At 42.6% G+C, this 144,179-nt stretch overlaps 1 protein-coding gene across 1 annotated transcript; it reads right to left on the reverse strand.

The window, feature by feature from the left end:
* Window positions 1-19,183: 19,183 nt before the first annotated feature.
* Window positions 19,184-114,090, reverse strand: LOC124545804 (farnesol dehydrogenase-like). The gene is made up of 7 exons (XM_047124750.1): window positions 114,010-114,090; window positions 87,455-87,628; window positions 66,246-66,408; window positions 48,059-48,188; window positions 44,821-44,950; window positions 31,217-31,375; window positions 19,184-19,316 (listed from the first exon to the last, which is right to left on the reverse strand). Exons 1-7 carry the CDS (start codon window positions 114,088-114,090, stop codon window positions 19,275-19,277), a joined length of 879 nt encoding a protein of 292 aa, XP_046980706.1. The 3' UTR covers window positions 19,184-19,274.
* Window positions 114,091-144,179: the final 30,089 nt, after the last annotated feature.

Genomic DNA, 144,179 nt, shown 5'->3' on the forward strand with positions numbered 1-144,179 from the left:
GCGAGATCATTTTCCTCACAGAGCGCTGTTGTCCAACAATTTATCGAGCCACTGTCGGCCCGTGAAGTCTCCGCACCGACCGTGTAATGTAGCGGCATTGTCACGTCTGTGCTAATACTAAAAGCACGGTACAGTTTGTTGCTCCAGATATTCAACCGTATCAGCGGGAGTGCCGTGCACTTCGATGTTGAGATGACCCCAGACAGAGGAGTTAGAGGGATCAATTTACAGGCTGTGCTCGACATAAGCATCCAGGACCATTTAGGCGCGTCGAATAACGACTGATACGAGCAACAAAATGCGCCTGTGCCCAGGGCCTGCTCGAGAAAATTTCTCCACGCAATCGACTTATGATTTGGTGTGGCCTCTTCTCCCTTTGGCCTCTTACACTTTCACCCGGTTTCGCCAGTAAATGCGATATGCACTGTACACAAATCTTGCACTTGGGCGCCCACCTCTGCTTGACGCCCTAAGGGGCCATTAATAACTGTGATACGTCTTATAGTGAAATGTGGCTTCTCTGACCCCGTTTCAGCTCGAAGCCCCACGCGGCGTCTTGTGTCGCTTGAGTCTGAATCCCGCGCAGGTGGCACTTGTACCCTCATGGAATCTGAGTACAGCCCTTTTTATTCATTACAGAATTCTCTTGAATTTCTACAAACGAGTGTCTGCGACTCTAATAAACTGAGACGGAACGTCGCCAGTCGCGACAGGAAGTACTGCACCTTTAGCAATTAGTTTATATGAGGGTGGTTTAATAAAAGTCTGGTAAACTTCAACGAAAGAATGGAAGATTTTTGTTGTGCCTTCACGGTTAAAAAGCGCGAATATTCCAAGACTCGTGTAAAGAATTTCAACAATTCACAGCATACAGTTCATTGAAAAAGTATTCCAAGGATCGTATAAAGAACTTCAACAATGCACAGCATACAGTTCCGTATTGACAGGCGTGTGAATTGATCAGAGTGTCGACTGGGATTAAAAATGCAGAAAACAGAGTTTCGTCCTTTTATTAAACATTTTCATTTGAAGGATTGGACTGACGCAAAAATTAAAACAGCGCTAGAAGTTGACGCACACTCTGCCCATCATTCAAGACCATTTACTTTCGGATTCATCAATTTAAGCGTGGTCGGACAAACACCGAAGACAAAGCGCGCTCCGGCCGTCCAACTGAGGTCACCACAAAAGAAACCATTGTCAAAATCCATGATGTGGTAAAGCAAGACCGCCGGCCGAATAGAAGTTCGTGAGGTTTATGCATCCCAACTGAGCGAGTTCATTATACAGGTTGTTCAAAAAAAAAGAGCCGAATACTTTGAGAGGTGTTAGTTCTCATCGAAACAAGAAAAACAAGTCCAATAAACCTGCGTCCTGAAACACATACTTTCCGAGATAAACAGGTGTTTACAGGAAGGACTGTGCGGCGCTTGGTTGCGGCTATTATCACAATTGTTACATTGGCGCTCCGTCAAATGTGTCGGCAGGGTATTATGATGTCTTACTCACAGTACTCTACCTACCATTAGGTGGTCTGCAGTCAGTTGTGTGGTTCGAGTCGTATTGTAGGCCACGTTAGTTTTCGTCATGTTTGTGTGCCTCATTGTACAGTACTATCAAACCTGAGAATGTGTCATGATGTTTTGTCTTCTTCCAAATGGGGATTCACTAACTTGTTTACTTTTTTTATGATGTTTGTACATACAAATGGTGTAGTACATTTACATTTTCTCTTTTACACCACTTTCTGGCAATGGAAGCCTACTGCTCGACAAGTGGAACGGCGGATATGATATTCTGCTATGGGTTAACAAATGGATGAAGCATGCGAGCCCGTGCCCTCTACACTGAAAACCATCCATAGAGCAGAGTGACCTCTGATAAGGTGTTCGGCAGACTTTTCCAGCGTTTGAGGGACACAGGTACCTTTGGTATTCGGAAGACTGACAGTAGAGGGCCCCAGACAGTCAACACTCCTGACTTTGAAGAGCGTGCGCTACGTTTCGCGAAAGAAACTTCCGGGGCTAGTATGCGACGATTAGCAACAGCAGAAGGTGTGTCTCACTTTCTTATCTGGAGGGGTTACCTCCTAAACAATTGCTCTACCCGTATCATGTATAGCACGTTCAAGCCCTAAGGCCACAGGATCATCATGGCAGATGCCATTTCTGTCAATGGCTGTTGCAGAAGCGTGCTGAAGATACACCGTTCATATTCACGATTTTATGTGCCGATGAGGCAGGGTTCACAACAGACGGTGTTGTGAATTTCCATAACCAGCATGTATGGGCAGATGTAAATCCGCAAGCAATTCGGGGAAGAGGGCATGAACACCGATTCTCAATCAACCTTTGGGTTGGTGTACTTGGCGATAGATTAATAAAGCCATACGTATTACCACGAAAGTTAACTGGGGGGGCATTATTTAGACTTTCTCATTAATGTACTGCCTACCTTTCTGGAGGATGTGCAATTACAGCAACGAATAGAAATGTGGTTCATGCATGTTGGCGCACCAGTACACTTTCATCACAATGTGCGCCAACATCTGATGCAGGCATTTAAGGTTTGTTAAATTGGTCTGGATGGAGGGGGAGGGGGCACATCTTGAACTCCTCGTTCCCCATACCTCAATCCCCTAGACGTTTACACCGAGCGAGGTGGCGCAGTGGTTAGACACTAGACTCGCATTCGGAAGGACGACGGTTCAATCCCGCGTCCGGCCATCCTGATTTAGGTTTTCCGTGATTTCCCTAAATCAGTCCAGGCAAATGCCGGGATGGTTCCTCTGAAAGGGCACGGCCGACTTCCTTCCCCATCCTTCCCTAATCCGATGAGACCGATGACCACGCTCTCTGGTCTCCTTCCCCAAACCAACCAACCAACCTAGACGTTTTGGTTTCTACACCATGCCGATCAACGATGTGCGCTCACTACAGGATCACGTCCTAGACGCGTGCCAGCGGGTACAACAACAACCAAGTACACTTCAAAGGGTACGTCATTCCTTATGCCATAGTAAAGAGGGATGCATTTTGTTTCTCGCAGAAAGTATACATTTATGGACCCGTGTTTGGTGGACTTGTTTTTCTTGTTTCGATTGGTACTACCACCTCTGAAAGTATCAGACACTTTATTTTAACACCATGTATATTGCACAGAGAACTGGCTATGAAGAAGCTGCCCTCTTAGACGACAAAAATCGTATCCGACACAGCATTTCAACACAATGTGTGGCGATGTTTAATCGCAGTCTGCAAGACATTTTGCGCCGATTTGTGACTGCTAGTGTAACCTGGATCCATCATTAACACCACAGTCAAAACGGCAATCAAAACAGTTGACAAAGTCTCGTGAAAGTGTACTGAAGAAGGCAAAGACCATTTTGTCTGCTGGTAAGGTGATGGCCACTATTTTTTGGAGTTCCTAAGGAATAAACGACACAGATTGCGTGGATTGAGGCAGAACCATAACTGGAACCTATTATGCTTCATAGTTGGATCATTTGAAACTTTCACCAGACTTAGCCCCAAGTGACTTTTCCCTGTTCCTTAATTTGAAACTTTTGCTTGCTGGGAACAAATTTTCATCAAATGAGGAAGTGATAGTTACAGTCAACGAGCACTCGTATATTGCAGAGTTTGACAGAAATTATTTTTCCCACGGGATTGGCAAGGTAGAGATCTCTGGAACACGTGTATAGTCCTCAGAAGGGACTATGCCGAAAAGTCAGGTGAGTTGTTTACGAAATAAATTTTTTTTCTTGCCTTTTTGCCAGATTTATCAAACCACCCTCATATATATCTTGGGTTTTCTTAGTTGTTACTCTGTTCACTGGAAATTATGGCGATTCCTTGGTGCGACTGCGATTTAGGGGCTTATCTGTAGTCAGGACGGACAGGAACCTTTACAGGACGGGGCCTAAGTAATGACGTCAGTTTTATTCTGTCCCATTCTCGTTCATTCCTTGCCGAAGAACAGAAAGGAGCCGGTCTAACACCCTTGCGCACGGATTCCGTCGCCGATGCCCAACACAATAAACATGGCAGCAGTGTATGTACCAACCCCCTGTCGTCATTTCTCGTACGGACGCTCTCTCCCCTTAATGCGCAACGAAATCACAACTGCAGTTTACCAGTTGCCAGTGGAAAAAGAAAACACATGACGGGTTGCTGATTATGCATTCAGTTTTTCACGACAGCTCTGTCACGTGGTACACTAAAGAATACGACCATGGTATACTGTAGGTCTGTACATCTACATATCTTCAATACCGAACACATCAGTATAAGAAAGAAAATACCATTTTGTGCACTAGCGGATTGTGGAAAGACAGTGAAATTTCAAGATCTTAAAAATGTTCTCACCAGGATTGAGACCTTATCAATGACTAGGAATGCAACATAGCACCACGTGCGGTCACAGATCTACGAATTCTGCATTTCAGTCGACACGTCGCACAGCAGAAACTGGAGAGACGACGACTGCCTCTGTTCAGTCCTAGGCTGCTAAAAGATGTTTGCACCGGCCAATTCCAGGATGATTTCGGCTGGTTTCCACGTTCATCAAGTCGTATATTGGCCCTAGACTCCACTTCACCTGCACAACCCAAGAAATGTAGTTTTCAAAACACATTTCAGTTATACGATATTCCAGTGCCTTCGTTGTTGAGAAGTATGATGCAGTGTTCCTTCAGACATGCATGAATGTCCAGAGGAACCAGCACTGCGGTGACTACAGCCGGTATGAAATACATGAAACGTATTAGCAGTTGCGAATATGGACGACCATCCGCTGTATAATGGAATGAAGTCAATGAAAAGTTGGGCCGGTAGAACATGGCGACCACGAAAAAGCACCTGGGAGCACAGCCGACCAAACTGCGGAGGCCCTGAACGGTCCACGTCCGCTTCTTCGGTTGCTCGCGGACCACACGGCGCCACTACAGCATCCACCCATGACTCGGGCAGAGGACGTACAGGCGCTTTCGTCGTGAGTGCATTGAAAGGCGGCTGTGCTGGAATGCGGGCTGGGCGGTCTGGAGGACGACCGTCGTGGTGTGCTTTACTGCTGGAAATAAACAATTAATGCTACAACTGTCTCACTGTGCGCCCCGGCGTAGATCAGCCCTCTCCCGCACCATTTCTCTCATCATTCCTGAGGCGTAGTGGCCAGAAATAGGCCAGGTCGTTACATTTTATTACTGATGCCGAGTACAAAAATACTGTATATACTTGATATAATTCTGAAGGACGGACACTTATCAGTTTAACTTTTAACTTTGGACACACATCTGACTTATAATAGAAGCGCTGGCGCATCTGAGCTATATTAACGCTCTAGTCTTCATTGACGACCACAGAGTGGGGGCGGGCGGCAGTACTCTCTAACGTAAATAGTCTCCTGGCAGCGGCGACGTATGGAATCTCTTGAGGGGTGTGCCCTTCCCGTCTACTTTCATGCGTGGCTGGGTCTGGCAACGACTGTCTTTAGCTTGTGGTGCCATCGTAAGGTACCAACTGCAGCCTGTGGCCTCACTCTTTGGACGACACCACAGAAACAGCATTTCTCGCAACAGGAATTTTTGAGCGAATTTTTGACGCACCTTTATTCATCCTCCTTCTTTATTTTCTGTTTAATTATATTATTAGTTAGTTTAGTCATTGCCGAGTGTCGTGACCTCATCCAGTCATTCATTTCTTAAGCAACTGAATCTTTGACTATACTGTTTGCACCAAAGTAGAGCAATAACCACGCCAGCAGTGCCTTGAGCGTCCAACATTTCGAACGAGACTGACTTTCGCACAATACTGTTGCACGTCTTTGTTGAACAACCTAAGAGAAGTTGCGCTATATGTTGCGCATTATTATTGTACTATATGAAGACGGGCGCATTAGTTGTAGAACTGATTAGAACTATTGCAATGTAGTGCCGCAGTATGGAGGTAACGTTGCCGTGTACCAAGGATGCGATGATGGACGCTGAGGCGCCCCAGTGGGGAAACGTAAACTTCTCGAAACACTCGCTCTACCTGTGGCGGGGCAGGTTGATCTCTCACTATCCTTTAAGTCATCAGTCCACCTACCTGGGTAGGTTTCAAGTTGTCTGCTCCTTCACTCTACGATGGTAGATACTCGTTTAGCCGACAAAAGCAGCGTTGACGAAAATTCAGCTAAATATCTACCATGCAAAAGCCACAGAACTCCAGTCCGTGGGCAGTAGTAAACTATCGAGCGTTCGTGATTCTTGCATGACTCGTTTGAAAAAATGTCTAAAATTTCGTTTAAGTTGGTTTATTGTCTTTAAAACACGAAAATGGCTATCTAGTCCGTAATTAATACCCCAACATCTATCGTGCAATGTTAGTATGTCTGTTCCAAGTTCACACCAGAAAACAGCCAATGATACTTCGTTCGACCCCATATTTCAAAAGTCCTAAACAGTCACTGACCCATGACTACTTACGAGTTCAAAAAGGGTTCAAATGGCTCTGAGCACTATGGGACTTAACTTCTGAGGTCATCAGTCCCCTAGAACTTAGAACTATTAAACCTAACTAACCCAAGGACATCACACACAACTATGCCCGAGACAGGATTCGAACGTGCGACCGTAGCGGTAGCGCGGTTCCAGACTGTAGCGCCTACAACCGCTCGGCCACCCCGGCCGGCACTTACGAGTTAACACAGTTGTTCAGTGGGCTTGTTGTAAAGAAGTGCTTGCCATAATATCTCGTAATCTGCACGAAACACGCCACGCGAATTTTGTGGACGACGTGAAATGTTCACAAGGGAATATCTGCTAAAATAAGTCACTCAAACTTTCACAAAATACTCAACACTACAATCTCTTTTCGTCAGCGACACGAGAATCGATCAAACGCGCGGATTTCTTCATTTTGGTAAAATCTGATCAGCACTATTTAACAGACGTATTTAGCAGAAGACTGCTCCCGAGCGACTCTCTCGACTAAATAGATATGAGGCACAAAGCCCTACTCTAACGCGAAGGAAATGCTGAATTCCTACTGGCTAGTATGTTCAGCAGCCAATCAGATCATGTCGAGCGCTTCTATACTCGCGGTATTTCTAATGCCAGCCAATCAGATTGCCACAAGTAATTTAGACTACAAATCCCGTAATTACGAAAATAAATATAATTTAATGAAAAAGTACGATTCCTTTCCGAAAAATAAATTACTAATAAATTTAATACTCAATTCACCTTCTGGCTGCCTTTTACTTTCACTCGAACACACGTCATAAATTCCCCTATTGCACAACAACTTTCTCATGCATACATTTAAATAGTTTTAATAAAATATCACATTCTCACTTTACGTATGTTCTCCATTCACTCTCAGTCTCTCCAGAACACTAACACAATCAAAACACGATGAAATAATAATTTTCCAAAGTACTTTTAACTACGTCAAAAATCTGTGGTAATGAAACTAAAGAAAATTCCAGAAAATTAGATTATATGAAACTAACCTCTTGGTTGTAGTTTCAGTTGATACTATAGATAAATACATTACAGTCCCTAACTCCGTTTCACAACGCTAGCACGGTTATTATGTGCTTTAGGTAAAAATTTGTGTCTTCGAAAGTATTGAAGTTACTGATTTGAAATATGAACAGTACGGCTGTATTATAAACAGAATTTGGTATACTAAGTATGAAAAAGATTGATTATTATTTGGTAGTACTTCTTCAGACTCATAGAGAGCGTGTGTAACGTACTGCACGCAGTGTTAGAGAAGTACACGGCTCGCTCGGCCCAGTGGCCACCGTCAACTGTTTTCCTCTCGACTCCACGGCAGGTTCTCTTTCGATACAAGATGAGAAGTTGTAATAATTTGCCACGTTACATACTGAAACTTCACAATAGCGACTAGTCGACAGCGGCACAGAACACTGGACGGTTAGAACTAACCATGAATGCCTTTATGCGTTACATCCGCAACGACCCTCTAAGTAACCACGACAGTGCTTCTTATGCGCAGTTCGGTTGGTTGCTGCGACACAAGTTACGTGACTCCCACACAATATGTCAAATTAGTCGACTCCTCAGTGCCCATGCACCGTACCACCTCGCAGCAGGGATTAAGTACTTGTCATCTCATCATAATCAGAACACAAGATCTCACTGAACTATAACCGTAGGAGTGCCAAGCCATAAAACAAAAACATTTGCAAATTCCTCTGTTGCTGGTATCTGTGTGTGGAACACTCTAAAATATAATCTGCCCACAGTTAAATGCCGTCTTGCTTTTAAGCACAAGCCAAAGCACTTCCTCCAGTCGCCCTCACAGTGTTTCCCGAAAATACATACATATCGCTAGTTTCCCCTTCTGTCAAACAGTAACGCAAGCGATCTCATCTATTAATGTTTCTTCCTGTTTCATTTCTCAGTCAGTCACGTCACTTTCTTTTCCCCTATGTTCATTCAATGTCTTTTATCAACTTCTTTCTCTGCTTCTTCCACCCTTTCCCAAAGTTCGATAGCTGCTACCGCTTACAGTTTGAAAGTACGTCTAAGCTGTCTCTGTTGTTGTATTCATGAACGAATATAAACTTTGTTTATTCTTATTCCACTTTCCGTACTATAGTAATTGTGGATTGTTTTATAATGTGATACACTACTGCCTTTAAAATTGCTACACCACGAAGATGACGTGCTACAGACGCGAAATTTAACCGACAGGAAGCAGATGCCGTGATATGCAAATGATTAGCTTTTCAGAGCATTCACACAAGGCTGGCGCCGGTGGCGACACCTACAACGTGCTGACATGAGGAAAGTTTCCAACCGATTTCTCATACACAAACAAAAGTTGACCGGCGTTGCCTGGTGAAACGTTGTTATGATGCCTCGTGTAAGGAGGAGAAATCCGTACCATCACGTTTCCGACTTTGATAAAGGTCGGATTGTAGCCTATGGCGATTGCGGTTTATCGTATCGCGACATTGCTGCTCGCTTTCGTCGAGATCCAACGACTGTCAGCAGAATATGGAATCGGTGGGTTCAGGAGGGTAATACGGAACGCCGTGCTGGATCCCAACGGCCTCGTATCACTAGCAGTCGAGATGACAGGCATCTTATTCGCATGGCTGTAACGGATCGTGCAGCCACATCTCGATCCCTGATTCAACAGATGGGGACGTTTGCAAGACAACAACCATCTGCACGAACAGTTCGACGACTTATGCTGCAGCATGGACTATCAGATCGGAGACCATGACTGCATCACAGACAGGAGCGCCTGCGATTGTGTACTCAACGACGAACCTGGGTGCACGAATGGCAAAACGTCATCATGATGGCCGCATCCGTGTTTGGCGACATCGCGGTGAACGCACATTGGAAGCGTGTATTCGTCATCGCCATACTGGCGTATCACCTGGCGTGATGGTATGGGGTGCCATTGGTTAACGTCTCGTTCACCTCTTGTTCGCATTGACGGCACTTTGAACAATGGACGTTACATTTCTACCCTTCACTCAATCCTGCGAAACCCTACATTTCAGCAGGATAATGCACGACCGCATGTTGCAGGTCCTATACGGGCCTTTCTGGATACAGAAAATGTTCGACTGCTGCCCTGGCCAGCACATTCTATAGATCTCTCACCAATTGAAAACGTCTGGTCAATGGTGGTCGAGCAACTGGCTCGTCACAATACGCCAGTCACTACTCTTGGTGAACTGTTGTATCGTGTTGAAGGTGCATGGGCAGCTGTACCTGTACACGCCATCCAAGCTCTGTTTGACTCAATGCCCAGGCGTATCAAGGCCGTTATTACGGCCAGAGTTGATTGTTCTGGGTACTGATTTCTCAGGATCTATGCACCCAAATTGCGTGAAAATGTAATCACATGTCAGTTCTAGTATAATATATTTGTCCAATGAATACCTGTTCATCACCTGCATTTCTTCTTGGTGTAGTAATTTTAATGGCCAGTAGTGTGTAGTGTATATTACACGGTCCAGTCAGATTACTGTGACCACCACCTATGTTCGACGACAACGTGAAACAACCGCTCACAGACGGCAGGTGGCAGCACTAGCAACGGAAGGTATATAAAGTGTGTCTGGGAGACACGGAAAAGTGAGTGAGAACGCTGCTCGACTCGCTGCGGCTCAGTTCGTTATCGTCGATCGTCTGCGTGTTTAGCACTTCGCCAGTCGAAATACCCGGACGTGGAAGAGGAGGTCGGCTCGCTGCCGCGCTTGCGTTCCTGTTGGAAGCCATCGGGGAAGGTCGCGGCCGCAGGCGGCAATCGAGGAAGCGCACGTTGCCCCAGTGCTTCAAAAATGGTTCAAATTGCTCTGAGCACTTTGGGACTAAATATCTGAGGTCACCAGTCTCCTAGGACTTAGAACTACTTAAACCTAACTAACCTAAGGACATCACACACATCCATGCCCGAGGTAGGATTCGAACCTGCGACCTTAGCGGTCGCCTAGAACAGCCCGGCCACCAGTGCTTAAGTGTCAGCGCATGGACCATGTTGCGGTAGCTTGCACGAACCGGTACCGTGTTAGAGGTGCGTCCAGGCACACGACACGCGCAACTGTACTAAGCCCAGAGGCGTAGCTGCCCAGTGCGTGAATTGCGGCGGTGCTCACGCTGCCAGTTCCCGCAGTTGCAGCTGCCTCCGAGGATTCCGCAGGCAGAAAGCCGCCCCACGCCCTGCGTCGGTCCCTGACGCTGGGAGGGTCGTTTCGCCTCCTCGCTCTCGTGAGGACGACAGATCTCGTCCCACCGCCGCCACGGACGAGGCGTTGGCCGCCTTCAATGCTGCTTTCGCGGCCGAGAGGGCCGCCATGCAGGCGGAGCTCGTTGCTGTCCATCGCCAGCTGCAACAGCTGCGCGAGGAGCTGCGAGCTCTGCGGAAGTCGTCTGTCCCTGTTTCCGTCTCCACTGTGAGCCGGCCGGTGGGGGTGGACGCCTCTACCACGACCTGTCGCCCGCTGTCGCACAGGGAGTTCCGTGAACTTTGCTGCTCCTCCTCCCAATGGGGAGGCTGATCAGCAGGCGCAAGTCGTTGAGGCGCCCGTGGCGACGCCACCTCTTTCTGAGGCGGTATCTCTGCCCGTTCTGCGGTCTCAGCCAGGTGCGTCTTGGCAGGGAAGTTCTGTTCGGGTCAGTGTGAACCATCTTCGTACAGCCCGCCCCAACTTCCAGGTTCTGACCTTCTTCCCGAGTCAATGTGCACAGTCCTACGTAACCAGACCTACCCAGACCTTCATCAACTTAGACGAATTCCGTCTACCCAGTCCATACAATCCGTGAGGCTCCCCCCCCCCCCCCCCCTCTCACATCTTTTAGGTCCTGCAGTCACAGCATGCCAGTGCTTATCTTGCACCCACTCGTGCCTTGTGTCGGCATGTTAGTCAGCCAGCCAGCCACCCAGCCACGGAAAAGAGTGTACTCATTGTCAAAACGCGAAAACGGAGTAATTCATCTGACTTCCAAACGAGCAAGACCATTTGCTTTCCGGCGAAGTGTGGAACCATTTCCGAAACGACTAAGTCTGTAAACTGTTCACATTCCGTCGTGGTTACGGTATTTAAAATATACCGTGCGTCGAAAACTGTTGCTAAGCAAATCCTGCGCTGAGGCAACTGTGGTGCACCACGGGCCGTAGATGACAGGGACGAAAGACAGTTGAGCATCTGATCACCCAGATGAACCAAGGGGCTACCAACAGTGTTTCCTCAGCCAGAGTTCAGCGAACATCTCTGCGTATGAGCCTCCGCATCAGGCATCTGGTTCATGCATCCATGCTGACCGCTGTTCATCGGCGATGAATGTCTGGAATTTGCACGCCAGTTCCCCAACTGGACGTCCACTCACTGGCGACGTGTGACCTCGTCAGATGAATCATGTTTTATGCTCCATTGGACATGCCGTTGGCATGTACGGCATGAACCATCTGAAAGCAAGCACCCTGCAAGAATCGTCGGAAGGGGAATGTTTTCGAGGCATTCCCTGGGTGGCACAGTTATCGAAGAAGGCATACTGGATCAACACGGATCTATCCTTGGGGACCACGTCCACCCCTATAGACATTTTGATTTCCCTCGGTACGATGGCATCTACCAGCAACACAATGCAACGTGTCACACATCTCGCAGCATACATGCTGGTTTGGAGAGCACCAGGATGAATTTACCATACTCCCCTGACCACTAGCTCGCGGGTTAAAACACAGTCGACAATCTGTGGAACCACTTTGTTTGGGCTGTTTGCGTTATCGATCCTCAACCGAGAAATCTAGAGCAGCTAGTCACGGCCCTGGTGTCGGCCTGGATCCATATTCCTGTCGGCACCTTACAGAAAGTCGTTGACTCTCTCCTTGCACGTCTCGCGGCGGTGCACGCTGCAAGATATGGTCATTCAGGCTTTTGGCGAGTGGTCACATTATGACTAGACAGTGTACATGTAACTTACAACATGCTTGCCGTAATGAATGAATTTCAAAATGTATCGAATGCCAGCTGGTCCCAAGAAAAAAAAAATCGCTTCCGGCAGATGCCAGGATGGTTACTCTGTCAAAGAGCACTGCCGACTTCCTTTCCCATCCTTCCTGAATCCGATGGGACTGATGACCTCGCTTTTTGGTCCCCTCCCCCAAATCAAGCAACCTACGTAACGGTACAAGGTATATCCGTAAGCGCCCTGCATATATCATTCCACAGTTAACACAGACAGATATGGTCGAAACGTATCATGGATTTTGTATATGTCATTGACGTGCATCTTAATAAAGTGTATTCGATATCTGAATTGGACGTGGCTCAAAGCTTTATAGAAATAAACGCAAGGGCATCTCGCTTCGTGATGACAAGTGTTACAGCTGAGGTAACGGTAATTTTTTGTTTTGTTTTAGAAAATGAAGGCATGGATACCGGTACTTTTTCAGTTTTGTATTGCACATCATTGTGTTACTGAATGTTTGTTTTAATAAATTATACTGTGGCGGCGTTGCGAAACTGCTTCGTAGCATGTCAAAGTTCCAGCGCCAGAAAAACTCGATTTGGAGCTATGGGATGCAGAAAATCTGCGATTTATCAGACTTAAGCATTTAAGGACGAAAACCTTTGTTATCACTTTGTAGGATAATCTTTTTAACATTTGTTCACCCGTAGGGGAAACTTAAATATTAATCACACATAGTTGATAATAGTACACTTCCCTACTGTGACTGATTTAAAATACGAATAGCTTGGAGATCTATATGAGCCAGTGGAAATGAATAAGACTGTCATATACAAGTCTTTATCTGCATGAGAACACTGCTCGAAAACGAGTCACTTACAAGGATGATAACCAAGATAGATCTATGTGGACTTACCTTTGAAAAGTCACTTTCTGTCATTCGATGTACTTCGATTTGCATCCCTTGCAGCAACAGTTATTCGTCATTGCTGTTATTAACAACAAAAACGTGTGGAATCTGGGAAAATACGTGTAATCTGAAATTTTCAACCTTAGCGCAAAGTACAAACGAGCAACATTATACGAAAGACACGCAGCAATCCCTGTTTGTCATTGGCTACATGTACAGTACACATGTGCTGTGCTTTGCTCGCGCACGAGAATCCGTGAACATGTAAAATAAGCGAGCTATAGCTACGGCTTCTTCAAAATTAGATAGCTGCACTTTGCACCGAAGATTATGAAACGTGGTACGGTCGAATGTTTGCATTTCATCTATTCACTGTGTGCATCTATCATACTTCAGCTGACAAGCACAGTGCTGTTCGTCTCAATCCTCTCATGAGATTACTAGATTCTGCTCCTGATATTAGAATTAGCACTGGCCTCAGCATAGTGCCCTGAGCATTTAAATGCTTTCTTTATAACAGATGTGTTATTCCGAATAGGAGTCCTTACCTTAATTTTTTAGACCCTATAAATTTATACGGTGTCATGTTGGGAGTCAGATCTGGAAGCTGGAGAGATCTGTAGAGATTTAATAAGAATCCCTAACCGTTCTTTCCACCAACCTGTCGTCTTCTAAAGTTGTGTCCCCCAGCGCAAAAGACAGCTCGTCGGTCGTGGATTCTTCTTCGGCGGAGGTTGCTATGCTGTCATCTCGATCTTGAACCTGGTGGGATGCCACTTGCCCAGGTTAGTCTTTGTATCTACAGAGGGAAAGATCTGTAGAACTGACAATGATGGTAGGGGACACCGCTCATTAATGTATTCCGTTTGTTTATATTTCAAAATATCACTTTTTACACTATCTTCTACAACACTCGACATAGCTTTCTTAATAGTACGGTATCATTTCTGACAACTTCCGATATAGAGCACGACATGTCCGTCCAAAACAGAGATACACGCCCGGCTCTGAAGAACGCCCGAAACAGAGTGACTAGCGCAGCCGAAGTACTTCGTCTCCCAGGCGCGACAAAGAGTCCCGAAGGTGTCCAAAGCACTTCGGTTCTCAAAACTAGTGAAATTTAATAAACAAACACGTTAGACCCGTAGGGTAACCATGAGATATTGTCATACTGAAAACTGGGTTAAGTACAATAAAAAGCATATAAATAATTAACAAGAGAAGTTGGACGTTTTGGCGCCTAACACCCGAATGTGCAGACCAATCAGAAGCAAGTTCAGTACAATTGGAGGACTCTCCCACTGGAATGGTACATACTGCACCATCTGCTGCTTGTACCACACTCACACTACTTCATGTGCATCACGCTGCATCAAGGCGAGCTTTTAGCAAAATAAAATACTGGCGGCCACAGCCAGGAATACCATAACCCTCCTGGCCATTCCACGTCGATGCGTCCATACTTCAGCAGCACCTGTACTACGGCAGCACCGATGCCGGCACTGGCGCCAGTAACTAGGGTCACGCGTACCTAGTATTTCTCGATGTCTATCACTTTGCGAACTCCGCTTATTGGCTCGGTTGTGGGACTAGTTAGACGAGTCCACGGAGACTACAAACACTTCTGACAGTACCGGCGATTTGCCGATGTAACGATGGCGGTATTACGTCACATGTCAAGGCCACGTGCCCGGTTGTCTCGGAAGCATTGTGTCGGTATCGGCGATGTGTCAGAGTAACCATAAGCGATAAGCGTGTTACGGCACGCGACAAGGTGAATGGTTCGTCTGTTTCTGGAACTCTGCGCAGCCAGCAGCACAGTCCTGTACCCTGCAAACTCTTATACATATTTGAGTTGCAATTATTCTTGTGTCAAGAGAAGTTCTTTTTCCATGTCGCTGAACAGTAGTTCAGTCACGACCTAGTAAATGACTTATGCGATGTATCATTGGGTTAATTGGGTTTTAAGGAAATATGTAAAGGTTTTTCACAAGTAACGGGATGTACGAGAGCCGTTCAATAAGTAATGCAAAAAATGTTTTTATCGGCCAATTTCGGTTGAAAAAATGCAGCATTTGTTGTAGGACATCGTGGAATATTGTCGCTTGAGACCCTGTAGTTCCATGAAGTTCCGATAGGTGGCGGCGATATACGTATCTTTCAAAATGGCGTCTGAAACGGAGGTATTTTCTCAGCAGAGAGCTGATGTGCTTTGGTGGAAAACAAGAGCATTGGAGGTACTCATAGGTCCTTGAAGAATGTCTAAAGAGACCTGGCGGTGAACAAAAGCACGATGACTCGTTGGGTGAGGCGTCTGTCATCATCGCAGAAATGTCGCGTAAACCTGTCCGATTTCCTGTGTGTACTCAAAGCCGTGCGCCCGCTAGGTGCCTCGTGGCCTAACAGAAGACCGTAAAGAACAACGAAGTACCATCTGTGCAGAATCCCTTGCATGTTACAAGGCTGATAGTGACAGTTATCACTCCGAACCAGAAACAAAACGGTAGTTCTAGGAGTGGCGGCAAACGACCTCCCCTCTGAAGAAAAACTTCAAAGCCGGACCCTCAGCAAGTAAAGTTATGGCGACGGTCTTCTGGAACTCTGAAGGGGTTGTTCTATTTGATGTCCTCCTTCATGGTACGAAGATCAAATCGGAAGTGTATTGTGCGACCCTCAGGAAATTGAAGAAACGATTCCAGCGTGTTCGTCGCCGCAAAAATGCAAACTAACTTCTCCTTGTCCATGACAACGCAAGGCCTCATGCAAGTCTGCGCGCCCGAGAACAGCTCACAGAACTATTGGACTATGCTTCGTTATCCACTCTTCAGCCCGGATCTCGCACTTTTCGACTTCTACCCGTTTGGAAAAGCAGTAAGTGGGCTATGGGGAGGTTGCTGATCTAGCAACACATTGGCTCCGACGTCAACCAGCAGAGTGGTAGAACACGGACACGCAGCTTTCCCAGTAAGGTGACGTAGGCCGTCGCACTGAACGGAGAAAATGTTGAACAATAGGGTTTTGTAGCCAAAAGAGTGGGGAATAATATGGTGTATTGGAATCTTGAACAAAACTAAGCTAATCTCAGGAAAAAATGTGTTGGATTATTTATTGAATGCCCCTCGTATTAATTGTAGTTAAAGTTTGTGATCTCTGTTACACTGCTCTTTATTTTCAATTAGTTACTACTTACATTTTTCGTTCTGGTAGTTCTATCGTTCCTATGTTCCTGGACCCAATTCAATCAAGAAGACAAGTAAAATTTTAGGTACTTGGTGAATTGTAAGACAGAACTGCATATTGTTCGTAAAGCTTTTTATTTCACTACAGCATTTTTTGTCCATATTTAGAATTCGGAAGAACAATACTAGAGAATTATATGAATTGTCAAATTAATTTTTATTTGGCAGACTTCCAGGGTCATCTAGTAATACACTAAATTAAATTTATTTGTAAAAGAAAGATAAGTTTCCATAACGCATTTACAGTCACACGAGCTGTCATTGTATCCTTGTTGCTCCTATTCTTAATTACATTAGCATCCCTGCTAACGCAATACCTGACGTTTTTGATTTCCTGTCCCATTACTCGAGAAACATTGGCGCACGAAAATTCCGTTCTTTTCAGAATACTTTAGATATGCTTTCCTTTTTGCTTCAGTCTTATCACTGGTTTGATGTGGTCGGCCATGTACTTTTCCCCTCCACCAAACTCATAAACTCCTTACTAGGAGTAGTACTTACACACAATATCTTCCATTATTTGTTTGATATACTCCAATCTCTTTCATCCACTTCAGCGTATTCCCTCAAGTACCACAGAATTTATTCCGTGATGTCCTATGATCTTTTTTTATTTATTAGTTCGGCATTTACAAGGCAAATACTAAAAGAGATTACAGCATAAAATAACACAGAGTCAGTACTACATAACACAAAATTTTACACAATAAAACTTATTTTTAGGCCACTCGATGGCATTGTCCGGAGTTAATGTGTGCCCTCAAGTTCACCGTTAAAGCCATGCAGAGTGCACTCGGTCAGGTCGTCCATCGATTGGTTGAGTTCACGCTGGCACTGAAGGACGTTCGAGAGTTTCCGTATCGTCATAATCTTCCTACCTTCTCTGACGTCTCTCCTCAAGCGGTTTACGGTAGTCCATACTCTTCCCGAAAGGTTAAAGCTCTCTGCTAGTATGTTTGGATCGTCAACCAGGCTTCTATTCTTGACTTTGTGTATACTCCACAATCTTTTCCATTACTTTCCTGGATTGCAGGACAACACCTCTTCACCTATTTTCCATATGGTCAGCCCCTAGCGTTAGGAAGAGTTGGATTTGACAGTATTTTACTATATTGTCTGAACAGTAACTGATTTTCTCTGATTTCAGGTGGTCCTATTTTAGAAAGTTTCTCTGAAACTAGTATACAAACCGGACTGCCTTTTTAAGACTCGACGAAATTATAGTAAGGCAGAACTTGGTCAAAGGTGCGAGGCATAGTTAGAGCGTAGCCCTTGTGTCACTCTATCTGTACTATGAGCGAGCAGTTCAGGATACCAACGAGAAATTTGGAATGGGGATTAAAGTTTAGGGAGAAGAAATAAAAACTTCGAGGTTAGCCAATGACACTGTAATTCTGTCAGAGACAGCAAAGAACTTGGAGGAAATGTTGATGCGTGAAGAGTGGTTACAAAATGAATATCAACAAACATGAACGAAGATTAATGGAACGTAGTCGAATTAAATCAGATTATACTGAGAGAATTAATTAGGAAATTGAAACACTAAAAGTAGTAGATGATGTTTGCTATTTGGGCGGCAAATAAGTGACAACGTGAGAAGAAGAGCGAATATAAAATGTGGACTGGCAAAAGCATGAAAGGCATTTCTACGAAGCAGAAATTTGCTAACACTGAATGCGGCAAGTAACGGAAAGTCTTTCCTGAAGGTATTTGTGTGGAGGAATTGACAAGTGTACGATTAACGGGTGACTCCGATAACTAATGAATAAGTACTGACACAATTGGGAAGAAAAGGAATTCATAGAACAACTTGGGTAAAAATGAGGGTGCGACTGACAAGACATGGTGATGCATCAAGGAACTGTCAGTTTGGAGCTGGAGGGAGATGTCGGTCGTAAAAAAAGGGAGACTGAGGTTTAAATACTTCAAGAAAGTTCGAATATTCGAGGTTGCAGTAGCCACACAGAGATGAACAAGCTTGTTCCGTTAGTCTAACGTGAAAAGCTACATCAAACCAGTCTTCAGACCACAAAGATAACAACAACAACATATGGAACACAAAAATATGAAGTGCCTACTCAGTGTCTGATAACGTGTTTATGTGTGAAAAGAGAAAAATCGACTGTTTGTTCAGTTCCTGCCTTGTACTTACTTGTGCAGAAGTTATAGCTAAATTAGTAGCTATATTTGGCACATTATACTAAATAACACTTGCAAAGTGTTAGCCTGCGCTTATCAATGTGGACCTAAAAGATCACTAAAAACTTGAACCGACAGTTTTAGAAATTTCGGCTGTCGTCCTATAAACATTTTTTGGGTCTACTGATGAAGCAGCTTTCACAGAAGTCCAATATGTCATGATCTATGCATGAAACTCATCGATTACCTACGTCCTCTTGCCTTGAAACAACTTTGAATGACATAAGTTATCAAATACAATGTACAAACTCGCATAATGTAGACGGACATTCTGAAATACTTGTACCTATTTGTGGGAAGTCTGGCTGGGTATAAAAAAAATAACACACAGAGACACACTATTTAACAAGGAACTATTTATTGTATAAAACATTTCCAATTATAAATAGTAATATAGCATTATTGTTCTCACATCAGCACTAAGAAATATTTGGTGCTATGCAATCTTTAACAGATGGATACAGGATGTATCTTTATCTTAGATCGGTTGGCCAGTTGGCATCACAATAACATCGTGCACCTGCAACAAGAAGTGAAAATGGTGTTAAGGTCTTGCAAATGATTAAGTTTTATACCTTTATACGCTCAAACAACTGAAGAAAAAGGACTGCAATTTTATTAAAAAGTTTGCCCTCTCTATTTTATGGAAGTGAATCGGAAGTGAATCATCGGTATTGAATAAATAGGAAGGAAAACAAATACAAGAAATAAAAATGAGATTTATTAGAGCGGCGAAGGAATGAAAAAGAATAGATAATACACGAAATGAAGATATTTGTAGGCAGTTGAAAATCTGGAGTGCAATAGAATAGGAACTTTAAACCAAAAGGAAAACGAGATCCTGGCAGCCCAAGAAGGAGTTGGAACCCATAACAGACCACAATTAGCCTAATACTAAAAGACAGCCCTAGTTTTTACAAGACAGTCCCAATTTTTGAAAATAACTTCCATCATATTTGTTTCAAGTTTTTATCAGTGGAATCCACTCACTATACCATTTTTCTCTCCAGATGTTTTCTGATAACTGAGCATATTAACAATTGCACGACCATAGTAGCCCTTTGTCCATTGAAAATTACTCACCTTCCAGACGAGTCACTGTATAAGCCATGCATAGTCACAAACAGCAATGCCTGATGACACAAGACGTGTGACCTAGAATTTTTGGAGCCTGTTACAACTAAATATAAAAGTAAATACTTGATTGGTAGCGCCGAAGATTATTGTGGCTAAGGAACCAGCTGTCAGGTCTTTATGTTTACTAGATGGCTATGAGTACCTGCTGTGAGTCTTGACGATCTCTTTTTAGTGCGCCGAAATTTTCCTTCCAATGCACCTTCCTCTTTGCTACTAGAATTGTGACAACCTACGAACAGCACTGCAACGAAGAGTGGTTTCGTCGTCTGAAGCAGGTGTGGTCAAAATTCGGTTCACTAGCTGTGTCCTGGTGTGTGTGCCATGGCGCTCAGCCTTGATGCACACTTCCCCCACCAGCACATCACGCTGTCTAGGCATTAGGAGGGGGAAAACTGTGAGCACACTGCATTTTAATGGCAAAGCAGTCACACTGCAAATGACTTGGTTTTGAATTTCACATTTCTCAAACACAAAACAAATTTTCAGTGTTATTTAATTATTTTTGGCATGCTGAATGCTAAATATAATTTTTATGTGGTACAAACTGTCGGCTTGTAGGCAGACGCAGACGATTTGCACTCAAGTTGCGATGTAAATCTGACTTATTTAGATTCATAATCGAGAAAAGGCCTCTCACACACATATGGTGATCGAAGTATTGTATCCCTTTTGCAATCTAATTACGGAGACGTGGAAACTGTACTTGAGGAAAACAAGTAGACGTCCTGCAGAATTTTAGCATAAACGGATTTGTCTATGAAATGGGAATTACGCTGCAGACCAGCCAGTTACATCTACAAACACACAGGGGTGCTTTCAACTGAAAAGGCAAACGGCCTCGGAAACAGCATGAAAACAGATGTGGTATTGGCAATGCCGTCAAAAAGTTTAGAAAAATATCCTTGCAATTCTTTCAAGGCGACAATGGATACTTCAGACCTCGAGTTTTGACCTCAGTGAGCTTAGCGATCTGGTGTGTGTTTGTCAGAATTTGTCCCATCTACAATGTGAGGTCTGCAATCCATTCTGGATGTTCTCATTTTCATACTTCTATCTTTGTACCCACTTTGCTGCAAGGGAAGAGAGACCCTCAAGTTAAGTTTCACAATGTTGTTTCAAAGTCTAAATTGCTCTATTATTGCTCTATAACATGAAAAACACATGTGCCTCTCTTTATGGATACTGTGGCTGTAACTTATGCGTTCAGTTATACTTGCCGACTACAGTAGTTCAAGCTTTGCACCCCACTAGGTACGGTGCACATAACCCGCAAATACACTGCTAAAATGCTATTTTAAGATCTAAAGTATCTGTATTATTTGTTATAAAGTCGCCTTAGTCTGGATAAAACTGAAACATCACTTACAAGAGTCTGATGATCAAAGTGTATGCAGCATGTATGTTGATGGGAGGTTCCGCCCGCCCAATACTGGAAGCCACATGTACCACTGTGCAACACTTCTTGTAGCTAAGAGAATTTAGGACTTTTAATTTTGCTTTGTATCTCATCCATAGTAATATTATTAAGCCATTCCACATTCTCTATGGTGTTTGTTGTCAACTCTTCCCTATACTGTCGCCAAATAATAACCGTTAAATCTGGTTATTCTATCACATCTGAACACTGCAAATGACTTTTCTGTTGTTATATACGCTGTGTTCAGACCACTACATTAAGATACCATGTGACCATCTTCTTTAAACAAATCAGAAACGTACGAATGTTCATAAACACATGTCATATATCCTCTAATGTAGTATATGTCTTGGATCCAGTGCTTTCTGTGAGTATTTCAAAATATGGCCACTTTCCACAGTATTCTTACTGTAAGTGCTTATATCCTACATTCCCGAGAAATGTTCAGAGTTTTCCGTATACCTTGTTTAAAATAATTTATAAGCTTTGCTTGCGCAACTACAATGGCTTGTTCTTTTTCCGACAACACTCTGTATTTTCTGACCTGTTCCATACTTACTTTTCTTTTGTACACACATAAAAAGTAACTGCACTTAAAGGGGTAATTTCTGTACTATGGAACAGTTTATGTATTTCTAATTCATTGCTTCTTTTTCTTAGGACCTGCAGAATAACATTAATTGTTGCAGTTAATCTTGATTTAGCATTATCTGTATTTGATGGAGCTCCTGGTTGGAGAAAGTTAGGTTTCTCCACATTTAATACAACACTTATTTTGTACTCGTTGGAGTCTTTTTTAACAATTACCATACAATTTAAAAGTAAATAATTAAAACTATAGGGAAACAGAACATAGCTTATAATCTTTTCTTAATCTGGACTCTCTGGAAAGTTCACTTGAACGTCAATCAACTTTTGTGTACTCTTATTATCACGATAGGCATATTGCAGAACTCTGTTAACCACAATGCTGTAAATGTTCTGTAAGCTATTTGACGGTTTACAACACAGAGAAGTGATTTGCATGGAGTACAATAGAGCACATTGTAAATACGGATTGTTGACTTTTAATACCTTTACAGGCTTTCACAGGGTCGAACACATCATCCATTCCGAAGTTATAAATTATAGCTTCCCCTCTCATCCCTCTTTGCCACATGCTTGTAGCACGAAGGGTATTGAGCTAAGAAATGTATGCATGCAAGTCAGCAAGGAAAAATAACACGCTATTGCAGTTATGCAAGCAAGGCCTATAGATTTCATGTAGTTCAAACACAGTATACGGAAAAATCTGGATACACTTGTGAAATACAAAATATTAGCACTTACTGTAAAAATGCTATGGAAAGTGGTGGTATGTTTAAGTTTTCCTAGCAAACGTAGAATTCAAGGACGTTTACTATATTAGAGGAAATACAACAAATTTGATAATAAACCTACATCCTCCTCTGAATTTGAAATATAGGTTTATTATCAGATGTTTCATTTCCTCTAATGTAGTAAATGTACTTGAATCGTGTGTTTGCTAGGAAAACTTAAACATAACATTAGACGGCCCTGCCCCAGGAGATCCCGGGCCTATCTCAATGACGAACCGCTTCAGGAGATACTGGCAGCGTACCAGGCGCCCGTTCTATAAACTGCACGTCAACAGACTCCACGGTATAATACGGAAAAAAGTACAGACATTTCGAAACGAACAATGGGGACAGGAACTCGCAGGGCTCACACGTCCTGACGTGTGGAGGCTAGCCAGACACTTCACTAGGGAGAAACATTACATTCCCACTATACAAGAACGAGGCAGCCCAGCTTGCTTCGCGACGGAGAAGGCAGAGCTTATGACCACAACACTTGCAGCGTCTTTCATGCCGAATTTGGCTACTTCAGATCGAGTATTCACACTTGAAAAGGACCAGGTTACACGACTTGTAGCCCAGCCCACGCGCGACGAGATTAGATGCACTATTACAAATGAAATTACATGGGTTATCAAAAATTACAATGCCAAGAAAGCCCCTCGGCATTCAAAACCATATCCTCCAGGAGTTCACGGATAGAGCCGTAGAATACCTTGCACACATAACGGCTCAAACGGCTCTAAGCACTATGGGACTTAAGATCTGAGGTCATCAGTCCCCTAGCCTTAGAACTGCTTATATCTAACTAACCTAAGGACAGCACACACATCCATGCCCGAGGCAGGATTCAAACCTGCGACCGTAGCAGCAGCGCGGTTCCGGACTGAAGCACCTAGAACCGCTCGGCCACAGCGGCCGGCCACACATAACGAATGCCATCCTAAAACACCAACACTTCCCTGACTTTTGAAAGGCTGTCAAGGTCCTGATGTTCAGGAAGCCAGGGAAAGACCACTCCCTCCAACAAAATTACCGACCCATCAGTCTGCCGTGCTCGCTCAGCAAGATTGTTGAGAAGGTAATATTAAAACGCATCACTAGGCACTGCGTCGCCAATGACACCCTAAGACCGGAGCAGTTCGTCTTTAGGAATCACCACTCAACAACACAACTCCTCCGCGTAGTCGAACATAATAATACTCGGCTACAACATGAATAAAGCCACAGGGGCCGTGTTCCTGGACATCGAAAAATCTTTCGGCCGTCTTTGGGACAACGGCCTTATACGCAAACTAAGCGAAGCTGGTCTTCCGGACGGTCTTGTACGTCTCATACAACTAATATCTCACGAACATATGTTTCAACACTGACGTGCATGGCAAACAATCGACACAACGCGGTATCCAAGATGGAGTTCCCCAGGAAAGCATCCTAGAGCCCATCTTCTTCAACTTGTTCATTAACGACTTCCCAGCAACACAAAACACGACGTTAGCCATCTACGCGGATGACACAGTCATCCATGTGCAAGATTGGAAACAGTCGAACATTAATTCACGAATACAGAAGACTCTCAGAACTGCCGATCCTTGGTTGAAACGATGGCACATTTAAGTAAACGTTGACAAGTGCGAAGCAATTCTGTTCACACGTAGACCGAAACTACTGCGCAAACATGAACACTGTAGACAGATAACCCTACATACACGCCCAATACGTTTCCGAGAGAAAGTCAGATATCTCGGTTTCTGGCTGGACCGGAAACTTACATGGGGGGACCACATGGAATACGTTGTCAACAGAGCGCACACGAGGCTCAAACAAATCTACCCAATGCTCAACACGGAAAGTACACTGAATAGGAGGGTGTCGAGGTCCATATACATGACACTGATTAGACCTCTGATGACGTACGCAGCTCGCGTCTGGGGATATGCAGCTCCTACATGCCTGTGCCGCCTGCAGATCACACAGAACAAAGTGCTACGCATCATTAGCAACGCTCCACGCTACACACGCACCGTGGGTCTTCACAACGAATGGCAAGCTAACATATACCAACATGCGAGAAACGTCGGCAAGCCCCTGCATATCAGCAACGCTGACTGGATAAGTCAGCTGCTATTAAAGCCGACCAAAAGGCTAAAGCAGGGAAACCGACGAGCTCGCCCACTAACGCACAAACGGATCGCCAACATCACACTAAACTGTTCATCTGACGTTTGACATATCGGACACAAAACGATGATGAAACTGTCACAGGTTTGCTGATGCTGGCCGAGAGATCAGCACCGGCATCCAGCGGCAGCCGCCGAGTAGCAGCACCGCACAACGGCAAAGGCATGGACATGCATGATACCCTCAACTAACAAAGCCTACCCTTGCATGACCTGTCGCAGGCAACAAGACATCCGCTACTGCTCCTTTTATTCCCTTGGCTCTTGCCTTAGCACTTTTTTCCCTCTGCCCTTTAAGCCGCTAGTCGACGTTCGACTTTCGACCCAATCGATCTCCCGATTAGCGCGTATTAATGGTTAACCTTAACCAGACGTACGAAAACATCGCAATACCCACATCCTGCGACACTTCACTTTAGAGAAAACTAACTCTTTTGCAGAGATGACAGTAGACCTTTTGAGTTGGCCATCATGCCCGTATGGGCGTGGAGGGACTCCACCTCTATTTTTTAAAAAAATCTCGATATTCTTTATCTAGCTACAAAGCTGAAAACTAATGGAATAACTTAATTTAATGACCACTCTTTTATTAAAGTGGTAAATTTAATGTTCTATACACAGATTCCGCTGGTATATAGCAAAGAATTGGCAACGTACAACCAAGAGCGCGTGGAATATCTTACTAATATTCATATACAGGAAATAGAAAGCAAAATTAATATTCCTGAATACTTTTGACTAGAAGAAGTGTTGTACACAGGACGTACACCAGCTTTGCGTGGGCTCCTGTAGTGAGGAGGGAGGCTTTGATCACCGCATAATCTGTTCTCTGATCACTGGACTCTTGCATGTAGCGTATCAGTTGTAACCAAACTAAGGTGAGTTTGTGACAAACAGTACAATTTAGATGCGAAAATATTGTGACACCTAACCTGATGCTCACTTGTGCCTTGCATCAAGTGTGCAGAAAGATCGAACAAAAGTTGTTGCATAGTGTACCTTAACCTGTAAGCTGGATCAATAAGAACAAATCATGACGTATTTTGACAAATAATGCATACTTTTTTAAAGTGCTATCTTACTTTGCTGCAAAGATCAAATGACAGACGTTGTCAAGCGTATACCTTAACCTGTAACGTACACCAGCAGAATCAATGAAGTGAGCCAAATGGACTAAATATTATTAAATGAGGGCGTGCTGAGAAGTAATACCTCCTAATTTTTTGTGTGAAAACTCTTAAAGATTTTTAAATAAAGCCAGAGTTATTAACATCCAGCTTCTTTATTCTTCATGTGTATGTATTTTCAGCCCCCTGCCGCTAGAGGGCTCCGAGATGTAGCGTGCAACATGGCGCTGTGTAACGTAGCTACATTGGCGCGTGAGAAACAGCGTACTACAATCGCGTTTCGAATTCGAAGAGCTCGTGCACACATGGAGCAATGGAGCACCCCCTCCTTCATCATGACAACGCCAGACCACACACGAGTGCTGTGACATCTGCAGCAATACAAAGCCTTCGTTTCACTGTCATCGATCATCCTCCATAAGGTCCTGACTTGGTCTCATCCTATTTTTATCTGTTTCCAAAACTTAAAGAACTCCTTCGAGGGCTTAACTTTTATAGCGATTAAACGCTGCGAGCAGAGGTGAGATTGTGGCTCTGTCAACGAAGTCTAACATTCTACAGTGATGGTACCAACAAACTGGTCTCTCGTTTGCAGAAATGTGTGCATCGCCATGGTGACTGTTGAGAAATAAATACGTAGACATGAAGCACAAAGGTGTAGAATATTAATAATGTTTGCTTTATTTGCAAAGTCTTAACAGCTCTCACATAAAAGATTCAGAGGAGTTACATCAGCATGCCCTCATAGAACAATAATACTGTTCCGTTTTTAATGGGTGGGACAATATTGGACTGTAGTTGGGAGAGCAAAACATGTGTCTATATGTGTTCTATAAGGAGCTCTCTGACTGGCCTGTTTCCAACAAAATAAATGCGGCTTAAGAAGAAGTTGGAAAATACGATTGTGAGGGCAAAATATGGGTGTGTTTTAGTGTAGAATCACTGACTGTCGTCCTTGCAAGAAAGAGTCGTGGCTTACGAAGGAGCCAACCAACTCGCCCCCCCATTTGCACAACTGGGACATGCGCCTTTGTAAGTACATATACCGTGGACCAGAAGCTCCATAATTATACTACTGAAACGAGGGAGGGGGAGGAGAGCGCAATGACCAAGTTTGTTCTGTGATCCATTCACTCTAGCTTCGTTGGTATTTCTGTCTTCTATTCCCTTATCTATTCTATTATTGCTGCCTCTCCACATTATTAGATTCTTATTGATAATCACACAATTTATTAATTTCTCCATTTTCTAAAACTTCCCCTCTGTTTCGTCATTATCAGCTGGTAGCGTGAACATGCAAACTTGGACAATAGAGGTGTGCATTACCTTTCTTTCGAACTTCAGAAGAATAGTGGTGTCACCTAGTCGAAATGTCCTACTCTGTTATCTAACTCTCTATTACACCAGCCGTTGATGTTGTTAGAGCATTGTGCAATGCTCTAATCCAAATTCTGTATTCTCCAGTCATTTGACTTCATTAATTCCTACTGTGTCTTAATTTCAGTTTGGCAATAAAACTTCATGTTTTGCAGGCTCTGAAAAATATTCAGATTTCATAATTGCACTCATAGATTCATACATTACACTCACAGATTCATACAACGTTACCAAACTGTCGTTCTTTTAGTTACGCCCCGCAAAAACTGAATGGGGGAAAACGGTACCTTTCTAAATTTTTACAAAGTTAGAGATTACCACGATACAGCTTCTAGGAAAGCATACTCCTTTTCGCTGCACAGTGTGTGTATGATGTGTGGAAGTCTTTGTCGGTTCCAACATCAATGGTGGTTTTCCTATTACCAACTTTCTCTGGCTGCCATTGAGAGGGAACGTCTATCAACTCAGTTAATCGAAGTGTCGTCGCGTGAGCAGACGGTGAAGCGGTGTGACGATGGTGAGTCGGGAAACGCGCTAGTGGTGTTCTACTAGTCTACTACCACAAACTTTTTTTTTTTTTTTTTAGTCTTCTGACTGGATCTGGATCGGTGCCCCCTGTGACGAATTCCTCTCCTGTGCCAACCTCTTCTTGACTAGCCCTTGCAACATACGTCCTCAATTATTTCAATTATTTGTTGAATGATGTATCCCAGTCATCCTCTACAGGTTTCACTCTCTACGACTCCCTCTAGTACCATGGAAGTTATTCCCCGATGCCTTAACAGATGTCCTATTATCCTGTCCCTTCCTCTTGTCGGTGTTTTCCATATATTCCTTTCCTCTCCAATTCTGTAGAGAACCTCCTCATTTCTTACCTTACCAGTCTACCTAATTTTCAACATTCTTCCGTAGTACCACATTTCAAATGCTACGATTCTCTTCTGTTCTCGATTTCCTACAGTCCGTCTTTAGCTACTACAGAATTCTGTGCTCCAAATGTACATTTTCAGAAATTTCTTCCTCAAATTAAGTCCTATGTTTGAAACTGGTAGACTTCTCTTGGCCAGGAATGTCCTCTTTGCCAGTGCCAGTCTGCTTTTTATATCCTCCTTGTTCCGCTCATCATGGGTTATCTTGCTGCCTAAGTAGTAGATTTAATTAATTCTGTTTACTTCGTGATCACCAATCCTGATGTTTCGTTTCTCGCTGTTCTCGTTTCTGCAACTTCTCATTACTCTCGTCTTTCTTCGATTTGCTCTCAAATGGTTCAAATGGCTCTGAGCACTATGGGACTTAACAGCTAAGGTTATCAGTCCCCTAGAACTTAGAAGTACTTAAACCTAACTAACCTAAGGACATCACACAACACCCAGTCATCACGAGGCAGAGAAAATCTCTGACCCCGCCGGGAATCGAACCCGGGCGGATTTGCTCTCAATCCATATTCTGTACTCATTAGCATGTTCATTCCATCCAGCAGATACTGTAGTTCTTCTTCACACACCTTCAACTAGGAACACTATTGCTTGGTTTATAGCTAAGTGTTTTCCATGCTTGAGCGGGGAAAGTCAGTCCCTTAGGCCAACGGAATAAACCCCACAGTTCCCGCAGTGACAGTCACATATGTGCCGCCTACGTATTTGATGATCCCTGTCTGTAGTTGATATCAGTTAATATTACATTACGACAGCGTCTGGTAAACAACCTTGAAAGTTGCTGAATGTTTTTAGTTTCCTGGAGTTTGCTACCGGTTCAATCTGTTGCGTAACACAGGGCGAAGGAAAGTGACAGATCTACCAGTAAGCACGGGATGCGGAATACCTGGTGCCGCTATAAGAAAGTACTCCCGTAGGAGAAGTTCGGGTATAGTCGGGCATGGTGGTAAAACTAGGAACCCACGTACTTGATAACATTCTTTTTTTGACCTTAGAACATGAAGACAGCCAGCAATTTCATTACCGCCATGAGGCTTGGTAGCGTCAGACGCATTGTTGTTGAGCAAAATAATTTGTTAGATTTTTGTGGTTGTTTACCTTATTTTGTGATGTTTTGTACTCAGAAATGGACTTATACCATCGTATCACAAGTAATACAGTGAGTAATACTTTTTAACAGGCTTCATGAACGCATGCCATGTTAAACGATTCTTCGCCTTCTTTCTTATGCAGAAGGAATTTTGCAGATAAGGTAGAGCTGGGGTACAACGGGTAGTAGCAATGGTGTAAAACTGGAACTTCCTGATACATTACCCCTTGACTTCGTTACATATAGCTCATATTTGTAATATATGAAGTACATGCTTTTAACGGCGTGGTAGTTGTGTGTACACGTCTTAATAACGACAATTTAATAATTATACCCGACAGTTTAATAATTATATCTCGAGTTAACATGATTTGGCGCCAGTTTGGAGATTAATTTTGTCACTAATAATTTGATTAACTACCCATTACTGAAGAGGTATATTTTCATTTGAGCTGGGACCATTAAGCGCTTTATACGGTCAGGAAATTGAGACATAGCTTATTAGCCACGTGGGAACGATGGTAACCCAGTATCTAATAGCTCAGTTGTTCGGACTTGCGTATAGTAGAACAGCAACAATGCAAAACGACCTATTTGAATTTAAAGAGACGGGTATTTTCCTGCTTAATGCAAATGCATTTGGCAAGGAGGAATATGCACCATCAGATACAACAGAATGAATAATGGTAGATTCGCAGAATACGATAGAGTCAGTTACTGCTTCTTCTCCACATCCTGGTCCGTCGACTGATGTACAAACACAGTCCTAATTCAGTGTTTCACCGCAGAGTGTAAGGCCAGTTCCTCATTACGACGGACGATGACCAACCGGGTGAAGAGGAAAATGCGCCGTGGTCACAGCCTCCCAGCAAAACTGAACTCAGTGCAAGAAAAGCGTCTTCCCGCCGGGTTAAAAGAAATTCTGGACTCCGGATCTATACCGTAAAAAAGGGTCAGAAGAGTAAGACAAGCAGCTGTTCTGAGGATGGGAATGAAACACCTTGTCTTCTTAGCAAAGAGACCTTCTCGTCAACAAGAAAATCAGATGTTGGGTAAAATGTTTATAAAGTGTGGCCATGAGGCTCGCACAGGTTGGATCGAAGATGACTTGTGTAAGTATCGGTGGTCCCATGCCTCAGACAGAAAATGGAACATCGCCTGTTCGTGCTCCTCAGAGTACCTTGTATGTTGTATAACCGTATATTGCACAGCGCTGAGTTATGTTAGATGTAATTTAGACCATCAAAATTAGTCCTCGTAATTCAAATTTGTTGTTCATGCCTTGTTTATCTATCACTGAAATAAATTTGAATCCCCAACAATAAAACAGTCATTGTTATCTACCTTTCTCCTAAGCTACCCGATCATACCTCAGCTTTTCCTACAACGCCTCCTAGCTACGCGTCATAAATCCATGGTAATCTTTATGGAAATTCACAGAAGGGTCTGGATTTGTGCTCCTGGATTCCTTAACACTAGATAGTTATCCTATAAACATCTCACCACCCGAGATTATTAGGAAAAGATGGACGAAATCTGAAATTATTTTAGTAAAGATCTGTTGATGACCATGTGTTATTCATCCTGTTTTGTGATAGACACTGCACTAATTTATTAATTGATCGGAAGATGACTGATTGTTCAGCTAAAACCAGTCACCAATAATTGTTAAAATATTGCCATCTGAACTGTCAAAGTATTTTATGTAAGAAATTCTTAACATTAGGCAAAGTTATCAATCTACACGTAGTATGAATACAAATTTTCAGCTTACTGATTCTATATTGCATGTAACGCACCTGAACGCGAGGATGCTGGGACAACATGTAAACAACGGCTTCCGCTATGTCTCCTGATTCCAGGGCTGGCATATCCTTGAATTTGTCAGCCAAATCTTTTGGAATAACAGCCATTGCGTTTGACACACCTTCAGTTTGAACGAATCCTGGAGAAACTTCCTGTAAGAAGACGTGTTACACAAAAAGTAAGTACAGTCACAGAATTCAAATTCTGAAAATTCAAATTTCCTCTCTCTCTCTCTCTGTCTCTCTCTTTCACACACACACACACACACACACACACACACACACACACACACGCACAGAGAGAGAGGGAGAGAGAGAGAGAGAGAGAGAGAGAGAGAGAGAGAGAGAGAGAGAGAGAGAGAGAGAGAAAAAAAGCCACGCACACACGCGCTACACACACACATATACACACATATGCCCAAGCTTATATACAGAACACAGATAAACCAATCAATATATTGTCTCACTACGCCACTGTTAGTGGGTATAATTTCAGGGCGCAAAAAAAATTTTAATTTATGAGTAATTTAGTATTCAATCGTGTTTTAGGAACTACTCTTTGTGAACTATTCGAAGATGTTCTTGATTTACATTCACTTTTTCTGTCATAGGTTTTTTATGGTAGCCATCACATACCTGACAGGGAGGCGCTGATTTCAACAGCATGCCCCTTCCGCCATTTCTCAAATCCAATCAGTCACAGAGAGTAACATGGAGAGCACACATGGGACACATAGGGCACGTGGTTATGAACGCGGATATGGATTTGTCTGGTTTTTTTCCGGGACTTGTAACCAGTGTACGGGACTCTGTATGTCCATCTTTTCAGAGAGGGTTGGAGGGCTCGGCTGTTCAGTACAGAATGTCAAATCAAACACCTTTCAGCTGGATAACTTCCGAACTGTTATTTTATTGGGCTATCAATATCGGTGATTTACTAGCTATCTTCAGGCCCCTTGTTCGCCTACTTAGCTAGGTGGTAACGGGCTCGCCTCCCATGCAAACGGCCCCGGGTTCGAGTCCCGGCCGGGTTGGAGATTTTCTCCGCTCGTGGACTGCATGTTGTGTTGTCCTCATCATCATTTCAGCCTCATCATCAGCGCGCAAATTATACTTGCCCTCGGCGGCCGAACTTCCTCGAATAGGGCCTCCCTTCCAACGACGCCATTTCCATTTTTTTTTTCAGGCCCCTTACCGACGTGTAGGGAGATACCAACCTCGATTACGGCCAGAATAGGGGCCAGCATTCAAAGACTCGTATCTATAGACTTCTGCTTGATATAGCGATGATTTCAGTCATCATCTGCGGACTCCTGATGATGTTTGAAGTGGTCGCTGTTTCAAGCAGAAATCTACAGTGCCGATCTTTGAAAAAAATGTTCAAATGTGTGTGAAATCTTATGGGACTTAACTGCTGAGGTCATCAGTCCCTAAGCTTACACACTACTTAACCTAAATTATCCTAAGGATAATTATCCTAAGGATGCCCGAGGGAGGACTCGAACCTCCGCCGAGCCCAGCCGCACAGTCCATGACTGCAGCGCCTTAGACTGCTTTTTCTTCCCTTTTTTTTTGCATTTTGTTCGTTATTGATCGTTGTGTTTGGACGTTGCGGACGTCGCAAGACATCCTGATCAAGTTCGGTGGCTGATCCTTCCACTCAGTTTTTTATTACAGAGGCCAACCGGCTCTCTGACCGAACACGCTGAGCTACCGTGCCGGCTACCGCTCGGCTAATCCCGCGCGGAGCCGAACTTTGAATGCTGGCCCCTGTTTTGACCGGAACCGAGGTTGGAATCTTCTTATACGTCGGTAAGAGGCCTTAAGATAGCTAGTTAATCACCGAAATTGATGGCCCAATAAAATAACAGTTTGGAAATTAGATGGCTGAAAGGCACTTGATTTGATATTCAGTGCTACGAGGGCCAAGTTTACCGCGACGACAGCGCCGTAACTTCAGACTCGCCTGTGTTGTGCTCATGGACTGTGCTGCAACTTCCGTGGAAGGAGGTGTACGACTCTTCTAGTGACGTCAGAGCCTGAGTTCTGTTGACAGGCACAAGCGGTATAGCAATTACAGTTCACGGTGCGACTTCCAGTATGAAACTATGCTGCAGACGTTTAAACCGTCATACACGGTGCACTTCACGTATATTACATTACACCGTAAAAGAACTGAAAAGGGGAAATAAAAACTCTTCGGAAATATTGCTGTAAATGAAAATTACCTTCAAGACGATTTCTCGCTTTGTTTTCGATCTTTGCAGCCTTAGATCTTGGTCTAATGTAAAAAAAAAAAAAAAAAAAAAAAAAAAAAAAAAAAAAAATACAGCTTTTGATTCTCGTTGTACAGAAGAACATACATTCACGAGGGAAAACTATTAAGGAAAAGACTAATCAGTAAACAAGAATCTGATTTTATTTGGAAAATTTTAGTAATTTCCGTCCGCTATTGTTTACATGTCGGTTGATCCTTATTATATTACTGTATATGAAAAATTTCGCAAAATGTGACATTTTTTAAAGCGATTTCGTTCACATCTTTACCACAAGCACGTATCTCAGAAAAGCGAGTACAGTCAGTCATTCCAAAAGCTGTTTCAACATTTCTCCGTGACTTGCGCTGCTTAGGAACAAATTTTCAATGTCATCAAATACTAGTGTTTGAAACAGATGTTACCTGTCAACAACACAGATGGGACAAATATGAATTAACGCTGCTGTTTACCCCACTTGCATTGAATTCATCACCACTGGCTACAAGTACTTTACATGTATAGCAGCCGTTTTTGAGTTTTAAAAAATAATGTAGAACAACACACTTGTGTCATTCTTACATGAATCTGTTTTATTTCCGTTTTCCGTGTTCGTCTTGTAATTTACCTTACAACTTGGTACATAACAGGTACGCCACATTTCATTTACCTAGATCAAGTAACAAACAGATTTATGATCTTCGAAAGCAGGAAAAAACAAGCTGCACAAAATTAAACAAGGATTACTTATATTAAGAAAAAAGTAACGGATTGTGTGTACCATACACAAATCTAAAAAAGATATATAGCTCTGACAATGCTCAGACGCACTCTATGGTTCTTGCCGGCCGAAGTGGCCGTGCGGTTAAAGGCGCTGCAGTCTGGAGCCGCAAGACCGCTACGGTCGCAGGTTCGAATCCTGCCTCGGGCATGGATGTTTGTGATGTCCTTAGGTTAGTTAGGTTTAACTAATTCTAAGTTCTAGGGGACTAATGACCTCAGCAGTTGAGTCCCATAGTGCTCAGAGCCATTTTTTCTATGGTTCTTGCACAAACGTTTAATACTGACTGAGAGTATGAAGTGCTCAACCGTATTATTTCGGACATGTCTGAAAGAGCAGACAACATATATGTAATTAAGGCGAGGCTGGCCAATGTTACCTTCAGGTGCAGATGCACACCACCCTCGAACTCTTGCAGGAATCGGTGAAACGTAGTGGTTAATGAGTATAATGGGGAGGGACACTACGTCAGTAGTGTCTGGATAAGTTGAGAATTTTGGCCTGGCGGGAGGCGTGTAGGGTAGTCCATGCAGTTGCGAAGATCACTGTGTCCGGATGGCTTAGTGGTCAGAGCATCTGCCTAGTGAGCAGAAGACCCGGGTTCACATCCCAGTCCGACACAAATTTTCAACTTCCGCATTGATGTAAATCAGTGCCTACTAGTAACTAAATGTCATTAATTCTTTTGTGTCCGTATCCTTCGGGGTTAGCCGGCCGAAGTGACCGAGCGGTTCTAGGCGCTACAGTCTGGAACGGCGCGACCGCTACGGTCGCAGGTTCGAATCCTGCCTGGGGCATGGATGTGTGTGATGTCCTTAGGTTAGTTAGGTTTAAGTAGTTCTAAGTTCTAGGGGACTGATGACCTCAGCAGTTAAGTCCCATAGAGCTCAGAGCCATTGTGCACCCACGGGGCTAGGCTTCGGCCGTAGCTTACAGGATTCCACATAGGTCTTACTGGGGCGAGGCACCGACTTCGGGAAGTCACGAGTGTAGCTGCCATTTGTCACTGGCTCTGTATCTCATAGGATACGACTGTGACAAAAGTTATGACAGCCATAATTGCAATACGCCCTGTGAACAACTGCTACGGCCTTGGCTACCTCCGCATTCAGAACTGTCTGTGCTGCGACAGTTCTGCCACAGTTTCTTCACAGATATTTACGACGGGTTTTCTTTCGATAATAAATAAAGTATTACATGTGTAAAATCATTTTTACACAACTCTATTTTTACGAATAAAAACTGGACTACACTCACGTGGATATTTATTTTGAAAAAAAAATGTCAAAAACGTTAACTCACATATACGTAAAGACATTAACAACGACGTGAATTATGTGATCGCTATCTCAGTTCTGCGTAAAACTATCATATGCAAGCCAGCAACTCTACAACATGTTTGTGTCATTTGTAAAGTGAAATCGTATGTTTGAAACAAGGATGGGACTTGGTGTTCTGGAAGTGTGGGAAGACGTATGTGAAACCAACTGATGAGAAGGTGTCAATGTCTCAGTAGCTGCCTGATCTGTAGATAAAGCAATTGGTATACTGGAGACACGTAACATGTGGAATTGGAAAAGCTGTCAGATATAGTCACTTTGTGGATGATGGCAATAGTTACTCATCACTGGAGCAATTGAATTGGAAACCTCATCGACTATAGTGCACGGAGATGAGATGTATGCGAGGTGATGTGGGACGAATCATAGAAGAAAGCAGTAGACTCCCTACAATGTGCCGTGTCGACTGCAAGTCAACAGAGGGCCAGTCTCATCACGGATGATTCAACAAGCGAGGTGACACTCGGGAGCATTTCATATTCTGGAGCATGTCAGTTTAAAAACCTAGTTGGCGACACAGATTTAGGTTTCTGTGGATTCACTACATCACAATTAGGCAAATAATGGAATGGCTCCTTCCTCATTCTTTCCCAATTCAAGACAGAACTCTGTTCCAATTGTTGTCCGATTCAAGAACGACGGCGGTTCACGCTGTTCGTGGCATGGACAAGGATTGCCGCGTCGCCTGTTCCAAGCGACATTTTCGGAACGCCCATCCACGTGCTTTGCTCTTGAAGAAAGTGTATATGCTGCAAATTATGTCTCTCGCTTGCGTATATACAATTTGTCGCTTACCACCATCATCAGCGATGACAACTTGCAACAAATGGAATAAAAATTCACTAAATAACGCCACGATCACTTTAATGCTCGCATTGGATACGATATTCAGAGAAGGGGGCTCAGAACACCACTGAACGCTCATTGTCGGTCGGAGAATCCTAAACTCGTACCGCCATATTCTTGACTCCAGCTGTAATCTCATCGTACACAGTGAATTCTGCCCTAATCTGCCTCGTTCTTCAGGACTGAGTCATAGATTTGGTTGCAAAGTAGCCTGACTCGAAATTTAATCGAAGTGTAATTTCTGATCATTCGTCAGAAATGGGTGAAATTAATACCGTCAAACGAAACATTGATTCCCAGTGCAATGGTGAATTTTCATTCCACCTACACATTTACTCAGCTTCATGATGGAATTTCAATGTGTTACTCTGCTGACAAGAACTCCTTAGCACTTTCCGAAGTACTCGTGTTTGTTTAACATGTAACAGTCTAATTCAGCAGGGGAACAATGCTCGAACACACAGAGCAAAGAATGTTGCTGTCGTTGCTGTTGCTGTTCTTATTATTATTATTGTTGTTGTTGTTGTTGTTGCGGCCTTCAGCCTGTAGACTGGTTTGTTGTAGTTCTTCATGACAAGTGTGTCCTGTGAAAGATTTTACTCTTATTGAGACACTAGCCGGCCGCGGTGGCCGTGCGGTTCTAGGCGCTGCATTCCGGAACCGCGAGACTGCTACGATCGCAGGTTCGAATCCTGCCTCGGGCATGGATGCGTGTGATGTCCTTAGGTTAGCTAGGTTTAAGTAGTTCTAAGTTCTAGGGGACTGATAACCTCAGATGTTAAGTCCCATAGTGCTCAGAGCCATTTGATTTTTTTTTTATTGAGACACTGTACTGCATTGTCACGTCAGCATGGTTACCAACGGATTTGCATGGTTAATTTTAAGGGGTGGGGCAATGTCTTTCCTGTCACCACACCATTACCCATCAAAGGGAATACTTGTACTCTGTCTGTGGGCTGTTTTACTCATGTGAAAGTGAGCAAAAGTTTTCTGAATCTGTCCCGTGAAAGATTATCCATTTTACTGAGCCGTTGTCCAATACCGCCGCAAGGTCGGCATGGCTATGAACGGGTTCAGCACGGTTAATTTTAATAGGTGGTCCAATGCCCTTCCTGCCCCAACACCATTACGCATCAGAGGGAATACATTTACTCCAATTGTCGGCGGGCTGTATTACTCTTGTGAAAGAGAACAAATGTTTTCTAAATCTGTCCTGAGGAAGATTATACTTTTTATTGATCCTTCGTCCCACATCGCCACAAAGTCAGCATGATTATGAACAGATGTGGCATGGTTAATTTTAATGGGTGACTGAATTCCCTTCCTGACACCATCCCATGGGTGACTGAATTCTCTTCCTGACACCACCCCATTACCAATCGAGGTAAAACATGTACTCCAACTGTTCGTGGATTGTGTTTCCCTTGTGAGAGTGAGCAAAAGTTTTCTAACTCTGTCCTGTGAAAGATTATCCTGTTTACTGAGCCATGGTTCCACATCAGCCAAAGGTCTGCATGGTTATAAACGGATTTGGCATGGTTGAATTTAAGGAGTGGCTGGATACCCTTCCTGTCAACATACCATTACCCATGGAGGGAATGTATGTACTCCAATTGTCTGTGGGCTATGATACTCATATCGAAGTGAGCAAAAGTTTTCTAACTCCGTCATGTGAAAGGTTATTCCTTTTACTGAGCCCCTGTCCTAGGTCGGCGTGATTATGTACAGACCTGGCATAGTTAATTTTAACGGGTGGCCAGATGTCCTACCTGTCACCACCTCATTACTCCTCAGAGGGATGACATTTTCTTCGACTGTCTGCAGGCTGTGTTACCCATGTGAAACTGAGCAAAAGTTTTCTAAATCTGTCCTGTGAACGATTATACTTTTTACTAAGCTTTGTCCAGCATCGGCACATGGTCTGAATGGTTATGAACGAATTCAGCACAGTTATTTTTAATGAGAAGCACGGGGCCCTTCCTGTCACCACGCCACTACCCGTCAGAGGGAATAAATTTACTCCAACTGTCGGCTGTATTACTCTAGTGACGGAGAACAGAAATTTTCTAAATCTGTTCTGTGAAAGATTATATCTTTTATTGATCTATCGTTCCACATCGGCAGAGGACCTGCAGTGTTATGAACGGATGTCGCATGGTTAAATTCATGGGGTGGTTGGATGCCCTTCCTGTAAACACCCCATTACTCTCACAGGGAATACATGTACTTCAAATTTCTGTGGGCTGTGTTATTCTTGTGAAAGTGAACTAAAGTTTTCTAAGTATTTGTAAATTGTGTAACGGAAGTGGGGCTTGTGCATCAGTCCAGTATTCACCTTGTGGCATGTGGGAAACCACCTAAAAACTACATAAAGGTTCTCTGGCGCACCAATACTAGTTATTCTTCCACCAGTCGTTTTCGATTCGGGACCAACGCAACTCCCCTTCCCACGATTAGCAGCTATCTGGCAGGCCCTGGGTAAGTTTCTTCTTCTCTAAATAATTACTGCAGTCGACAGTCATTTGAATGTGCATATTGTATTCAGGCCTTGGTCTTCTTTAACAGTTGTAACTCCGCTGGCTCCCTCCCATTACGAAAGTGTCGACACTTTCATGCCTCAGGATGCGTCATAACAACCTTTCCTTTCTTTTAATCAAGTTGTCCCATAAACTTTTTTGTTCCCCAGGTCGATTCCGTACTTCTCCATTATATTTTCGATTCACGCATCCAGTACCAAATTTCAAAAGCTTCTGTTTTCCTCTTGTTTGAACTATCAACCACGTGTCACATCCGTTAAAGGCTACGCTCCATAGAAATTCGCTGACGGGAAAAAAATATGGCAACAGTATAAAATAGTTAATGCGGAGTAATGAAATTTTGGGAATACATTTGCCTAGTAATATATTTAAATGATTAACATGCCAAGATCACAGATTAATGTAAGTACACTACTGGCCATTAAAATTGCTACACCACGAAGATGAAGTGCTACAGACGCGAATTTTAACCGACAGGAAAAAGATGCTGTGATATGCAAATGATTAGCTTTTCAGAGCATTCACACAAGGTTGGCGCCGGTGGCGACACCTACAACGTGCTGTGTGTGTGTGTGTGTGTGTGTGTGTGGTTGGAGGTTTTCGGGCGCTAAACAGCATGGTCACCAGCGCTGACATGAGGAACGTTTCCAACTGATTCCTCATAAACAAACAGCAGTTGACCGGCGTTGCCTGGTGAAATGTTGTTGTGATGCCTCATGCAAGGAGGACAAATGCGTACCATCATGTTTCCGACTTTGATAAAGGTAGCCTATCGCGATTGCAGTTTATCGTATCGCGTTGGTCGAGATCCAACGACTGTTAGCAGAATATGGAATCGGTGGGTTCAGGAAGGTAATACGGAACGCCGTGCTGGATCCCAACGACCTCGTATCACTAGCAGTCGAGATGACAGGCATCTTATCCGCATGGCTGTAACGGATCGTGCAGCCACGTCTCGATCCCTGAGTCAGCGGATGGGGACGTTTGCAAGACAACAACCATCTGCACGAACAGTTCGACGACGCTTGCAGCAGCATGGACTATCAACTCGGAGACCATGGCTGCGGTTACCCTTGACGCTGCATCACAGACAGGAGCGCCGGCCGGTGTGGCCGTGCGGTTAAAGGCGCTTCAGTCTGGATCCGCGTGACCGTTACAGTCGCAGGTTCGAATCCTGCCTCGGGCATGGATGTGTGTGATGTCCTTAGGTTAGTTAGGTTTAAGTAGTTCTAAGTTCTAGGGGACTGATGACCACAGCAGTTAAGTCCCATAGTGCTCAGAGCCATTTGAACCATTTGAACAGACAGGAACGCCTGCGATGGTGTACTCAAAGACGAACCTGGGTGCACGAATGGCAAAACGACATTTTTTTCGGATGAATCCAGGTTCTGTTTACAGCATCATGATGGTAGCATCGGTGTTTGACGACATCGCGGTGAACGCACATTGGAAGCGTGTATTCGTCATCGCCATACTGGCGTATCATCCAGCATGATGGTACGGGGTACCATTGGTTACACGTCTCGGTCACCTCTTGTTCGCATTGACGGCACTTTGGACAGTGGACGTTACATTTCAGATGTGTTACGACCCGTGGCTCTACCCTTCATTCGATCCCTGAGAAACACTACATTTCAGCAGGATAATGCACGACGGCATGTTGCAGGTCCTGTACGGGACTTTCTGGATACAGGAAATGTTCAACTGCTGTCCTGGCCAGCACATTCTCCAGATCTCTCACCAACTGAAAACATCTGGTCAATGGTGGCGAGCAACTGGCTCGTCGAAATACGCTAGTCACTAGTCTTGATGAACTGTGGTATTGTGTTGAAGCTGCATGGGCAGCTGTACCTGTACACGCCATCCAAGCTCTGTTTGGGTTGACTCAATGTCCAGGTGTATCACGGCCGTTATTACGGCCGGAGGTGGTTGTTCTGGGTACTGATTTCTCATGATCTATGCTCCCAAATTGCGTGAAAATGTAATCACATGTCAGTTCTAGTATAATATATTTGTCCAATGAATACCCATTTATCATCTGCATTTCTTCTAGGTGTAGCAATTGTAATGGCCAGTAGTGTATGAGAAAAGCCATTGCGAATGTGAAATGCTGGTACATTAGTAACCCATGCAATCTTCATGATATCCAATGTAACCATGCAAAAGTGCACACGTTGTACTGTACAGTAGTGAGATGCCTGTTGCTGTTGGTCGGTCAATACAGGGACGGTTAACGCTGTTTGTGGATGACGCTGGAGTTGTCGACCAATGATATCCCCTATGCGCTTGACGGGAGATGGATCAGGTGATCGAGCAGGTCAAGGCAACATGTCGAAACTCTGTAGAGCGTGTTGGGTTACAAGAGCGGTACGTGGTCGAGCGCTGCCTTGCTAGAAACCATCCTGAGGAATGCTGTTTATGAATGACAGCACAACAGATCGAATCACCATACTGACGCACAATTTTGCACTTACGATGCCTGGCATAACCAGGTGAGTGCTCCTGCTGTCATGCCCATCGCACCCCAGATAATAACACCTGGTATTGGTCCAATGGGCCTAACACGCAGACAGTTTGGTTGCACGGAACTGGCCTCGTTCTAACCAAAACATGGCCATCTTTGGCACCGAGGCAGAACCAACATTCACCAGGAAACACAACAGACCTCCACCCTTCCCTCCGATGAGCTATCGCTCGGCACCACTGAAGTCGCAAATGACCGCGATTTGGGCGCAGTGGAATGCACGCCGCAGGGCGCCTGGCTCGGAGCTGTCCTTGGAGTAAGCCATCAGGTGACGGACTGTCTGGAGCCCGTTCTTCTTGCGATCGTACATTCTCGTGATCACCGCTGCCAGCAGTCGTTTACAGCGGCTACATTCCTACGAAGTCTTACTGCAATATCTCAGTTTTCGTAAAATCTGTTACACGGCCTTTTCAAATTCAGTGCAGCGTTTGTAAGAGGTCCATGAGTAAGGAATTTATTGCTAGCGCACTCACGCGCTGCCTGCGATATGTAAGCTACAACAGAATCGCAGACCAGAGAGCAGTGTCGGCAGCAGTAGCAGTAGTAGTAGCTCGCAGTCGGGCGGTTGGGCGGTTGGGTCAGGTCGCTCGTAAAGAGCAGTTGTCGAGTTGTATGCACTTGGGTCCTGGAGTTCGGACAATGCAGTCCAGTAGTGGTGTTTTGTAGCTCGAGAAGAGCAGTAGAGTTACGGAATGACCAAGGTCGGTCGTGGAGAACGATGGCGGTGCCTGAGCAATGTAGTAAAAGGTAAAAGCAAAATATTATTTTTCTTTATTGCCGCGCGCGTATGTTTTTTGCTACAACTGATTTATGTACTATTGTTATATCAAAGTCCCATGTAAATGTTTTCAAAAAAATCTTTCAATAATATTTTTTCTTATAAAGATAACTTTTGACAGTAATTCATCAGAATTTAAAGTTTTTACTAATTTCTCGGTGATGCTGAGGGAATTAGATTCGGAAATGAGACACTTAAAGTAGTAAAGGAGTTTTGCTATTTGGGGAGCAAAATAACTGATGATGGTCGAAGTAGAGAGGATATAAAATGTAGACTGGGAATGGCAAGGAAAGTGTTCCTGAAGAAGAGAAATTTGTTAACATCGAGTATAGATTTAAGTATCGGGAAGTCGTTTCTGAAAGTGTTTATATAGAGTGTAGCCATGTATGGATGTGAAACATGGACGATAAATAGTTTGGACAAGAAGAGAATAGAAGCTTTCGAAATGTGGTACTACAGAAGAATGCTGAAGATTAGGTGGGTAGATCACATAACCAATGAGGAGGTATTAAACAGAATTGGGGAAAAGAGGAGTTTGTGGCACAACTTGACTAGAAGAAGGGATCGGTTGGTAGGATATGTTCTGAGGCATCAAGGTATCACCAATTTAGTACTAGAGGGCAGCGTGGAGGGTAAAAATCGTAGAGGGAGACCAAGAGATGACTACACTAAGCAGATTCAGAGGGATGTAGGTTGCAGTAGGTACTGGGAGATGAAGAAGCTTGCACAGGATAGAGTAGCATGGAGAGCTGCATCAAACCAGTCTCAGGACTGAAGACCACAACAACAACAACAACAACACTAATTTCTCCTATCCATAGTCATGCCAATTATCGTAGAGAAAATCAGTTGTTTTTATATATATAACAAAATCTAGTGACCAGCATTGCACTGGGCTGTGCCAGAAAAATTTCTTACAGGAGCAGATATATACGCTTTTTCCGGCGACATCATTGATTTCAGAATGATTTTCAGAATAATTTTCAGGGCCATGACGCAGCACTGCTGACGACCAGATTTATTTACCAGTTTAGATTCACAGTCAGTTAATTATTGAAAGGTTACATTACGAGATTTCCATTGAAAGGTTATATATGAGTCACATTTGTATTGACAGGTTAGTCACCTTTTTATTGCGAGGTTACGGAATTTATCTGTTGGGAGGTTACACGTTGATAACGGTGTCTTTGTCGTCTTACAGGCATTCTTGACTAACTTCGACTCACCACGTCCATCCTCAAAGGTAATTAACGCTCGAGACCTTTACAGGGTTCTTTACTAGCGCCACTCTTACATGATTGGTGCGACATGTGAAGTGACGTCATCTTTCAGACTTAGAAACGCACCTACCAACTTCCGTGTATGTCGCACAACTCCTTCTTAGTGTAGACATTTTTTCTGTCAGTGTACCTTCAGAAAAGACTGCCTAACACTTAAATTTACGCAGTGTCTTATAAAGTTCTCTTCAGTAACACGTTTCCTGGTATTGCCAGTCTGCATTTTATATGCTCCCTGTTTCGACCATCAAAAGCTAATTTGATCACTAAGTAGCAAACCTAATCTTCGTTTCCTAGTTTAATTCGCTCAGCATCGCCTGATTTAGTTCGGCTATATTCCATTAACCTTGTTTTAGTTTTGTTGATGTGCATCCTACAACTCTCTTTTCAAGACACTACTCAATCTGTTAAACTGCCTTTTCTTTCAAAATGAGAATCCAATCACCAAACCTTCAAGTTATGATTTATTTTTGCTGAGTTGCAATTCCCGTTCCAAATCTCTCCTGGGTTTCTTTTACCGCATGCTCAATGCACAGAGAGAATAACAATATGGATGGGCTACAAACTAGCCTGACTCGCTTCGCAAGCACTGCTCCCCTTACATGTTTTTCGACACTTATAAAAACATTCTACCTTCTGGAAGAATGTAGCTATTAATTCATTACAAAATATATGAACCTTAATTTTATTATTTGATCTCATATTACATGTTTGGGATGCTCACTATATCAGTGTTGTTGCTCGCAGGGTTTTAATTCAGACCCAAAGCCATCCAAAGACCAGCTTTGTAAGACAAATGGCTTTCACAACGCATGGAGCACACGGAAATCACAAGTAACGATATGTGCTGGGGGTTACGTAAATCCGCTTTGATATTGATTTGTACTAGTTTGTACGTGTACGAGATAGTCTATGTTCAAACACTGATTATTCAACTGGTATTCCTTTTTTTATTGATCATGCGTGATGTGTATTATACTTCAATTATGTACACTCTATTTGACCTATAGGTTTTTTAATTGTTGAATTCGTGTTTTTTTTCTTCATTTATGAGAAGTAGGGTACGCTGTTAGATACATTACAAAGAGCTGCTGGAATGCAAGTTCTCAGATAATTTGCAAGAACAGCTGTGTCTGGAACACACACACACACGCACACAAAACACAGATTCACAACAGTACTGATACTCATCTGTCACTTACGTAAAAACATAAAGCTCCTGGTCTGCTAGGCATGAGTGCCATACAATGGAAAACTTACCCCAACTCGTATCTTGCTGCCCTTGGCGACCAGGTCTTTCCTCAGCCCTTCGAGTAGCACTTTGACGGCGTGCTTGCTGGCGGAATACATCGCCATAACATCTAAAGTCGGTGGTGCGTGTCCCACAATACTGAAAATTAGGAAACAGGTTGCAACATTAGAAATAGTCTGCAACATCATAGGTGCATGTGAAATCAGTACCTGAGCCCAGTCCTGGATTATTAATCTCAAATAATAATGTACCCGTGAAATGCACAATGCTATTTTGCTGCGTATTCCGTAAGGTGCTACTTTATCATTCATCTTCTCAATCTTTTTCCCTATTTTTGGTTATTCCTCTCTCACTACAATTTCTAACTTTTCGTTATCTAGAGCCAGTGCATAAATCAGTGGTGATGATTTACTGGATTGCTTTTAGCCCGTTCTAGGCAATGCTAATAAGCTATGGTCATATTAATTCATACCATTGACAGGAACAAATTACTTGAACTTAATAATCAATGTTGGTTACACTTTCTGAGAGATGCTTTTGCACTCCACCTCGCAACATTCTTTGGATACTCATGTACCGATAACGTATCAGCTTCGCTTATTGATGGTTTATTGTTTCCATGGGAATAATTCCGACACAGTGTTATTATAGGAACAAAGTTTTTTGTGACGACATCATGTATAAGATATTTTCTGTTTTCTTGCTGCATCAAATTAGAGTAGAAAGGTAAACTTTCGATCATTATTTCCATCACCTTCGTCAGAAGTAACTGGCTGCTAATGTGCCAAGAAGGCAGTGAATAGTTTATATACAGCATTGTTATAGTTACTGTTGTAAACTTTGATTTGGTCCAGTGATCGGAGAACGTGACAGAGTCCTCTTTGATTTGGTCCAGTGATTGGAGAACCTATGAGAGGTGTCTTTACTATGACCTGCTAGATTTTGCGATATCGTCCTGAGAAAGGATTCACACAAAACTGACCTGACATTTTTATACTCTAGTGCATTAGCACTTACAACTGAGGCATCACCCGGCTCTCTGGCAGTTACACAAAGTCACAGAACTTGCTTGAAAGACTTAGTAGCTCGAGTGAAAGCGATTTGCACCGAAATAATCACCTCAGTCCGGAATTAAGTTCTTTACGTGACTGTTACATCTACATCTACATCTATCCTCCGCAAGCCACCTGACGGTGTGTGGCGGAGGGTACCATGAGTACCTCTATCGGTTCTCCCTTCTGTTCCAGTCTCGTATTGTTCGTGGAAAGAAGGATTGTCGGTATGCTTCTGTGTGGGCTCTAATCTCTCTGATTTTATCCTCATGGTCTCTTCGCGAGATATACGCAGGAGGGAGCAATATACTGCTTGACTCCTCGGTGAAGGTATGTTCTCGAAACTTCAACAAAAGCCCGTACCGAGCTACTGAGCGTCTCTCCTGCAGAGTCTTCCACTGCAGTTTATCTACCATCTCCGTAACGCTTTCGCGATTACTAAATGATCCTGTAACGAAGCGCGCTGCTCTCCGTTGGATCTTCTCTATTTCTTCTATCAACCCTATCTGGTACGGATCCCACACTGCTGAGCAGTATTCAAGCAGTGGGCGAACAAGCGTACTGTAACCTACTTCCTTTGTTTTCGGATTGCATTTCCTTAGGATTCTTCCAACGAATCTCAGTCTGGCATCTGCTTTACCGACGATCAATTTCATATGATCATTCCATTTTAAATCACTCTTAATGCGTACTCCCAGGTAATTCATGGAATTAACTGCTTCCAGTTGCTGACCTGCTATGTTGTAGCTAAATGATAAGGCATCTTTCTTTCTATGTATTCACAGCACATAACACTTGTCTACATTGAGATTCAATGTAGCGTTGATCGCTATCATTCTGAGTATAATAGCACACATCTACCTTAAATTGCACGATAAAAGACTGAGTTACAATATCTGAGCAAGATTTATATAGCTGATCTCGGCTGGTATTGGGTAGCTTTGGCTTTTTTACTTAGCGTACACGTCGTCGGCCGTATTATACACTCAGATGAGAACAGTCATGAGATAGCAATAAGCATAATGGCAAGAGTGTGCCGAGAATACCAAATTTCAGGCATTACTTCTCACTACGGATAACGCAGTGGCTGACAACCTTAGCAGTGGCGTTTGCATGGAGTTGTCAGCGCTAACAGGCAAGCCACACTGACAGCACATTGCCTGGAGCGCCTCTCCTGGGCTCTTGAGCATATCGGTCGGGCCCTAGACGACTGAAAAACCGTAACCTGGCCAGTTGAGTCCCAATTTAAATTGATAACAGCTGATGATAGGTTTCGAGTGTGGCGCAGACCCAGCGACGCCATGGACCCAGTTTGTCAACAAGCCTCTGCGCAAGTTGGTGGTGTGGTGGTGGCTCCATAATGGTGTGGGCTGTGTTCATATGGAATGTACTGTGTCATTTATTGGAAATGTTTATGTTGAGCTACTTTGAGACCATCTGCAGCCATTCATAGACAGACTTCATGTTCCGAAACAACGATGGAATTTTTATGGATGGCAATGCACCATGTCACTGGGCCACAATTGTTCGTGATTGGTTTGAAGAACATCCTGTACAATTCGAACTAATGATTTGGCCAGACAGATCGCCCGACATGAATTGCATCGAATATTTATGGGACTTAATCGAGAGGTCAGTTCGTGTACGAAATCCTGCACCGACAACAGTTTTTCACTACTGGACGGCTGTAGAGGTAATATTTGTACAGGGACGTCCAATGGCTTGTTGAGTCCATGCCACATCGAGTTGCTAAACTATACTGGAGAAAAGGAGGTACAACAGGATATTAGGAAGAGTCTTATGATATTTGTCACTTCAGTGTATTTTAAACTTCATTAACGTTTGTCGGCTTAAAAAGCTAAATTGTTTTGTGTAGATGAGTTTTTTCTCATGTCTGAAGGCATTTTTGCCTGTAAAAAGTGTGCTGAATGTTTACGACATTGTATGTTAGGGCTTTACGTAACACTTATCCGTGAGAAAACATTTTAGCATCGACAATGGTCTCTTCTGCTTTTTTGCACCCGATGCAACTGGTGCTCACTAAGCGTGAGAAACTCTTTCAGACGTTTTTCTCACGATCGAAAATCTGTGCCAAAACTATGTATGTTAGACTGCAAGCTACAGAAACAACATAAATAAGTAACTGAATAAAATTAAGAATACATTCCTGGCATAGGGCCTGCCACAGGCTCACCTGTTGATATGGATGATGAAGCCGTCCTCGACGCCCCTGCTCAGCATGTCCTGCACGGCCTCTCTGGTGCAGATGCTCAGACCCAGCACGTTCACGTCCAGGATATTCTTCCAGTCTTCCGTTTTGCCACCTGGTCACAAGAATAAAAAGAAAATTTACTGTACTAGATTAAATGCGATGTCAACTAACTCATACAACTGCTGTGGCGGACGCTAAAAGACAAACTTACTATTAATATCCAGAGAGTATAGGTTCAAAGAAGGGTCAAACAACGTATTACTTCCTGCCACATAAACTCTGTGAACCGTCTATGGGGAGAAATTTCAATGATACAGAGGCTCACACACGTTTGTTCTTTCTGTGCACCATCTGAGAATGGAACATCAAGTCGGGCAGATGGTAGTGATGCCCAACGTACTCTTCACCTCAATTCGTAGGATGGCTTGCAGAGTGCAGCACAATTAAGAAGCCAGGATCGAGGTGTCCATCGAACAGTGTGATTGAGCACCGCAGGATATTTACACATACAGGGTGGTCCATTGATCGTGACCTGGTCAAATATCTCACGAAATAAGCGTCAAACGAAAAAACTACAAAGAACGAAGCTTGTCTAGCTTGAAGGGGGAAACCAAATGGCGCTATGGTTGGCCCGCTGGATGGCGCTGCCATCGGTCAAACGGATATCAACTGCTTTTTTTTATATACGAACCCTCATTTTTATTACATATTCGTGTAGTACGTAAAGAAATATGAATGATTTAGTTGGACCACTTTTATCGCTTTGTGATAGATGGCACTGTAATAGTCACAAACATATGGCTCACAATTTTAGACGAACAGTTGGTAACAGGTAGGTTTTTTAAATTAAAATACAGAACGTAGGTACGTTTGAACATTTTTTTTCGGTTGTTCCAATGTGATACATGTACCTTTGTGCGCTTATCATTTCTGAGACTTCATGCTGTTACAGCCTGGTTACCTTTAAATACCACATTACTGCAATAAATGCTCAAAATGATGTCCGTCAACTTCAATGCATTTGACAATACGTGTAACTACATTCCTCTCAACAGAGAGTAGTTCGCCTTCCGTAATGTTCGCACATGCATTGACAATTCGCTGACGCATGTTATCAGGCACTGTCGGTCGATCACGATAGCAAATATCCTTCAACTTTCCCCACAGAAAGAAATGATGCTTACTTCGTGAGATATTTGGCCCGGTCACTGTCAATGGCGGTAGTATCATGTACACGAGATATATTGGCAGAGTCGTCACTTGTACTCAGGTGATTCAAGTGAAAAGTTTTCCGACGTGATTATGGCCATACTATGTGAATTAACAGACTTTGAACGCGGAATGGAGTGAGTTCAATATTCCGAGATCTACAGGGCCAAGAATGTGCCGAGAAGACAAAATTTCAAGCATTACTTCTCATCGCCGACAACTCACTGGACGACGATCTTCACTTAACGGCCGAGAGCACCGGCGTTTCCATAGGATTGTCGGTGCTAACAGAAAAGCAACACTGCGTGAAACAACTGCAGAAATCAATGTGGCACGTACGACGAACGTACGAGACGTTAAGCCCCCTGCACACAGGGACAGTAATGGCAGCCAGTAGTATTAGCCACACTGGGAGCAAGTAATTATCCCTCCACTGTCTCCATGTGTAGCAGTATTTCGGCATCGCCGTGGAGTAGTCTGCTCGCGACCAGCAAACTCAAGCAGTTTTGAGATTAGTTGACGTCAAAGGTCCAGTAACACGGTCACATTATCTGATGGCAGCCATTACTGGACTGTCAGTAGAACACTAGGCACTACCGTTGTGCGTGTTATACTTTCGTTGCAAAATGTCTTCAGTACATGGAGAAGCGCAGTCAAAACAGACTGCTTGTGTAAAATGGATTGTGAACAATATAAGTATATTTTTAGAAATTTATGTAAACTATGGAACATTTGTCATTATGATTATGCCAACAAGGCAAAGACGGAGAGTTCTGTGATAAATTTAAAGAGTGACTTAGTGGAACTAGTGGTCTCAGTTCCCGACGTGGGTTTTTTGAGAGCCCGATAAAGGCTACAAAGGCCACGTATAGAGCTGAACTCTTGAAAGTGAGTTCCTCAAGACAAGCGGAGCGGGCACTGCCATCTGCGTACCGAAGCTACCACGGTTCACTGCAGCTGGCCATCTCAATGAGAGATGTAGTCATCACGATGAGATCAGCATCGAATTTGGTTTTTAATCCTTGTGTGTGTCAAATGACAATCGTGAGCCCAGGTAAATTAGTAAATAGAAATTCAATTAATTGTCACCTTCCAGTCCTAAGGTCATATAATTTCTATTATGTATTAAAATGGAAAAGAAAGCAACAACTGTATTTATAAACACAAGGAGAAAAGTATAATAACAATTACTTCAAAAGAGAACACACTTCAGAGTATTTGTTTTAATAAGATACTAGGCTACATCAAACGACTATGACTACGAAGCCATTGCGTCTTAAAATATTTTGCAGCGTTTTCAGTGTAATCAGCTGTTAACATCTTGTAACCTCTCAACAGATAAATTCCGTAACCTCCCAATAAAAAAAGTGACTAACCTCCCAAAAAAATGTGACTCATATATAACTTATCCAAAGAAATCTCGTAATGTAACGTTTCAATAATTAACTGACTGTGAAACTAAATTGCACGTCAGCAGTTCTGCGTCATGGCCCTGAAAAATTATTCTGAATAAACTGAAAATTCTTACCTCAATGATGTCGCCGGATAACGCGTATACATCTGCTTCTATAAGAAATTTTTCTGGCAGAGCCCAGTGCAATGCTGGCCACTTCATTTTGTTACGTATGAAAAACAACTGATTTTCTTTACGATAATTGGCATGACTATGGATAGGAGTAATTAGTAAAAACTTTAAATTCAGATGAATGACTGTCAAAAGTTATCTTTATAAGAAAGATTGTCATTGAAAGATTTTTTGAAAATATTTACATGAGACTTTGATACAACAATAGTACAAAAATCAGTTGTAGCAATTAACATATGCGCGAGCCAGTGAAGAACAATGATTTTTGCTTTTACCTTATACTACATCGCTCAGGCACCGCCATCGTTCTCCACGACCGGCCTTGCTAATTCCATAACTCTACTTTCTTCTCGAGCTACAACACTGGACTGCATTGTCCGAACTCCACGACATAAGTGCTCTCTGTGAGCTATACAACTCGACAACTGCTCTCTATAAGCGACCTGGCCCCATCGCCCGACTGCGAGCTACTACTACTACTACTACTACTACTACTACTGCCGACGCTGCTCTCTGGTCTGCGATTCTATTGTAGCTTACATATCGCAGGGAGCAATCCATCGAAGTTACATCTGTTCGAGTGCGCTAGCAATAAATTCCTTAGTCATGGACCTCTTACTGTCTAAACAAACTTTGTTATCCACTGCACAATAACACTAGTAAGATGTTCAGAACAGTTTATTTTACAGAGTTTGTCGATAACTACTTAGGCCTAAGTACATCTGCTGTGCCACTTATTACATGCCAGCAGCATTCATCTACCAAGACATTCGTCGTTCACCACTGAAGTACTCAGCCAGTTCCTTCCTCGTTTCCCAAGTAATTTTGCACTGTGTGTTTATGGAGCCAGCCGCTATCAGTGACGGAAGTTCTGTTCCAGTGGAACGCCGCTTGTTGGGGTGAAACAAACTGGTGTCAGTGTCATCATTTTCAACCAATTCTCTTTCAACATAGGTTGCTGGTGACGTTGTTCGTAACCAGTTTCGGGAGTATATTGTACAGTCAAATTTATTGTTTCTAACTCAACTTTGATTTCTTTTCCAAAGACAATAAATCTTGCTGCAACTATACCAAATTCGTTTTCCACTATTCTGCGAGAATGGAAAAGCACATATGAATTTACGTTCGCGAAATATCAAATATCGTTTCATTAAGTTCGGTGGCAAAGGGAAAGCGTCATCACTCAAAAGAGACTGAGGTGACTAATATCATGGAATACTGATATACACACACACGAATTGCGGTAGTACCGCGTACACATGGCATACAAGGGCAGTGCATTGACGGAGCTGCCATTTGTACCCATGTGATTCATCTGAAAAGTGTTCGACCTTATTATGGTCGCACAACGGAAATTAACAGACTCTGAACGCTTAAAGGAGTAAAGGCAGCAAAAGACTGACACTAGTTTCTTTGCTAACACCACAACATCGCCTGCAGCGCCTCACCTAGACTCGTGACCACATGGGTTAGACTCCAGACGACTGGAGAACTGTGGCTTGGTCAGATCAGTCCCGATTTCAGTTAGTAAGAGCTGATGGTAGGGCTAGAATGTGGCGAAGACTCCACGAAGCCAAGTTGTCAACCAGGCAACGTGCACGCTGGTTGTGGCTCTGTAATGGTTTGGGATGCGTTTATGTGGAATAGGCTGAGTCCTCTGGTCCAACTGAACCGATCATATTCAGTGGAAATGGATATGTTCGGCTACAAGGAGGCCATTTCGAGCCATTTATGGACTTCACATTCCGATACAACGGTGGATTTTTTTGTGGATGGTAATGCTCCATGTCACCGACCCACAATTGTTCGTGATTAGTCTGAAGAACATTCTGAACAATTCGAGAGAATCATTTGGTCACCCAGATCGTCCGACAAGAAGCACATCAGACATTTATGAGACATAATGGAGCACTAATTTTGTGCACAAAGTCATACACAGGCAACGCTCTCGCAATTATGCACGGCTATAGAGGCAGCATGGCTCAGTTTTCCTGCAGCGGACTTCGGGCGACTCGTAGAGTCCATGCCTCGTCGAGTTAATGCACTAAGCCGGGTTAAAGTAAGGCTGACATGATATTAGGAGGTATCCGATGACTTCTGTAAAGTGTTTATTAGAAAAATGTTATGTAGTATTCAGTATTTTAAACATAGCTGCGCAACAGCAACGGTTCCACGTAATAAGATTAAAAACAGCCGACCAGTTGCAATGGATAAAGTAATCTTTACCTAGGTTTCGACAGATTTAAATCTACCTTCTTCAGAAGGCGGCAGTATTACATTAATATGGAATGATATGTCATTGTCGTTTTTACAAATATCTGCATAGATCCATTAGTCCAAATAAAATATAGCCCTGAAAATAGGGTTTGTCAAGTAAAAAAAAAAAATAAATAAATAAAAATAAAAATAAAAAAACCCTATTTTCAGGGCTATATTTTATTTGGACTAATGGATCTATGCAGATATTTGTAAAAACGACAATGACATATCATTCCATATTAATGTAATACTGCCGCCTTCTGAAGAAGATAGATTTAAATCTGTCGAAACCTAGGTAAAGATTACTTTATCCATTGCAACTGGTCGGCTGTTTTTAATCTTATTATGTAGTATTGTCTTATGCTGACTAAAGCGAGAACAATCGGAATACATTCGCGTCATTCGTTCTTCCATTGGTTGCTGTGCCCACTAACGATAAGTCATCAGGCCTCTAGCTTTGGACGGGCAGGAATGGCATTTCTCATTCCCATACCTGCTTTCGATATTTTATATTCAATTAAATTACACAGTTTTTTAAATTGTCCCACACTCATTCTCATAATTCTCTTGTATTCTAGAGAATCCTGCTCGGAATCTTCCCGAAATACTGTAGACAAAGTTCTCAGCTGATCTCTATGATGCACCGAGTCTTTAATCCAGCACGACCTATTATTGGTTTATGTTTCTTGAAGCTCTTCACTAGCACAATGTACAGTTTCACCCTCTCACTCACAGCCTCATCAACAGCTTCCTCATACTCTTGATCAGTCTCCTGAATGTTATCACACATCCTCGGACAGACTTGCACTTACTACATCCGTATACAAACCAGCTACTGTCTATCAAATGGTTCAAATGGCTCTGAGCACTATGCGACTTAACTTCTGAGGTCATCAGTCGCCTAGAACCTAAAACTAATTAAACCTAACTAACCTAAGGACACCACACACATCCATGCCCGAGGCAGGATTCGAACCTGCGACCGTAGTACTGTCTATCACTAGAAAAGTTTCACTGGAACCCATTTCTGTCTTCTTATGTAAGCCCACTGTCCCAGCCAGTTCTGGTCGCCAGTGTTGTTCCTGTGTAGAGTGGGCTTTAGAACAGTATGGCGAAATTTCGTGTTAATGGGCTAAGGCAGTAGACGGCCGATGCGACTGCCTTTGCCAGCAGCACGTTGCCTGCAGCACCTCTCCTGGGCTCGTGATCATATAGATTGGACCCTAGAAGACTGGAAAACTGCGGCGTGATTAGGTGAATTCCGATTTCATTTGGTAAGAGCTGATGATAGGGTTCGTGTGGCGCAGACTCCACGAAGCCATGGATCCAAGTTGTCAACTAGGGTCTGTGCAAGCTGCCAGTGGCTCCATGTTGATGTGAGCTCTGTTTACATGGAATACGAGGTGCGCCAATAAAGTAATGAGACTGATTTTCTTTGCAAGATGTGGCAACCCTGCAGGCTTGCGTAGGCACAATATCTTTCACCCTGGTCTATAAGCTGCTTCTAGTCCAAGTGGCACATCGATGCAACTGCTCAGTCTGAGTTGTGCTGTAATAAATTAACACGTGTTTGTGTCTCTCGTCATGGAAATGGAACCGCATAATATTGCGCAACGGTGTGCCATTTCTTTTTGCGTTAAATTGGGTGAAAACGTGACGACAACCTATAGTAAGCTTCAGAAGGCTTTTGGAGAGGAGGTTATGTCAAGAGCTCAAGTTTTTCGTTGGCATAAAATGTTTAGTGAACGCAGAACGAATATTGAGGATGAAGACAGCAGTGGACAACCATCAACCTCACGGTCGGTTGTCAACTTGGCCAGAGTGCGTGAACTCGTACGATCTGATAGAAGATTATGCGTGAAAATGCTTGCAGAAGAACTGAACATCAATCGAGAAACGGTTCGTCTAATAATAACTGAAGATCTTGGTATGAGAAAGATATGTGCAGAAATGGTCGCCAAAAATCTCACACCACAACAGCGAGGAACACGAAAAAATGTGGCAGCCGATCTGTTAGAGCAAACGGAAATCAATCCAGAATTGTTGAGCCGTGTTATCACTGGTGATGAAAGTTGGTGTTTTCAGTACGATCCAGAGACAAAACGCCAAATTTCGCAATGGTGCTCAAAGGGATCACACAGACAAAAAAAAACTCGCATGTCAAAGTCTAAAGTGAAATGCATGCTTGTGTGCTTCTTTGATTCCAAGGGAATTGTTCATAAAGAGTGGGTGCCTCCTGTACAAACAGTTAAGCAATATTACTACAAAGAAATCTTAGAAAGACTTCGTAAAAGAATTCTTCGTGTCCGTGCCAACAACGCTAATAATTGGATTCTTCATCACGATAATGCGCCATCCCATACTGCTCTGTCAGTACAGCAATTTTTAACCTCAAAACAAATTTCAGTACTACCACAGCCACCTTATTCACCAGATATCACTCCGTGCGACTTTTTCCTATTTCCAAGAGTCAAGGGACACCATTTTCAAACAACCCACGATGTCCAAAAAGCTGTGAGGAGGGTCTTGGAGGATATTACAGAAGATAAGTTCCAGAAATGTTATCATCAGTGGCAGAAGCGCTGGAAAAAGTGTGTGCAATCAGAAGGGAACTACTCTGAAGGAGATAACACTAACCTTGACTAAAACGGTAACCAACTTTTTTTTTACATCAGTTTCATTACTTTATTATCGCACCTCGTAGAAAGCGTCCTCTGGCTCAACTGAGACAGCTGAGACCATTTGCAGCCGTTCATGTACTTCATGTTCCCGAACCAAGGATTTTTTATGGATGACAATGCGCCACAACTTTTCACATTTGGTTTGAAGTGTATTCTGGACAATTCTAGCGAATTATTTGGCTACTCAGGTGACTCGACATGAATCCCATCGAACATTTATGGGGCATAAACGAGAGGACAGTTCCTGCACAAAATCCTGCATCGGCAAAACGTTCGCATTTGTGATCGGCTATAGAGACAGCATAGTTCAATATTCCTGCAGGGGGCTTCCAGCGACTTGCTGGGTCTACATCTACATCTACATACATACTTCGCAATCCACCATACGGTGCATGGCGGAGGGTACCTCGTACCACAACTAGCATCTTATCTCCCTGTTCCACTCCCAAACAGAACGAGGGAAAAATGACTGCCTATATGCCTCTGTACGAGCCCTAATCTCTATTATCTTTGTGGTCTTTCCGCGAAATGTAAGTTGGCAGCAGGAAAATTGTACTGCAGTCAGCCTCAAATGTTGGTTCTCTAAATTTCCTCAGTAGCGATTCACGAAGAGAACGCCTCCTTTCCTCCAGAGACTCCCACCCGAGTTCCTGAAGCATTTCCGCAACACTCGCGTGATGATCAAACCTACCAGTAACAAAGCTAGCAGCCCACCTCTGAATTGCTTCTATTTCCTCCCTCAATCCGACCTGATAGGGATCCCAAACGCTCGAGAAGTACTCAAGAATAGGTTGTATTAGTGTTTTACAAGCGGTCTCCTTTACAGATGAAAAACTTCTTCCCAAAATTCTACCAATGAACCGAAGACGACTATCCGCATTCCCCACAACTGACATTACGTGCTTGTCCCACTCCATATCGCTCTGCGATGTTGCGCCCAAATATTTAATCGACTTGACTGCCAAGCGCTACACTACTAATGTCGTATTCAAACATTACGGGATTCTTTTTCCTATTCTTCTGCATTAATTCACATTTATCTATATTTAGAGTTACCTGCCATTCTTTACACCAGTCACAAATCCTGCCCAAGTCATCTTGTATCCTCCTACAGTCACTCAACGACGACACCTTCCCGTACACCACAGCATCATCAGCAAACAGCCGCACATTGCTATCCACCCTATCCAAAAGATCATTTATGTAGATAGAAAACAACAGTGGACCTACCACACTTCCCTGGGGCACTGCAGATGACACCCTCACCTCCGATAAACACTCACCATCGAGGACAACGTACTGGGTTCTATTACTTAAGAAGTCTTCGAGCCACTCACATATTTGGGAACCAATCCCATATGCTCGTACCTTAGTTCGGAGTCTGCAGTGGGGCACCGAGTCAAACGCTTTCCGGAAGTCAAGAAATATGGCATCCGTCTGATACCCTTCATCCATGGTTCGCAAGATATCATGTGGAAAAAGGGCGAGTTGCGTTTCGCAGGAGCGATGCTTTCTAAAGCCGTGCTGATGCATGGACAGCAACTTCTCTGTCTCAAGGAGATTCATTACATTCGAACTGGGAATATGTTCGAGAATCCTGCAACAAACCGATGTTAAGGATATTGGTCCGTAATTTTGAGGATCCGTCCATCTACCCTTCTTATATACAGGCGTCACCTGTGCTTTTTTCCAGTAGCTCGGGACTTTACGTTGGGCAAGAGATTCGCGATAAATGAAAGCTAAGTAAGGAGCCAATGCAGTAGAGCACTCTCTGTAAAACCGAATTGGAATCCCATCAGGACCTAGCGATTTATTTATTTTCAACCCATTCAGCTGCTTCACAACCCCAGGGATGTCTATCACTATGTCCTCCACACGGGAATCTGTACGAGACTCAAACGGCGGTATGTTTGTACGATCCTCCTGCGTGAAAGATTTCTCAAATGCTAAATTTAAAATTTGAACTCTCGTTTTGCTGTCTTCCATTGCCAGGCCAGACTGATCAGTGAGTGACTGGATGGAAGCCTTCGACCCGCTTACCGATTTTACGTAAGACCAGAATTTCCTTGGGTTTTCAGCAAGATCTTTTGCTAAGGTATGACGGTGGTAGTGGTTGTATGCTTCTCGCATCGCTCTTTTTACAGCGGCACGAGTCTCTACTAACTTTTGCCTGTCCTCATTCTCACGATCTTTCTTGTACCGCGAGTGCAACTGTCTTTGCTTCCTGAGCATTCTCCGAATTGCGCTGTTAAACTACGGTGGGTCTTTTCCGTCCGTAACCCGCTTTTTCGGCGCATACTTCTCCAATGCGTGATTTACAATGTGTCCATGCCACGTCGAGCTGCTGCACTACACCAGACAAAAGGATGTCTGACACGATATTTGAATACATACCATGGCTTTTTTCACCTCACTGTACGTCCCACAGATGGCTGCGACAACAGATGGAAGTAGCGAGGAACAGTGTCTCCTAAGGTGGCATCCGGTGCCTCTAAGACACACACTACCTTGTATGTTGGGTCCCATCCATGTTGCATCTTTGATTTCATGGTTTAATGTATCTAACATGATGAAGTGGTTTGTAGGCTATAAAACCAGTGATTAAATAAATTAATTACAATAGCTGCTGTTATTACTCAAGATGTCTCTAAGATAATCTCTACTAACGATTAGTGCAGTTGGAAATGCATCAGACTATACAAGGTAGTGAAAATGCTGTCCAGTGCAGTGTGAAATTGTTGTCCAATAAAATGCAACTATGCGTGCATAGCTCTCTCATTGCAAATAGTTGAATCTACAACATCGTCACAATGTAAAAAAGACGTTATTTGTGTGGTCTTACAGTTGCACGATGATGATTTCTATTTTCATATTTGTCTTACAGGGACAGCTGTTTTTCTATAATAGTGTTTTACTGATCACAGTACAGGCAACTGTAATGAAAGGAGGCTTCATGCCTCATTGCAGTATAACTTGTCGCTCACACGTTAGTTATGGTAACTGAGCTGACGGAAAGTGAAATTATAGTAGATCTGCGACATAACAGCTCCGACACAAGTCCAACATGTTTTTTCCCCATTGACGCTGAAAATCTTCTGCTGCCGACAACTTTCACGTCATGTATTCATTTGCGAGTCAATAAACACATGTACGTCTCAAAGAGCCTATAATGAACGGTTCCGTCTGATAGAGTAGTTTTATCTGTGCTTGGGAATTGCATTGCGTATCTCTAACCTACCAATCGTACTTTTTTTCATCTTTTTCTCCCGTCAGTCTTCTGACGGGTTTCATTCAGCCTACCACGAATTCCTCTTTTGTTCCAACCTCTTCATCTCAGAATGCGCTTGCAAAGTACATCCTCAATTACATGTTATATGTAGTCCAGTCTCTATTTTCCTCTTCTTCTTGTCACTGTTTTCCATATGTCCCTTTCATCGCCGAGTTTGCAGAGACCTCCTCATTCGATACTTCATCAGTCAACATAATTTTCAACGTTCTTCTGTAGCACCACATATTAAATACTCCGATTCTCTTCTTTTCCAGTTTTCCCACTGTCTATAGTCCATGATTCACTACATACATTATTGTGTCCCAAACGTACCTTCCCAGAGATTTCTACTTCGAATTAAGGCCTATGACTAATACTAGCAGACTTTTTAGGCCAGGAATGCCCTTTTTGCCTGTGCTATTCTAGATTTTACGCCCTTACTTCGTCCGTTACAGGTTATTTTGCTGCATATCAGAATTCCTTAACTTTCTCTAATTCGTGGCCAACATTTTTTATGTTCAGTTTCTCGCTATTCTCATTGCTGATACTTCTCATTACTTTCGTCATTCTTCGGTTTACTTTCAATCCACATTATGTACTCATTAGACTGTTCATTCCATTCAATATATCCAATAATTCTTCTTCACTTTCACTGGGGATAGCAATGTCATTCGCGAATCTTATCATTGATATTTTTTCACCATGAATTCCAATTTCACTCTTGATCGTTACTTTTATTTCCGTGTCATTGCTTCTTCTGTATATACATTCTTTTTAATACAAGATCCCCTTTCTTCGTCTTCCAATCTCACTGCTCCCTCGTGGTTCTTGTACATATTGTATATTACCTGTCTGTCCCTATAGCTTACTCCAATTTTTCCCAGACTTTCGGTCAGCTTGCACCATTTTAAATTACCGTACGCTCTGTCCTTGTCGACAAATCCTACGACCGTGTCTCGATTTTTCTTTAGTCTTGCTTCCATTGTCAAGTGCAACGTCAGAACTGCATTCAAGATGCCTTTACCTTTCCTAAAGCCAAACTGGTCATTGTCTAACAGATCCTCAATTTTCGTTTCGTTCTTCTCTATATATTATTCTCGTCAGCAACTTGTTTTCATGAGCTGAAAAGCTGATTGTGTGATAGTTCTCCTACGCATCAGCTCTTGTTGTCTTCGGAATTGTGTGCATGATGTTTTTTCGAAAGTCTTGTGGTATGTCGCCAGTGTCATAGATGATGTACACCAATCTGAATAGTCGTTTGGTTGCCACTTCCCCCAGTGATATCAGAAATTGTGATTGTATATATCTTTTCAGAATCTCTGTTCGACCATGATGTAATCGAGCTGGAATCTTTCTGTATCTTCGGATTTTGTCCAGGTGTACCTCCTCCTCTTGTGATTCTTGAACAGAGTATTCTCCATTACTAGCTGAAATTTATTGCAGAACTCAGTCTTTCTGCTCTCTCATTCCTACTGCCAAGCCCATATTCTGCCATGACCCTTTCTTCTACTCCTTATCCCACAACTACACTCGAATCCACCATGATTATTAGGAATTCATCTCCCTTCACGTTCTTAAATACTCATTCAATATCCTCGGATACTTTCTCTATCTTTTCGTCTTCTGGTTGCGACACCCGCATGTGTAATTGAACTGTTGTTGTCGGTGTTGGTTTGCTGTCGATTCTGATGAGAATATTTCTATCACTGAACTGTTCACTATAATTCATTCTCTCCTCTGCCTTCCTATTTATAAACGAATCCTACTTCCATTGACACATTTTATGCTGCTGTTGATATTACCTCTATTCGTCATGTCAGAAATCTCTGTCTTCTTTCGATTCCACTTCACTGACACTCATTTTGCCCAGTTATAGCCTCAGTATTTCCCTTTTCAGATTTTCTAGATTCCCTACCAGGTTCGAGCTTCCTTCCACGCCGCGGCTCGTAGAATGTTACCCTTATGTTCAGTATTGCGTCTTTTTCTCATAGTCACTTCCCCCTTGGCAATCCCCTCCCGGAGATCGCACTGCTTAACGCGCCTAATTTCGTTAGCTAGATGGAGGGGGTTGAGTGTACAGACACTCTCTCGTCTTCCGACTGCCGCTGTGAAAAACTTTTTTCGCTTCCTGCCGTGAACGTGCTGACTTGTAAAAAATAAACACATTGTCTTTTGATATTGACGTAGATTAGATACACTGAAGCTACATCGTCCTGGATTTTTTGTGTGTTGATTACTTGTTCACATTCCATTTGGGTAAATATGTATTATGGATTTCTTCTTCAGGTTTATGTATGTGAGGTACTCTGCAGTTGTATTGCCTGAGAGCAATGCTAGCTGTTTGTTATAATTTACACCTTGATTAGTACACTTGGGGATCATCATCTAATCTCCTTTCCGATATTTGACGATGCAAGTCGCTTATTCCGTTATCTCCCCACTCATTAAATAATTGTTCAGGCATTTGTATGGATATGAGGTTATTTTTCTGTCTTGTATAAAAATACCATTAATTTTGGCGAGAGAGAAAGGTATGATGGTAATACAGTGCTCAGCAGCGCCTACTAATGGGCAAAGTTTTTTCTTTTACACAACACCATGCAGGACTTGACAGATACTGCTTTCAATCTTCTGCAACATGAATTAGAAATGATTAGTCTTCACAGTTCTCTTCCTATTAATGATAATACATTTCCTCTCTCGTAGTGCGATAGTGTCGATGACGATGCGGCTGTCGTCTTCTTGAGGATTATTCCCGCGCATCCGAAGACTTGCTGCAATGGTTCATGGTGTGTACAGAGGGGAACAAGTGTACTTGAAGGTCGTAGAAATAAAAATACTTTTCTTTCACGAGCAGTCCACTTTTTAACTGATAGACACATAGCGAAAAATATTACTCCGTACACCACGATGGACGAGAACAGAAGAGCGTTGTTGCTTGCATTAAAACAACAGAGGCGCTCAGGGGGGCGCAGAAAGCTATGCGCAGAAAGCAATGTGTTTTCTCAGTTGTGCGCATGAGGTCGCGGTGGAAGCAGCTGTGCCAAACAGTACACAGTTCGAATTGTGTGTGATTGTTTTTCATGTGTTGTTTTGTGTTTGAAGGAGTATTTTGATTGAGTTCTTTCTTCTGAGGTACTCAGTCAACAGCGGAAACATTCGGAATTCGGGAGTGTTAACTGTTTTTGCTGTAATTGATATTTGATTCGGAACTGTAATAGTTAGCGATAGTGGACAGCGGAATCATCATTGTGTTCGCCAGCTCTATAGTTTATGGTTCGTACTGTGAAATTCTTATTGGAGAATCTACAAGTGAGTGAGAAAACTAATTTTTACAATGCCAGGCTGTGCTGTAACGGGCTGTTTTTCCTACAACTGGAGCACAAAGGGAACTGACGTAATGTATCACAGTTTCCCGCGTAATGAAACATTACAAAAACTATGGTTGTCCAAATGTTGAGGGAAAGACAGTGTAAATGTTGCGCATGCAAGAATATGTTCTCGCCATTTCGCAGAAACAGATTACTTAAGGGATTCACAGTCTGAATTGCTTAATTTGCCCCGAAAAAGAATGCTCAAGCCAGATGCAGTTCCTTCGCGCAATTTGTCGTGCAGTAGTGCGACTGTCAATGTGTCACCCGCAACAGAAGACAGAACCAAACGGTATAAGAAACGAGAACTACATAAGAAATCTCTGGAAACTCTGGAAAAGCTGTCACCAAATAAGAAACATCATAATAAGAGCACATGTACAGATGACAGTCTTTTTTTTTTTTCAGACACAAAGTTACTTTGATGAATACTATAGCGGCTTTAGAAAGAAGGAATGCTGTTCTTACAAACAAGTGTGAGCAACTTCGAGCTCTTAAGTAAATTCATTTCAATGCGATTAAATGAATAGTTTCTGATTTATTTGAGCCGAGGTTTCGAATTTCAAATGTGTGTCAGTGTGGTTGTGATCTGACATTTTACCGATGTGTGAGGCATAAGCTGCGAGAGAATATAACTCATCAGTTTTAACTGTAATATTTTAGCAGCAGAAAAGCAGTTTAGACATCTCATTTCTGGTATAAACAAAATCTTCCGCCAAAAACTTGACGTAAACGCGCATGCCTTGTCGTCTGCTTGTGAGCGCTTGCTTCCACGCTGACGTCACTAGGCCAGCCAATGGCAGAGCAGAGCGCTTACTGTCCAACCTTATTATTTAGTAACTTTGGAGGCGCTGTATAAAAATATGAAGGTATGTCGTTTTTAATTTTTCAGTCGCTCTTTAGATTACATTAATACGGCGTAATACGAATTTATATATCTTTGGTGCAATTAATCGGCGTCTGTATGATTTAATATATCTCATTTTTCTATGCAGAGAAAACTTACAGACACCTACACAGTCTCTTGTAAATGATGTTTCTGGAAAGAAACATGGTCTACCAAAAGATATTTGTACGTATAATTCATGTGACTTTGTAGCCACCCTCGTAACAATACAACAATTCATGTTTAATTTTCATGTATTTTGGCTCTGTTAAGGTATTAGTTGTCACTCCTCTGTCATTGTACAGAAATTCTGAGATGTGCTCACTTAAAGTAGGTTGGTGAAAGAACCACATTCGAGCGCATCATATTCAAATAAGCGAGAACGCGGATTGTCTTCAGCAGAGATAGTGTTTCTGATTTTAAATGAAATTTTCAGTTAACAAGAGAAGTGTGGGTCGCAGTGTATTTTCAAGACACGTTTTTTGCAATAACGGAGACCTCGAGATTTTGCCATTAAATGAATAATTTTGAATTATAAACAAGAAATGTTTCGTGTGCTTATCTTAACTGCGTGTATCCTGCAAGAAATTGACAAACATTTGCAACACCATTCGCGAAATCTGCCATCTGGTCCTCCCCCTCCCCCCTCCCCCTGGAAGAAAGCGACTGTATTCATCACTGCTCCAAGGCATTTATTCAGCTTTCTCAATAGGTATCGCTAAGAGGTTTTACGGTCATGTGTGCGTCTTCAAAATTCCCCGTAGATGCAGAAAAGAAATTTGAAACTTCTTGAACTGTTCTCAAAATGTTGAAGAAACCATTCACGACAAGTTTAAACGTATTACCCCCACAGCAAACTTTTTAAAACTTCATAGCAATGCTAACTTTTGGCCGGAATAAGTTTCTGATTTTCTTCATACAGCTATTTACTAAGACGCAAATCCAGTTGTAATAGTAGCTATGACTGGTACGCATTCATATGGTTTAGGATTTTTTCGCGTCAGCGTTGATATCCCGACTTATAGCTCCAGGCTCAAAGCCCGGACATGCCTGCAAGTGACATATGAGCAGTTCCAGCTCTGGAAAACTTGTAACAAAAACAAAAAATCCAATTTTGTAAAACAAAATAAATGAATCATTCCTTGAAGATGTCTTCGGAGCTGGTTGGCACATTAAATCTCGTACGTAACTTACCCTGCAGGAAAGTTAAACATCAGTTACTTGAAAAAGACCTCGTTCTACACGAGTCTGTCGTCAGTCATCAGTTATTTCATCTGACTATTGACTACAGTCAGCCGATAGGTTAAAATGTGTGCAGTAGATTTGAATGCATTATAAAATACAATTTTTAATATGTTAAGTAAACTGATAAGCAGTTCATACACCCGTCAGAGAGGCGAAAAAAGCATGTTTATGCACAATGGAAACCAAGGAAGTACTTTCCTATCCTTCTACAGTTGCCTGTCCTAAGGTATGTCACGGAACAGGAATAGATTTTGGTATAACTGTGCCTTTTGACATAATGAAAGAGTGAAATAATTCCAACAAGTCGTTAAAAGTTGGTTTGTCTATTCACCGAATATTAACAAGGCAGTAACCACAGGGTTCGGCGTTATATTTCTTTCATCAGATTTTCACAGTTATACTGATCTCTTAACTTTAATCAATGACTGCGCCTGGACCAACGTATTTTATATTATTGTTAGTACACAATGCTATAATCAATGTATGTAATGTACTGCATGTATTAATAGACATTTTCACTTGTCAAAACAACAAAATATGCTAGGACAGGATTAAGTAATGACACAAAAAGAAGAGAACAGTTAATTAAGTGAAGTCAATTGTAAATTAGCGTGTTGTTTGTCAAACCTCTCAACAGGTAACAGCTGTACTGACAGACACGATTAATGCTTTACAGGAAACGTATTGCAGGCTACTCCAACCAGTTCCCCATAAGGCAGGAGCGCTGGTTTGTACATAGAGTTCGTGTCCAATGAAAGTGTGGCTTGAGGTAATTCGTCACACTCCGCGACCGAGACAGAGGAACCGAGAAACACTCTCTTCCATTGACACTGAGTGATGGCGACGTTAAAGACAATTCGTGGAAGCATGTTGACCATTTCATTGGAGATCTACATTCTTCTGACAAGCAGTGGCCTCTGCAGAATATTGAACGTCACAAAATTCTCCAAAGAGGTAGTTCATAGGCTACAGTTCAACATTCGAGTGACTCCAAGTTTTAAAGTCACCTACGTAGGGCAAATTTGAGCCCAGTTTGCTGGGAACGTAATCTGGAAGTTTACATTTCAAATGCATTTATACTAAGTGGGACACTATTTGATACTGAAGTAAGCGGCACCTCGGAACCACATTATCTCTTGAATGGCTAATTTTCAGACCAGTGTTTACTGGAAAATTCCTGCTTCTCTGATAATATACTTTCACCATGTCAGTTTTCGCTATTAACTGTGATATACCTCACATACAGATCTTGCACTTAGACACCTCTGGCACCTCTATCAACGTGGCGCCCCAAGGAGAGCTTATGTCATTTGGGCCATAAACTGGCACCGTATTACTAGGAAAGTTGACAGAACTAACATTTGCGACAGGCTGCAGAACGATCCTATGGCCACCAGCATATATCTCGCGGAAGGATGTCGACGACAAAATAAGTGATATCATGGCTTGTAGGGAAGCATATAGACAGTTGTTTCTCCCTTGATCCACTTCTGAATGGAACAGGAAAGCGAATGACTAGCAGTGGTTCAAGGTAACCTCCACAATGCACCGTAAGGTGGATTGTAAAGGGTGTAGATGATGAGTACATCATTAGTTTCAAATTGGTTGATTTTGCATGTACCTTTAAATAAATGACACACGATACTCCAGAAATGCTGCTCATACCTGTAAGACTAGTATTTGGGAATACACCAGCGTTGTTGATGAGGATGTCGACGCCACCCAGGTTGTCCTCGACCCACTTGAAGGCTGCCAGGGTGCTGGACTCGTCACTCACATCCCCCGCGATCGCGTGCAGCTTACCTGGCGCGTCGTTGAGTGCCAGCTCCTATTGCGAGGCACAAATACATTACTGTATACGAGAAAAGAAAAAATAAAAGGAGTCTAGTTACTCAAGTTTTGCTCTGTATGAGATTGCGAACGTACTCATGATTATGTAAGATTTTTTAGAAGCGCTTTTTCCGTGATCCTTATAGGTCGTGCGGATAAAGCAACAAGGTATGCATTCCCTGCAACTGACCACGTCTTGTCCAGATGTGCGTTTACAATAATTGTTTCGCGAAACAGGATATTTCGTGAGACGCCTCTTTCGTCCCTTCATTGACACGGAGCGAAACATTTCACGGACCCAGCAGGGGAAGGATAAAGCCAACAGTTAGGGCTTGACAACCAATTCGACGTACTCTGTCGTACTTCCGGATATTACATCCACGATCGCAGTCATGATGATGCTGTACACATATTTCAGGAAGAGAATGGAAACAAAATAAGGCCGCCACTGAAGGAACAAGAATTTACTCCATCGCCGATGCCAGTCTGGAAAAGCCGGCCGTTGTGGCCGTGCGGTTCTAGGCGCTTCAGTCTGGAACCGCGTGACCGCTACGGTCGCAGGTTCGAATCCTGCCTCGGGCATGGATGTTTGTGATGTCCTTAGGTTAGTTAGGTTTAAGTAGTTCTAAGTTCTAGGGGACTGATGACCATAGATGTTAAGTCCCATAGTGCTCAGAGCCATTTGAACCAACCAGCCTGGAAACCAGTTTGTGGGGGAAACGTCAGAGGAAATTCCTGTAATTACCATCAGTAAACTCATCTGCATCGTTACAAAAGATTCTGAATGGTTTGTATCATTTATGGGTCGGAATATCGAAAAAAAAAACAAGAATACGAAATTGAGAGAAGAAGTAACTGTTGAGAAAGACTGTCTGTGACACTGCGATTCATTCTAAAGTTGTTCATGTTGTTGTTGCGGTCTTCAGTCCGAAGACTAGTTTGAGGCACCTCTCCACCTACCCTATGCTGCGCAAGTCTCTTCATTTCCGAATAACTACTCCAGCCTCCATCCACTTCAATCGGCGATTGTGAACCAACTCGTATCTTGGTCTCCCTCTGCAACTTTTATCCCCCCCACATTTCCCTCCAATACTACACTGACGTCTCCTTGACGTCTCAGAATACGTCCTATCAACCGGTCCCTTCTTTTCCTGTAGTTCAAATGGTTCAAATGGCTCTGAGCACTATGGGACTTAACATCTGTGGTCATCAGTCCCCTAGAACTTAGAACTACTTAAACCTAACTAACCTAAGGACACCACACACATACATGCCCGAGGCAGGATTCGAACCTGCGACCGCAGCAGTCGCGCGGTTCCGGACTGAGCGCCTGGAACCGTCCTGTAGTTACGCCAGAAATTTTCTTTCTCCCCTATTCTGTTCACGACTTCTTCATAGGTTACGCGATCTGTTCTCCAGAAACGCTTTTCTTGCCATTGCCATTAAATTTTTTTCGTCTCCTCTACTTTGGCCATCGTACCCTATTTTATTGCCCAAATTACTAAAATTACCTACTATCTTTAGTGTCCCATTTTCTTATCTAATTCTCTCAACATCGCACGATGTAATTCGATTACGTTCAATTACTCTTGTTTTGCTTTTGTTAATGTTATTTTATATCCTCCATTCAACTTCATTTACATGTCCTCTGCTGTCTCTGACATAATTACGTCATAGGCAAACCTCAGATGCATTATTTCTTCTTCCTGTACCTTAAATCCTTCTCAAATTGTTCCTTGGCTTCCTTTACTATTTACTCAGTGTAGAGATTGAATAACATCAGGGACAGACTACAACCATGTACTGCTCCTTCTCAACCACTGCTTCCCTTTCAAGCACTTCGACTTTTATAACTGCCGTATGGTTTCTGTACAAGATGTATATACCCTTTCTGACCCGTACGGAGCTTCAATATGAAATCTAAAGCGCGATACAATCTCTCTGCCTATGTACCTAAGCAACCATCTTTTTCGAGTCCCAACGGGGGTCAAGCACGCTCTTTACCGTGCTTCCTTCACTGCTATGCGCATGAGCTGAGTTTCAGCCAGTTTTCCACAGCTAACTGGGCGATGGCCAAACAAGAAAACGAACTATCAGTCATGTGGGACGTGGATACAATAAGCAGTTGCCGAAGCTGAATATCACTTTTACATGCTCGAGAAGAACGTCGCTCAAATTTGGTTTAAGACGGTTTTGAAACTTTGTCTGCTGTATGGTCTTTACAGAATTCACAAGAAATGTGTGAGTGTTATTACTGAGCCGTAATCATCGTTGCCTGTTGGACTTATTTTGTGAGCACTTTAGTGAGTGGACCGCACCAATAGTTACGTGTAGCTATCCACTGTGCCGCATAGCTCTTCATACTATTTGTTTTAGGTGTGAGTTGACCCTGACTTCATTTAAAGAATCTGTCGGCTCCAACGTGGGTATGATTTTATCCATAACGGATATGAGGTCTTAGCTGTAAAAATCAATTTTAAAATGTCAGATCAGCCACCTATTTACACCGTATAAACATTAGAAGTTATGAATTTCGAAGGTCAAGGCTTTATCTCCAGAATTACTGTAAACAAACCTCTAAGAGCGTCCAATATAAAATATAAACAAAACCAAAAAAAATGACAAAAAGTGCCTATTTTCCTCGCAGCAGTGGCTTCCTAAGATGTATATCCACATCATCGTCAACTAATAAAACAGATTAACATGGCATGGCATATATTACGGCATATGTTATTGTGACGCTGCCAATACCTGTGGGCAACATAGGCCACTCCATTTTAATCTATTTTTTCAGTTGACAGTGATGTGGCTGTACATCTTAAATGACACGGCAGCAAAGAAAGTGGTCAAGTTGTTTTATTATCTTAGAGACTGAAACGTCCCCTTAGAATAATTATACATGACTGTGCTTAAACTGACACACAATATTTTTAGCGCAACGCAATCCCTACAAAAGAGTGGCCCTGAGTGACATTAACCTATACCTTTCACACATCACTTACCTCACAAAAATCTTCGTTACTCGAACTACTGCAATACAGCGAGCGCCACTACTGCCAGCTAAATAAAAGATTCAAACTACGGAAGGCACTAACTACTGATAGGCATAGTTAGCAAATGAAAGATTTTAATAGAGAACAAACAATGTATTTACCTTAATAGTGTTGAAAAATCATAATATACATAGCAGTTGACGTGATTTTTCAACACTATTAAGGTAATAATATACATAGCAGTTCCCTCCATGAACCATGGACCTTGCCGTTGGAGGGGAGGCTTGCGTGCCTCAGCGATACAGATGGCCGTACCGTAGGTGCAACCACAACGGAGGGGTATCTGTTGAGAGGCCAGACAAACATGTGGTTCCTGAAGAGGGGCAGCAGCCTTTTCAGTAGTTGCAGGGGCAACAGTCTGGATGATTGACTGATCTGGCCTTGTAACATTAACCAAAACGGCCTTGCTGTGCTGGTACTGCGAACGGCTGAAAGCAAGGGGAAACTACAGCCGTAATTTTTCCCGAGGACATGCAGCTTTACTGTATGGTTAAATGATGATGGCGTCCTCTTGGGTAAAATATTCCGGAGGTAAAATAGTTCCCCATTCGGATCTCCGGGCGGGGACTACTCAAGAGGACGTCGTTATCAGGAGAAAGCAAACTGGCGTTCTACGGATCGGAGCGTGGAATGTCAGATCCCTTAATCGGGCAGGTAGGTTAGAGAATTTAAAAAAAGGGAAATGGATAGGTTAAAGTTAGATATAGTGGGAATTAGTGAAGTTCGGTGGCAGGAGGAACAAGACTTTTGGTCAGGTGATTACAGGGTTATAAATACAAAATCAAATAGGGGTAATGCAGGAGTAGGATTAATAACGAATGAAAAAATAGGAGTGCGGGTTAGCTACTACAAACAGCATAGTGAACGCGTTATTGTGGCCAAGATAGACACAAAGCCCATGCCTACTACAGTAGTACAAGTTTATATGCCAACTAGCTCTGCAGATGATGAAGAAATAGATGAAATGTATGACGAGATAAAAGAAATTATTCAGGTAGTGAAGGGAGACGAAAATTTAATAGTCATGGGTGACTGGAATTCGACAGTAGGAAAATGGAGAGAAGGAAACATAGTAGGTGAATATGGATTGGGGCTAAGAAATGAAAGAGGAAGCCGCCTGGTAGAATTTTGGCAGAGCATAACTTAATCATAGCTACTACTTGGTTCAAGAATCATAAAAGAAGGTTGTATACCTGGAAGAATCCTGGAGATACTAAAAGGTATCAGATAGATTATATGACGGTAAGACAGAGATTTAGGAACCAGGTTTTAAATTGTAAGACATTTCCAGGGGCAGATGTGGATTCTGACCACAATCTATTGGTTTTGAACTGCAGATTGAAACTGAAGAAACTGCAAAAAGGTGGGAATTTAAGGAGATGGGACCTGGATAAACTGAAAGAACCAGAGGTTGTAGAGAGTTTCAGGGAGAGCATAAGGGAACAATTGACAGGAATGGGGGAAAGAAATGCAGTAGAAGAAGAATGGGTAGCTCTGAGGGATGAAGTAGTGAAGTCAGCAGAGGATCAAGTAGGTAAAAAGACGAGGGCTAATAGAAATCCTTGGGTAACTGAAGAAATATTGAATTTAATTGATGAAAGGAGAAAATATAAAAATGCAGTAAATGAAGCAGGCAAAAAGGAATACAAACATCTCAAAAATGAGATCGACAGGAAGTGCAAAATGGCTATGCAGGGATGGCTAGAGGACAAATGTAAGGATGTAGAGGCTTGTCTCACTAGGGGTAAGATAGATATTGCCTACAGGAAAATGAAAGAGACCTTTGGAGAGAGGAGAACCACTTGTATGAATATCAAGAGCTCAGATGGCAACCCAGTTCTAAGCAAAGAAGGGAAGGCAGAAAGGTGGAAGGAGTATATAGAGGGTTTATACAAGGGCGATGTACTTGAAGACAATATTATGGAAATGGAAGAGGATGTAGATGAAGATGAAATGGGAGATATGATACTGCGTGAAGAGTTTGACAGAGCACTGAAAGACCTGAGTCGAAACAAGGCTCCGGGAGTAGACAACATTCCATTAGAACTACTGATGGCCTTGGGAGAGCCAGTCATGACAAAACTCTACCATCTGGTGAGCAAGATGTATGAGACAGGCGAAATACCTACACCCTTCAAGAAGAATATAATAATTCCAATCCCAAAGAAAGCAGGTGTTGACAGATGTGAAAATTACCGAACTATCAGTTTAATAAGTCACAGCTGCAAAATACTAACGCGAATTCTTTACAGACGAATGGAAAAACTGGTAGAAGCGGACCTCGGGGAAGATCAGTTTGGATTCCGTAGAAATGTTGGAACACGTGAGGCAATACTAACCTTACGACTTATCTTAGAAGAAAGATTAAGAAAAGGCAAACCTACGTTTCTAGCATTTGTAGGCTTAGAGAAAGCTTTTGACAACATTAACTGGAATGCTCTCTTTCAAATTCTGAAGTTGACAGGGGTAAAATACAGGGAGCGAAAGGCTATTTACAATTTGTACAGAAACCAGATGGCAGTTATAAGAGTCGAGGGGCATGAAAGGGAAGCAGTGGTTGGGAAAGGAGTAAGACAGGGTTGTAGTCTCTCCCCGATGTTATTCAATCTGTATGTTGAGCAAGCAGTAAAGGAAACAAAAGAAAAAATCGGAGTAGGTATTGAAATTCATGGAGAAGAAGTAAAAACTTTGAGGTTCGCCGATGACATTGTAATTCTGTCAGAGACAGCAAAGGACTTGGAAGAGCAGTTGAACGGAATGGACAGTGTCTTGAAAGGAGGATATAAGATGAACATCAACAAAAGCAAAACGAGGTTAATGGAATGTAGTCAAATTAAATCGGATGACGCTGAGGGGATTAGATTAGGAAATGAGACACTTAAAGTAGTAAAGGAGTTTTGCCATTTAGGGAGTAAAATAACTGATGATGGTCGAAGTAGAGAGGATATAAAATGTAGACTGGCAATGGCAAGGAAATCGTTTCTGAAGAAGAGAAATTTGTTAACATCGAGTACAGATTTAAGTGTCAGGAAGGCGTTTCTGAAAGTATTTGTATGGAGTGTAGCCATGTATGGAAATGAAACATGGACGATAACCAGTTTGGACAAGAAGAGAATAGAAGCTTTCGAAATGTGGTGCTACAGAAGAATGCTGAAGATAAGGTGGGTAGATCACGTAACTAATGAGGAGGTATTGAATAGGATTGGGGAGAAGAGAAGTTTGTGGCACAACTTGACTAGAAGAAGGGATCGGTTGGTAGGACATGTTTTGAGGCACCAAGGGATCACAAATTTAGCATTGGAGGGCAGCATGGAGGGTAAAAATCGTAGAGGGAGACCAAGAGATGAATACACTAAGCAGATTCAGAAGGATGTAGGTTGCAGTAGGTACTGGGAGATGAAGAAGCTTGCACAGGATAGAGTAGCATGGAGAGCTGCATCAAACCAGTCTCAGGACTGAAGACCACAACAACAACAACAACATAGCAGTTCATGACATCCAGTCTTACAAATTTCAGAACTCCGCCATTTCTCTCCCCACATCCACCACTGCTGGCGGCTCACCTCCAACTGCGCAACGCTACGCGCTGTTCACATCCAGCTGCCCAACACTACAATGGCGAGTATTACAACAATGCCAACCAGCCACTGACTGCACGCAGCACAGCCAGTGATTTTCATACAGAGCGCTACGTAACGTTGCCACTAAGAAAACATAAACAACCTACTTACAAGACCTCTTAGAGGTCTCTTGCTAAGTAACTCAGAAGACGAAGTGTCGATCTTTGAAACGCGTCAGTTCTAGCGTTTTTTTCCACTGTGAATAGATGGTTGAGCCTACATTTTAACATCCAACTTGGCTACATTGCATTGCTAAAAGTTTTCTGCCTGTTTATCCGGCTGTTATTCCTATCTATTGGGTGTGAGCCCGCTTGTTAATTTATGAACATTATTGGTGCTGGTTTTGTGTAATTTATTTGGTATTCAGCATTAATGTAAGTTAGTTTTACTACTTGTTGTTTTAGTTGAAGTCTTGTGGGCATTGGGATTGATGAGTTCGGCGTTTGGTCCAATAACGTCCTCAATTAATCAGTCGATCAATCATGTGGGTGTTCTTGTTTAAATTTTATTTATGAAGTCTTCTATAGAAATAGCTTGAGTTTTCTCATTTTTATTTAAAGAGTTCCAGTAATATTTCCTTGATATACATAAAGCTTATATTTTAAACTGCTTTATAGCTGCTCGATGGTAGTTCTAATCCGCTGTGCTTACAGCTGTGTGGTAACTAAATGTATCGTAAAGCTTAAAGTATTTTTTTGGGAACACGTGTTAACTGAAATCTTTTATGTCTGCTCCATTAGTGCCTGAATTTATATTGTGCTTTACCGGATTTCTTCTGAGACAGAACAATGTCAAACCGCAGCTGAAAAGTGTTCAAAGTTCAAATATTGATGTTTATGGGAGTCTCTCTTGCATCAATTCGAGGTTGTCAAGTTTTACGTGTTAAAAGCAAATTCATAATAACGGATAGGAGAGCTTTAAGTAAATTTATCTTTTCTGAATGAAGTGTTATGTTTTTGGTAGCCTCACATCTTGTCACTCCAGCTCCTCGCTTCTTAATGAATTTTAACCTCGCTCGCTGTATTTTACCCTTGATACCTTCAAAATTTCAAAGAGTGTATTCCAGTCAGCATTGTCAAAAGGTTTATCTTAAGTCTGCAAAACCTATAAACGTAGGTTGGTTTTCTTTAACCTATCTTCTAAACGATGTCGTATGGTCGGTATTGCTTCGTGTGTTCCAATATTTCTCCAGAATCCAAACTCATCTTCCCCAAGCTGAGCTTCTACCAGTTTTACCATTCTTCTGTAAATAATTCGTGTCAGTATTTTGCAACCATCGCTTATTAAACTAATAGTTCGGTAATTTTTCACACGTGCCAACACCTTCTTTCTTTGAAATTGGAATTACTACGTCCTTCTTCAAGTCTTGGGGTACTTGCTGTGTCTCACATATCTTGGACGTCAGGTGTAATAGTTCTACGACGACTGGCTCTCCAAGGCTATTAGTAGTTCTGATGGAATGTCGTCTACTTCCGGGGCTTTGTTTCGACTTAGGTCTTACAGAGCTCTGTCAAATTCTTCTCGCAGTATCAAATGTTCTTTCTCGTCTTCATTTGTTTTCTCTTCGCTTCCTATAATATTGCCTCCAAGTTCATTTCCCTTGTACAGCCCCTCTACATGTTCCTTCCGTCTTCCGCTTTTCCTTTCTTTTCTTAGTACTGAGCTCTTGGTTTTCATACAGCTTCTTCCCTGTAATCTAAGGGCTATTTAGTTTTCCTATAGGTGGTATCTATCTTTCCCTTAGTCATACATGCTTCTATACTCTCACATTTGTCCTTTAGCCATTCCTGTTTAGCCATTTTGCACTTTCTGTCAGTCTCATCTTTTAGAGGTTTGTGTTCTCTTTTACCTGTTTCATTTGCTGCATTTTTGTATACTTCTCCTTTAACAAATTAAATTCAATATCTTCTGTGATATCTGGTTTTTTCTACTACTCGATGTCGTTTTACCTATTCGAACCGCTGCTACCTTCACTGTTTCATCTGTAAAAGCTCCCATTCGTCTTCCACTGTATTTCGCTCTCCTGTTTCAGGAAATCGTTTTTAATACTATCTTTGAAACTCTCAACAACGCCTAGCTCTGGTTCTTTCAACTTATGTAGGTCTCATCTCCTTATTTTACTAACTTTTTCTTCGGATTCTTCAGTTTTAATCTACACGCCACAAAATGAAAATGTCCGCCCCCGATAGCTGAGTGGTCAGTGTGACAGAATGTCAATCCTCACGGCCCGGGTTCGATTCCCGGCTGGGTCGGAGATTTTTCTCTGCAAAGGGAGTGGGTGTTGTGTTGTCCTAATCATTATCATTTCATCCCCATGAACGCGCAAGTCGCGAAGTTGCGTCAAATCGAGACTTGCACCCGACGAACGGTATACCAGACGGAAGGCCCTAGTCACACGACATTTACATTTACAACATGAAAATTATGATCTGAGTCCACGTCTTCCTCTGGAAATGTCTCACATTTTGAAAATCTGGTTCTGAAATCTCTGTCTTGCTACTATACAATCAACCTGCCATACGATATCTGTTTAAAATCTCAGAGTACGACATCGGGAACTATTATTCAAAATAATACGGTACAAGCAGATGTTCTGATGTCATTGCTGCCAATACCATTATGTGAGGCTGTTTCCCTTCTTACTCGACTGTGTAATGAGGATTCTCTTTGGCCCAAATGACGATATTTCTAGTGCTGAGCTGCGATAAGTGGCACATTCATCTGAAAACATGGCATTGGCACGGTTCAATGAATTTGTAAATTGAGTTAAAAACGCACAGCATGCTAAAACTCTCTTATTTCGATCTGTATCCGATAACACGTTCACGAACGTCGGTCGAAAAGGTCTGACCTTTACGTCTTTATTCACGTGATCTCGCATCGTTGTGTAGTGGTTAATAAAAAAAATGGGAGAAGAGAGACCGTGAAAAAGGGAAAGAATGAAAGAAATGCAGATCGGACTTTGTATTACGGAAAAGCTATCGGACTTCGTTATTCGAAAAAGCTATTGTTGAGGTGGTCCTTGTGGCGTTTTTGAGCAAAAGTTAAACCAATTTTCACTACAAAAGTTATTGAAAAGAAACAGAGAATAACAGAATGTAACGGACAGAAGGAAGTGGCGTAGACGAGAGATCATCCTTTACCAGATTAACTTATCTTCTTTAGGGCGGCGTCCACGTCTTCAAAAATCTCCTTCATTTCAGCGTGAAAAAATCTGCTCCGAAATCTTGTAATAGTCCAGGGATCACTAATTTATACCAATTAAAATCATCTTGATACTGTATGCAATTTAATTCACTTTGCTACTTCCATCCACCGAATTTCTTAATAATTTCCACAATGTCTACACATTACAATCAGATCAAGATTAGCCATTAAGTTTTTCCGTCAGCATCGGATCACGCCTGCCTTAAGCTACGGCTATCAAGAGACAATTGAAACGGAATAAAAAAACAAAAAAAGTTAACAATTTTGGTAGTTTCTCTGCCGTCGAGCGCTCATACCGCTGCGACGAGATATTTTTTTATCTGAGGGAACGAATGTAGCGCGGCGAAATTCAAAGCCCCGCTACATCGCCCCCTCGACTGTCACGCTAAAACACTTAGCGTGGCAGGCTAGCAAACCTAAAAGTCAATACATGTAATTTTCATTGGAAAGGCCACGTGCATCCATAGGGGATAATCTTAACGAACACTTACTTTCTAAACCTATATACTAAATACAATTATTACAGTTTGGATCCTTTTTTACACAATTAATATATATATATATACATACAGTTTGTTTGAACAAGCTGTTCACCAGAGCAGTTAATGTTGTGTGCTCCCAGCGTTGGTTTCCCAATGCACATCTGGCAGCACGTAGTCTTTGCGCATGCGCAGTAGCATCACTGAATTTCGCGTGCGGCAGTTTCAAAATCGCTGTGTTATGACAATCTTGCACAGTATTCACTTTCACATAGTGTTCATTACAAGTTGTTATTCCAGCATATTTGGCGTGTTAAGTTCGGTGACACCATAAGATTGAGCGTGTGCGTGATCTGAAGCAACGTCCATGTCTCCTATTACGACACAACACTCCAGGTCCTTGTGCGTTTTCATGACTATTGTTCCCGGGGCATATATGGTCGATGTAGATTTTAGCCTCCACATCGCCTACGACAGGTGCTGAGTTTATTGTCTCCAAGCATCTGAAGGCCGGCCAGGAACAACGGCGTCGATGTTCGCAAAGGTAGGTGTTTCACCACATTGTTTACACTTGCCAACAAACGTTCATTTGCAGTGTGAAAATCCTCATTATCGTCAAAGTAAACTGCAGTTTATATCGATTTATAAACAGTTACTTGGTTTATGCGCCATAAGTTTCACAAACAACACAAAATTCGTCGTTTATAACGTTCACTGTTTAACACAGTTTGCATCACTTTTTGCCACATTTACATTTTAACAGTTCACTTTGTCCAAGCATGTTTACATCGTTAATTATGAAAGCTTACATTTCGTGGTCATGTTTCAAAATGTTGACAATATGCAAAGTTTTAACACATATACAAATACATATAAATTTACAAGAATATACACGTGAAATATTTACGCTAAAAAAAATTATACTAAGTCCCATTGGCTTTCTTTTATTGGGGTTTATGGTCATTTTGATTTTCTTTATTAAGGTTTTGACGTGCCAAGGGATATAAGACTTAATGTTTAAAAGCACGGGCTTTCCTTTATTTATTATTTATTTCTTTTCTTTGATTCCATATCTTGGCTGGCTAGTGGTTGACCAGGCTTGTAATGCCATCAATATTCAGTTTTCTTCATGTCTTTTTATTCATACCTGAAAGTTTACTGTCACACAATATATTCTTACATTCCATAAACAAACAATACCCAGCTGCAGGAGGTGGTAGGATAATGGAGAAAGAAAGAAAGATAGAATGGAAGAAACTATTCACTACCTATAAACTACCAAATCCTACAGCTAATACATAAAAAAGAGAATATAATACATTGTAACGTTTGCATCACCTTCAAGGGGTGTGTGAAAGGAGGTGCTTACAATTTACCAAATCATGGGTAAATGTAAGTGTCCTTACGTCAAGTCTGTGTAGTGTAACATCATGACAGATTCTCTGTTTGTGTTCTGACTGTTCATATGACTTAGTGTATTATACCTTAACAAATCCTTGCATGAGTGAATCGCATGTCCCCTCAGTGCTTCCTCAATATCTCCACTTCTTGTGGATACCGTCTATACAAATGGAAAATGTATCTCAGAGATTGTCTCTCTCATAATGTGTATTATATGGTAACATATCAAATTTCCTCTCAAGAGTTCAACCATGAACTTTCTTCGACTTTAGTGAAGGTTAAATATCATGTATGTAGTATATATATATATATATATCATTTCTATCTATAAATTATAAACAAAGAACATATTATTATAATTGACAGCAAAATGTCTCTTTCTCACTGTCCGTTGCTCGACGTCGGCTGCACGGATGGTCACTGCTCCTTTGCACTTACCTTGCATAGCCTAAAAAGTCAAATATCTTCAACGTAGATGTAATTTTGTCATCTGTTCGCTTAAGTGGAGGTGTTGTACGAGTCGCAAAACGGCCTTAATAACTCTCCTATCTTTTGCTTCCTCAGGGTTTTCTGTCATATGTAATTATAATAAAGGCTAATATGGCACTAAATTTCACTTCGTATTTTTTTTTTTTTTTTTTTAACAAATGCATTCACATGAGGGCTGTGTAAAAACTATGTTTCAACTTAAGTTCCTTAAAATATCATTCTCCTGTCTGAACACGAACTATAAATGTTTTCTTCCACACAATGGCGTAACAAAACTTAACGAAAGGTTACTAAGTTACACTTCTGAAATAAATTAAAGCTAATGTGTTTCCAAGTTACATTCTTATTACACTTCTTTCCACAGCTGTAATCATCGTTATGTTCACTCTGCTTTTCTTGCATTCATTCCTTTTCAAGGGCACTGAAAATAGATTCACATTTAACGTCTTGTACTCACGTGTTCTAACTCATCACAAATGTTTTCTTTCAAACTGAAATTCTTATGTAATCTTAAAGATATAAACTGTTTACTCACTTCTCCATGTAGCACAATATTACCAAAACATTCTCACTCATTCCTTACTCACATATTCATCATAATATATATATATATATATATATATATATATATATATATATATATATATATATATCCTTATACATTAAACATATTCCTCATCAAACATTAATATATCACATACGTGGGGCCATTTGGCACTTCCATTCTCATAAAACTCCAATAATATTTTCCTCAAATAATCTCTTGTCTCCAACCACTTCACAGTAACTTACCTTCTTATATTAACTTAAATATTAACTCATTCATACTGATCATTCATTCTTACATCTTCATTCATTCTGCTACATACCTATGTCATTACTGATGTCAATAGCTATTATTTCCTCTCATTATAGTGCCTTGAAATAACTAACTAGTTGTTGATTCACCTTATAATTTACAATTAACAACCAATGTAACCTGCATAGACCTCATTCCTATATGAATATCTTTTCTCATTCAGTAAGTGTACTCGCCTGGGTTTACCTTCTCTTCATAATTATGTGTGCAAGTGTAACTGCAGTATATAATTTCCATAAATGAATGTTTGTGTTCTTAGGCTGTATAACTTAATGTTCGTGTATTCAATACAAATATTTATGATCTCGTTTTCACAGCAACTTGGTCATGTTCAACTTAGTTATCATTATATTATGTTGTTTTAGTGCACAAAGGGTTTCAAATGTCTGTGGGGATGCAGCCCCCTCGGCTTGTGAGATAACGGGTATTCTAGGGAATAACAGCCTGGGTGAGGTATGCTTGCTATTCTGAAAGGACCTGAATATAATAGCTGCCATTTTCTGTTCAATTGTTTTAATTTTGTAGACTTGGGATGTGAACGCAACAGAATAAGGTCATCAACCTGATAGGTTTGTTAATTCCTGTTCTGCTGTCATTTTGTCGTCGTACCTGAGGAAACAAATCGTCTCAGCCGTTGCGCTCTCACAACACCTCACGACCGAAGCACGAGCGCTTAGCTCGGTCGTCGACTGTTTTCCGTCGTCTGCTGTGTTTGGCCGGGTTCATTGACCAGCTCCACTATGTTTACATTCCGGCCGGTTGGCGCCCACGCGTCAGCTGATGGCGCGCCGCAATTGTTATTGTTACTTCGTGGCGGGGAGTGCATAACTGTACCGGGGAACGCCGGCGGATTCCGTGGAGGGTTATGATTTGTCATGCGTGAATTTTGTGTGTTCCACATATTCTGTCGGTGATTGTCGGGATTGGTATTGTTTTGGTGGTAATTATGTCTGTTATATGTCATGTTCCTGTCAAAGTAGCCCGGGTTGTACCGGTTATTCTCACGTCTCCTATTGTTGTTGTTGCACTGTCTGTAATTTTCATTTTGCTTGTAGTTACCATTTTGACATGGGTGATAATTATTGTTATTATTCCACGAATTTCTGCGGTTGTTCCTACTGTCATACACGTTTCCATTTGAATATGTTTCGCGCGCAGGCGTCGTATTGTGTCGCGGCGCGGACGGATGGTTCCACCAGCCACCGTCACTACGGTTCCTTTGGGGTGGATGCTGGTTTTGGTTACTAATATGAATAAAATTTGAATGGCGTGAATCGCCTCTGTAAACTACGTCCATTTGATCTAAGAAGTTTAAGAAAGTCTTAACGTCATTCTCCGGTACTCCTATTAATCTGTCTCGGTATGGAAAGGGTAAGTGGCTCTTTAAAGTGTCAATTATCGCTGGCAAGTCGGCTGGTTTGGACCAGTACAGTGTCTTGTCTAGGTACCTCTCAAAGTATTGTCTTAATGTCTCTTTTTTAGGGTCATAGGTCTCGGGGTTGCACACTTCTCTCCTTAGACTCTGTTGCTCATTCTCGGACCAGAATTCGTCCAAGAAGGCTTGTTCGAACTGTTCAAACGTAAGGCACCGCCGCTTCATAGCGGCACCCCACTTAGCTGCTCGTCCTCTCATGAGATTGGTGACGTATCTGATTTTATCGACTTCTGACCAACTACGTGGAAAAACACCGTCAAATGATCTAATAAACACAATAGGGTGGACTTTGTGCTTGTCCTCAATGGAAAATGTCTGGAAATACCCATGTCTTACAAACGTGTCTTCGGCCATGCCGATAACGTAATATTGCTCGTTCGGTGGAAAAGAAAGCGGCACATTGTAATTTTGATTTGAAATAGGTGATTCCACAATAAGTGGTGATCTGTCTGTGTCATTAGCCATGGTTTTAGCTGTTTTGTCGTTTCCTGACGATGCGTTTGCACCTATCGCCAAACACGGCACAACATTGTCTCGTAATTTTGTCACTTCGTCTTGTATGTGTTTTGTCTCGTCTTTAACATGTGTCTTTGTTTTTGAAAGTATGTCCTGTGTAATTGTTTCAAGTTTTTTGTCCAGATAGTCGTCACACAATTAACATTCGTGTACAATTCTTTCGGCCATGTTGGTGTCGTTGTTTAGTGACGCGAGGTCCGCTCGATCTTCTAATTTTTCTATCTTTCCTTTGAGGTGGGTTTGTTCAAGAACTACCATTGTAAGTTGTTGGGTAATATTTCCCACTTCTTCAGTCAGCTTTTCTTGGGTGGAGCTAGCTGAAGTGTGGGCCTGAGCTAACTCTTCCACACGAGTGTTCACTTCCTGCTGCACATTAACTATTTGAGTTAACTGATTCTCACATCGGGTGATATTGTTTTTTGTTTCGTGTGTGAATGTAACCAAAGTTTCTTCCTGTTTAGTGACTCGATCGGACAATGTCTCAAATCGCTGGCTGAGCTGTTGAGTGGTGTTATTTAATTCTGTCATCTGTTTTGTCGTCCGTTCAAAATTTTCGGTCATAGTATGGTTTAATATGTCAATTTTCTGACTAACGTCTCGTTTCATGTCTGCAAATAACTCTAATAGTCGGTCCAGTTTGTCAGTTTCCTGTATCCGATTTGTGTCACATTGCTGAATTTGTCTCATATTCGGTTCTGACATTGATGTTAACAATGGTGCTGACGGTCTAGCCTCGCGTCCATTCCACATTTCGTCATTTAAAGTCGCCATCTGTGTATTATCACAAATGTCGCGAGTTTGAGGCAAAATCATTGCATTGATCTGTGAACTCGTCCATGGAGGGAAACGCGGACTTTCTTGTTGGTTGAAAGATGAATCTACTTCACTTAACTCATCTGCCGAAACTATCTCTACCTTACCACGTTCCATTGTAATAGGATGTGTAATAGTAAGTCAAAAAGGGAATAATATAAGTCTGATTAATAAAGATTTGACTCAAATTTAGGTTGAAATATTTTCTCGTCAATGTAAATGATTGCTCTATTGCAAACAATGATTGAGAAAGCTGCAGCAGGGCGGACAAAATTTTTCGTAACAAATGACTGTTTGGCTGTCAAATTCACGATCTTCATATGCTACAACAATACTATAATTACCACAAACTACAATAGAGATAGATAATTTTAGAAAAATCTAGAAGAAAACTACAGGACGTGTGGAAAGGGAAAAATGGATTCTGCAGTTGGCTATTGAATGCTTGAATGAAACATAATTGTGTTGACTCACCATTAAATTTTCTGTCCTGCAGCGGCTGGTCAAACACTTCTGCGTAAATCGTATTCGTCAAAATATGGATTTTCTTAATACATCTCCATCGGATAATCACCAAAAGTCCTCAAAATAAGTTTCGCATCAATATATGCCATGAAAAGAAAAACAGATTGAATTAGTTACAAAAATTCTTTACAATATTGTGGTATCATTTGCTTAGGTACAATAAAGTTTGTGTTTTAGTTACCATTTAAAGTTCAGAATTTTTTTATATTCTCTGTTGGGAAAAAATACAAATTAAAGTTTCAAATTTGCTCAAAAACGACACATCCGAAAATTGCGTCCAGTCGCGGGAGCCAGTTGTAGTGGTTAATAAAAAAAATGGGAGAAGAGAGACCGTGAAAAAGGGAAAGAATGAAAGAAATGCAGATCGGACTTTGTATTACGGAAAAGCTATCGGACTTCGTTATTCGAAAAAGCTATTGTTGGGGTGGTCCTTGTGGCGTTTTTGAGCAAAAGTTAAACCAATTTTCACTACAAAAGTTATTGAAAAGAAACAGAGAATAACAGAATGTAACGGACAGAAGGAAGTGGCGTAGACGAGAGATCATCCTTTACCAGATTAACTTATCTTCTTTAGGGCGGCGTCCACGTCTTCAAAAATCTCCTTCATTTCAGCGTGAAAAAATCTGCTCCGAAATCTTGTAATAGTCCAGGGATCACTAATTTATACCAATTAAAATCATCTTGATCCTGTATGCAATTTAATTCACTTTGCTACTTCCATCCACCGAATTTCTTAATAATTTCCACAATGTCTACACATTACAATCAGATCAAGATTAGCCATTAAGTTTTTCCGTCAGCATCCGATCACGCCTGCCTTAAGCTACGGCTATCAAGAGACAATTGAAACGGAATAAAAAAACAAAAAAAGTTAACAATTTTGGTAGTTTCTCTGCCGTCGAGCGCTCATACCGCTGCGACGAGATATTTTTTATCTGAGGGAACGAATGTAGCGCGGCGAAATTCAAAGCCCCGCTACAGTTGTCCTCGGTATACTCTGAAGCACGTTTGTGTGTCCACTTCTTAGGAGATTGTTCGGTCTTATTGCAGACTCCGCGGCCTGTCTTTAACACTGAAAACAGCAATAGCACGTCTTTCCCGATCCAAAAATGTTGGCTTTCGTGGTGCAGCCTTATTAAATCTTTCCTGGAATGCCTCATAATCTGTCTTATTGTCAACCCTGTGTGCTGTCGTTCGTGCACGCCCTCGCTTGTCACTAAACATTCCTCAATAGTGTAACTATGGCCGCTCTCATCTATCACGCATCCAGCTATGCGTTCATACTCCATAGCTGTGGAGTATGAACGCACGAGGATTCTGGTACAGACGTCGAGATACTGGGACAGCGTTGTTAGAGAGGCCATCGAGATTCACACCAATGACGTCCTCATAAACCGTGACTGTGGCTATAATCTTAGCAAGGCTTGGGAACCAGCGATTGGGTTAATCAAGAGTAAATCGAGCAATTGTATAGTTGTGACGACCACGGCGGACAGAGCCATCACACCGACGTCGTCTCAGACGCCGTCGCAATCTGTTCCACCGGGCGACCGTGCCGCGGGGCGCGGACAGCGGAGTGAGCGCTCCGCGGGCGGAGGGTATTTAAATCGGCCGCCGCCGCGACCGAACCCAGTTCCCTCTGAGCAGCCATAGCTTACAGATCTCTGTGCCGGCACGTTCACAGGAGCTCAGTCCGTCAGTTCACCTGATGATAGCGACATGTATGATCGCCGAAATATTCCGCCCGTTGGACACTGTAGACCGGCAGTACACCCGTGGATATTTTGATTATCAAATACGCCGGAAGAAACTCAAGAATCACAAAATACCACACTGATTCTGCGTATCAAGGATCGGACAGTTTGTTGGTAGGTTTGTGGAGGTATGTAGCAGTAATCCGCGCAAAAAACGGGCCATTGATTTGCGTGCACTGTTATGGCGCCCGATAGCAACCCAGATGGTTTCCATAGGATTTACATCAGGCGAATTTGGTCGCCGAGACATCAACGTGAGTTCCCTATAGCGCTCCTCAAAAAATTATAGCACTGTTCTGGTTCCGAGACGCGGACCATTATACTGCTGAAAGATGACATCGACATCGGGGAAGCCGACCGGTGTGGGCGAGCGGTTCTAGGTGCTTCAGTCTGGAACCGCGCGACGCTACTGTCGCAGGTTCGAATCCTGCCTCGGGCATGGATGTGTGTGATGTCCTTAGGTTAGTTAGGTTTAAGTAGTTCTGAGGTCTAGGAGACTGATGGCCCCAGATGTTAAGTCCCATAATGCTCTGAAGGGATGTAGGTGGTTCGCAGCTGTCAGCGTGTATTAGATTACTACCACCGGTCCAATGCAAGTGCAGGAGAATGTCTCCCACGGCATAATACTGCTCCAGCCAGCGTGCGCCCGTGGCGCGCTGCGTCTTTCGAGCCGGGGTTCACCTCGGTGACGGCGTTTGTGGAGGCGGCCATCGACCTAGTGTAGCAAAATTCTGATTCACCCTGTGAGGGTACTGGTGTGTAGTATCTGTAAGTGGTTGTTCTTTGGAGGGCGACAATGCCCAGTGGCACAGAGAGTCGCAAGCAGATGCAGTTGTTGAGAGGCTGTGGAAGGTGTAGGCTGCGTGAGCCAAAGGCGGTTGCGTAGCGAAGGATTTATCTCTAAGTTTAATAGTAGTGGCACACAGTTTGAATAATAGTGTGTTTATGTTTGTGCAGTGTGATAAAGGAAATAAATTAAATTTTACCAATTCTTAATGCGTCTCCATCAGTTAGTACCACACCATTGCATTTAACAATGAACGAAGTCTCGATATACACTGTCAACTACAACATGAGGATTGTAACATAATAATCATTAATTAACCCATATAATCTCCAAGGAGACGGGAGCTTATAACTCGAAGAGCAGACACGTTTCCATTGATCGACGGTCGAATCGCGGTGGTCCCGTGCCCACTGACGGAAGTCATTGAGCCATCATGTGTAACCACGCGTGGTCAGCTGCGGAGCTCCATGATCTAGGTACGATGAATGGAGCACTCCGAAACACTTGTGCGTGCACAAGCAGAGAAGCTACAGATCGTCTATCCTACTTCACAGGGTAGACAAGCGTCTGGACACCACGTTCTGTGAAGAGTCGTGGAAGTCCAACCATTTAGCGTCTATTGGTAGTTTCACTGTGATTCTACCTCTTTCCGTACTTGCTCACGACAGTAGCACACTAGACCACCTTCGCCGTTTACAAGACACTCGTTCACAACTTGTGCGTAATAATAATTTGCCCTTTGTCAAAGTCACTTATCTCAATTAATTTTCCGATTTGAAGCCCACATCTTCTCCAGAGTGATCCCCCGTCCGTGTCTGCTCCGCTTGCATACTTTTGTTACACGTCACGTGCCCGCAACGCCACTAGGCTGTATCGAGCATCGCAGTGGAAAGTGGTCACTGTTATGGCTGATCATCGTACAAGGGACGATAGAAAAGCTTCGTTTGAGCGCGTTGCTGCAGCCTGTGCGTATGGTAGGGCGAGTCCGATGCGGGTATATAAGCACCTATATGTAGGCAAGGGACTAGTGTGGCATTCATGCTTTTCTGATGTTCGTGAGGTAAATGCAGAAACGTGAACTATGGCGACGTTATTACCAAATGCATCCAAACAAGACCGAAGTGCTGTTATTCTTTTCTTGACTGCCGAAGAGCAACACTGGTAGACATCCATTGGAGAATGAAGGATGTGTATGGGGCAGCAAGTCTCTCGAAAAACACCGTTCTCGAATGGTGCGGGACAAAAAGTGGTTCTGGTTCGTAATAATGCACGTACCCATACCCATATCTTATGTTATGTTAACTCAAGTGGGAGACACTCCAGCACAGGCCCTATAGTCTTGGTATCTCCCCATGCGATTAGGACGCCTTTGGTCTCTTAAAAATGGCCTTGAAGATTCGACGATTCTTGTTGGAGGATCGGGTATCTGCAACCTGGTGCGTCGGTGAGATTATTGCCTCAATGCTCACGGCTATTTTCCCTGGTTAGCATACCAGTTCTGGAGTGTACGTCCTTCGAACGGAAACTTTTTGATTGCTCCTTATATTTGTATTTAATAAAAAATTTATCCACTTGCTATTACCAATCTGCATTTCATATCATCTCTACTTAAAGCCGTGTGACATCGAATGAATGTTTTCGAAATACCCGAAATAACTTAAAATAATCTAGAGAACATCACTTAACACCTCCGGGCTGAGATGCCGTGGTCCATACATAAGACTCTCCACTGACGTTTGGCGAACGGTTGCTGTGGGACTTTCATTGTTTTGTGAAACAACTTTTTATCACTTGGATGCTTTGCTCAGTTGTCACTTGCTCCATGATGAAAATAAACATCTAACAACAATGCTCATAATGCAAAAGCTATCAGGATACTAATGGGTAGGATCACAGATAACAAAAACGTGAAAAAACCACGGTTGCTAACCGTCATACGACAAAATGACGCAAAATTCAGATTCGTCCTGTCTTCCCGGATGCCCGTTACATGTTAGGAATTAGCGGTGGCCTCAGCACGGCGCCTTGAGCTACATCGCGATCTAATCGCTTTCTTGATAACATCAGTGTTAACTCGAATATTTGACAGTGCCGGAGAGCCCTTACCTTAACTTTTTCGACCCTCCTGGCCATTCCCACGACGGTGAGTCCATGCTTCAGCAGCGCCTGAACTATGGCAGCACCGATGCCTGCGCTGGCGCCAGTAACCAGGGCTACGCGTCCCTTGTATTTCTCGATGCCCGTTGCTATGTGGACTGACTTATTAGCGCTGCTGTGCAACTAGCTACACGGGTCTGCGGAGACTGTGCGAACATTCGTGCCGGTCCCGGCGATTTAAGCACGTATCGATAAGCGTATTACGTCAGGCGTCAAAGTCACTCATCCGTTTTATCTCTGGAAATCTCTGTAGCCGGCAGAATGACCTTGCACTGGGTAAAAGCTCAAATAGATTTTGCGCTGAAATTATTACCATGTCAAACGAAGTTCTTTTTCTATGACGTTTCGCAACAGCTTCAATCAGGACCTAATAACTGATTTATGTGACATACCATCGGCTTACTTGTGTCGTAAGAAGCTGTACAAACCTTTCTGATAGGCAACAAAGTATACCAATGGTGTTTAAGGGTTTTGATCTCTGTACACTCCACTTCATTTTCAGCTGGTTTCTAGGCCGAGATTATACTGTCAAGCTTTCTTTGAAAAAGTTCCTTTGTCAAATAAAATTTGGTAGTGTAATAAGCAACTTTATCGAAGTTAGCCTATCGTCAAATTTTCTTTGATGAAACCTAGCGTCTCGCCTTCGATTTGATGAAGGGAAGCGTTCGTCTTCTGTTAACTGAATGGAGAAATGTAACCGTTTGTAGCGTTAGCATCGCTCCAACTGTTTGCCGTTTAACGTAGTGTTTACAAATATAACCATAGCCGCAAATTCTGTGAGCACACGTGATGTTGGTGCATGCGCAGTGTAGAAACTATGACGTAATATTTGATAAGAGTGTAAAACTCCGTTTAGCGCCACGTCAAAGAGCTGGACGTGTCGGCCGAGCGGTTCTAGGCGCTTCAGTCCGGAACAGCGCGACTGCTACGGTCGCAGGTTCGAATCCTGCCTCGGGCATGGATGTATGTGATATCTTTAGGTTAGTTAGGTTTAAGTAGTTCTAAGTTCTAGGGGACTGGTGACCTCAGATGTTAAGTCCCGTAGTGCTCAGAGCCATATTAACTATTTGAGCCACATCAAAGATCTTTGTCAAAGAAATATGGAGAATATGTGATCAAATTTCTTTGCCAAAGAAAATCTGATAGTGTAGTAGCGCCATTAGTAACATTTTCCGTTCTGATGATTCTGTCGTTACTATCTTCTGACGCGATTCCGTATAGAACACAGGTAACAGGCCTCAGAAGAGTAGTAAGGAAGAACTACATATATTCCATAAAACTTTTTATTTTATGTGTTTCTTTGCCCCGAATTTGCCAGAGAACAGTGGTAGGGAATTAAATTTGCTAGAGAACAGTGGTAGGGAATGATCTGACTACTGGAATTAATTTTAATTCACGAAACTTTAGAAATTATCTGGAAATACAATAATTAAAATTTTTGAAAGAGAAGGACAAGTTTCTGTAATACATTGCCAGATACGTGAGGTCTTACTGGGGACTTGTTGTTCCTGTGTTTAACTATATATGGCATCCCTATCTGTTGTCATAAAATGCAGTTCGACGAAAATTATGTGAGATTGTACGAAATTAGCAGAACACGTTATGTAGATGTAAGGACAAACCTATTACCGAAAAATACTTAATTTTGTAAATCTTTGTACTGAATAACAGACGATATGTATCGTATAGATATATTACAGTAATTGTATTAGTGAGGATTATTGTCTAAGATTTTTCTATGTAAAGAGAAGGCAATGTATGCTCCCGTTCTCTTGTTAAACAATGTACTTTCCGCTTCTCTTGTTCGTCGTCTTGCTAGTTCCTTTGTTCTCGAGAAATGTGACAACAGCGTTATCGGGTCTGTAACCGTATGTTAACTGGTAAAGTAGACAATTGTTTAAAACTCATTATTCCATGCCTTTATTCCGGAGTTTTGTGTGCCTTGTGTCAATACATAACTTCAGCAGCATTGAAATGATCGTTTGGCATTGTTGGCCGGATGGCTCCATGCGGGAAGTTCGGCTGCCGTATTGCAAGTGTTCGACCACTTGCGAGTCAATGTTGATGAAATGATAATGAAAGACACACAATACCCAGTCATCACGAGGTAGAGAAAATCCCTACCCCCGCCGGGAATCGAACCCGGGACCCCGTGCGCGTGAAGCGAGAATGCTACCGCAAGACCACGAGCTGCGGACTCAGCAGCGTTATTTCAGCGTTTATAGCAGGCCGACGGCAAAACAATCTAGCAGCGCCTGATCGAGCAGATCGCCGCCATTAAGCGGAAAAATTGAATTAACAATTTTCTTTCTAGCAACGCTCATATCACCGCAACTAATACTAGTACTTCCCTTCATAGGACTAGGCGGATCAGGCGCGGCACAAAATTTTATGGTTTTTTTATCCAAGTAGGTGGATTTTAAATAGTTTTTTGTGTTGCTTGCTGGGCAATGCGTAACGAAGAGCCATTACTACTATTTCCTCAGTTAAATTGTATGAGACCAACTAAATGAGAACTGAAGTTAATCCAATCACTGTTTGCTATTTAATTTCGGTGAGAGATTTCACAGGGAATTTTGTGTTATAATGTCTGTATACGACGTAGTTGTTAGGACTAGTCACATATGTTTGTTACCCCCTGATTTTAAAATCAAGCTCTTATGCTAGCTAAGACGGAAAGAACTGTTAACTGCAATAATTCATTACAAGACTCAATGAAATAACCCTGCGGCACATTAGTAAACGACACGTTAGGTATATGGGCTCGAACCCAATGAAATTACATCAGCCGCAATTTCTTGTAATGAACTTCAACTACGGCAAACTTAAAAAGTTAAATAACAACCAAAAGTATTAATCAATAGTCGTTAAAACATTTTCCCATTAACTATAACTTTTTAGAGACATTATATTTGATGCATCCTGCAATAATTCCTCTCCTGTTCCAACCATCTCAGAGAACCAGTTGCAACCTACGTCCTCAATTATTTGTTGGATGCATTCCAATCTGCCTTCTTCTAGAGGCCTTGCCGTCTACAGCTCCTTCAAGTTCCATGAAAATTATTCCCTGTTGTGACACATGTCCATCATCCTGGCCCCTCTTCTTGTCAATGTTTTGTATAGGTATCTTTCGCCGACTATTCTGTTGGGATATTCCTACTTTCTTCCCCTACTAGTCCACTCAGTTTTGACCGAGCGAGGTGGCGCAGTGATTAGACACTGGACTCGCATTCGGCTATCCTGATTTAGGTTTTCCGTGATTTCCCTAAATCATTCCAGGCAAATGCCGGGATGGTTCCTCTGAAAGGGCACGGCCGACTTCCATCCCCATCCCTCCATAATCCGATGAGACCGATGACCTCGCTGTCTGGTCTCCTTCCCCAAACATCCCAACCACACAGTTTTTTATATGCTTGTTCAGCATAAATCTAAATTCTTCGAGTCTCATCCTTTTCGGTTTTTCCAGAGTGCCTGATTCACTTCTCTACTACGCTATGCTCCAGATTTCGTCTTCTAAGGCCTATGTCTGACACCAGTAGAATTCTTTTGCCTGTACTTTCCTCCTTGCTTCGTCCGTCATGAATAATTTTACTTCCAACGTAGCACAATAATTTAACGTCTTCTATTTCGTGGTCTCCAATTTTCATGATAATTTGATCTTTAATCTCATTTCTGCTACTCTTCATTACTTAAGTTTTTCTTCGGTTTACTCTCAATCCGTTGCGTGCGCTCATTAGACTACTTACTACGTTCAAGAAGTTCTGCAATTCCTGACTTTCAGTGAGGACAACAGAGTCATCAGCGAACCTTACCACCTATATTCTTTAATCCAAAACTGTAATCGTACTCCTGAACGTTCTTATTAGAGGTCCGCATCCATGAACAAGCGGCTACAACGGATAGAGAACGAGCATAGCCTGCCAACTGCGTATTTTTAGGTTCCCGTATCTCAGTCAGTAAAAACGGAAACCTCGTAGGATCACTTTGTTGTCCGCAGCTCGAGGTCGTGCGGTAGCGTTCTCGCTTCCCATGCCCGGGTTCCCGGGTTCGATTCCCGGCGGGGTCACGGATTTTCTCTGCCTCGTGATGACTGGGTGTTGTGTGATGTCCTTAGGTTAGTTAGGTTTAAGTAGTTCTAAGTTCTAGGGGACTGATGACCATCGATGTTAAGTCCCACAGTGCTCAGAGCCATTTGAACCATTTGATCACTTTGTCGGCCGTCTGTCTGTCACCCCAACTGTTCAAAATACTTTTTCCAGGAACGGTTAGACGTATCAAGTTGAAATTTAGGTCGCATGTTGAGGTCTATGGTCCCTTGGCGATGTAAAAAAGTGAAGCTTCTAAGTCAGTACAATCAAAAGATACGGCCATTTATGTCACACGTCTTGTTACTCGCAAACTCACTCAACGAAACCTACAGAGTACTTCGTAATGACTTAATCATGAAATTTGACAAGAAGGAAGGGGTCTCAGCACAAGTAAAGGAAAAAAATCAGAGGATTATTAGTCTGTAATTATATCACAATAACAAAGATATTTTTTATCATTTCTTATCCTACTTCAAACTCGAAAATAAATCATTCTTGAATGTCTTCGAATCCTTCGTCTCTTTCGAAATTAATAAATTGTGTAGTATCAAGAAAGTAATAACGTAATCGTTTACACGAAAAAAGGTCTTATCTCAATCTAATAAGAATACTGAGTAGCACTGATAACGGAGCAGAAATCTTTATTACACCATCTTCAGTAGCAGCAGAATTATTAAAAACAGCCATTTTACAAAAACTGCCGGATAAAGGACAGTTCCGAAATTACCGATTGAGGTAACTCAGTGGTGGAACGCTGTACCGATAGTAGGAGGGCCGGAAATTCAATTCCCCGTATGGTCATTATCATTTAGTTTTTTTGTGATTTCTCTTTATCGTTTAAGCAAATTTGGGATGGCTGCTTGCAAGAGGACTGATTTTTCCATCCCTACTCTTCTTGCAATGCGAGGTTGCAATCCGCCCCAATCTTTGTGACTCCTCCTTCCGGACTTCTCCGTGGAATATGGTTGTCAGATACACGCATCCAAATTGCTTCCTCATGTCTTATGTTGTCAACCCCCATTCTGCCAGAAAGTAAAGTCACCTCACTCTAGTCTTCCCTCTTGAAATCCAGCAGAGAACTTGCTTGTCCCAATTAACATCCATTCGCCTAGCTACATATTCTGCCAAACATCCTTTCCATTCTAATTACAGTAACAATTTCACCTCTCATCCCAGTCACTTCTGCGACTCATTACTCTGTTTCCTGTATCTTTTACAATTTCTCGACAAGTATCTCTTCATTGCTCACTGAGTCACATAAGTTTCTAAATAATTTACGGCACAAATCGAAAGTAGTAATGCACACAGGTTTTGTACTCTCCATTAAAGACATACCGGAAGCTCTGTTATGTAAACTGTAACCAAAAAATCGTTGTGTGCCGTTTCAATTCCTCTTTGTATTTCTTTTCTCGGTCTTCCATTCCCTGTAATCAAATACCCGAAACACAAAACCTATCAACTGGTTCTGTGGTTTCACTGTTGATTTCTACTCTTATCCTCTCATTATGTTATTTTCCAGGATTATTTAAAAACCCGCTACAGTAATTTCTTCCGTCACTGAGAGGCAAAAAATACAATGTCTAAGTTCCGCATAAAATTAAAACTGTGTGATACATAAATACTTGAACACGAACCTTAGGCTTTTTCGAGAAAATGCTCTTACCGAGTGAGCTATCCAGAGCGAGCTATCCAGACTCACGAGCAGATTAACAGTTTTTACTTCTGCCAGTTTACGTCTTTTCCTACCTTCCACAGCTGCGAGGCGGGTTGTGAGTCGTGTCTGCAGACATCAATCGGCAATGCTATTTGGCCCGGTTCGAGTTCCAGTCCGACACAGTTTTAAACTGGCAGGACTTATCAGGTAAGCACTCAATCAAAGGCAGAGTGAAAATTAATTCAGTGTACAATGTGAAGCATGTGCTTCAGATGTACTCCGTTATCACGCATTTCTTCTTCGTTCCCGCAGTTACGGTATTTGGTAACTTCCTCTAGCGCTGCTCAAGTTAGTTTCGGTAGTACAGAAACTCCTTGTCATATACGTGTTTCAGTTCTAAAATTCCCTCTGTCATGATGCATTCTGACGAAAGCTGTGTATCGACGTGTGTATTCTTTCACTACACTGACAATGACATTGGTTGAACCAGCGAGTAATTTCTCAAGATCTGTCAATACAAATTTGGTTGACACTGAATATTCTCGAAACTTTTGAACTTCGTATTCCCATTTTGAGACCTCAGAAATCTTTTGGTGTTCACTAAAATATGGATATGTTCAAATGAGCAAGAACTACAGGATTTTCGTTTTACAGACTCTTTTGCACTGGGCACGAAGATTCAATTACGATATTTCAGTGTGTTGAGAGTTTAAGGACTACCTGTCGATGTCAGAGCATGTGTCCTTCCGGCTTACATTAATCGCATGCAGTTACATATCACGTTGCAAACTTAGATCGCGTCGATTATAAACTAATAATAACTGAAGAAATGAGTATTGTATGATATGTTGAAAGTGTGTATATTCTTTAGCCTTATTTCTAAAGTCTCTGTATCGTTCGAGATGTCATTGATATATCCAAACAAATCGTTGCAAGCGCCACGAATTAAATTCCGATACCAATGGTTCACAGTCGCGCAGGTGTTTTCAGATTTTCTGTTTCTTTGAATCTGTGAAAGGCTATTTACTGCGTCATGATGTATTGTACGTTTCCAACTGGTATACTGTGGTGTTCTGGATATACATTAAAATCTCCAGGAAAGCTGTAAGCAAACGTATTGACTGTTCATCCACTATGCACTCTGTCTCACTCAAAGACGTTTCAGCGTTAAGTCGCCAGCAGCAGTATTACATTATGCATAACCTTTTACCTAATCCAAACGCCGCTGAAAATTATTCTTGCTCTACTAACAGTCCTAATTTCATGTGTTTTTAAAATAAAATAACTTTTTTTTGTTCTAAAAGGCTTCAAATACAAATTAACAATGAAAATAATTAATTTTTTCTCTTTTTAGTGCATTCACATTTATTTTCAATATTGTACATTTTATTTTTTCTGTTTCTTACACATCACTCATTTAACGACGTATTGTGCCTTTCTCGTATGCCATATCGTCCTTAAAATGAGTGCCTGTAGGAAATTAAACTTATTTTTGACATTAAACAATGTCTGTATTTCAGTATGTGATATTTAACTGCCATAAAAGTGACTAGTTAAATGGGACAGTAAATCTATAGTTACGCATACTTTCAATATCAAGCTGCGGAATAGCTGTTTCGAAGATTTTAAATATCTTGTGTCGGATGTGCACATCTAAGATGGAAGCGAAGCGGGTTACGATTTGATAAATGGAAGTTGGAGAATGGAGATAGTTTCTGTTTATTTGTTTACACCTACATTTATACTCCGCAAGCCACCCAACGGTGTGTGGCGGAGGGCACTTTACGTGCCACTGTCATTTCCTCCCTTTCCTATTTCAGTTGCGTATGGTTCGCGGGAAGAACGACTGCCGGAAAGCCTCCGTGCGCGCTCGAATCTCTTTAATTTTACATTCGTGATCTCCTCGGGAGGTATAAGTAGGTGGAAGCAATATATTCGATACCTCATCCAGAAACTCACCCTCTCGAAACCTGGACAGCAAGCTACACCGCGATGCAGAGCGCCTCTCTTGCAGAGTCTGCCACTTGAGTTTTAAGTTTGTAAGACGCCATCGTAATACCTAAAATGTAGGAAAGCGTAATTGTCCATAATATAATGCACACCTGAGCAATAGAGTACTGTTACACATGTACAACAAGTGTTACTTGGATCTCCAGAGATTATTACTGTAAGGGAAGCACCCGATCTCAGGTACAGTCTTTGAATGATTGTACTTCCTACAACGCATGGAACTTCAGAAACTACATGAGTTTCCGTGGGATGCTCCATACTCATATGCGAGGCCTTTTGCTGCGAAGGCTGACTTTTGTTGCAAGATTGGCTGACTACGTCTTTTTAGCCGCAGACCGGGTCAGGATGTGTGACTAAGCCGAAGGGCGTAGCGGCGACATGGTCTTACCTCTCGCGCTCTCTTTATCAGCGCGTGATCTCTTCGGGTACGGAACGGTAGTGTTAACTTACAAATTTGTTTTATCAAATAACAGTAATTTAATCCTGGACAGAGATACACACAACTTCTGCTGTGACACGAATTTTATAGCCCTTTATTTCTAACCAAGTCCAATACAAATAGTCCTGCGGCATTTTCTTGTTCAAGTCTGTCTCTCAGATTTCTTCAATGGCGCTGTTCACAAAATTTCGCAGACTTCCTAAAACTCCACACATTCAACAATCAATCACTTCGGGTAGGATTGTTACACATTCATCTATGGCAGCATGATTACTTAGTGATTACGAGGGCTCATTATCAACAACAGATAATAAAACAGCTGTGATGATCACGAAATGGAAGTCCTTAGTGCCTGAAGGTACGCGTGGCTACATCAATGCGTAACAGTCTAACAGACAGCACTCTGCCCTTGAAGTAATTCGTGCAAGTGGTGGCTCAGGTCCGTGGATTTGAATCATATTACTTGAACAAATTCCATGACTAGCTCCTTTTTTCAGTGTGAATATTTATGATAGGACACATTGCGTGAATTCAGCCATGTTCAATATTCGTAATACATCTATATCCTGAAGAGTACAACTATTTGTCGGCTGCATTTTAAAGGCCGCGGCAATCAGTTCTTCAATAGTGGTAGCTCCTTGTTTCGCATTTGTAATCATAACACACACTATGCAGTACACCGTTAGACACTGGTGTATTGTGCATTGGCGAATGCTGCAAATAAAAAAAAAAAAAATCTAAGGAAGTATATTTTTTCCAGATGATACTTAAAATGTTATGAGTACAGAAAAAACCCTTTAATTTTTATTTGCAGTCATGACTACATCTTCCCTCCAAACTGTTGCCCATCACTGTCATTACTTTCCTGTCTCTCCCATCATATCCTAAATCCATCTCTTCACCTATTCCATTGTTCTCTTTGGTAACGATTAGCCTATATTAAGTCCCTCTGAAAATAATACCGAACAAGGTAGTTTTGAGCTTATGACACTGAAATCACAGTCGAAATGACAGTAATTCAATTCCCCATCTGGTCATCCACATTAAAGTTTTTCGCGTTTTCTCTTAATCGCTTAAGGCAATTGCTGGAATGATTCCTACGAAAAGGACACTAACAATTTTCGCTCCTTATTATTATTATATTCCTATATATTAATCCTATATATTATTATTCATATATATTATTATTGTATTCCTCCCCCCCCCCCCCCCCCCCCCCCATGAACCATGGACCTTGCCGTTGGTGGTGAGGCTTGCCTGCCTCAACGATACAGATAGCCGTACCGTAGGTGCAACCACAACGGAGGGGTATCTGTTGAGAGGCCAGACAAACGTGTGGTTCCCGAAGAGGGGCAGCAGCCTTTTCAGTAGTTGCAGGGGCAACAGTCTGGATGATTGACTGATCTGGCCTTGAAACATTAACCAAAACGGCCTTCCTCTGCTGGTACTGCGAACGGCTGAAAGCAAGGGGAAACTACAGCCGTAATTTTTCCCGAGGGCATGCAGCTTTACTGTATGGTTAAATGATGATGGCGTCCTCTTGGGTAAAATATTCCGGAGGTAAAATAGTCCCCCATTCGGATCTCCGGGCGGGGACTACTCAAGAGGACGTCGTTATCAGGAGAAAGAAAACTGGCATTCTACGGATCGGAGCGTGGAATGTCAGATCCCTTAATCGGGCAGGTAGGTTAGAAAATTTAAAAAGGGAAATGGATAGGTTAAAGTTAGATATAGTGGGAATTAGTGAAGTTCGGTGGCAGGAGGAACAAGACTTTTGGTCAGGTGAATACAGGGTTATAAATACAAAATCAAATAGGGGTAATGCAGGAGTAGGTTTAACAATGAATAAAAAAAAAAAGGAGTGCGGGTAAGCTACTACAAACAGCATAGTGAGCGTATTATAGTGCCCAAGATAGACACGAAACCCATGCCTACTACAGTAGCACAAGTTTATATGCCAACTACCTCTGGCGATGACAAAGAAATTGAACAAATGTATGATGAGATAAAAGAAATTATTCAGGAAGTAAGGGAGACGAAAATTTAATAGTCATGGGTGACTGGAATTCGACAGTAGGAAAAGGGAGAGAAGGAAACATAGTAGGTGAATATGGATTGGGACTAAGAAATGAAAGAGGACGCCGTCTGTTAGAATTTTTCACAGAGCATAACATAATCATAGCTAACACTTGGTTCAAGAATCATAAAAGAAGGTTGTATACAAGGAAGAATCCTGGAGATACTAAAAGGTACCAGATAGATTATATAATGGTAAGACAGAGATTTAGGAACCAGGTTTTAAATTGTAGGACATTTCCAGGGGCAGATGTGGACTCTGACCACAATCTATTGGTTATGAACTGTAGATTAAAACTGAAGAAATTGCAAAAAAGTGGGAATTTAAGGAGATGGGACCTGGATAAACTGACTAAACCAAAGGTTGTACAGAGTTTCAGGGAGAGCATAAGGGAACAATTGACAGGAATGGGGGAAAGAAATACAGTAGAAGACGAATGGGTAGCTCTGAGGGATGAAGTAGTGAAGTCAGCAGAGGATCAAGTAGGTAAAAAGACGAGGGCTATTAGAAATCCTTGGGTAACAGAAGAAATATTGAATTTAATTGATGAAAGGAGAAAATATAAAAATGCAGTAAATGAAGCAGGCAAAAAAGAATACAAACGTCTCAAAAATGAGATCGACAGGAAGTGCAAAATGGCTAAGCAGGCATGGCTAGAGGGCAAATGTAAGGATGTAGAGGCTTATCTCACGAGGGGTAAGATAGATACAGCCTACAGGAAAATTAAAGAGACCTTTGGAGAAAAGAGAGCCACTTGTATGAATATCAAGAGCTCAGATGGAAACCCAGTTCTAAGCAAAGAGGGGAAGGCAGAAAGGTGGAAGGAGTATGTAGAGGGTCTATACAAGGGCGATGTACTTGAGGACAGTATTATGGAAATGGAAGAGGATTTAGATGAAGATGAAATGGGAGATACGATACTGTGTGAAGAGTTTCACAGAGCACTGAAAGACCTGAGTCGAAACAAGGCCCCGGGAGTAGACAACATTCCATTAGAACTACTGACGGCCTTGGGAGAGCCAGTCCTGACAAAACTCTACCATCTGGTGAGCAAGATGTACGAGACAGGTGAAATACCCTCATACTTCAAGAAGAATATAATAATTGCAATCCCAAAGAAAGCAGGTGTTGACAGATGTGAAAATTAGCGAATAATCAGTTTAATAAGTCACGGCTGCAAAATACTAACGCGAATTCTTTACAGACGAATGGAAAAACTGGTAGAAGCGGACCTCGGGGAAGATCAGTTTGGATTCCGTAGAAATGTTGGAACACGTGAGACAATACTGACCTTACGACTTATCTTAGAAGAAAGATTAAGGAAAGGCAAACCTACGTTTCTAGCATTTGTAGACTTAGAGAAAGCTTTTGACAATGTTGACTGGAATACTCTCTTTCAAATTCTAAAGGTGGCAGGGGTAAAATACAGGGAGCGAAAGGCTATTTACAATTTGTATAGAAACCAGATGGCAGTTATAAGAGTCGAGGGGCATGAAAGGGAAGCAGTGGTTGGGAAGGGAGTGAGACCGGGTTGTAGCCTGTCCCCGATGTTATTCAATCTGTATATTGAGCAAGCAGTAAAGGAAACAAAAGAAAAATTTGGAGTAGGTATTAAAATCCATGGAGAAGAAATAAAAACTTTGAGGTTCGCCGATAGCATTGTAATTCTGTCAGAGACTCCAAAGGACTTGGAAGAGCAGTTGAACGGAATGGACAGTGTCTTGAAAGGAGGATATAAGATGAACATCAACAAAAGCAAAACAAGGATAATGGAATGCAGTCGAATTAAGTCGGGTGATGGTGAGGGAATTAGATTAGGAAATGAGACACTTAAAGTAGTAAAGGAGTTTTGCTATTTGAGGAGCAAAATAACTGATGATGGTCGAAGTAGAGAGGGTATATAAAATGTAGACTGGCAATGGCAAGGAAAGCATTTCTGAAGAAGAGAAATTTGTTAACATCGAGTATAGATTTAAGTGTCAGGAAGTCTTTTCTGAAAGTATTTGTATGGAGTGTAGCCATGTATGGAAGTGAAACATGGACGATAAATAGTTTGGACAAGAAGAGAATAGAAGCTTTCGAAATGTGGTGCTACAGAAGAATGCTGAAGATTAGATGGGTAGATTACATAACTAATGAGGAGGTATGAAATAGAAGTGGGGAGAAGAAGAGTTTGTGGCACAACTTGACTAGAAGAAGGGATCGGTTGGTAGGACAAGTTCTGAGGTATCAAGGGATCATCAGTTTAGTATTGGAGGGCAGCGTGGCGAGTAAAAATCGTGGAGGGAGACCAAGAGATGATTACACTAAGCAGATTCAGAAGGATGTAGGTTACAGTAGGTACTGGGAGATGAAGAAGCTTGCACAGGATAGATTAGCATGGAGAGCTGCATCAAACCAGTCTCAGGACTGAAGACGACGACAACAACAACAACAACAACAACAACAACAATTATTATTATTATTATTATTAGTATCATTGCTATTATTTTTTTAATCTTCAGTTGTCTGACTGATGCGGTCTGGCACGAGTTCTTATCCTGCACCAATCTCTCTATCTCAGAGTAGTGGTTACACGCAACGTCTTCGATTATGTGTGTGATATATTCTAATCTTGGCCATACCCAACACCTTTTACCCTCTACAACTCCCTCTATTTAGTACCAAGCCAGTTATTTACTGATGTCTTAACCAGTTCTATCATCCTGTCCCTAATTCTTGTCAATGTTTTCCACAAATTTATATTTTTGTCGATTGTGCAGAGAACCTCCTCATTACTTATCTTAACAGACCTCCTAAATTTCTGTCTCCTTCTATGGTACCACCGCTCAAACATTACGAGTCTCTTCTTCTTCACTTCCCCCATATTTTGCTTCCATGCAGCGCTATACTCCAGACGTACGTTCTCAGAAATTTCTTCCTGAGATCAAGACCAATATTTATTGCTGATAGACTTATATACCATCCTTGCTTTGGTCGTTATACGTTATTTTGCTTCCTTGATACCATAATTCCTTCGTTCCTTCAGGTCTCCAACTTTGATGTCAAATTCATTATTAACCTCATCATTTTTGTCTGTCTTCGGTTTACTCTCAGTCCACATTCTGTACACAGTAGGCCAGTGGTCGTCAAACTTTTTCGCTCAAGAGCCAGTACTAATATTGTAGGGCGACATCTCCGGCCGCGTAAGCATTGGGGGGGGGGGGGGGGGGGGGGGAGAGTGCGGAAGAGAGATGAGGGTAAAGAGGCCCATCAAAGAAAAATTGCATTTTTACCAAACCATGGGTATCGACAGAAGCTTACCACTTACAAGCTTTGAATCTAATGTGGGTGTTTTTCTAAGGGACCAAACTGCTGCGGTCACCATTCCGTAGACTTTACACACTGCGTGAACTAACTCACACTAACTTATGCCAGTGGCGTAGCGCGGTTGAAAAAGTCGGGGAGACTCTGCAGTGATTATAGGGAGACAAAGTGGTACAATAAACAATAATTTAAACAAATGAAATAAAATGTATCAAATAAAACAACAACAACTACTACTCCTACTACTACTACTACTACTACCACTACCACCACCACCACCACTACCACCGCCACTAATAATAATAATAACTTGTTCAAGAAACGATGGCAAATTTGTAGAGCTCCAGCAGCAAGAGACGAAGCACTTATATTTTCTTGTACACAAGTGCAATGTGTCTGTCTGTTCTTTCCACGAATAACTCGATCGACAAAGATCTGATCACTGGATAGCTCTCCAAGTAGTGCCTTTTCTATTAATAACGTGCTCAAACACGACAGCCGGATATTGGACATTGAATTCCTTAAATAATTCTTCACTCGTTTAAGAGTACTCATGCTTCGTTCACTGCTTGCTGTAGTTGCGGGTAGGGTCAAAACCAAACGCAGGAACTGTGTTATTTCTTCATAAACGGAGTTTAGATCATTGTTGACAATGTACTTTAAGAGGATTCTTGTAGATAGTGTTTCTTCTCATCAGCGTATATGTTCCACAGTTCATTTTCAAGTTGCTCTTGTTTGAAAAAAGGGTACTGTTCTAATAATTGAAGCAGTTTCAACTTTGGGAATTCTTTTTGATAGTTCGGGAAACACTTTTCGTTCAAAAGTTCAACAAACTGAAGTTAGGGAAAGTCTTCAAACCTTCTTTCCATCTGAACAATTTGCAAATCCAGTATCTCGTAAGAGATGTCTCTTGACTGTCACAGAATGATAAGTTTCCATTCAAACACAAGCTGTATTTAATGCATTCATCAACGAATGTTTCCGCTCTTAATTGTCGTAAGTTTCTCAAAACAATTCTTATTTCGTCGTAGCAAGCAGTTGACTGAAGAACATTAAAGAGATGATCAACATAAACAAAGCACCCTCGGTAGAAGCAAAGCAAGTAGACAAACGTAGGATCATTCATCCTTCGTTTCATTACCACAGCACAGCTCACAGATTCAAAAAATGGTTCGAATGGCTCTGAGCACTATGGGACTTAACATCTATGGTCATCAGTCCCCTAGAACTTAGAACTACTTAAACCTAACTAACCTAAGGACATCACACAACACCCAGTCATCACGAGGCAGAGAAAATCCCTGACCCCGCCGGGAATCGAACCCGGGCGCGGGAAGCGAGAACGCTACCGCACGACCACGAGCTGCGGACTCACAGATTCTGGGTCCCACTGAGATTCTGTATCATCAAATATGAGAAATGACTACATGTTGTTGAAACTGCCCTGGAACGAAAGTTCCGGCGAGTGTTGCCTGCATGTGGCAGTTTAAATCCTTTCTCAGTTAACAATACAGTTCGTTTTAATGATTTGCTGAAAACCGAATCGAATGCAGTAAGATCACTTACAAACATGCGTACTTGTCGTATGATTTTGGAGGAATGTAACAGTACCAAATTCAGTTGGTGTGCCTAACAATGAATAAACAGCACATAGGCACAGAACTGCTTTACCAGTTGTTGTAGTCCTCTTTCTCTGCCCGCCGTTACTGAAACGCCATCATATGTTTGACTTTTCCTTCCACATTCCATTATTTCAATACTACATGAATAATATTTGACAAACCTTCAGCAGTTTTATCTCCAGAAACATCGTAAAATCCAACGAATCTTTCCTCAATTTTGTCTGCAATACAGTACCTGAATATTGTACTCATTTGACTCTTGCATGACACGTCTAATGTTTTATCAGCCTGAATCGAAATGAAATTGCAGTTCTGAATTTCAGATTTTATTTCCTCATTATCTGGCAGAGTTATCATTTCTATTACGTCATTCTGTATATCTGGAGAAGTTCCTTTAAAGGTTGAAGATGATGACAGATAGTCTCGGATTAAATCCTCTCCTTGAGCTAGTAAATCCAACAATTCCAGATAGTTACCTTTGATGCTGGAGGATTCGTCTTCTCGATGGCCGCGAAAGGCTAGTCCTTGTTTACAAAGAAATACAGTTGCCTAAATAAGACGAGCCAATACTCTCCTGCTGGATGCAACTTGTTTGTTGTATTTTATTGCTGTCAGACGAGCGGCTTCAGAAAGGGCGTGCTCAATTCTACTTTGCCTAATAACTGAAATGATTCTTTGTTCTGCAGGTGACGTTTTGATATCTGATGAATTTGTGCTTTCCTGTCAAAATTCTTTATTGTACAAATTCCCTCATTGCATCATTCCTTTTCACCACCAGAGGACATATTTAACAATATAATATATTATTGGCTACATTCGCAGTCAGCCAAGCACACTTTTCGTATCAGGCTGTCTGAAAAGTGCGTTTTTGTTTGGTTTCACTTAAAACTACACTGAATATAGGAGTAGATCGTTTGTCCTTCCATTCTCACTTTTTTTCGTGCGTTAATGTAGAAAAAGGCGTTTTTAATAAAAATTCTATAAGGTATTCAGTTGCTGGCTCACTCATGTTGGCGACACAACGAAAATATGCACTAAAATCACACAAGAATGAGTATGAACACAAACTGCGCGACTTCACTTCCGTGTGCAGAGACTAGTCTCGATATCTGTTAGCAAGTGCAGCGCACCGGCCGTCGTTGAAGGGGTGAAGTGAGGGGAGCCGAGAATGCTCAGGCGCACACAGCCAGGTAAGGGAAGGGAGGCAGAGACTAAGAGCAGTCGAGTCTCAATCAAGTAGATACACCAATACTCAGGGTGCGGCGGCTGGGGCTAAGAAGCTGATGTCTTCGCACATTTAGTGCTCTCAGTAGAAAGTTGTTTATATTTTTGTTATGAATTATTGTTGCATCTTTTTTAGGCACGAATACAGGGGAGACTTACTCTCAAAGTCTCCCCTCACGCTACGCTACTGACTTATGCTAAGAACAACATATGCGTCAATGCCCGAGGGAGGACTCGAACCTCGGCGGGAGGGGCCGCGCAATCAGTGACATGGCGCCTCTAAGTATTAAAAGTATTATAAGAAACCACACTAAATATCTTTAAGTGAAAAAGAAAATAACATATAGGAACTAGACACAATTTTGAAGGCTTGCGTACTTTCGTAGTGAACTACTGTCCGTACCTAAGTGAACAATGTGGCCGCTGCTATTGTAACAAAATCCCATGTTTGTAGACTTGCAGGTACATTTTCCAGGCATCTTCAGGTTTATTATCTGAAAGGATACCAAGCGGTTGCAGAAGATCGTTTTCAATCGAACTTTTCTATTAGGCCAAAAATAACACAACAGAGACGGTTTTAAATAATACAATTATTTCAAAACTGTCACAAAGGGATAGGATGGTGGGTGATAGCTTTGTGTATAAAAGGGCTTAGAAGTCAGTTTCATGTGTTGTATGACGCGTGTGTTTGGAAGTAACTGACTCTTAGTTTGATAACCAACTTGGTCACATTTCCCGACGAGTAGTGTGCAGATTCTTAATAGGACGCCATGTTGGCATTAGTGATCCCGAGAAGATACTAACAAACTAATGCAAATAAGAAGGAACTACATTTGTAGGCCAAAAAACGTTGTTTAAACTTTGATATACAAGTAAGGCAATAATGATAATAAAAATATAAATAACTTACCTTACATCAAACGACACAAAATAAAAAAAAATTAATAACAAATGACGGAATAAGCTTTCTCTGTCAGACTCACTGGAAACAATGGCCATAAGTATTAGAACTAGTCTGACTACTTCTCGGCTGGCTGCATTTCTGTTCAGGGCAAAAAATATGCTGTGACATTTTTCCCGTCCTGGCGACTTTACCAAACATTCCCCTTGCTACTAACTAGCATGTTGTAACCCTTAATTGTCAACGGCGTTCCCGCAATGGTAACACCGATTCCCGTCAGATCACCGAAGTTAAGCGCTGTCGGCTTCTCTAGCATGTGGATGGATGAGCTTCCGGTCTGCCGAGCGCTGTTGGCAAGCGGGGTGCACTCAGCCCTTGTTGAGGCAGACTGAGGAGCTACTTGATCGGGAAGTAGCGGCTCCGGTCACAAAAACTGACAACGGCCAGGAGAGCGATGTGCTGACCACATGCCCCTCCATATCTGCATCCCGTGACGCCTATCTGCAGGGTGTGACATGGTGGTCGGTCAGCACCGTTGGGTCTTCCGACGCCTGCTCAGATGGAGTATAGCTTAGACATTACTTAATAAGAGTAACTGCAGTATCAGACAGGATCAAAAATATTTACTAATTATTTTGAATGTCGTTTTTCCTCTGCACATTGCATTGTATTACGGTAGCCTTAATTTTAGTTCATATTACTTGCCACAAACATGCACAGATGTGTATCTCTTCAGTCTTTCCCGGCGGATATGTTGTCAATAGTCTCCATGGGTTTGCTGCCGGATCACGTTGTGCAAATTCCACAATATTTTCTCGGAGCAACTGTCCAACATCTTCAGGTGGTTCAACCTTGCTGGTGGCTAGGTACGACTGACGGTATTCGCAAGTCGAGACCGCGTTTCTAGAACACGCGCGCGAAGAAGGCGCAGACGCGAAAATCGCGCATGCGCAGTGATTTGCAGACAGATAGTGCCATATTCATAAATAAAAATCATTCATACAGCCAGTGTGGAATTTTCTTTGAAAAATGTCGAAGTTTGGCTGTGGTTGCCCGCCCTACATAACAACATATTCAAACTCCCTCTAGAGAAAATCGCAGAGCGGCTCTCCTGCGCGTGCGCTGTACACTGTGTTTGCCAACATTGTGGCCAGACGTTACTCACCAACGGCCGTACTAGAACAATTTTATGATGGGCTTGTTATCGAAGAATCTTGATTTGGGCGTCGTGATTTAATAGCAGCTAATGCAGGGTTACAGGCTGTGCTCAGTTGAAATCCCGCATCTCCTACTCGACAAGTGAAATGACGAATATGATATCCTGCTGTGGTTTAGCAAATAGACGTAGCCTGCAAGCCCATGCCCTCTACGCTGAAAAATACCTACAGCGGAGAGTGCCCCGTGATAAGCTGTTCGGCAGACTTTTTCAGCGTCTGAGGGACACAGGTACCTTTGCTCTTTGGAAGACTGACAGTAGTGGGCTCCGGACAGTCCATACTCCTGACTGGGAGGGGCGTGTGCTACGTTTTGCGGAAGAAACTGATAGAACTAGTATGCGACGATTTGCAAAAGCAGAAGGCGTGTCTCACTTTCTTATCGCCGGCCGAAGTGGCCGTGCGGTTAAAGGCGCTGCAGTCTGGAACCGCAAGACCGCTACGGTCGCAGGTTCGAATCCTGCCTCGGGCATGGATGTTTGTGATGTCCTTAGGTTAGTTCGGTTTAACTAGTTCTAAGTTCTAGGGGACTAATGACCTCAGCAGTTGAGTCCCATAGTGCTCAGAGCCATTTGAACCATTTGAACTTTCTTATCGGGGGTGTTACCTCATAAACAATAGCTCTACCCATATCATCTACGGCACTTTCATGCCATAAGGCCACAAGATCATCATGGCAGATGACATTTCTGTCAATGGCTGTTGCAGAGTGCGCCGCAGATCCACCGTTTGTATCTAAAATTTTATTTACTGGTGAGGCAGGGTTAATAAGAGATGGTGTTGTGAATTTCCATAACCAGCATGTATGGGCAAATGTAATGCGCAAGCAATTCAGGTAAGAGGGCATCAACATCGATTCTCAATCAACCCATGGGCAGGTGTACTTGGCGATAGATTAATAGGGCCATATGTGTTACCACAAAGGTTAACTGGGGCGCATTATTTAGCCCTTCTCATTAATGTGTCACCTACCTTGCTGGAGGCTGTGCAATTACAGCAACGAATACAAATGTGGTTCATGCATGGTGGTGTACCAGTACACTTTCATCACAATGTGCGCCAACATCTGACTCAGGCACTTAAGGATTGCTGGATTGGTCTGGGTGGAGGGAGAGAGGGCACATCTTGGCCTGCTCATTCCCTTAGAGTTTTGGCTATGTGGACACTTGAAGGAATTGGTCTACACCATGCCAGTCAACGATGTGTAGACACTAAAGGGTCGCGTCTTTAATGCGTGCCAGAGCAGCGGCGCGGTTCTTTCCATCCCATTACGACGGACCTGCACCCATCTGTGAACATTGTCTCAGCAGATCATCAGTAGGGAAGCCGAGTCAAACCTACTGTACTTCGGCGTGAACCAGGCTGCAATGAAAGTCACTAATCTACGTTTCGGGAGAAAGTTGTCATATGAAATGAAAGGTTGGAAATTTTTGTCCTCAATTAATATATTCTGAAACTAGGTGAACAAGTGTCACTGCCAAGCCCGTGCTAGTCTTAACACAGTCACTCACAATCCCTTTCACTCACGTTAGCAAGTTTGTGGTGTTGCATTTCCCGAAAACGTAATAGCTACAAAAATAGTGATTGTTTTGGATCGATAATGCTCGCCAAATATTAAGTCTGTCGGTACCAAATGCAGTCACAGTTTTTAGCCACCGACCTGCTCAATACGCCACGTGGGATATATGTCTTTTCTCGTCACAAAATTCACTTAAAAATTCCGGAATTTCTACACGCCCATCGGAGTAATTATGCCGTCACTTTACCACACTTTTGATGTATGAAACACTGCTAGATCCGGCCACTCATCATTTCCATCGGAACTACTACTACAACACGTCCGAACTGTTTCATGGCTACGCTCCCACTCTTCTCTAGAACACTCTAAGTCTTCTCTACCAGCCGAGAAAAGCGCGCGAAGAATATTGCTTTACCATTGGTCAGTTTACTCAACAGCCAATAGCAAAACAACATTCTCCCGCGTCAGTCCGCGCTTTTCACCAATAACCAATGGCAAAATAGGAAACCTAACGACTGCACCTTTTACCGACGTAAATATCTAATATGCTGAAGTTTTGCTTATGCATAAAGTTTTTTGCTATTGTTATTTATACCTGAATTAACTTTCCCTTTACCAAAACTTACTTTACAAATCTATTCTAAAAAAATCCCCTTTGTCCATATCCATACTTGTTCGAAATGTTCCCACACTAAATCCTACCACACAACTCGTTAAACAATTATCTTCATATTAACATTAAACCACACTCACGCATCATTCATACTGCAAAAACACATTTATAACGTTTTACATACACAAAAAGACATAATAACACTTTATGAAAATACTAGAACAGTTTATGAAAAACATTCTATTACTTTAGTACACTATAGTGGGCCCAATCGAAACTAAAATCACAGTCTCCCTATCCAATATTGTCCTCTATCGGCGGATACATAAACTACGTGCGCGTCCAGTCTCGCGCCACCATCTGTCACTCTCCAGCTCTGAGACACATCTCCCACTTAACTGCCTCCAAGGCAGGATCGTTATACGGCGCTACGCCTCACCAGCAGGTACAACAACAACCGGGTTTACTTCAAAGGGTGTGTCATTCCTTTGCCAGAGGACAGAGGGATGCATTGTCATGAACAGACACCACGTTGAACACCTCCTGTAAATATGTGATTCTCGTAGAAAGTATACATTTCCGGACCCACGTTTATTGGACTCACCTCACAAAGTATGTATTTCCGGACCCACGTTTAGGGTACTTAGTTTTCCTGTTTCGATGGGTACTACCACCTCTTAAAGTATTAGACACTTTTTTTGACGTGGACAACTGGCTATAAGGAAGCTTTGTGTGAGGTGGGCACTGCAATTCCTCTTAACTGACAAAAATCGCATCCGGAGCAGCATTTCAGGACAATGCGCGGCGATATTTAATCGCAAAGTGCAATACTTTTTGCGCCGATTTGTGACCGCTGATGTGACCTGGATCCATCATTACACGCCACAGTCAAAACGGCATTCAAAACAATGGACAAAGTCTGATGAAAGTGTACTGAAGAATGCAGAGGCCATTTTGTCTGTTGGTAAGGCGATGGCCACTATTTTTTGATTTTCCCATGGAATAAACGTCACAGATTGCTTGGAATAAGGTAGAACCATATCCGGGACCTATTATGCTTCGTTATTGGATCATTTGAAACTTTCACTAGACTAGCCTCAAGTGACTTTTTCCCATTCCTTAATTTGAAACTTTAGCTTGCTGGGAAGAAATTTTCATGAAATGTGGAAGTGATAGTTACAGTCAACTAGTATTTTGCAGAGTTTGGCAGAATCTATTTTTCCTATGGGATTAGAAAACTAAAGGATCTCTGGAACACGTATGTAGTCCTCAGAAGAGACTCTGTCGAAAAGTCAGGTGAGTTGTTTACGAAATGAACATTATTTTCTTCCTTTTTTGCCAGATTTGTCAAACCAACCTCGTATATATTGAAAGGTGGCTGCACTGAGTCACAGCGCCAGAGATTGCGGCACAGATTATTATTCCGCCGCCTCCACTGGTGCAGTAGTAGTTCAGAGGTTGCCGTGGGCAGTACTTGCTGAGAGGATGTCGAGAGCAGTACTAGTTCAGAGGATGTCGAGTGCAGTTGTTGTTCTGTTGGGCGAGAGAGTAGATGCTGTTCGGTTGCTGTAATGTATAGATGGAAGATGTTGCAATGAGACAGTGTATTTTTCGTCAATATATATGGAGGTAAAAAGAAAAATTATTTCACATTTCTTTAATGACAATGCCTCTTGGTCACCGGTTCAGTCAACAAAGCATCTGGCTCGTGTTCATGTATTAGACTTGTAATTCTGGTTTCTATGTGGAATTATAGTATTTCTGGTTTTTCAATTAGTTCATTGTAAATGGTGTTTAAAATATCTTGTCGTATTGAGGAAGAACGGTGCCAGATACATGTACGTTGAATCACACTACCACACACAGAACATTTACACTTGTGCTTTGTTGTTTCGTAGCTTTTATAGTTGCAGGGTACTTAATCAATTGTGTTAACGGAAATTTCTTGTCATTCTTTATTGTTATTTTATGCAGTCAGATTGCGTACTAATACTACTCAGGGCCAACCGGTTACGAGACTTCGTAACCGGACACACAGCTACTAAAATTATTGCATTTTAAATAAGCCCCCCATCCAATATCTCGGGTTTTCTTGGTTGTTACTCTGTTCACTGAAAATTAGGACGATTCCTTGGTGCGACTGCGATTTCGGGGCTTATCTGTAGCTAGGACGGACAGGAACCTTTACAGAGCGGGGCCTAAAGAATGGCGTCAGTCTCATTCTGTTCCTTTCTCGTTCAGTCCTAGCCGAAGAACAGAAAGGAGCCGGGCTATCACCCTTGCGCATGGATTCCGTCGCCGATCCCCAATGCAATAAACATGGTAGCAGTGTACGTACCTACCACTTGTCCCCATTTCTCATACGGAGGCTCCCTCTCCTTAATGCGCCACAGAATCAGAACTTTAGTTTACACTTGCCTGTGGAAAAAGAAAATTTATGATGGCTTGCTGATTCTGCGTTCAGCTTTACATGACAGCTCTGTCATGTAGTACACTAAATAATACAGCCATGCTATAATGTGGGTATGTACATCTATCTTCAATCCCAGACACATCAGACGAAGAAAGAAAATTCCATTTTGTGCACTAGCGTAAAGTGGAAAAAGCGTGAAATTTCAGAATCTTAAACACGTGCTCAGCAGGATTGGGACCTTCTCAATGTCTAGGAGTGCAACATAGCATCACGTGCACTCACAGATCTACGAATTCTGCATTTCATTTGACATGCGACACAACAAAAACTGGAGAGACGACGACTGCCTTGGTTCAGTCGTAGGCTGCTAAAAAGGTTTGCACCGGCCAATTTGAGGATGATTTCTGGAGGTTTCATCTAGTCGTATGTTGGCCCTAGGCTATGCTTTACCTATCCAATCCGAAAACCGTTGTTTTCAAAACATGTTTAAGGTACACGATATCGCAGTCCCTTTGTTGTCGAGAAATATGATGCAGTGTTCCTTCAGACATGCATGCACGACTGGAGGAACCAGCACTGCGGTGACTACAGCCCCTATGAAATACATGAAACGTGTTCGCAGTTGCGAATATGGACAACCATCCGCTGTATAATGGAATGAAGACAAAATTTGTGCGCTAGACCCTGACTTCCCTCTTATCGCGAGCGGTCGCCTTACCAATTTTTTTAATTGTTCGTTATTGTTTGTTGCAATTGTCACATGACTCCCGTTCAGTTTCATCGCTGATCCCTTCACTCAGTTTCTTTTTATTACAGACGGCAACCAGTCCTCTGAACAAACACTCTGAGCTACCGTGCCGGCAATCATTAAGCTATCCGAGACGCTTCACTGCCAGACCCACGTGTCTAAAACCATCTGTCTAAAACCTGCACTTTTGCATTCGTTACGTGTATTCTCATGCAAGAGAGACAATTCACCTGAAAGTTTCTTGCCCGGTGTTGGCAGGTAAACGCAGGTCCGTAGGAGAATTGCATCGTACTTCAACAACACAGGCACTGCATTAAGGTATTTATGCGCCGCCATAAGGCAAGCGATTTTCATTTAAAATGTCTCTCCCATACGGGAATATACATTATGAATGTACAAGTGCAGGCTGTAGACACATGGTTGACGACTTAGATGGATGTTTGGGTCTGGCCTTGGAGCATGCTCGGATAGTCTAATGGTAAGGGGACCGCCCGCGACCTGCGGAAAATCCGGGTTCGAGACCCGGTCCTGCACAAATTTTCATTGTCTATGTAGACATAACATGACAGCTGTCCATATTCGTAATTGTGAATACGTTTCATGTATTTCATACATTTCAGTTACGTCAGCCGACACTAAACAATAGAAATCATAAGAGTAAGGCAATAAATTCATCTACGTGATGTTTTATATGCGGGAAAAGTGTCGTAGATGGTGCCAAAGCTGAATAAGCTTTATTTAAAGCTTATTTCTTTTTTTATTGCTTAGAATGCTATTAAAGCGGCATTTTTGTTGATATCTTGACAGGATTTGCTCAATTACTCTTACTTTTTTTCCTATTTCATATTTTTTATTTTCTGTTTCAGCCGAACATTATGGATGTGTAAATAAATTATTTTTATGAATATTTTCTAGCTTTGCTTTATAACGCGTACATAGCCCTCATTTAATCATATGAGGATGTAATTTCTGATCTGAGTATAAAAAAGGTGGTATGCATATTCACATTACTAACGTAGAAACAAGTTTATATATCTACAGGATGCCAGGAGTTGAAGTGGGTCCACAACTTTATCTTTAATGAAAGAAATCGTTGAAATACATTGTAAGTTGTTTTAGGAAATTTATTTTATTTATCGATGGTGACTAGTTTCGAACTTGGGTCCATTCTCAAACGATCCGTCCTCGTAAGTGACCGAAAGCAGTTATATATACATGTGTGGAACAACCACAGCAAATAATCCAAATGGTAATACAGATACTTTAGCATATAGCAGACAAATTACACTCAATTATAACTTGTCTACTGTACGATAAGGCATCTTGAGGTGCAGTACTTGTTTTGAAGCTGTTTCCATTTCATTTTTATCGGCAGGTTTCAGTTCTTCCCATCCCAAATTCACAACATATCTTTGTGATTGATCACGCGGGCTCTGGCTTGACAGTTACTGACTGTAGGGCTTCCGATGCAAGTCCTCGAACGTTTTTATAACCTTGTGTTTATCGGTATCAACATCTTCTCGGCCACTCCGAACGTTGTTAATGATAAGCTTGCCTCTTGATTCACTGGAACGAAGGACTCTCATGTTTACATTGATTTTGATGGTCTCCTCGCTCACCCTCGTGTTCTGTGGTCACGATCTCTTCTCAACGCCTTCATTCTGTTTTTGTTGAGGTCTCTGTATTTGGGCCAGTTTCTGTCAGGGTTTCGCCTTTCTTCTGAACAGTTTCTGTTTCGAGGCTAAATGTTTGTGGAGTGCAGCGACATTCTCTGCTGCTGTTCGAATACTGTTGCTTTCCATCATACGTTTTCTCTCGAGTTGGATATTAATATGGAATCTGGTTCTCAACAAGCCTATGGTCGCTACCTATGTTGAAGCGATTCATGAGTGATACATCTGATCAAATTCGGTTGTTCGATGTGAGGATGTAATCTGTTTCATTCTTAACTGTGTCCTCAGGCTCTTCACAGGTACACTTCCTTTTTGGACTTTCCTTGTAAAATCTTTTCGTGCAATATAAACGCTCTTCGTTAAGAAAATTTATCATTAATTAACCTCTTTGGTTTCGTGTTGAAAGTCCAAAATTTCTAATGAAAGGACGGTCTTCTGTGGACTTCAGTCCTACCTTATTAAGGAAAATGCGCTGGTTTCAGAATTTTTTGCAGTTGTCAGATACTCGTTGAAGTGTTCTAGTTCTTAATCGATAGGGGTGGAAATAGGTGCGTAGGCAAAAATGATTTGAAGGCTAATCTTGGCATTCAACTCTTGGACCATATAGGTCACTCTGTCTGGAAAGGACGTGGTCTTTGTGATAAGATTTTCCCTCCTGTCGTGAATTAGCAGGGCTGCGCTACCAATATATGAATATACATATGGGTTATTTTGAAAAAAGGGATGCCCAGACCTCGCTTTTGAGCCTTGTGTCATCGATTCCGATTGTGCCCCAATTGATGTACTGCAATTCATATTCTAAGCAACCGGGAAGTCCTTCGAGTTTTATAGTGCGAATATTGTATACTGCAATATACAAAATTTCTTTCAAATTATTCCCATTCCCTTTGGGTCTGTTTTGTTGTTTAATTTGATTAGTCGATTTCTTGTAACCCACTCCCCTTCCACAGAATCCATGGGGTACTATTTCCTTTGTGTTTAATTTGTTATTAAATTTGATTACTCGATTGTTTGCTATTCCTCTCCCCTTCTCCAGAATCCACAGGCCAGTCTGACATTTAAGTGCAAGATTCTGAGGCTCCATCTCTGCTTGCCTGGGGTATGATTGTTTTAAAGTTTGCAATTTTCGTTCCGGGAAGGTTTCGACCATACTTTACATACTTTTCGGTTGGGTGGAGGTGGAGAGCTGTGTAGAAATTAATAGAGATTTGGATCGATAAGATTTTAATGGCACGTTCCTCTCTGTACATGCAGGTGAGAAAGAACTAGCGCTCGTACAGGGCAGGGTCGCCACTCCATGAGAAGATCCTTCTCCCACTGGACCGTGACAGGGCACCACTACGACCATGGTAGACGCATTATATGTTGATAATTGTTCTATGAATGCTATAGTAGGTAGATGCATCTTTGGGGACTAAATTGATAATACTCTGCGCCGACTGTGGAGTGCTGAGCGTGGTTCTCTTTGTTTGAAAAGCTCTTCAACACAGGTGCTCTTAGATTTTATTGACAGAGCATCGGAAGTAATAATATTGTAGTCACTATGAGGAGATTATTTTTGTCGTGCTTTCAATATTTTTAGACTACATTACAGTTTTGCTTAAGGATGACTTATTCTAGACATTACTGGGAATGTTCTCTGTTCGTTTTTACGCTTCCTTTCAAGTTAGCTGGTTTGAGTTTTTCCATGGCTTTTTCAATCCGCTTTTTGGGACTGTATGTTACTCATAGCTTACAAAGTCTCTCTGTGGATGTTCACGTGTTGCTGTCAATGCCGTGTTGTTATCTATTTTCTGTGTTCCTATTTTATGAGGATAGTGCCAGTGTCAGTGTTCTTACGAAAAATGTCATCAAAGTCTATAACGTTCAAAGGCAAGAAAACACAAATAATTGTAACAGTTACTGATTTATAACGTTTATTCTGCAGGTGACCTATGGCGTCACTGGATGCGGATATGGATGAGCGTGAAGTCAGCACACCGCACTCCCGGCCGTCGTCGGTTTTCGTGACCGATAAGAAGCATTGCCCCAGTTTAATCACCACACCACTGCAGAGATGACTGATATACAACAGATATTAGATGGAAACATAGTACAGCATCAGTTCCAATTTCATTTTCTAACAGCACTACCATCTCCAAGCACCAAGGCCATTTTCATGTTGTTATGAGCTCAGCGTCGTGTAGGTACACAGATGCAGCCTGCATTGATGTCTACCCGTTGTAGAATCCTTGAACACATTCTGAGCTCAAACATAATAAGGCATCTCGACAGAATGACTCCCTAATTAACCAGTATGGATTCCTAAAACGTCGGTCATGCGAAAACAAAAAAATGGTTCAAATGGCTCTGAGCACTATGGGACTCAACATTTAAGGTCATAAGTCCCCTAGAACTTAGAACTACTTAAACCTAACTAACATAAGGACATCACACACACCCATGCCCGAGGCAGGATTCGAACCTGCGGCCGTAGCAGCCTCGCGGTTCCGGACTGCAGCGCCAGAACCGCACGGCCACCGCGGCCGGCATGCGAAAACAAACTCGAGCTTTTTGCAGATGACGTTCTGAATGCCATGCAGCAAGGCTAACAGGTAGCTGCAGGATCTCATCACTCTGAGGCACACCAAGGTTTATATTCACAGATACCATTACATTGGCTACAAAACAATATTCGTGGCTGGACTGAAAATTTTTGCGTAGCCCATAGAAGTTCATTGTGCCGTTTGCTGTTCATACTGTGTTAACAGACATGGCAGAGAATATTAACGTTACTGTAATCTCAGACTATTTGTAGATGATGCAGTTGTTTGTAATGTAATACTATCTGAAAAAAGTTGCACAGATTGTTCAGCCATGCCCGACATATTCGTAATAAGGAATGAGGAAGGCGGCATTTGTATAGTTTATTAATTTTTTTTTTTGCAAAAACTTTTAATGCCTAGTCCTCATTTCCAAAAGATAACTAGCTATTTTCAGTTTTAATGACAACCTTCTTCAAATCTATAAATAAGTAAAAACGTACAGAAAATCGCCTTAGAAGAACGAAGTAAATATAAAGGATAAAAATGTTTGAAGATACAAAATACAAAAGTATACCCTACTACTCTGGTAAAAAATGACAGTATGATAACGTCGTAGGTTCAATTACAAAAATGAACCTACGTCGCAGTCGACTTTACAGTGTTTATCAACAAAAATTTTATGGTTTTAATGTACCCTACCAAAACTAAAAGCGGCCTGAATACGACTGGATACACAACAGTAATAATCATTCTGTGACAAGGCTTCGTGTAGAAAGCAACGTTAGTAAGACAACAAGACTGACCCGGGCTGTACATCTGCAGAAATCCACAAAAACAAATATCTTAGCAACAAAACTTTTACGCCAGACCAAATAGTCTTAGACATTTTAAAATAACTGAAGATGACAGCGTTACAAAGTTAAGAACGTATCAATCACAGTAAAACGTCAACATGTCACGTATGGTATAAATATCCTATGTAACAGTCATTTGAAAATGAACACAACAATTGAGTTTACCGTCTTACCTCCTTGCCTAGGGACACCAGATGAAAGTTGATGCGGTCAAGCCCTGAATCAAAATTGCGCAACGGATACCTGGGGAGAGGAGCTTGAGAGCGCTACCTAGAGAGCGTGTCCTTTCTGTACGATACTAGGCAAGGGGCTGGAGGGCTCACACGCTGATGTGTGGGTCCCTACATTCTATAGCTTTTATTTTAAATAAATTCCTTTAACTTGACTGCTTTGTGATTTTTAAGGTATGTTAAAGATTGATGACAGTTGATTTCCTATTTATTTTAAACATTATCACTCGACTTTACAGCGATAGCAGCAATTGTTTCAGTTTACAGATATTACAATTTTACAACTTGTAGCTCGGGTATATTATATACGAATATGCACGCACATTTCTACGGGTAAGACGGAATTGCGTTGGCCAAATGCATACCACCAATGTCTCCCAATATTTGACATAGGACATTCACTATGTGAGGAGGATAATGGGCAAACTGGGGACCAGATACTTTAACACAGGGGGTCAAATTTCCGGAATTAAACGAGCACATTCATTACCTTACACAATCCGAAGCTGGACATAAAAGAATTAGTACAAATATTCATCTCTTCCATGCGTGAACATTGAGACAGACGCACTGAGGGCACGTCTGCTCACTTACCCGTCTTCTGTAACACTCCTAGAGTATGGCGGGCACCCGGAGGTCTTCCTGGGCCCCGGTGGAGGGGTCGTGACCAACCTCTCCACCCAAAATCTTGTGACACTGTAAAGTCTTTGACTTTTACCTGCCTGTGCTGTCTCTCTGATCCCCTAGCCAGGAGTAAGGTTGGCACTACTATACTACAGAACTACTTCCCAACAAAGATTTGGCCACGCTTTACGGAAAGGTGTGAGGAGGATTGGGAAAGTTCATGTGCAGATTCACATCCACGTACAAGAAATGCATAATACACGACACATATAGATACGTATTATGAAGCCTGACACATTTCTTTCCACCCGTCCACATGGGTTCCGTTGCACCCGCGGCCGGCCGCGACGTGTAATAAAATTGGCTGCGGAGCCGCCTCTGTTTCTATTTCCCGGTGCGAGCGAGCAGCGAAACCTGCTGCTTATAGAGCGGAAACTACTGTACCGTTTCACAATATACCGCAACACCGAAAACATCGATGTGACACTGTAAAGTCGACTGTGACGTAGGTTTATTTATATGCATGAAGGTCTTTACTTACGACGTTTTATATTGTCATTTTTTACCAGAGTTGTAGGGTACGCCTTTGTGTTTTGTGCCTTCCTCAAACAGTGTTGTCTTGTACACTTACTTTGTTAAGCGGTTTTTCTAAGGCGACTTTCTGCATTTTCTCTTTTTTAGCTTGTTCATAGGTCGGAAAATCGTGTTACTTACAACTGAAACTAGCTAGTCATTTTAATTATCTTATGTAAATGTGGTCTAAGCATTAAAAGATTTTTGAATTATTTTAGGTTTTAATGAACAAAAATGGTTCAGATGGCTCTGTCCACTATGGGACTTAACATCTGTGGCCATCAGTCCCCTAGACTTAGAACTACTTAAACCTAATTAACATAAGGACATCACACACATCCAAGCCCTAGGCAGGATTCGAACCTACGACCGTAGCAGCAGCGCGGTTCCGGACTGAAGCGCCTAGAACCACTCGGCCACAGCGGCCGGCGTTTCAATGAACATCTTCATAAGATTTTAAAGTGGTGTAACGATTGTGAGTTTGCTTTAGATGAGCAGAAATTTAAAATTTTGCATTTTACAAAACACAGAAACGTCGTATCCCATGATACCGTATCAGTGAGTCACATTAGGAATCAGTCAACTCACACGTATGCCTGGGTGTAAAAATATGTATGGATATGACGTGGCATTATCACATAGGATCAGTAATAGGTAAAATAGGCGATAATATTTGGTTCATTCGCAGGCTACTGGTAAGTGTAATGTGTGTACAAAGCTGACTATTAATAGAATACTTGCGCCCTTCCTTAGAAAATTTGCTCTAGTATGTGGCATACACCTCAAATAGGATTTACAGGCACTTACAGGACAGCACAAATTGTCACAGATCTGTATGGCTCATAGAAGAGCATCACCCAAACGTGAGAAACCTGAAATGGCAGACGCTTGAAGGAGAAAAAAAAACGGAAGATTTGGGTTTAGCGTCTGATCGATATCGAGGGTATTAGAGACCGATCCTCAGCAGTTTGGTCCCATAGGAACTTAGCACCACCTTCCTTCCAGCGGTAGCACAGTTGTACCTCTCTAAGACATTGGATGAATGAGACAGCTCCTCAGGTCGCCGCCATACTCGCCAACGATGGTCACTCGGGGTGGCACAGAAACGCGATTCACTGTTGAACACAATGCGACGCCATTCATCGGCGGTCCGCACTTCTCAGTCACAACAGTAATCCAAACGTAGCCATTGTGATGTAAACTAGGGCTGCTGGTAAAATAACGATACTTCTCCAGTAGATATTGATGTATAAATGTGGTGTTGCCCGCAATATATCGATATCAAAATTGCGATATCGAGTGCTGATATTTGTATTTTACATTAGATTTTTTCACAATTTTCGGTACATATTTGAAGTTGTTCTTTTGAATTTGTAGTAGAACATAATTTTACTTTCACTGTGTGAAGGAGTCTTACTACTTTTTGAGCTTCCGTCAAGTTGAATTCTCTTTGACTGTGTGAAGCAAGTATATGTGGCAAAAAAGAAGAAGTCCGATTGCACTGGTGTGTGTGTGTGTGTGTGTGTGTGTGTGTGTGTGTGTGTGTGTGTGTGTGCCGGAGGGTGGGAGGGGGGGGGGTGAATAGATGACAAGTTTTCCGATGTGAAGAAACAGCCACCAGTTGCATAAATGAACAACTTTTTGACGCAACTAGTGTGCTATTTCTTCACATTGGCCTTCTTTAGAAACGGTTGTTGAAAGTGATGAACAAATATCTAAATGACATGATTGGTCTCTGTAGTGGACGGAGACGTGTGAGCCGAAATGCTGACGAAATCGGCGCTTGGCGCTACCAATAGAAACTGTAACGTTTAGTTTCACCACTACAATTGCTAGGCCACTGTCGTTGGCAGAAATAAAAAAAAAAAATTAAAAAAACAGGAAGTCGACATGAAGTGTTCCGGATTAATCCGATATGTTACGAAACTGGGCGAAGGACCTATCGGACAGCTTTTATTGTGCCACTTACATGCAGTTACCATTGTTGGCATCTACCCTGATAGCTGAATGTTCAGCGTGACGGACTGCCGTCCTAGGAGGCCAGGGTTCGATTCCCAGCTGGGTCGGGGATTTTCTCCGCTCAGGGACTGGGTGTTGTGTTGTCTTCATCATTATTTCATCCCCACCCGGCGCGCAGGTCGCCCAATGTAATAAGTCCTGCACCAAGCCGGGGGGACCTGCCCTGTAAGGGGCCTCCCGGCCAATAACGCCAAACGCTCATTTCCATACCATTGTTAGCAAAGTGGTTGTCGTAAGGCGTGACTGCGCATAGTTTTCCTCCAATTCTTGCTCTAAAGGCGATAGGTAGGCTACTAGTTTGTTGACGTAGAGAATATAATAAATCAATACTTAAATACACAGCTCTAAAATTGGCGCCGGCCGCGGTGGTCTAGCGGTTCCAGGCGCTCAGTCCGGAACCGCGCGACTGCTGCGGTCGCAGGTTCGAATCCTGCCTCGGGCATGGATGTGTGTGGTGTCCTTAGGTTAGTTAGGTTTAAGTAGTTCTAAGTTCTAGGGGACTGATGACCACAGATGTTAAGTCCCATAGTGCTCAGAGCCATTTGAACCATTTTTTTTTCTTCTAAAATTGGCGGTATATTTACAGTGTGAAGCCGATATTTTCACGCGCCTGTGCGTCGATATTTTTTCGTCGATATATTGACACTTTTCTACATCTACATCCACATGGATACTCTGCAATCCACACTTAAGTACCTTGCGGAGGGTTCATCGAAACACCTTCACAGTTCTCTATTATTCCAATCTCGTATAGCACGCGGAAAGAACGAACACCTATATCTTTCCGTACGAGCTCTGATTTAAGTTATTTTATCATGGTTGTCGTTTCTTCCTATGTGGTCGGCGCCAACAAAATGTTTTCGCACTCGGAGGAGAAAGTTGGTGATTTTGTGAGAAGATTCCTCCGCAACGCAAAACGCCTTTATTTTAATAATGTCCATCCCAAACCCTATATCATTTCCGTGACACTCTCTCCCCTATTTCGCGATGATACAACACGTGCTGCCCTTCTTTGAACTTTTTCGATGAACCCTTTCTGGTAAGGATCCCACACCGCGCAGCAGTATTCTAAAAGATGACGGACAAGCGTAGTGTAGGCAGTCTCCTTAGTAGATCTGTTACATTTTCTAAGTGTCCTGCCAATATAACGCAGTCTTTCGTTAGCCTTCCGCTCAGCATTTTCTATGTGTTCCTTCCAATTTAAATTGTCATAATTTCCTCGATATATCGAGAGCCGGTAATTATACTTTTTTAAGATATTGTTGTATAGGATTTTCGAGATTTTTAAAAATATCCACAGTTCTAATGTAAACGCCAGCCTGCGCTTACGACGGTAATTTTCTAGCTTGGTTGCTGCTAGCCTCCGAGCAATGGTGTGGGATGACACAATGTTGGAGACAGTCCATTTTTTGCTTTCGGACGGCTGGTGAAGATCTGAAGAGATTATATGTGTTTGGTGCTCAATACTGTGTTCTTCTTCCCTTGTGGTGTAGAGACGTCGTTGATCAGAACATTAATGATGAGTATGCCTGCCCTCACGTTTCCTTGCAATCCAACATCGGGTCACTGTCCCATCCGCATGCCCCACAAATCTGGATATTGTACGATTCGACCGTCCAGCCAATAGGAGACCCATAATGAAATCCCATTCTAACTCCATCATCTACTGTTATTGCTCTCACGAGTAAGCGACATCTCCATCTTCTTCACAGTGATCACTCAACATACGACTTTTTTTTTTCTTTAGCGGGCTGGCAGCAGCTTATTACGCCGCTCTTCAGCCTACAGAATTTGGTTTAAAAAGATGAAGATAATAAAAAATAATAGCAGTTGGCGATAAAATCGGTGACTTAAAGGTAAAATGGCAGAAAATTCTGGAGCTTAAAACATAAAACTCAGGGTTGATGATGCTAATAAAATACACAGGAAGCAGAAAAATAATAGACAGACAATTAAAAAACACAGCGACAGTCTGGGTTCTGTTCGCAAGAGATATAAAATGCACACCCAACGACAGCATTATTTCTGTTCGCAACACTGTGGAAAGACGCACAACACTGAACACTCACTTAAACACTGCACTAAAAAGTTGGCACAAATATGACATACCACACCCGAGAGCAGGTGGAGGGAAACTGGTCAGATGACGGGAGAAAAAAGGGGGGAAGGAGAGGAAAAGTGAAGGGGGAGGGGGGAAAGAAGCCAATGGAAGATGAGGATCCAGAAGAGGGGTGGGGGTGCTGAGCAGACGTGCCAGGGAGTGGGGAAGTACAAAAGGACTCGGGGGGGGGGGGGGGGGGGGGGAGAAAACATCCGACTCTGTTCACACCCCTTATATACCCTAACACGCCTGATGACAACACCAAACTCGAACAACACGAATGCACTCTGGTGGAGGTTCAACCTGTCACAGACAGTTGCAACTATAATCATATACATACTTGCTAATGATGTATGTCTGTACAAAGTTACATTGAAGTCTTCCATGCCTTCGTGCGCTTAGGTATTTCTTTTTTTCTTTTTGTAAGGTATTGTAGTTACGAGTAATGCCATCTACAATCTCTATATAAAGAAGGATTACACAGTGGGCACCTCATTCAGAAATTAAATATTAATTTTGTTTGTTTGTAGGAATATCGTGTTATGCCTCGTGTAAGAACGATAACTGACCATCATCTCGCGTCGGAATTCGACAGTAGCAGCTTTGTCGTCCGTTGACTGTGATTATTTATGTTATGTATGAGGCGGAACTATGGGCCTCACGGAAATAGGTGATGACTGGGTATTGTGTGCTGTCCTTAGGTTAGTTAGGTTTAAGTAGTTCTGAGTTCTAGGGGACTGATGACCTAAGATGTTAAGTCCCATAGTGCTCAGAGCCATTTGAACGGAAAAAGGGTGACCCGGCTGAGTCACGCAATTTGACCTTTAGTCTGATCACGAGGAGTGACCATTAATTGCACGCGTTGATCACGTAGGCTGATGTGAGGATCAGTGAACTATATTTGGCGGGACGTATCTGGAACATCTTAGGTGATAAGAAAGTTAGTAGACAGGAAAACAATTAAATTCAGCATCAGCGGTGAACGTCGATCTTGACTTTGTACAATAATATTTACAAGTGCAGTTATAGAATGAACTGCGAATACTTCTTTACAATTCTTATTGCTTCACACATATAAATCAAGTGTCAATGCATAAACTGTATGTGGCGCCTGCCTAGGTCGTGGCTACTAACTTAGCTGAAGGCTATGCTAACTACCGTCTCTGCAAATGAGATCTCTGAAGCTATAACAAGTGAACCATTCCTATTAATGTCGGCTGTAGAACTGGCCAGTGCTCTAGCTTGTCTCGTAAGACCAGCCGAATGGCGGCGCTCGGTCTGCTAGGGTCGACAGTGGCGGCTCGCGGGTCCTATGTGTACTGACGGACCGCGGCCGATTTGAAGCCAACAACCTAGCAAGTGTGGTGCCTTGCGGTGACACCACAATTTAAGCCGTGATGTCGCTGCTTGCGATGGTCGGGATCGCACGACTGTCTTGCACGTGCGAAACAGATGAAATAAGGAGAGCCATACTCAGTACCACACAGGATCTCAACGGTCCCAAGAGGAGAGACATATTGATAGCTCACCAGGATCGGGAAATTAGGTCACATACCTTGATTCGGGAAATGGGCTTCCTTGCTGTGAGACAAGCATCCAGATGGACAGTGTGACGTCGTCTGGAGCACCACGAATTGTCGTCATTGCGAAGTCTGTAGCACATGGTCTAGTGGTCAGTCTCGCTGCGTCCAGATGACAGGGTTCTGACTCAGAGACTGGGTGTTAGTGTTGTTGAAATCATGTTATCTCATCTTCATGGGCACACAAATGGACAAAGTGACATCAAATATACTGCCAGAAAAAAAATTAGTACACTCTTTTAGAGGTTTCGAATTTACTCAAGATTTGTTGTTGCAATAGAGCATGTGGTGTATATGAAATGATTATATTTACAGATCAATAGCACAAGCGGCTTTGAAGTACCAGGTATCGAGCCATGGTGAAACACTCATATTAATACGTGATGTAGTCTCCACAGACGGCAATGCAGGCTCTAATTCTGGCATCCAGCCGATCGTACAAACGGCAATTACTTTTCTGGTATACGTTATGACACACTTGCTCCAGCTGTTGACCACAAGGCGTGGGGTTGGGCTAGTGTGTCTTGCAAAAATGCTCTCTACGAGGTAGTGTTCACCAGGTCTATGTTGTACTGGAAACATACATCACTAGCATGTAGGCAGAATCTGCTTTCATTGCTCAAGACCACAGTGTGCTATTCTATCTTCCAAATGATCCTCTGATGGCACCAGTCGAGCCGTGTATGTCGATGCTGTGGCTAGAGGTGTGTGTGCCCATAGTCCCACTGCTAATAGCCAGTTCCCAACAGTTCGCGTTGACACGTCTGGGCTCACAATTCCTCTTATCGGTGCTGTGGTAGCTACACGATCTGCCACTGCTGCTCTTACTACACGACTATCCTGTGCTGGTGGATGTCTAGAATCTCGCTGCTTTCCACGGATGATGCTGTAATAAACAGAGAAGTTGCAGCATTAGAAAATTTCAGCTAAATGCAAGAATATCAGCAGCGGATAGGCACTTGGTGTAGGGAGTGGCAACTTACCCTTAACATAGACAAATGTGATGTATTGCGAACACATAGAAAGAAGGATCCTTTATTGTATGATTATATGATAGCGGAACAAACACTGGTAGCAGTTACTTCTGTAAAATATCTGGGAGTATGCGTACGGAACGATTTGAAGTGGAATGATCATATAAAATTAATTGTTGGTAAGGCGGGTGCCAGGTTGAGATTCATTGGGAGAGTCCTTAGAAAATGTAGTCCATCAACAAAGGAGGTGGCTTACAAAACACTCGTTCGACCTATACTTGAGTATTGCTCATCAGTGTGGTATCTGTACCAGGTCGGGTTGACGGAGGAGGTAGAGAAGATCCAAAGAAGAGCGGCGCGTTTCGTCACAGGGTTATTTGGTAAGAGTGATAGCGTTACGGAGATGTTTGGCAAACTCAAGTGGCAGACTCTGCAAGAGAGGCTCTCTGCATCGCGGTGTAGCTTGCTGTCCAGGTTTCGAGAGGGTGCGTTTCTGGGTGAGGTATCGAATATATTGCTTCTCCCTACTTATACCTCCCGAGGAGATCACGAATGTAAAATTAGAGAGATTCGAGGGCGCACGGAGGCTTTCCGGCAGTCGTTCTTCCCGCGAACCATACGCGACTGGAACAGGAAAGGGAGGTAATGACAGTGGCACGTTAAGTTCCCTCCGCCACACACCGTTGGGTGGCTTGCGGAGTATAAATGTGGATGTAGATGTACAAGTGTGTGAATGTCGACATGACCACCGACATCAGCAACTTGTGTGGCAATCCTCCGAAAGGGCCATCCCCCTGATCGGAAGGCCACAATTTGACCCCTTTCAAACTCGCTCAATTGACTGTAGAAAGTATGAGTGCATGTCCGTGTCATGGTTGCCTGCTTTCTTCACATGGCTGTGAGCAATCTCTATTGAAGGGTAGACACAGATGGTGCTCTAGTAGCTATGCCACTGCGCTATCTGTTTGTGGACGACGTTGAAACCATTATCAGTACATCCTCTATCCCCCAGGTAGCATATGCCGTCATCAGATCAAATTCGACTTTGTCTTTCCCAGCTCCAGACTGTGTCTTCCGGCCAATAATACCATACGGCCATTTCATCACTGCGGCCATTGTTGCAGCTACCCTTGACGTGGCAGCCGAGAGAGGCCACGACAGTGATGCACCCAACTGCAGCGGTGGACACGGGAGTGACACCATGTCGTCTTTGCAGGTGTCTCCCATTTCTGCGTACTGCATCATGATAGACACATTCGACAATGAAGGCTCCGAGGAGAATGAATGGTGTCAGACTCCGTTCGCCATCATCTGCTGGGCCCTGCATCTGGCATGATGACATAGGAAGTCACTGGGTATGCAACACATCACCTTTGGTTCGCAAATGCTGAAATTTGTATAAAAGGCGTTACACTGTTGACATTTGAACAACGGTGGCCGTGCTCTGTCCTCTAGTCTCCATGGCATTACCTATCAAGAAGATAATGCAAGACCGCATGTTAGCTGTGCTATCCTGACCTAACTCGATACAGATGATGTCTGGCAGTTGCCTTGGCCAGCACATTCACCCGATCCCTCACCCACTGAAAACATCTGATCGTGGGTAGCTGAGAGACTGGTACACCACCACTCGTCAGCCACTAAGATGACGTAGCCGCGTCCGTCATCGAAGCTCAGTTCGGCTCGATACCCAGCCGCGTTAGAGCCAATGCTGCTGCCATACGTGGCACCTCTGTGCACTAAATTTCGCACCGTATACACCCCCAAGCACAAAACTTTTAATTGTGTTGTCTTCCTACGGTACTGTATACTGTATACGTACAATAAGTAAAATTTCATTGTTTATTGTCATTCATAGTGTTGCAACGTAAGGTTATCAAACGTTTCGGGGAAGAAAATACTAGGCTTTATTGGAATGAATAGTCACTCTGCAGCGGAGTGTGCGCGGATATGAAAATTCTTTCGAGACTGAAACTATGTGCTGGAATGGGAACACAGCCCAGACCTTCGCCTTTCGCACGCAGTGCTCTACCACCTTCTTTTCTTGTCTTCTTTGTATCTGTTTCTTTGTCGCTACTTCATCAGCGGTTCCTTGCGGACGTCACATGACACATGTCAAATTCTATCGATGAGAAACTTGATTCAGTTTTATTGCTGCAGAGGGTGGCCAGTCATCTGGCCGATCAGGCTGGGCTAGCGTGCCGGCTGCGAGCTACGCAGTAGCCCTTCTGTTAAGTTTGTAAGGTAGGAGAAGACGCACTGGAGGAGATAAAGCTGTGAGGATGGATCCTGAGTCGTGCTCAATTAGCTCAGCTGATAGAGCACTTGCCCACGAAAGCAAAGGTCCGGGTTTGAGTCGCGGGCGGGCACATGGTTTTAATCGTCAAGAAAGTTTCATGCCGGCCCTCACACTGCTTCGGAGTGACAATTCATTCCGGAAACAATCCCCCACGCTCTGGTTCCGCCATGTCTCTGCAATATCCTTTCTTCGATGAGTGCCGATATGTAGTAAAACTTCTGTGAAGTTTGGGAAGTGGGAGATGAGGTTCTGATGGACGTAAAGTTGTGAGGAAGGATTGCGCTCAGGTAGCTCAGCTGGTAGATCAATTGCCTGTGAAAGTCAAAGGTCCCGGGTTTGAGTCCCGATCCGGCATACGGTTTCAACGTACCAGAAAGTTTCACTATACTTATTCATTAAATCAGTCAAGATCGCTTAAAATATTTCCTTATTTATAATGTCGTTTTGGGCATTACCCTCAACAGATCTGTATTTAAGATTAAAAGAATATAAGACGATAGGTGTTTGTTATTCTTTCGTTCCTTTGACTTTAATCACATACCTGATGATAGTAGTAGCCGAAACCGTTTTATAAATGCAGAAATTATTTAAACTAGGGTGGGTTGCGTGAGTGTTTTGTAAACAGTCTGCTTTGCAGACTAATAGCACTTCCCCAGTATCTTACTAATGAGTCCGGAGTCTGTCACCTGCAATACCCGAGACCGAGTCTATGTGATTATCACATTTCACATCCCTGCAAACTGTTACTCCCGGATAGCTGTCTAAGCAGACTGGTTACAGCGCCAGGCGTGGCCGCGCGATTTGAGGCGCCATGTGACGGATTGCGCGGCTTCTCCCACCGGAGGTTCGATCCTCCCTCGGGCATGGGTACGTGTGTTCTTCTTAGCGTAAGTTGGTTTAAGTAGTGTGTAAGTCTAGGGACCGTTGACCTCAGCAGTTTGGTCCCTTAGGGATTCACACACATTGGACTGGTTACAATTGCAACTCATTAGTACTGAAGTTATTATTACTGTAGTAACAGACAGAAAACCTCCTTTTTATAGTTTTCAGTGGACTGACACAAAGGAGTGTAAAATGCAGGAAAGTGTAAAATACTGGAAAGCATAGGAAACACAATAGATGAAAATGAATTATTTACTCTTAGTGTCATTCTATTTATGAAGTCCAAAATACGAAATTCTTTCTAACAGGAGTTAGCTCTGCGTGTCTTCCCACAGCATACAATCAGTTACAAAGGCAGAAAATGAATGGTGACACACACAAACGTAGGCGTGGATTTCCTTCTTCAATCCGATCATGTCCAATGGTGTAAATAAAACACGGAAGCAAAAGTCCTCCATGAAACCACATTAAACAGATATTCGTGTTCTAACGTGAGACTTACTAACAATTATTATAAAATTACGTAAAAACTCTTGGCAATCTTCGTAAACAGAGAATAATATGCACGAAATCTATAGATTGCTGACGGCTGATGTGGCCGATCGGTTCTAGGCACTTCAGTCTAGAACCGCGCGACCGCTACGGTCGCAGGTGCGAATCCTACCTCGGGCATGGATGTGTGTGATGTCCTTAGGTTAGTTAGGTTTAAGTAGTTCTAAGTTCTAGGCGACTGATGACCTCAGATTTTAAGTCCCATAGTGCTCAGAGCCATTTTTTTACAGATTGCTACCGACAAGGAGCTCCGTCGGTTTAAGAACGTCCTGGGTGAGAAAGAAAGCGGAAATTATCGTTAAGTTACGGTACATCTTGAGAAGGAATGTTTACGTTTGACATTAAGTCGTGAAACTTAAAACTGCGCGCCTAGTACGCATTAGCATATTTCACGCGGAAGTAACGGCGATTCGTGAAAGCCCATTATAGAGAAGGTCGTCTTGGAAAGCTGTTTATTTGTGTAAATAAGCAGAAGGGACGTTTCTACTACAGTCACTATCGTCAGAGTGTGATTATCATTAAGGCAGTGACTCAGCATACTTTCCTACTGTTTCAGACACTGCGAGCGTGTAACACAAGCGGCCTTCACCCAAGACGCCAATGACGAAAATCTTTCTTACCGCGCTAACGCCACGTTACATGATTCGCGCGTAGTTTGCGTTTTCTGCTTTGATACAAGGCTGACGCTGAGCAGAAATACGAAGCACGTTTGCAGAAATCTGTATGAAAATCAATGTTAATGGTCGTGATAACGTCAAAGAAAACATAAAATGCGGGAAATGCTGTAACACGGAATCATTAATGACAGGAGAGCATTAGATTAAGACAAAAGGACATATTTTGGACCGACAAAAATGAGTGTAAAAAGCGGGAAAGAGTAATACGTGGGAACGTAAAAACTGGGTTTTATTGTACAATAAATGTCCAGGGTGAGCACAAATGAGCTTTAAATTTTCAAAAATTCTGCCGTACGTTATGGTACAACTTATTCGCCTCAGACCTATTCCTTTTTATACTTTTTCCTTTTCATACCTGTGTAAGCTTTTTCACGGGTTACAGGGACCCGATATGTCCACTTCGAGTCACACGCCAAACGTCGAGATGATGTAAATAGGCCTATTCTTCCCAAACCTTACGTCACATGTCAGGGCAGTTCTACTGCAGCTGAGATTGCTGCCGTGGCTGCGGCAAAGATTGCCGCAGGGGTGGGACACACTCTTTCACGTAACCCCGTAAAAAATCACAAGGGGTGAGTCTGGAAGCAGTGTGGCCATCTGTACCACACGTCATCATCATCTACGCGGCTCAGCTATCGTCCAGGCGGACATGCGTTTAGGTGTTCCAGCACAGCTAAGTGGGAGCAGAAAATGCTCCGTCTTGTTGCAGGATGATGCTGTTGGAGTATTTTTACAATCGAGGCAGAAGCGACAAGAAAGCATATCGATGTAGCAAATGCCTGTCACGATTTTCTCCATGAAAAAGAAGGGGCTGCAAATCTTCTCTCTCGACACTGCACAGGAAACATTGGACTTCGGTGAATCTTGTTCATTTTCGCTGGAGAAGTGGTTTTCTGTTCTCCAAAATCGACCATTGTGTCGATTAACTTTACCGTTAGTGTGTAACATCAATAAAAATTTGTCATATATTGACGACATAATGACTTACTCGTTGTTACACTTAAGGCTATTTGGAGCCACCAAGGACACTCCAAGGTAGGAAATCAGAGACATAATCCAGAGAGCAGGCAAAAGTGGTAGCATTGAAGTTACCGGAGATGAACAGTAACACTGGAGCCGTGCAAATTGCAGACGCGATGTGCAAAGGTCCCAGGGGAGAAGTTACACTTCAGAGAGTTAACTGGTAACTGCATCCACCGCCTAGAGGCTGTCGTAAAGCGTCACTGTAGGAAGATGGCCACTAAAAGTCATGTCTTCGCACAGGCAGCAAGCTTGATACTTGCTCCTAAGAACTGCAACGTCAGAGGGTTTACACAGGTTAGAGTGATACGGCGGCAGTCCTCACCCATAGGAGGGTGGAGCCAAGTGATGTGAAACACTGTTGTTTCTGGCCATAATAGGAGTGGAAATGACGTTTAGCTTTCAACTGAACGCTGTTGGTGCCAAACTTGGAGTTTGTTAATGTAAGACCCAGAAACATCCTTACCTCCCGAGTAGGAGCAGGGGAGGAATCTAAATGTGGTTGGCCAGAGGCGGCCTGGAGATGCAAAACGACTCGCCATATTGACCAAAGCTTGTTAAGTGTCGATGGATTGGTGAATCGACTGTAGGAAGGGAGAAATGGTGCACCGCCACGATTCTTTAAAGCCCCATGTCTTTGTATTCAGAGAGGGTTCTCAGTCACGTTGCTCGGCGCCGACTCCGTGTCGCTCGGTTAGCTCCGACATGCCTGTTTTTCTCACTTGGAGTGCTCCTCTCAAGTTTGTACGTACGGTGCTGCTAGTGTTCGCTACTTCTGTTAACACCTGCCACCGTGGCTTCAGACACTGACTTCTGTTGTGCAACCAATTGCCTCCTTTGCTTTTACTAATGTTTAGAATTAGCCTTCAGTATAGTAGTTAGTCTGATCACAAATAAGTATATCAGACCCAATTCCATGAGTCCCTCTCGCGTCAGTCGGCCGTCGTAATTTAATTTGTTATTTACTACAGAAATTGATTGGTAATGGTGATTGTTGCCGACTTACGTGGTGGGCCTTAATCAAAATGATATTTCATTCAATTTTGATTTACAATGAAATGCTTTTGTGAAGTTCTATTTTTTAACAATATTAATCTTCAGTGGAAATTATTTGTTACGTTAATGAACGTTAGACTCGCCGAATCTTAAAACTTGAGGATATAAGTTGAACAATGGAATAAGCTTTTCCTATTAATTTCCTCGGCTAGTCAGTTCACTTTAAAGCAAAAATTTTTAGTTATTTATTACAATTGCGGCCCACACACACGCGAGAGTATTTTTTCTTACCTCCGTTAACCATTGCATTGTAGTCGGAGTCTTGGCTCTGGCTCTCGGCTGTTGTACTGAAAATAAGTCTTAAAGCTACGTATTTTCTGCAACGTCGGGCGGCTGTGGAGAAAAATTTATGTTATGTTAATAGCGGGCGAGTTTTCGCTTCCGCTAAGTTTTATAAGTTAATATCGCCACGTAATGGTGTCGTTGACTGCATCGGCCGCTGCGATTGTTACACTGTAAATTACTCGAATGCAGGTTCATTCAAGGAAGGCGGACATGAAACCGGGATCATCTCTTACAAATTACAAGTGAACAATAATATTAAATCAATATATTATCTGCTTAATTAGTACAAATATGCTTACATTTGCCAGCACTCGCAAGATGTCCGTCTACACGCAACCAAGACAAAAGAAGAAGTGAAGACGACAAAAAAGGTGACAAAAGAGCGTATCTTGTCGTCTCTTTAGATCATTTTGTTACATTTCTTTACCCTCGACTCTTGCACAGAGAAATTATTATAATACGGATGCATGAGAAAAATGTGTGGTTCCCTGAGCGGCTAGTGTCCACTTATTATTCAATTTTTAAATGTCTCTTCTTTATAAATACTGTTTTTTAAGTCTTCTCTTATTATTTCACTGGGGACGCTGTATCCCCTGCAGCAAGCATCCTGTCGAGTCCCAAAATCCGCGTCTCTCTTAGATGTCCTGAGACAGTGTTTGGGCGCTGGTCCAAGTCTTCTTCCTGTTTTCACTGGAATTTGTCTTTCTGCATTTGCTCCTCACAGCTCGGAAACTGCAGATTGACCACGAATCCCCTTACTTCCCTCTATCCTGTGTCAGGACACGTCAAATTAACCTCTTTGCCGTGTTACTGTCATTGTCCATCCCTGCCAACATCTCGGTGCAGAAGTGAGAAGTGTGATCATGCAGCATAATCTCATGGGGTGAGTGCCTGGACCAATTGCAGTCTGTACCATTTCATGCTCTAGCGTTGGAAACGGTTGTTTGTGGGATTGGAAGTTAGGACTTGCTCGACGTGATGATTTCTGTGGGCTTCGCTGGGATACTGCTCGAAGGCGATCAACATTTTGTCATTGCAAACGCAGCGCTTCCCCGCAAACACTGAGACGGTGGGTGGGGAGCTTCAGATTTTCTTTGTTTTTGGTATCATGTGAATGGACAAAATGGTTTCCCTCAAATACTTCATATCTGGAGTACAAAAATATAATAATCTCATATATGTATAAGGATGGCAGAGTTAATATTTTAAGTTTTCTAAATAATGGTCGTCATGTTTCTTTGTGATTTGCGGTGCATATATTTCTAATGATTTTTTTCTGTATTTTTAGTATTCGCACTATGTTTGTCGAGTTACCCCAAAAAACAATACCATACCTAGTGATGGATTCGATGTAGCTTGTATATACTACTTTTCATGTGTCCATGTCGGTTGCAGTTGATAATATTTGTATTGCGAATGCGGAGCTGCTCAGTTTGATTGCTGGGTATTCAGTGTGTACCTTCCGGCTCAAATTTTTGTCTACATTTGAACCTGGGAGTTTGACTGAGTCAACGTCTTCTATATCTTGGTTGTTGTGTACAATCTTAATCTGCTCACATTTTGACTGCTTGGTTTTGAAGTGCATCATGTGGGTCTTGGATATGTTTAGTTCAACCCGTTTGGCTGAAACCGGATTTCTAAGGTACTGATCACAGACTTTGGAATTTTTTCCGAATCCTGATCTTCAACGAAGACAGAAACAGACAGTCGGAAAAGCAGACACCAGACTCGGATTCATTGGAAGAATCGTAAGGAAATGTAACTCAGCCATGAAAGAAGTGACTTACAAGGCACTCGTTCGCCGATTTTTAGTATTGTTCATCTATTTGGGATCCCTATCGGGTACGACTTGTAAGTAAGCTGTTTAGGTTTTCTTATTGGTAACGCCATGTAGCGTGCTGAATGAAAATCACTGGCTGTGCTGTGTGCAGTCTGTGGCTGGTTTGCATTGTTGTTGGCCATTGTAGTGTTGAGCAGCTGGATGTTAATAGCGCGTAGCGTTGCGCAGTTGGAGGTGAGCCGCCAGCAGTGGTGGATGTGGGGAGAGAAATGGCGGAGTTTTGAAATTTGTAAGACTGGATGTCATGAACTGCTATATATATTATGACTTTTGAACACTATTAAGGTAAATACATTGTTTGTTCTCTATCAAAATCTTTCATTTGCTAACTATGCCTATCAGTAATTAGTGCCTTCAGTAGTTCGAATCTTTTATTTAGCTGGCAGTAGTGGCGCTCGCCGTATTGCAGTAGTTCGAGTAACGAAGATTTTTGTGAGGTAAGTGATTTGTGAAAAGTATAGGTTAATGTTAGTCAGGGCCATTCTTTTGTAGGGATTATTAAAAGTCAGATTGCGTTGCGCTAAAAAATATTGGCTATCAGTTTAGTGTTGATCAGAATAGGTAAAGAGCGAAAAGTCTGAGTACGTTCAGTTCTGCTCAGCTGTTTGAAAATCAAATAACGTAAGGGATTTACCAGCACAGTAATTCACTAATTTTTCTAAGGGGACATTTCAGACTGAAAGAGGAGATAGAGAATATCCAACGAAGAGTAGCGCGTTTCGTCATGGGATCATTTAGCTGGTGAGAAAGCATTACAGAGGAGCTAAACAAACTCCACTGGCAGACGTTACAAGAGAGGCATTGTGCATCACAGTGAGAGTTACTGTTGAAACTTCGGGACAGCACTTTTCAAGAGGAGTCAGACAGCACTTTACTTCCCCCCATATATGTCTCGTGTATTGGTCACGAGGAGAAAATTCGGGAAATTAGAGCCAATACAGAGGCTTACTGACAATCATCTTCCCACGCACTATTCACACGTGGAACAGGGATGGATGGATCAGATAGTGGTACCGAAAGTACCCTCCGCCACACACCATTAGGTGGCTTGCGGAGTGTGATGTAGATGTAAATGTGGATGTAGATGAACAGTATGTACCAAACAAAACTGAATACACAATGCTCCTTGAACAGCAGTTATCGACTCCCGTTTTGCTAACTGAAGACACACCAGCTGACATTTATTACACTAGCATTGTCTAGCAGCCTGCAATAAAAGAATAATAAAAATATTTCGGCAATACGTAGAAAAAATATTTCAGAGGTACTCTATTTTTAGTTTAAGGTTTGAAGCAAATAAGTCATGCCGCTTCCTTTGTATGAACTTTTGAAAGTTGAAGAATCTTTTGTGCTCACTCAGCATTTCATTCCTATTATTGTTAAAATGAGAGGCAGCTGTAGGACGTTAAAAGTGAGGATGACGCAAGTTAAATTTGGGAGGAACGGAGGGAAGTAACAAACTGCAGTCCTCTCCAGAAGCTAACACTGGCACTACAACTGAGCGTGTCTGTATAAAGTTCTGTTTGAAACTATGAAAAGCAGCTGCAGAGGAGCACAAGTGATGAAGCAAGCTTTTGGAGAGTTCGCTTTATGTCAGACGCAGATCTACGACTGGTGTAAACATCTCAAAAGCTGGGTAACACTGACTGATGACGAGGTCCGTCCCGTTCGCACGTCAACTGCCATCACACCAAAAAATGTTCAGATTGTGACAGATTTAATTTTAAAAGATTGCAGGCAGATCATCCGAGACCTCTGCAACAACTCGGGAATGGTTTATGGACGTACGAAGGTATTTTGTCAGTCGAATATAACATGAGAAAGATTGTGGCGAAATTTGTGCTACAGCTACTTGAATACCACCGGTAGCAACATCGCGTCGAAGTCTAAAGGAAACTGAAACAATTTTTTCAAGAGATTCTCACTTTCTTTCAATGGCTCTCGTTGATGACGAAAGATGGGTTTATGGCTATGGTCCTGAAGCAAAGCAGGAATCGTCGCAATGGAAGAGTCCTTCATCACCTCGGCCAGAAAAGCTCTACAAGCCAAGAGGAAGTTTGAGTCCTTATTGGACTTTTATTTAATGTAAGACGTGTGAGGGAGGACATGAGGAGAAAACATCCAGAGTGTAGTGTTACGTGCAGGCGAGTACTTCATCATGACAATCAACGAATTCATACGACCCAATATGACAGCTGTTCTTCACCTGCAACACTCACCACACAGCTCCCCGTGACTTCTTCCCCTTCCCCAAGATGAAAATCAAGTCGAAGGGGACGGAAATTTAATAGATAGAAGGAGATTCATCCACAATCCCAGGGGATGATGACTTCTTCCCCTTCCCCAAGATGAAAATCAAGTTGAAGGGGACGGAGATTTAATACACAGAAGGAGATTCAAACACAATCCCAGGGGATGGTAACACCATAACAAAGAAAGACTTCTGGGATGTATTTCAAAACTGGCAGAAATATTGAGATGGGCTGAATTCGTTCCCAGAGGAACTGCTTTGAAGCTGTCGGTGTAGAATATGATGTGGTTAAGACGTGTAAGGTTTTCGCATGTTTTTGCCGCTGTAAACAATTCACCTTTACTGTACTGGGGCAAAGATGTATGAGTGCGCTGCATGAGTAGTGGATAAGATCCCTGACTCTGTGTTTAATGTAATCCATGGTGCACCTGGTAGCCAGTCAGCTGTGCACCGCTGGGGCATAGTAGCGAGCAGTTAAGTTTTAGAGAAGGAGATCTGATATTAGTGAATCTGGGAGAAATTATTTGGAATACTTTATTTTGGAGATGAAAACTTGTTTACACAGCTATTTTATTGATTGTATTGATGGAGATGATTTTTGGGGGAATATTTAAAGGTAACCAATGCACGAGCAAGAATGGAATGTTTGTTTCTCAGAACTATCGGTTGAAGGAAACTGTCCTGTAGATAAATAATATTCATGGTTTGTGTTAATATGTCACTTTGTTTTCATAATGCCACAAATTGCGCAATTGTTTGAAATGTCTGTAATTTTTATAATGAGAAAGTTTAGTAATGTTAGAATCTTTAATTTTCTTTAAAGTAAAACCCTCCGTTATTCTTAGGAAAGTTCAAAATATTTTATGTGTGCATTGCATCTTACTTACATCACAGCAGCCACAGATTCTTTCTGACAAGCAAAGAAAAATTTAGAGTAGATTATTTTTATTTAGCTGCTGCATTTCATGATTTCAGTTTGCTTTCGAGAACGTCAGTACCCCAAACACAGAACAGCATACTGAGAAGAAGGAAAGTTAAATTTTTCCAAGACGGTCACTTTGCATTCTTATGTGCAAACAGTACGTTGTCAGCAATTTCAGATTTTGTTCTAACTAAGCAGATTTATTTACAGCCAACACTGAAGACAATGAAGCATCACCAGCATTTGGGATAGGGAAAGTCAGTTTTCTGCTGTACTCTGAGCACAAGTTACAGCCAGGTGCCAGCCGGATTGCAGTGCGTTCTGCATACCAGCAGTTGAGAAGGCAAATAGAGGCCACAGGGCCTTAGAACTGCTGGAGAGAGCACATACAGCAGTTTTCATGGCGCAAGTCACAGGCAGTAGGGGGCCACTGGCAAACTTAGCGTGTTGTGCATATGTGACGTAGAGTGGTGCATTGGCAAATCAGAGGCACACAGCCGAGTATAAATAGGTGTGGGTTTCTAACGAGATTCATTCAAGTGTGGCAGCTCTCCTGGACGGTGGGGCGTATCACACCACCAGGCTACACACAGCAACAGATGGGGCGCCAGCATCCCGGTCCACGGTGGGTCGTTGGTTCGACGCTCTGAGGCCGACGCGGGGTCCGCAGCCAGGCAGTGGCAGGCCACTCTTCGGCTCACTACTGCTGGCAGTCGTCTCGAGTTCCGACAAACGGCGGAGACATACCAATGCGAGGGCCGCAGATTCGGACGCCGGATCGCCGGCGCTTGTTGTCGCCGTGATCTCAGCTATGCCAGTGAGGAAGAAGCAGCAGCGAGGCTGACCTATGGCTCCCATCGGAGCAGCACAGAGACAACGAGAATGGTGGCCTCTGAGTCAGCTGCTGGCGCAGCCATCCTGACATCATCGGAACTCAGCAGGACGTACAAAGCGGGCTCGACACAGTGTTGCATCACACAGGCCGCTGGGGTGCTTCCTCAGCATTATGGGGCCCTGTGATGCATACCAAAGCAACGAGGGCACTGTAGCTAAAAAACAATAAAACATTTGGAAAGTTCTCGCCGAGTTTTAATGCAGCAAATTCTACCTCCTGTCTCATCCACTACAGTTATTTTCTTGCATACTGCCCAGTATTTCATTTCATGGCTATTTAAGTCAGACCTTGCACTTTATGTTACATAACTTTCATAATGTACTTCAGTATTGAGTGATAGTTAAATAGTTTTCACTGAGGATATAATTAGTTTTGTGGAATTTAATTAGATTTAGTTTTGTAATTTTAAATCAGAATTTCGTTAAGATTTAAGTTTTGTTTCTTCGTATGGGCATCACAGGGCCAACCAACTGTCAGTTTTGCTCAGCAGTTGAATAAGATATCTAAAGCTCAAGTTATACAAGGAGAAAGTTTTTGAAAAAAAGAATATTCAGTATTACACACATAGGTGAATTAGAAAGAAAGCTTACAGATGTAACGGTTTTAAAAAATTGTGGGATCTTTTGGATGCCAACTTGTATTTGGCCATGAGCAAAAGCTGCTGCTAAAAGTGTCAAATACACACACTCTCTCAAATGAAGCCAAACAATGCTTTTACTGATTTAACATCTAGAAGATAAATGCTAAGCATGAATACAGGTAAGTCTTCAGGATGGCGTTTTGTGGGACACCTGTGTAATTCTCCGATGGATTTTTTTGGACTCCTATTAAGTCAAAGACAGCTGCATGAGACACGTTACAGAAACAAAAAGTATTCCTGTGTTGAAGCCCCTGTTGTAGCCTTCAGTCAGAAGACTGGTTTCGTACTGGTTTCGCCGCTAGTCGACCCTCTGCATAACTTCTGCCATCTACATCCATTTGAACCTACTTCCTGCAGTCAAGCTTTGGTCTCCCTCTGCAGTTTTTACCCTCCATTACCAAACTGACGACTTTCTCATGTCTCAGAAAGTGTCTTATCAACCGGCTTCTTCTTTTATTTTATTTTTTTATTGTGATTTCATTCCCCTGTCCCATAAGGGCAGGGGAGAGCTGTCAGCAGCACAATCCGCCGCTCTTCAGCCGAGTGACATGACAACTAATATGAGAATAAAATGTTACATATAAAGTGATAAAAAAGGGGGGCATAAAACAGAGTAAGGGGAGATAATGGAATTAAAAAAGTCGACATAAAATTAAAAAACACAGTTGGCGATTCTTAGAACACAAAGGAAACACTGAAGGCACATGCACAGGTTAAAAGTCGGCCACAGTATTAAAAACCCTCCAGAACAACACACTTTAAACCCACTTGGAGCACACACGATGAAGAATAAAACTGCCAGGTGGGACCTGCCGAGGGAGAGGCCAGAGAGGTTGGAAAAGGAGCGGAGAGCAAGGCGCAGCAGGGGAGGGGTCAGGATGAAAAGAGTAGGGGCGTCAGTGGGTACACCAAGAGGCAGGAGACTGGTGGGGCAGGAGATGAAGAGGGAAAACAAGGCAAGAGGGAGTGCAGAGACACTTGAAGGGGAGCACAAGAGAGGGAGGGGGAGTAGGAGGAGAAAGCCACTCAAGAGAATGGAGGGGGAGGAGAGGGAGCCCTGAGGAGGAGGCAGGAGGAAGATGGGGTTAGAGTTGGTAGGACGGGTAGATGTCAGCACGAAGCTCATCATCCGGGAGGGGTAGATGACGGAAGTTGCATTGGGAAAGGAGGCGGAGGGTGTGGAGACGGAGAGAAGGTGGAACACAACGGTAAAGGCGCGGCAACTGGCTGGGTGTAAAGAGGAAGGGAGATACCAGGGGGTGAGGGGGATCAATGCGACGGACAATATATAGTGTGCAGAGGTGTTCAAGGAAAAGGAGAAGGTGGGGGAAGGGGATAAGGTCATAGAGGATGCGCGTGGGGGACGGAAGGTGAGGCGGAGCGCATGGCGTTTGAGGATATGGAGGGATTTATAGAACCTGGGAGTGGTGGAAATCCAAGCCACGTTGGCATAACAGAGGATGGGGCAGATCAAGGATTTGTAGGTGTGAAGGATGGTGGAAGGATGCAGACCCCATGTCTGGCCAGACAGGAGCTTCAGGAGGTGGAGTCCATTGTGAGCTTTGTGTTGGATGGTAAGGAGATGGGGAGTCCAGGTGAGATGGCGGTCGAGGATGAGGCAAGGTATTTGAGGCTAGGAGTAAGGTGGATAGCATGGCCATAAATGGTGAGGTAGAAATCATGGAGATGGAAGGATGATCGCCTGGGCGTTGGAGGGGTTGATACAGACGAACCACTGGCTGCACCAAGCGGTGAATTGGTCATGGTGGGTTTGGAGGGTACGTTTGGACCGTTGAAGGGTAGGATAAAGGGTTAGGAAGGCGGTGTCATCTGCAAACTGGAGGAGATCAACAGGAAGGGGAGGTTTGGGCATATCAGCAGTGTACAGGAGATAGAGGAGAGGGGAAAGTACAGAGCCTTAGGGCACAATGACAGAGGGATAGATAGTATGGGAATTGGAATTGTTGATAGTCACAAAGGAGGGACGATGGGAGAGGAAGGAAGCAACCAGAAGGACGAAGTTGATAGGGAGAGCGTAGTCTGGAGTTTGAAGAGGAGCCCGGGATGCCAGACATGGTCATAGGCGTTCTGGAGGCCAAGGGAAACAAAGATAGCGGAGCGACGGGAGTTAAGTTGGAGGGAAAGAAGATTGGTAAGGTTAAGGAGCTGGTCGTCGGCGGAGAAGGAAGGCCGGAAGCCACATTGGGTAAGAGGAAGGAAGTGGTACTGGTTAAGGTGGCGGTGAATACAGTGAGAGAGGATGGTCTTGAAGACCTTACTGAACACGGAGGTGAAGCAGATGGGACGATAGGAAGAGGTATCAGAGGAGGGGGGGGGGGGGGGGTTGTTGAGTTTAGGGAACATCAGGACACGGGAAGTCTTCCACAGGTCGGGGTAAAATCCAGTGGAGAGGGACCTCTTCTTTTACTCTAGTTGTGCTATAAATTTATTTTCTCCCCAAAGCGATTCAGAATCTCTTCATTAGTTATCTGCTTTCCCTACCCAGTCTTCAGAATTCTTCTGTTGCACCACATTTCGAAAGCTTCTATTATCTTCTTGTCTGAACTATTTATCGTCGAAGTTCCACTTCCTATCTCACATATTTCGTGTTACAAGTGGAATGGTTGTGTCACAGTACAGTTACGCAATTATCTTAATACACGATCCAGTCACATTAATGTGACCACCTCATGTGTTCGGCGTCAACGAGCAGTAACCACTCACAGACGGCAGGCGACAGCACTGGCAGTGGAGAGTATATAAAGCTGGTCGGGGGACGCAGAGAACAGTGCTGTCGTTGTCGCAATGTAGAAACGGAGCGATTGATCTGACGTCCAAATTGGCATGATCATTCGCTTTCCGGCCAAGAGTAGAAGCATTTGTAAATTGCTTGCGTGCTACCGTATATCGTACATGGCAAAATGCCACTATCCAAAACTGGAGCCGAGGCAATTGCGGTGCTCCATGGGCCATAGATGGCAAGAGTTAACGATGTCTGCGAAGAGGTGTATGTGCTAACAGATGTGCGACTGTTGAGCAACTGTCCACCCAGATGAACCAAGAGGCTACGATCAGTGTCTCCTCAATAATGAACATATTTTCTTCTATTGTTGTAGGTATAGATATCACTATTCTTTTAAATTGTAATGGATGATCATTTATGACGAATTTCATTAGCGAATATATGTTTTTGTGAAGGTGGAGCTAAAATGCCTAAGTTCTTGAAGAGGTACCCAAAATGTGACTGCAGGTGAACACAGCATATACTTACTGCTTGCTTATGTGCAAAACGGTCGATGCCGTAACGTACTGTCTTGCCTTATGCTTCATCATTAGTTAATTTTCCTGATGATGCCGTTGTAATAATGGGTGACTTCAAATCACCAGGTATAGATTGGGAGTATTATGCCATCAAAACTGGTGCCGGAGAAGGGATTCGTGTGGCATTGTTTTGGATGTCTTGTCCGAAAATTATCTTGAGCAGATAGTTAGAGAACCAACTCGTGAGGGTAACGTCTTAGACCTCCTGGCAACAAACAGACTGAACTTATCGAATCAGTTAGCGTAGTGGAAGGTATCAGTGATCATAAGGCTGTGACAGCATCTAAGACGACAGGTCCTACAAGGAATGTTAAAAAAGGTAGGAAGATATATTTGCTCAACAAGGCTGATAGGATACAAATTTCAGAATATCTCAACAGTCAGTATCAAATATTCGGTGACAAGGACGAAGATGTGGAGAACAAATGGAAAAAAAAAATTCAAAGGCATCGTTCAATACGCCATAGACAAGTATGTTCCGAGTAAGCTTTTAAGGGATATGAAAGATCCACCATGGTTTAACAGCCGTGTTAGAAAAGCGCTACGTAAACAAAGAGCCCTTCATCTCATATTCCCGAGGAGTATATCGTGCAAATAGTAAATATTCGCCGAATACGGCATATCCATCTAACGTGCCATTGACATGTAAACACCATTCGACGGTTTCGCAATATAACACTAATACGAACGGTAAGACTAGTATCGTCGAATCAAGCGAATGTGAATGATGTATTCCTTCCAAGAACGAGTCGATTTGCTTCTCATTTTCAGAGAACGCCAACGAAACTCTGTGAGAGCTTAACATCCTCAACGTACTCACACTACACGTCGTACATTTAAATATGTGTATGATAAATTGAGAACAACTGTATCTGTAACGCGTCGGAAGCGTATCCGGCAAAGCAAAGTTACTAACGAGGAAGCGGAAATTGGTACTCTTGGTGCCGCTGTTTGAGATCCTTGTGTTAGTTCGCGTCAAATCGCAAGGGAATCTGGCATGAATCAAAGTAGTGTTACTCGCGTTCTGTATCGCCACAAATATCATCCTTACGATATCAGTCTCCACCAAGAATTAACTGGAACGGATTGTATGAGTCGCTTTGAATTCTGCAGCCGGCCGAAGTGGCCGTGCGGTTAAAGGCGCTGCAGTCTGGACCCGCAAGACCGCTACGGTCGCAGGTTCGAATCCTGCCTCGGGCATGGATGTTTGTGATGTCCTTAGGTTAGTTAGGTTTAACTAGTTGTAAGTTCTAGGGGACTAATGACCTCAACAGTTGAGTCCCATAGTGCTCAGAGCCATTTGAACCAATTTTTGAATTCTGCCGGTGGGCTCAACTTCAGATTCAGAGGGACGACACATTTATTAATTTGATTTTATTTACTGTCTAGGCTACATTCACGAACCATGAAAATGTTAATTTGGATAATATGCATTATTGGGCAACTTGGTCGCGGCAAGTAGCACACCAAAAACCGTGGTCAATGAATGGAGGACAGAATTATAGGCCCATACTTCATCGAAGGAAATCTTAGTGTTAAGAAGTAAACCACATTCCTGCAAGAAACATTATGTCTGTTATTGGGAGCAATACCTTTAGGAACAAGGAACAGAATGTGGTATCAACACGACGGATGTCCGGCACATTTTTCGCTGATGGGTAGAAATGAGTTGCAGAGACAATTCCCAGATCGTTGGATTGGATGCGGAGGAGATGTGTCATGGCCGGGTCGTTCGCCAGACTTGACGCTTCTGGATTTTTCTTGTGGGTATTCGTAAAAGACATTGTTTATAAAGACTTTCCAACTACACCTGAAGATATGCGAGAGGGAATTGTCAGAGCATGTGCTTCGATAAGTGCCAATGTGATAAGGAATACCAGTCAATCCATGATAAGAAGATTACAGCACTGCATTGACACCAATGGTCATCAATTCGAACACCTTCTGTAAATGGATGTTCATGCCACCTTTGTGACCTTCGTTGACCTTCAAAGACCTTACTGTTAAAACAAAGTTGACCTTCATATCTCTGAAGCTACCCCACCTAGCAACAAAATACCAGCGTTATATTAAGGCCCCTGTTGTCCCATGCAACTTTTGTCCCACAAAGTTTTCAGCTCCTATCATACTTTCGGAGTTACTCTAGGTGGTAATAGTTAGTGACTCATCCTGTATATAGATGGTATAGTAGAAAGCGTCGGATGCTCATTATGTCTATTTGGAGATGATGCTGTTGTCTATACCAAAGTAGCAACGCCAGAACATAGTGAGAATTTTGCAGCACGACCTGCAGAGAACTGATGAAGCTCTGACAGTTGACCCTGAACACAAATAAATGCAACATATTGCGCATACAAAGGAAAAGAAATCCTCTACTCCACAGCTACTCTATTGATGACAAACAGTTGTAGACAGCGTCTGCCCTAAAATATCTAGGTGAAACTATCCAAAGCGACCTTAAATGGAATGACCACATAAAACAGATAGTAGGAAAAGCAGACACCAGACTCAAATTCATCGAAAGAATCTTCAGGAAATGTAACTCATCCACGAAAGAAGTGGATTATAAGGTGCTTGTTCGCCCGATTCTTAAGTATTGCTCATCTATCTGGGATCCCTATCAGGTAGGACTGATAGGGCAGATAGAGAAGCTCCAACGAAGAGCGGCGCGTTTCGTCGAGGGATCGTTTAGCTGGCGAGAGAGCGTTACGGAGATACTAAACAAACTCCGATGGCAGACGTTACAAGAGAAGCGTTGTGCATCACGGAGAGATTTACTATTGAAATTTTGGGACAGCAGTTTTCAGGAGCAGTCGGACAAAATACTACTTCCCCCCACATACATCTCGCGTATTGACTACGAGGAGAAAATTCGAGGAATTAGAGCCAATACAGAGACTTGCCGACAATCATTCTTCCCACGCACTAATTGCGAGTGGAACAGGGTTTGAGGGATCAGATAGTGGTACCGAAAGTACCCTCCACCACACATCATTAGGTGGCTTGCGGAGTATGATGTAGATGTAGATGATAATCGTTCTGTCCCCACACCA

The sequence above is a fragment of the Schistocerca americana genome, chromosome 8 (genome assembly GCF_021461395.2).
Source record: "Schistocerca americana isolate TAMUIC-IGC-003095 chromosome 8, iqSchAmer2.1, whole genome shotgun sequence".
NCBI lineage: Eukaryota > Metazoa > Arthropoda > Insecta > Orthoptera > Acrididae > Schistocerca > Schistocerca americana.

Excerpts from the sequence above, each read along its gene's own strand:
- LOC124545804 (XM_047124750.1), bottom strand. The coding sequence starts at position 114,090 with ATGGAGCCTCAGAATCTTGCACTTAAATGTCAGACTGGCCTGTGGATT. Across the intron at positions 66,409-87,454 it reads GGAGGGTCGAAAAAGTTAAG|GAGCTGGCACTCAACGACGC; the intron begins GTAAGGGCTCTC and ends GCCTCGCAATAG. Across the intron at positions 31,376-44,820 it reads GCAGCAAGATACGAGTTGGG|GAAGTTTCTCCAGGATTCGT; the intron begins GTAAGTTTTCCA and ends GTCTTCTTACAG.